We start from the raw sequence: 144,179 nt of genomic DNA, 5'->3' as shown, positions 1-144,179 counted from the left end.
TACTTAATCCACCCTTAGGTGGTTGTTGCCTTCCTCACATTTAGAGGGTAATGCTATCCAAAATAGATACACAAGGGTGGACCTTTCAGTGTTCTATCAACTTGATTCATTATTCACCATCAGATTGGGTAGTCAGATCTTCATAATTCGGGGCACTTATGTGCTTATAACTTTTGATAGGGTTGTTAGATCTGCAATCTACTGAACTCGTTGGAAAGGTCATTTGATCACCTATCCAGGTCGCATGATAGATCCAGACAATGTTTTCATCGAAATATATGAGATCCGGTCTCTAAAAAGTTCATAAATAACACTTAAGTGCACATAAATTTTGATAGGTTTGTCAGATCTTCAATCTTTTGAACTCTTTTGGAAAGGTCTTTTAATCACCTAACCATCGCCAGGTCGCATGATAGATCTGGACTACGTTGTCATCGAAATATATGAGATCCGGTCTCTAAAAAGTTCATTAATAACACTAAAGTGCGCATAACTTTTGATAGGGTTGTCAGATCTTCAATCTTCTGAACTCGTTGGAAAGGTCATTCAAATACCTTTCTATAAATGTAAAACATGACGGGATTTCTTACAAAAACCACCCTTTTTACAATCTTCCGGACTTTTGTAAGAATTGTTTTTTAGCATAACTTTTGAAGTACTTTACTAAACTTTATAATTTTCAATAGCGACTTATGGGACCCCAAGACGGATCGAATGAGACTAATACTGTCCAATAGCGTGGTTCACGTTTCTATGAAAAAGACAAAAGTTGTTATTTTGTCTTGCATCAACCGGAATTTCGTTCTTTTATGTCCCCAGAAGCACTCCTGAAAATTTGAGCCCATTTGGTAAGGTCTAGGAGCTCCAGTTTTAATTTGAAATTTATATGGGATTTTGATTTATTTTCCATGGGAAACTATCTTTTTTTACATTGTATTAGGATTTTTTTTTATAAATCGATGAAATGACTTGATTCTTATAGTAGGAGATAGGTTTTGAACTGGGGAACAACTTTGTAGAACATACCAACATGCTAGGAAGTGACCCTTTAAAGATACAGATACTTTTAGATGGTGGCTTTTGAAGGGGCCCCTTCAAAAGCCACCATCTAAAAGTATCTGTATCTTTAAAGGGTCACTTCCTAGCATGTTGGTATGTTCTACAAAGTTGTTCCCCAGTTCAAAACCTATCTCCTACTATAAGAATCAAGTCATTTCATCGATTTATAAAAAAATCCTAATACAATGTAAAAAAAGATAGTTTCCCATGGAAAATAAATCAAAATCCCATATAAATTTCAAATTAAAACTGGAGCTCCTAGACCTTACCAAATGGGCTCAAATTTTCAGGAGTGCTTCTGGGGACATAAAAGAACGAAATTCCGGTTGATGCAAGACAAAATAACAACTTTTGTCTTTTTCATAGAAACGTGAACCACGCTACTGTCCAAATCAGTTCAGCCAGTGCCGAGATAATCCAGTGCAAATTTTTTTGATCAACATCCCATCACACACACAGACATTTTCTCAGAATGTGATTCTGAGTCGATAAGTATACATGAAGGTGGGTCTAGGAGGTCAAATTCAGAATTTCGTTTTTCGAGTGATTTTATAGCCTTTCCTCAGTAAGGTGAGGAAGGCAAAAACTCTAGATTTGTTCTTTCAAATATGAGAAGTTCATTTAAAGCCTGAACTCAAACCTGCTTTGAAGAATTTCATATTCTTTAAATTTTTAATCTTGTATCTACAAATGAGTGTTTCTTTTAATCGAAATAATTTATTCTTATTTCTGTAGCACTTCTGTTTTTTCCATAATATCAAACATGAACAGTTCCTTGAAATATTATATAAGAAAAAGTTTAACTTCTGTTATCTTCTTTCCACTCCAATTTTTTTTTAAATTTACAAAATTCATGACATATCAAATACTGTTAAAATAACAGAAAGTGTTATGGAATCTTCTTGATAAATCCACTTTTGCATAAGAGTTTAATAACAGTTTCTGTTATCATAGCAAAATTTGTTATTGCTCTGTTATTGGTTGAAAGCCAAAACAACTTTGGAATAACTTCAACTGTTATTGAGATGATCGGATTAGTTGTTAAAATATCAAAAAATAATAACAGAGATTTGTTCGAAGAATAACTTACAATGTTATTAGTCTACAGTAACAATCCAATAACCAAAAAATCATAACGACGAATAACAAATCTTGATATTAATAACATAAAATGTTATTGGCCTAGTATTTTCAAATATCAAAAAATGTTATTCCCAAGTTATTTCCGCCTGCTCGGGTAATCTAGAAAATCTCAGGTTAAAAGATCAGATAGTATTTTACACTTTTTATTTTACATTAATCTTCAAATTTCAATTATCCTCACCCGTTTATACCGTAATATCAATGGATTTTTTTTAGTTTGCTTGGTTTTTTTAACACTGGAATGCCCAACGCATGTCCAACTTACACGGACGCCCAAGCCTCCCAAAAAACGTTGGAACGGTAACTTCAACACGCCCGTTCTCGGGCATAACTCAACCAATCGGGACGATTCTTGTTCTCAGTGATTTGTAAGAATGTCTAGATGATCCTAAAATTTTGCAGAACTTGATTTCAACAAATCTGTAATTTCTGCGACCGAAAACATCGTTTCAACTTTTTTTAAACGACTGCCTCCGCGGAATTTTCGACAAATTTTTTTTACACGCGAAAAAAAAAGTTGGAACGATGTTTTTGATCGCAAAAATTACAGATTTGATCAAATTAAGTTCTGCAAAGGTCTAGAATCATCTAGACATCCTAACAAATCGCTGGAAAGAAGAATCATCTTGATTGGTTGAGTTATGCCCGAGAACCATTGAGTTGAAGTTACCGTTCCAACTTTTTTGGAGCCTTGGGCGTTGGAATGTTAATCAAAAAAATCTAACGAGTCTAAAATTTTTAAAATCTGACAACACTGTCTCAAGTTATGACTAATTAAGTGTTATTTATGTACTTTTTTCTAACTCGGATCTCACTTATCTGTATGAAAACTATGTCCTGATCAATCAATCGACCTATTGGATAGGGAATCGAAAGACCTTCCAAAAGAGTATACAAGTTTGAAGATCTGGCAACCCAGTCTCAAGTTATGACCACTTAAGTTATTTTCATGACTTTTTAAAGCCTTTTTTCATTTGAGATGTTCCGTTTAACAACCAAGTTCGATGCCAGATCTCAATTATTTACTATTTTTTTTGTATGTCTTATTTTTGATAAGGAGTGAAAAAGACACTAACTACATAAATGGATTAGGTTTTTTTCGATGTAATTTTACCATTAATGTGGGAAAAGTTCAATTAAAAACAAAAATATGTAAGACTACATACTTTTTTAGGCGCGTCTTATGTTTTTTCATTTATTTATTTATTTATTTTATTGAAACAAAAAAGTTCAAAAATAACCTTCGAAATAGCCCACCATATTACTGAAAAAAAAAATTTCAAAAGGACGTAACCTTGCCTGAAAACGACCAAGGTTGCATACTATTGTGAAGTTACCTTAGATTTACGATAAACGCACACTTGTCCCAAGGATTACACAAAAGTCTAGAAAGGGACGGATGATTTCAAAAAAATCTACGCAGCACAAGAATGAAGGTTCCTCTTCTATGCTATCACTACACTCACGTGCAAGCAAATCACTCACGGTGAACTGGTTTTAATGATCGCAGAGTGAGTGTCCCCCTTTTTCCTCACACTCACTCACTCACTCATAGATCGCGAAGATCGCGCGGCTTTCTTGGATCCCACCGAGGCTTGATTCACTACGATGGTTAGTGAAGAAAACAAGTTTATCGCGTTGGGTGTGTTGGTTCGATCAATCGTCGAGGCGCGATTGTGCTGGTGCAATCCTCAGAATCTGGTTTATCGTGCAAACATTTATTTCTTTCAGTTGGGGTGTGTGTAGCAATGTTTGCTCCGCCAAGTTGGATGAACTTGTGAGCCAGACAGCAAACACGAGGTGCATTCAGAAGATGACTGAGCGGATTATGAAACGATTTAGACATCAAAATCTAAAAATTGTACATTATTACTGCTTAACATCGATGGGTTGGAAAAATTCATCGAGACTTCTTCAGGGAACGGAAAATAATTTCAAGTTCAGTTCAACAATACCTCACTTTACCCAAACTTGAGTACACTCAACTTGCGTGCACATATGCAGCGCGGCCAACAACTCACTGAGAAAGAGAATCCGGAAGAGAAAAAGCGAAACTTCACAAACCGCACATGTTGAACTTCATGTTGAGCACCTTAAGGTGAGCTCAATGTGCGTATTGTCGCGCCGCGACGCACTGATGCATAATTCATGACGTGACCGGACCGTGTAGGTCCAGGTCCCCAACGCAATTTGAAGACCTCGTCTCGGCCAACTAGATCAACGCTAATCGACGAAAACCGGAATTCGAAAAAATGACAATTGTCACTTAATTTGATAGAAAACCGTTGTTTTCGGTGCCTAGCATGACCAGAAATAGTGGTGTTACCTTGGACAACGGAAAATTTGCGCACCGGTGACTGCAACTCATTACAAGTTGGCCTGCGGCAAGGACTTATGAATAAAAGGAAAGAGACACTTTGATCGAAACTGGTTTCATGGATTTGTGCAGCGCCTCCGGAAGATCGATGGACTGTGGCGTTCAAGGGCATGGGACAAGAATCGCATGTTGCTCTGCATTATCAAATTGCTTCTTTAAAAGCAGGTATTTTTGAAAATTTCAATATACACGGAAAAAAAAGTGTGCGAGAAATCGTGAATTTCGATTCATGAATTCGTGAATTAATTTGTGCATGATTTCGTGATACCCTTCATGATTTCATGAATTTTATTCATGAAATAGTGCATAAAAATGCACGAATTTATGAATTTTATTCATGGCTAAAATATTTTTACGAATATTCATGAATTTTCCTTCATGAAATCATGCATATCACTATTCATGATTTCATGACTGATTTTCATGAAGTCATGATTAAACTGCATGAATTCATGAAAAATATTCATGATTTTACGATTATTTATGCATGCGTAAATTTTACGTCGTAAAATTTTATTCGCGAATTTATGAATCATGTTTTCCATGATTTCATGAAAGTTTACATGTTTTCATGAATAAAATGCATGAATTCGTGCATAGCATTCATGGGTTTATGAATTTTTATCCATGTTTATGACGAGTGATCTTGATCAATCAAGAACAGTTTCGTTCGAACTGTCATGTTTGTTTTTCGCTTGCCAGTTCAGCCGCGTGTTTATTTGCCACGAAGTCAAACGCGTTGTGACTTGTCGCGTCCTGTTGTGTTTGCCGGTGAAAGTGGCCGTGATTTGTGGACCCGGGATTTGGAGGTGCTGTCCACCGGAACCGGGGAAAGATCTGCGGCCGTTCTGTGGAAATGGCAACGGAGCCAAGGGCTAGCAGGAAGAGGACCGAGCGCGGGAGGAGGACCAAGCGGCAGGATGAGTAACAAAGTAAGATATCTGCAAAAGACGGAACAGTTCCCGGTTTGTTCACGTGTTTGTTTGAAGTCGAATCAAGGGGAACATGGTCCATAAGACAGTTCCCGTGTTTTATCTCCGCGTGTGGCAGTTTCTTGGTCGCGGACTCGTAGGGATTTCGGTTTTCTGTCAATTGCCGGAGCATTCTACGCGTGTGACAGACAGTGGTGTTTGTTTTGGTTTTAGAAACGAATAAATCTCGTATTATATCGGTTCACGTGGATGCGCTGAGTGACATTTCGGTGCTTTATTTTGAGCTAGAAAAGGGGACATAGGTAAAGTATGTTAATAATTTTAATGATTTTAATATTGTAAGCATAAGCATTTTTTAAGTATTTAACATATTTAAAGTATTTGAAGTTTATAACGTATTAAAATAATTTTACGCAATTAAATTTTCTTATTTACTTTAATTTTGTAAAGTATAATAAGTTTTTTGAATTATTATTATTGTTAGGTATCTTAAATATGCAAATGAGTTTAGGTATTTTTATTTTTCCAGGAATGTAAATATTGTGACTTTTAAAAGTTTTTAAGTATTTCAATTATTTTAAATATTCAAAGTGTTTAAAGTTTGTTGAGTATTTAAATAATTTTAAGCATTTATTTTTTTAGGTATTTTACCTAAGTATTTTACTGTAAGTATTAAAAATATGTTAAGTATTTGAAATATTTATTTTTTCAGTATGTTAAATATGCTAATGATTTTAAGTATATTCATTTGTTCAGGTATTTTAATATTATATGTTTTTAAGGTTTTTAATTATTTCAAGCATTTGAAATTATTGAAGTGTTAAAAGTTTGTTAAGAATTTGAATAATTTTAAGCATTTAATTTTTTCTAGGTATTTTAATATTTCAAGTACTTCTAATATTTTAAGTATTTGAAATATTTTTTTTGTTTAGGTGTGATTTTAATTATTTTAATTTTTTCAGGTATTTTATTATTCTATGTTTTTAAAGTTTTTAAGTATTTCAATTATTTGAAATATTTAAATTGTATAAAATTTGTTAAGTATTTAAATAATTTTAAGCATATCATTTTTTCTAGGTTTTTAAATATTTTAAGTATTTCAAGTGCCGGGAACCGTGGTGTAGGGGTAAGCGTGATTGCCTCTCACCCAGTCGGCCTGGGTTCGATCCCAGACGGTCCCGGTGGCATTTTTCGAGACGAGATTTGTCTGATCACGCCTTCCGTCGGACGGGAAGTAAATGTTGGCCCCGGACTAACCAAAAGGTTAGGTCGTTAGCTCAGTCCAGGTGTAGGAGTCGTCTCCCTGGGTCCTGCCTCGGTGGAGTCGCTGGTAGGCAGTTGGACTTACAATCCAAAGGTCGTCAGTTCGAATCCCGGGGTGGATGGAAGCTAAGGTGTAAAAAGAGGTTTGCAATTGCCTCAACAATCAAGCCTTCGGACACTTAGTTTCGAGTAGGAATCTCGCAATCGAGAACGCCAAGGCAATGCTGTAGAGCGAATAATTTGATTTTTTGAAGTATTTCAAGTATTTTAAGATTTTGAAAGATGTTCTTTAAAGTATGTTAAGTATGTTAATAATTTTAATATTGTTAGTATTTTTTTAAGTATTTAACAAATTTAAAGTATTTAAAGTATTTTAAGTATTTTAAGTATTTTAAGTATTTTAAGTATTTTAAGTATTTTAAGTATTTTAAGTATTTTAAGTATTTTAAGTTTTTTAAGTTTTTTAAGTATTTTAAGTATTTTAAGTATTTTAAGTATTTTAAGTATTTTAAGTATTTTAAGTATTTTAAGTATTTTAAGTATTTTAAGTATTTTAAGTATTTTAAGTATTTCAAGTATTTTAAGTATTTCAAGTATTTTAAGTATTTTAAGTATTTTAATTATTTTAAGTATTTTAAGTATTTTAATTATTTTAAGTATTTTAAGTATTTTAAGTATTTTAAGTATTTTAAGTATTTTAAGTATTTTAAGTATTTTAAGTATTTTAAGTATTTTAAGTATTTTAAGTATTTTAAGTATTTTAAGTATTTTAAGTATTTTAAGTATTTTAAGTATTTTAAGTATTTTAAGTATTTTAAGTATTTTAAGTGGCAGTGCGTGGCCGAATGGTTACGCTGTCCGCTTTGTAAGCGGATGATTCTGGGTTCGATTACCATCTGCTGCAACCTTCCATCGGATGAGGAAGTAAAATGTCGGTCCCGGCCTTGGTTTTTAGGCCGTTAAGTCATTCCAGGTGTAGGAGTCGTCTCCATGCCATAAGTACAAACAACAAACCAAACCAAACCTACTCCGGTGGAATCGCTGGCGGCGGTTGGACTCGCAATCCAAAGGTCGTCAGTTCAAACACCGGGGTTGGAAGGTTCCTTGGAGTAAAAAGAGGTTTGGGTGCTCTCCCCATTCAAGCCTTCGGACTCCTAGGTTCGAGCAGAAACTTGCAATAGAGACCACAAAAGACCCGGGGGTCGTTAATGTGGATGGTTTGATTTTTTGAAGTATTTTAAGTATTTTAAGTATTTTAAGTATTTTAAGTCTTTTAAGTATTTTAAGTATTTTAAGTATTTTATGTATTTTATGTATTTTAAGTATTTTAAGTATTTAAAGTATTTTAAGGATTTTAAGTTTTTTAAGTATTTTAAGTATTTTAAGTATTTTAAGTATTTTAAGTATTTTAAGTATTTTCAGTATTTTAAGTATTTTAAGTATTTTAAGTATTTTAAGTATTTTAAGTATTTTAATTATTTTAAGTAAAGAGTTGAACCAGTTTTGGCTTAAAAACTCTGTAATAAAGTATACATAAAAGTATTTTAAGTATTTTGAGCATTTTATTTATTTTATGTATTTTGCGAATTTCAAATATTTTAACGATCGGTACCCAATTAACTTTTCCGAAATGCTCATGTCAAGTTTTGAATGTTGGTTTTACTAAAGTTATGATTGTATTTTTCATTTATTTAAGGCATTTTTGAACATCACATAACTGGGACCTTTGTAAATTTAGAATTCTTCTGCAGTGACCGGTAATCGGTTCCAAGGTGGCCAGATGGAGCCAGAGTACATTGGCATCACATACAATGGCCACAGTTTTAAATTTCATGAATTTTGATATGTCACAATACAGGGTTCCTTGCACATTCCGAAATGTCCCCAGTGACCACCGGTAACCGGTGACCGGTTCCAAAGTGGCCAAGTGGGGCCAGAATACATTGGCATCACATACAATGGCCACAGTTTTAAATTTCATGAATTTTGATATGTCACAATACAGGGTTCCTTGCACATTCCGAAATGTCCCCAGTGACCACCGGTAACCGGTGACCGGTTCCATAGTGGCCAGGTGGGGCCAGAGTACATTGGCATCACATGCAATGGCCACAGTTTGAAATTTCATGAATTTTGATATGTCACATTGCAGGGTTCCTTGCACATTCCGAAATGTCCCCAGTGACCACCGGTAACCGGTGACCGGTTCCATAGTGGCCAGGTGGGGCCAGAGTACATTGGCATCATATGCAATGGCCACAGTTTGAAATTTCATGAATTTTGATATGTCACAATACAGGGTTCCTTGCACATTCCGAAATGTCCCCAGTGACCACCGGTAACCGGTGACCGGTTCCATAGTGGCCAGGTGGGGCCAGAGTACATTGGCATCACATAAAATGTCCTCCGTTTTTTCACAAAACAGGGTTCCTTGTCAATTCCGATATTTGCACCCAGTGGAACGATATGGTAAATGTACAGAAAAAGTAATCCGGAAATTGTGAAAATCGTACCATGAAATCGTGAATATTATGAGTTTTACTTTACGAATTTTTGAACTATGCATATTGGGCACGAATAAACCAGGAGCCGTGAATAAATATGCATGATTAGACATGCCCGAATACACTCGTAAACGTGAATTAAATTCATGATTTCATAAAAAAAAATCACGAATTCATGAAATTTATGCATGATTTCATGAAGTTTATACATGATTTCACGAATTTTTTTACGCCTTCAAAAATAAATCATAAAAAATATTCCAGAACTCATGAATTCTGTGCACGAATTCATGCATAAAAATTCATGATTTCATGAATTTTATGCATGAAATCATGATTTTTTATTCACGATGTATATTTTTTCGATCGTAATCATGAATTTTTATTCATAAAATCGTGAATATTTTTCACGCCTACATGCATCTATTTCATGAAATCATGAACATTATTCACGTTTACGAGTGAAATCGGCCATGGAAAGTCATGCATATTTATTCATGATTCCTGGATAATTCGTGCCCAATATGCATAGTTCAAAAATTCGTAAAGCAAACATCGCGTTATTCACGATTTCATGGTACGATTTGCATGATTTCCGGAACACTTTTTTTTCCGTGTAGCAAAAAAATGATTTGATCATAACTCTCCACTCACTGTAATTCTTAAATAATACTTATTAAACTTCACGATAGTTATTTAATTAGGTTTTGTTGGGAAATTCCATCTGAAAACAAACCTAAAATACATAAAAAACCCAAATGTATCCAAGTAGGTCACGTGTCCCACCCGTGTCAATGTGACGACAGCTGCATGCCGTTGACAGGCACGAAAAACCTGAAAACAATCCCAAACTCCTCCAACAGCAACCTGTTGCGTCACTTGGTCCCAATTCCGTCGCCGTTGGCGCGCACCCCGGTTCCCATGGAAGTCTAGCGCGGGTTGTTTGGAGCGGATAAATTACTGAGAAAATTTTCCACAAAAATTCCGAATCTTTTGAGAGGTTGAAGATTTGCAGTGGTTTCCGGGAAGTCTCGTAGCGATGGACCAGATCGAGGAGAGTGGCGAGGATTCGCAGGCCCCGGAGTCCACCTTCGAGGATGACCTCATTCCGAAGGATATCACCGATGACTTCTTCGAGGAGATGTGTGCCAAGGCGAACCTGGTGAGTGACCTGGCCTGGTTCCATCTTTATTTTTGGGTTGCCTACATTTTGACCTGTCCTGGAATTCCCCTTTTCGCAGACGGTGAAAGACCTGCAGGGCAACCAGCAGTATGCGCTGGCGGAGGACTTTCAGAAGTTGTTGCTCACCAGCCAGCAACTGAGGCAGCAGCTGCTCGACGAGCAGGACAAAATCGCCAAAATGCAGGACGAAGTTGCGGCGGCCGCTGGCCGAGTGGGCCAAGCGCTGGCCATCTCCCAGCGCGACCAGGACACCATCCAGACGCTGCGGGCGGAAATCGAGAGCGCCTGGAAGCGGGCCGATGCGGCCCAAACGAGGGAGCAGGCGGCCCAGGAGACGATGAACCAGATGCGCGAAAAGCTGGAGAAGCTCTCCTCGGACTCGGACCGCCACGGGGACAAGGATGACGAGTGAGTACGGGCGAGCCAGGGTAAAACGGAGAAGCTGAAAAGTTGATTCTTACAGGGTTGGAGCTGCGATGGGCAAGCACAAGGAGAGCATCCTTCGGGAACGTGACCGACTGTTCGCCGAAGTTGAAGAACTCAATCGGCGGCTTCACACCCAACGCGTCTACATCGAAGAACTGGAGAACAAGTGCAACGACACCGAGACCAAGGTCAAGGAACTGTACAAGGTGCTGGACGAGACCTCGAACGAGGCGTTCCGCGACAAGCGCATGCTGGAGAACCTGCAGATTCAGCACGCGGAGGTGACGTCCGAGCTGGCGATCAAAACCGATGAAGCGAAACACTTCAAGGCGCAAGCGGAAGCCAGCCACAAGACGACCGTGCAGCAGAACATGCAGATGGCCGCGATCCGAACCACGCTGGAACGGCTCACCACGAGCAACAACCTGCTGCAGGTGAAGCTGGCGAAGGCGCAGGGTGACTTTGAAAACATGGTCCAGCTGAAGGAAAAGGTCACCAACGAGCTCAACACCAAGGTGAACATCCTGAAGCTGAAGGAGGACGAGAACAACAAGTTCCGGCTGGAGAACGCCAAGCTGACCAAGAGCAAGGAACTGCTGCAGAAGAAAATACTGACGATCGAGACGTCAAAGTGTACCGTGGATCAGGAGGTGTCCAAGTTGAAGTGAGTCGGAGAACAATTTCGGCATTCACTGAAATTAACACGTTTTCATTGACAGGACCGTAATCGTCACCTTCGAGAAGGAGCGAGATGTTTCCAAGAAGGCGTTCGATGCTTCCAAGAAGCAAGTCGATGCGGTGCTTCGCGAGCGGGATCTTGCCCGGAAGGATCTTGCCAAAACCAACAGTGAGTATCAAAACCGTAGAAGGTAAAGTGCTAATGGCTTCCTATTTCTGCAGAGACAATCTCCGATCTGCAGGAGCAGATCATTCTGCTGGAGAAGCAGCAAAAAACGCTGGAGAACGAAATCAAGGGTCACATGGCGGCAACGCAGAAGCAGAGCATGGTGATGATGAAGATCGAGAAGGATCGCGACCGCAACGCGGAGGAGGTGCAGAACCTGTCGGACAAGCTGGAACAGATGAACGATGACCTGCTGTACAAGCAGAACCAGATCGTGGAGCTGCGCGAGAAGCTGAAGGAAACGGAATCGCGACTGTTCCAGTGCCAGAACTCGCTGGAGCTGACGCGCAGCGAGCGGAACATCTTCGAGCGGGATCTGGCGACGTGTATGAAGGAAAACGACGGGCTGAAGGATCGGCTGAAGTCGTCGGTGCACGCGGTCGATCAGCTGAAGGATGAGAACGCGACAAAGGTGGCGGAAATGTTCAAGGCGAACAAGACGATCGACAAGATCGAGAAGGAGAAGCAGTCGCTCAAGTCGGAGGTGCAGAACATATCGATAACGCTGCAGCACACCAAGTCGGAACTGTCGGAGAAGATGATGGAGAACTCGAGGTTGAACAAGACGCTGACGGAGGATGCGGCGAACATGGTGCGGCTGAAGAAGCAGCTGGACGGATCGATCAACGAGAAGGATCTGATTAAGGTGCAGCTGACGCAGAAGGTCGAGGAGATTACCGCGATGACGGAGAAGTTAAACATGCTGAACATGGCGCTGGATCGGGGCGAGAGTCAGTATCGCGATCGGCTGGATGACATCCGACTGCTCAAGATTGAGATCAGCAACTTGCGATCGCAGAGGAATTTGCTGGCTAGGGGATTGGCGAATACGGCGGACATGCGACAGGAGGTGCTCCAGCTGAACCGAGTGCTGAATCAGGAACGCGTCAAGGCTCGGGCACTGGAGGACGAGATGCTGACACCGATGAACGTGCACCGCTGGAGAAAGCTGACCGGCAAGGATCCGGAAAAGATGGATCTGATCGTGAAGGTGCAGACGTTGCAGCGCCGAGTGCTGTACCAATCGGTGACGGTACAGGAGAAGGAGAAGACCATCGAGGAATCGGAGAAAATGTACGGTGAGCTGAAGGAAGTGGTGGAGAAGCTGCCGCACCAGAAGATGAAGGAACAACTGTGTGCAACGCAACGGGTGCTGACGGCTAGAACGAAGAAGCTGAAAGCACTTTCGGCTGAGATTCGGATCAAGGAGGTGGACAGCAAAAGCCAAGAGTGCTTGGTGGATGAACTCAAGAAGTCACTGCTGGAGACGAAGAAGGAGCTCGTGAGGGAGGTGAGAACCGCCGAGAGGACGCAAATTAGAACACAAAACTAACGTCAATCTTCTTTCAGAAACGTGACAAGCAGAAGCTGGCGGAAACGGTTCGCTCGGCACTCGTTCCGGTTGGTTCCGGTGGTGGTGGGAGCCGTCGCGTTCAGTCACACCACGGAGAGGTGATCGTTTTTCAGGCTCAACAGCGGCCCAACACCAACCACGGCAGCAAGAGTGCCGGCTATCGGATGATGGGGTCCGGGTACAAGGTGACCTGCTAGAACGAGGACAGGGCAGTGATTAGCGGCGACCAATTACGAACGGAACGTTATTGAATTTCAGATTTTCAACCTCCTTCATCTGCATACCGGGAAGGTGAGGCACCACCACAGGTGTCGTTCGCCGTTTCCTAGCAATATCTTTAAATTTACATTTTCGTATCCAGTGTGTGTGTGTGTATCTGGTGTGACAAATAAATATTTGAAAGAGTGAGGAAAAAAAGTCAATGATTCCGAAACGGCTCTGTGATAACAACGAAACCGGTTGACCGTCAAAATCAAAGTAGCCGGCGAAGGGCAACGCCGGCCGCGCTGCGATGCGACTCGTCGGCTTACCAATCATCCATAGCCTGCTTGGATGAAGCCCCCCTCTTGCTGAACAAGGTGAAGGTTAATAAGCTGTGGGTTTCGGTTGTTGAAAATTCACTTCCCCGTAGAAATCGCCGCGCATGCTTTCCTTTTTCAATGGTGCGACATTCGCCATAATGGCCGGCTTTATAGCAAACACGACGACGACGCGGGAGTCAAGGTTCTGGGGGGCTTCGCCAAATTATAGGTTCTGCGACGACTTTAGATTTATACCGATTGTTGTCGCGGCTGTGAGATTGACAGGTTGAGACCAAGAGTCATGCAACGTGTGACGCGACGAGAAGAGCAAGATCGCGACCTGTGTATTGAGGAGGTTTTCCGATTCAGCTGATACAACGAACGGTGCGCGACGGCATATGCTTCAATGACAAATTTGTTTACGAAAGTGTTTATCGACATGAGTGGGCAATCTGGTGCTAAAATCATGATGAAAGATAAATTCAGACTTATTTTCAATCTTCAAATTCAAAAAAAAAAACAAAAAGAAATTCTACCAAACTAAACTACAAGCTAAACAAAATAAAAAGGTAATTCCCAGAATCGCTAACCTAGCCGTGTCCATTGTTAATTGCAAATAATTGTAATGCTTCGTTCAGCAAAGATCGTCATTATATCGCGCTTGCTTTTTTGTCTTGTTCTTCGCTTCGATGTGGAATGATTCAACATGTTTTCACTTTTGCGTCTCAGTGTCTCTCAAAAGCAGGCAAACATTCTTTTGCAACGGTCATCATTTCATCTCGCAGTTTGCGGTTTCTGAAATTAGACCGTACTTCGCTTCGCGAACGAAAATGCACTGCTGATGCAACGCAAACTTTGCCCATCATTTGGACCTTAATTGAAAATTCAATCACCTCGTCGCCATGCTGCAATCACTTATGATAATGGCTTAAGTCACACAGCCAGTCACACACATTTTTTGCAATTACCTGCATGCGACACCGGAAAATTAAAGTCCCGCGCGCACGGAACAAAGTTGGCTTTTCCTTGATCACCGGTGCCGGGCGCCTACTCTGATTGTGGTTGTGTTGTTGCGCGCAATAGACAAAGTAACGTGCAATTAAGGTGCCCTCTCCCTTGGATGGCAATTGTTGGCATCGTCTGTGTGAGTGGGGTGAAATGTCAGCCTGCCATCATTTCGCTGTCATTGTGGAGCCACTCCTTGATTAAGTTTTGCTTTTTTTTTGTGCAATTCCACCTCCCCATTTAGTTTCCGATCGCAAATGAATTGATGCCCTTTTGGCCTTTTTCAGCTTTAATCAGTACGAACACACAGGCATACACGCACACGTGCCCGCCTAATGACACTTCCAATCATGGCCGCCTGCGAGGGATGACCCCTGAGTGATGTCAGAGCAGGTTCACGACTTCACGTGGATTTTACTAGCAGTACGAAGAAATCTATAAGCAAGAAAAGTGTCAACAACATTTTCAAATAAATAGTAAATCTTATACAAACTATAAACAGTGGATACTTATTACAAAACAACAATTAAACATAAACATGTGTCTGTGCTTGTCGGTTGCTGTCCTTGCTAAACAGACTGCAGACAATCTCAGCTAGCGGATAACGCCTGGACTATATGCAAACGACTGAAAGTTTTGCCGTGTAAGCTAGTCACGATAGCATTTCCCGAACACCGACTTCAGAGTCGAGGACCTGAAGTAACTCGATTCTGATGAAAAATCCTGATGCATTGTGTCTGCATATATTCTTTTAGGATTTCAATCTCTATCAAGTAAGAGTTCTTTACCACTTGCGTTTCTAAACAATGGGAGTTCCTTACGAATTTCGTCTCTAACTTATAAAAGCTTTTATCTTTTAAATCGGGAGACATTTATCACTGAGTTTAGAACAAATGGGAGTTTTTCTTTTGGTTTTTGCCTCTAATGTATACGAATTATTTATGAAACTCATATCTAACAGATGAATCAATCAAAAATCCCGACGCCGAATCCGGAAATAAATGTCCTGGAGAAAAAAGCATTTTATAGCATTTGAGAGTAGCCTATGAGAGTTTTATCACTTTGAAGTGGGAGTTCTTTACAAATCTCGTTTCTAACGAATGGGAGTTCCTTACGAATTTCGTCTCTAATTTATACGTGTTCTCGATTAATTTTCCCAAACAAGATTGTTCAGATACATCTTTTAGGGACGGTGATATTTCACTACTGCTTGCAACGACTTTCTAATAGTTTTTTTTTATCACTTTTCCTTTATTCAGCCCTAGCAATAATTCAAGTTGCCACTTGCTTAGCTTCAACTTTTTTTTCCTTGCAGCGGCATCAATCAGAACTGATACCTGCACTTTTCTGATTTTCTTCCATTTATTTATCACTTTGACTGTTTTTCTTCTTCTTTATTTGGGAAAATAGCCACTAGGATTCTGCTGCTAGTAATGCGCTTGGTTTTTCATATCTATTCACAAAAGTATATAGTTAAATTACCGTCTCTGTTGCCGTTCACGCTCGCGGAAATATATGTATATATAACATTCTTCGTTTTTTTTTTGTTTTCTTCGTAAAAAAGATATCACTCCAATGTTTTTTTTTAAATTAATTTTTTTAGCTTTTTTCTTTGCTTCAAGATTTTTTTGACAGAAAAGAAGATTTTGAATACACGATTTTTCCGTACATGTTGAAGTAAGGTGCTCGTTTAACGCGTGATATTGCATTGATATTTTCTCGTTTTCTGCAAGTTTAATAGATTTAGTGGTAGTATATTATGTTTGTCGGCGCTTTTTATGAATGTATGTTTCCTCCATGATTATAATTTGTATAGTTTTTAATCGTACACAAGGACTGAAACGTAACCGCACTGAACGAAAAGTCAAGTCTTTTGGTTTTTTGAGTTTGGATTCCACTGTCTATGTATGTACAAATACGCGCATTTCGTGTCGAAGGAATGTATGTGGTTGTGTAATTCGGCGGAGAAAATAAACACAAAACTTAAGAGGACATCATTTGATCGTTGGTTTACTTACGCGGTAGTCGGAAAGTGGGGTGAAAAAGTACGATCTGTTTTTTTTGCTAGTTGTGAACACAATTCATATCATGTCTTTAAATAACTTGTTTTATTTATTTAGATATCGACAAGAGCGAGGAAACAACTGTACAAAAAGCCACAATAGTTACATTCGGTTCAGGGGGAACTGAGGTATCCAAAATCCGCAAGACTTCGTCATGTTTGACACAACATTCTGCACTGTTCCATCGAGCGGAAGCTGGTTACCACGGATAATTCAGCTATCAAAGAAAACTGTAAAATCTTGAATCAAAGAGCTTTTGTCTTATAACATATTTCCTAAAGCAAAACAAAAATAATATTTTCTTTGTATGTGTATAAAAACGGTTTCGTCAAGAAAAGAAAAACAAAAAAAACACAGAAAACCTCAACACAATCTAACTCTAGAACCCAGCTCAGACGCCAACCTCGCGTACAAAGCACTCCCGACAGACGCGGACCGCCTTGGTTAACCCGTACTTGGGCAGCGGAGCCGACGCGCTCGAGCACCCACCGCAGAACACTCCGCCACAGTTCCGGCAGTGATGACGCCTCCGGAAAGGCGTAAACGACGAAGCACAAGCCATGCAGCGGGGCGCGTCCCCGTCCGGAATCCACCGCGGAGGAGCCTCCGGCATGCGACGCTCCTCCATCATGCTGCCCACGTTGACCGGACTGCTCGGACTGGACCGACTTCGGCCGTACTCTCCCTTGGTACCGATGGCGCTATGTCTTCGGGTATTGCCACCACTGCCCTCAACCACGATCGACGTTTCACTCAGACTAACGCTGCGCTCCTGAGAACTCCGGCTCGAGCCGCTTCCCGAGCCACCACTTCCGGCGGTCACAACCGATACCGACACGTTCACCGTCACGCTTCCGTTCTCACTGCTGGCCGCGGTCGTCATCATGGTGCGCGGAGCGGACGATGCTCGCACCGGTGAGGCACCTCCCGGCGGTGACCCGAACACCGAATCGTGCGGATCTTCCGCGTTGACCTCCTCGGCGGAGTAAATGCTTTGGCTGGAACCGCCACTGTTCGTGATGACGTCCTGTTCGCTGGCGCGGAACTCGAACAGATCGGCCGGGTCCGGCTCCTTGGGTTTGTCCGTCGAGTTGGCAGCCGGTTCCGGTGGGTCTTCCGGCTCCGGTGGGGACGAGTTGATCACGAAGACGCTCTTCAGCATCTGGCGCAGGTCAGCGGCAAAGTTGGTCTGCAGCTGGTCCGCGACGCCGGCGATGCACACAAACAGGCGGTGCAGCAGGTTCTCCGTGGTCCTAAAACAGGTGAGCAGTTATTGAAGCGAATTAGGGCACTTTACGTTTGTTGCGGACGTATCTAATGGATGGGAGTTCGTTGCGAATTTCGTCTTTAACAAATGGGAGTTCTTTACGAATTTCTCTCTAACAACGCAGGTTCCTTACGAATTACGTATCTAACAAATGGGAGTTCCTTACGAAGTTCATTTCTAACTAGTTGGAGTTCTTTACGCACATCTTGTCTAACAAATGGAAGTTATTTACGATTTTTTCTCTAACAAATGGGAGTTCCTTGCGAATTTCATCTCATCAAATGGGAGTTCTTAACGAATTTCTCTCAACAAAATTGAAGTTCTTAACGAATTTATCTCTAAAAAATGGGAGTTCTTTATAATGTTCCTTTTTTACAAATAAGATTTCTTTACGAATAACATCTCTTGTTGTTTATGAATTACGTCTCTAACAAATGGGAGTTCTTTACAAATTTATCTCTAACAAATGGGAGTTCTTTATGAAGTTCCTTTCGGTCAGATGGGAGTTCTATACGAATTTCTTTACGAATAACGTCTCTAACAAATGGGAGTTCTTTACAAATTTATCTCTAACAAATGGGAGTTTTTTATGAAGTTCCTTTCGGTTAGATGGGAGTTCTATACGAATTTCTTTACGAATAACGTCTCTAACAAATGGGAGTTCTTTACGAATTTCTCTCTAGCAAATGGTAGTTCTTTACGAATTTTTTTCTAACAACTCAGGTTCCTTACGAATTTCTCTCTAACAACTCAGGTTCCTTACGAATTTCTCTCTAACAACTCAGGTTCCTTACGAATTACGTATCTAACAAACGAGAGTTGCTTACAAAATTCATTTCTAACTAATTGGAGTTCTTTACGAACATCTTGTCTAACAAATGGTTGTTCTTTACAAATTTCTTCTCTAACAAATGGAAGTTCCATACGAATTTCGTCTCTAACAAATTCTTTACGAAGTTCCTTTCTAACAAATGGGAGTTCTTTACGAATTACGTCTCTAACAAATGGGAGTTCTTAACAAATATCGTCTCTAACAAATGTGAGTTCTATACGAACATTCTCTCTAACAAATGTGAGTTCTATACGGATTTGCTTTCTAACAAATGAGAGTTCTTTACAAATTTCTTCTCTAACAAATGGGAGTTCCTTACAAATTTCATCTCAAACACATAAACAACCCTCAAATACTCACTTGAACTTTATCCTCCCAGCAGCCCGGATGGCCATCGCCACTTCCTGCGCCGCATCCGCGTCCCCGCTTCCACCGCTACTGCTGCCGCTGCTTCCCCCGCTGGTGCTGCTTCCGCACTCGCTCGGCAGTCCGCCCGATGACGGTGATGTATCACAGCTCGAGATTTGCCTCTCGGCGGCCAAGCATGTCGTACCGGACGTTCCCGCCGATCCGGCCGCACTCGACCGATGCTTGGAGTAGTGCTTCCGGTGGTGGTGGTGGTGATGTCGTTGCCGGCGCTGGTGTTTGGTGTGATGTGATTTCGGCTCGCAGAGCGTTGATTCGCTGTCGTCTTCGTCGTATTCGTCCACTTCGCCCTCCTCTTCCGAGGAGGAGGACGAGGACTGGGCGATTGGGTGACTGCTCGTTACGGGACGTTCCGTTTCCAGTTCGGGGGAGTGGTCCAGGCTGGGGTTGGCGGTACCGAGGCCGGAGTCGGTTAGCTTTTGGTTGCTTTCGGAGAGGATTTGCTCGATGCGGGCGTGCGAGGACGCTGCTCCGCTGGCTAGTTTTAGCTCTTCGTCAGTGGCGATGAAGCTGTCCGTGAGGGGTGCCTCGTTTGTCTGCAGCAGGTTACCAAAGTTGGTGTTTGGAATAAGGTATCCCGAGGCGCAATCCGACGTGACCAGGGCATCTTTCAGGATGTTGGCTGGGTCGTCTTCGTCAACTTCTTCCTCGTCTTCGTCTTCGTCGTTGCTTTCCGACACGTCGTCATCTTCGTTCGGTTCACTATCTACAGTACGGCGATTGTTGCTGGTATAAAAGCTACTGATGTCTTCTTCCGGCTCTTGTCCGCGCAGATTATCACTACTATTTACAGTGGCGCTGGTCGTCACGATTACGACCGTGTCGTCCCGCGCCGGATTTGGAGCTGCCGACGGTGACTGACCACCGCCGACAATCTCGTTTCCATCACAGATTATTTGTTGCTCCTTCAGACTGATCTCTTCGTTGGTGCACAGCAGCTTCTCCAGCTGGTAAAGTTCGTGCTTGGTGAGTGTCCGTAGCAGGTCACGCATCTTGATCAGCAGCTTCCGGAACGGGCGGAACATTTCCGAAATGTCGTCCGCCGGTTGGTCCATGTTCAGTGGGCCTTCCTTGAAGATTACCAACCCGGCGACGATGGCAAGGCGCGGAATGGAAAACATCAACGCCGGGTCGTACGAGTCCACCTGTTCCTGCTCGAGCAGTCCGACCTTGAGCGCCCGCTGCAGCGTCTCCGAGAACAGTACGCAAATCAGTTCCTGCATCTCGTACTCCTGCTTGGACTTGACCTGCACCATCGCGCTCACGTACAGCAGCTCAAACTCGGCAAACAACCGGTCAAAGATCTTCAAGCTTTCGTACAGCTGCTCCGTGGCGGCGTCGTTCACGTCCAGTCGCAGCGTCAAACTGTTCGGCGTATTGTTCCGAAGGCACTGCTCCCGCAACAGGTTCCGCACGTTGTCCAGACTCTTCGTGACGGCCTTCGCCAGCGGACGCATCGTTGCGCTCTCCACCTCTCGGTTCATGATCGACGACCCAGCCGCCAGACACTCCGCCCCGAACCACAGCTGACCGGCGAGACTCTCCTGGAGCACCTCCTCGGGAAACTTGGCACGGAAGGCACGGGCCGCCCGGTCCTCGCCGAGCAGCTCGTCCATGATCTGGTTCGTGATGGCCAGCACGCGGTCCTAAAAGCAAAAACACTCCTGTCAGAAACGAGTCCAGCTTCAAAGCATCTCTCAACCGCTACAAACCTGCCCCTGTCGTAACCGTCCGACCAGCCGGGTACAGCGAACCGGTTCCGCCCGACCGTCGAAGCTGTCCAACTCGCTGGCCACCGCCGTCAGGGCGCGGTCCGCGTGGTAAAACCGCGCCAGCAGCGATTTGTCGTCAGCCTGCAAAGCAAGAAATTGGTGTGATTAGCGATTGGTGATGATTACAATTACGGATCTTTGTGCGGTTAAGCCATGTTTGACCTGTTGAGTCACCTTATCGAATCAATTAGTCTGCGAGAGCCACACTCGAAACTGGACGCGATAAGGCTGTTTAGTCTATTGAATTAGGTTATCAACGGGGCAAACCGTACAACTCTGTAACTTTTGTTCTAAAAATAGCTTTGAAGCAATCTTGGCATTTTGAAGCGTGCTCACTTCCTCCGATCATCAAAACCACCAAAATTTCCAATAAAAATTCAAATTAACCGAATAGCAACAGTTCAAACACTCCAAGTGATCGCCAAATCACACCACCCGCCATTAAATTGCTCGCAACATTGCATGCAATGTTGCCTCCCAAACCTACGCCAACCAGCATTCAGTTACGACCTCGCCTGTTTATTTCTTTTTGCCGCGATCCGTCTGTCTGGGGGCCCCTTTATCCGATTACGACACAGCTGCCATGTGGTTTTTGTGTGTGTGTGTGTGTGTGTGTGTGTGTGTGTGTGTGTGTGTGTATTGTACACGTTTCTTCGTTTGTTACCGTTTTTTTATTTTTTGCGCGCCGACGAAAGGGGCGAAAGACTCGCAAGATAGCGACATTTATGGATTTTCCACGCTCGATAAGGTTCGCTACACTGCTGGCTGCCCCTCACGCCCCTCTGTTGACGCGTCGTTTTATGGAGTGAAAGCTTGGAAAATTAGGACCCGGATTGGCGAACTGGTCCCGCGACTTGAGATGTGGAGTTGAAGTGGTTAATTTTTTACTATTTTGAATTTGACAGCCAAGGGTTAATCAAATTGGCAAAAGTTTTTTTCCAAGTACGGCCAAGTTTGGCCCCCAACTTTGGCGAAGAACAACACCGCCGCCGCAGCACGTGTGTTGTTATAGAAGAAGAAGAAGAAGAAGAGCTCCCGCCTTGTTACAGCAAGTGCAGTCGAGCATGGCAGGTCAAACGGTCGAAGCGAGATACCTACATATAATAAATCTAGTACAAGAGTGTGAAACTTGGACCACGACATCATTATCATAGCCGAACGGATTGTATTGCTATTTTACCTGCAAAGTCCGCCAAGTTGAGGTATTCATTGCAAAATCGCGTGAATTGCGCCGCTGGAATTGCTTCACATGTTCACATGCAGTTTGAAATCGGAGCAAATCAAGGGATGATGAATCGAATCAAACTTAAAACTATGTTGAAAATTCCTTGTGTGCAACGATGCGGTTTTTGAATCAGTTTCTCAACGATTTTATTTTGTTTTTTTTTTTTTTATTTCTTGTATTTTTGGATCAGATTCTGTGAGCTAAGGAAAACTATGGACATATTTTCGCAAAAATACAATTTTGGAAAAAAATATGAGTTTTAAAATTTATTGAAGACGAACTACAAAAAATGTTTGAATATTATTTTCAAAATAAAAAAAATCAATCAAAAAGCATTTCAATTATTTTTTTTTTCTTAAATAGACCTTCTTTCATTTTAAGTCATATGAGGTAAATTTAAAGCAATGCAAGTTTTTTGAAATGGTATATCGGAGCGTTTGATACGGTATGTCCACGCACCCTTCCTCACCTGTAGGTTTTTTGCAATGTGATCCGTTCTCAGAATCCTCTCTGCGGTACCGCAATTGTTAGTGTTGACAAGATTTTTTTTTTGCATGGGCAATAGAGGACAATAAAATATCGACCTCAGGGATACCCCCTGATTCGATTCCTTAGGCAAAAATAAGTAACTGTGAAAATGTTGAGCCAAATCGGTTAAGGTTTAAGGCTCTGAAAGGCATCATTCTCGATCAGCCATCAATATGTTTAAATAAGAATGGGTTTACATAAGGAGCAATTCTCTACGAAATCGATCTTTTTTTTTGAATTTTAATTTTTGTATTTTTTAATCCGGCTGAAACTTTTTTGGTGCCTTCGGTATGCCCAAAGAAGCCATTTTGCATCATAAGTTTGTCCATATAATTTTCCATACAAATTTGGCAGCTGTCCGTACAAAAACGATGTATGAAAATTCAAAAATCTGTATCTTTTGAAGGAATTTTTTGATCAACTAAACTTGATTTGCAAAAAAAACTATTGATATTTTTTTTAAATTTTTTGATATGTTTTAGGGGACATAAAATTCCAACTTTTCAGAAATTTCCTGGTTGTTGCCAGAAATCTTTGACCGAGTTATGATTTTTTTAATCAATACTGATTTTTTCAAAAAATCGAAATATTGGTCGCAAAAATTTTTCAACTTAATTTTTGATGTAAAATCAAATTTGCAATCAAAAAATACTTGAGTGAAATTTTGATAAAGTGCACCGTTTTCAAGTTAAAGCCTTTTTAAGGTAACTTTTTTGAAAATAGTCGCACTTTTTAATTTTTTTTAATTAGTGCACATGTTTTCCCACTTTTCAAAAAAAATATTTTTGAAAAGCTGAGAAAATTCTCTATATTTGGCTTTTTTGAACTTTGTTGATACGACCCTTAGTTGCTGAGATATTGCCATGAAAAGGTTTAAAAACATCAAAATTGATGTTTTCCAAGTCTCACCCAAACAACCCACCATTTTCTTATGTCGATATCTCAGCAACTTATGGTCCGATTTTCAATGTTAAAACATGAAACATTCGTGAAATTTTCAGATCTTTTCGAAAACAATATTTAAAAAAAATCAAGACTAACATTTCGAAAGGACCAAATATTCAATATTACGCCCTTTTAAAATGTTAGTCTTGGTTTAAAATTGAAAAAATATTTTTTTCGAAAAGATCGGAAAATTTCACAAATGTTTCATATTTTAACATTGTAAATCGAACCATAAGTTGCTGAGATATCGAATTTTTTTTTGAATTAAATATACTTTATTGAATCTTTCTTATAATAATTACATTTGGTTTACATAATAAGTGGTCAGCTGTGGCTCTTCAGCTTTAGTTTGCTTTTCGTGATTTAAACACTGTTTATTTTCATAACTTTAAAAGTATATGATTTATCATTTTTGTAACACTAGGTACAATGAGGAAAAAAAAAATGTCAAGAAAACATAACCTAACCTAAAACTAACTTAAACTTACCATAAACTAAACCAATCCTTGAATCAAGGGGTATTCAGAAATAGCACATTTTTCCCTGAATTTCAAACATTTCTCTTGAATCTTCTGATCCAACGTTTTTACTTCTGCTAATTCATGAACCTCACTTGATCTTGTCCAGCCAGGAACATTCAAAACCATTTTGAGTACCTTGTTTTGGACACGCTGGAGCTTCAATTTATGAGTTCTAGCGCAACACTCCCAAACAGGTACTGCATACTCAATAACGGGGTAAATTATTTGTTTGTAAACAGCTAACTTATTTTTCAAAGAAAGCTTTGATTTTCTGTTAATTAAAGGATACAAACACCTGATGAGAATGCTGCACTTGTTCAATATTTTGTCTACATGCTGCCGAAACAAAAGTTTCGAGTCAAGTATGAGACCTAAATAGACAACTTCCTTTGACCAGGGTATCGAAACATCATTCATTTTAATCAAAACATCATCCTTTGGGGCAAATCTGGCCGATTTGGAAAGTGGAAAAATGATGGTTTGAGTTTTGGCTGCATTTATGCGAATTTTCCAGTCGCCAAAGTATTCGGAAAGAACGTCAAGACCCTTCTGAAGACGGCCAACTAAATATCTGGTTATTTTACCCTTATAAATAACGGCAGTGTCATCAGCAAAAAGTGACAACACACCATTACCAGGAAGAGTAGGCAAATCAGATGTAAAAATATTGTACAGAAGTGGTCCAAGAATACTTCCTTGGGGAACCCCCGCATCAATGTTGAATAATCCAGAAGCAATCCCATTCAGAAAAACCCTGAACGATCTCTCCGAAAGATAGTGCTGGATAATTTTGATAAGATACATTGGAAAACCGTATAAATACAGTTTATGTATCAAACCATCATGCCAAACATTGTCAAAAGCCTTCTCAACATCCAACAAAGCCATAGCAGTTGATTTAGACTCAAGCTTGTTCTGCTTGATGATTTTGGTTACTCTCGTAAGCTGATGAGCAGTATTATGTCCCTTGCGGAAGCCAAACTGCTCATTCAAAATTATATTATTATCGTTGGTAAAATCCAAAAGCCTTGAATAGATGACCTTCTCAAAGAGTTTGGACAGACTACTCAAAAGACTAATGGGACGATAACTTGTTGGCGACGTTGGATCTTTTTGAGGCTTCAAAATTGGTATGACTTTGCCCAGCTTCCAATTGGTAGGGAAGTAACCAAGTTGCAAACATTTATTGAAAATATTGGCTAGATGTTGAAAGAACTGATCACTCTGTTTTTTCAACACCAGATTAAAAATGTTATCAAAGCCAGGAGCTTTCATATTTTTCATTTGTTTTACTGCAACTTTGACTTCCTCACCAGAAACATGGGAATCTGCTGGAAATTCAAAGGTAGAGTTATTAATTGTTGAAATACTATTGGCAACTGATGTTTCTTTACGGCTGGTCATGGAAGCGCCAAGATTATGAGAACTAACAAAATGAAGCCCAAGTGCATTTGCCTTTTCCTCAGATGTAATCAAAGGAGAATCCTCAACAATAAGAGGAGGAATAGGCTTTGGTTTGTTTTTAAGAACTTTTGAAAGTTTCCAAAATGGTTTTGAATAATTCCCAAGCTGGCTTACATGTTTTGAAAATTCTTGATTTCTGATAGTGTCAAGTCGGTCTTGTATGATTTTGTTCAAATTGTTCACAGAAATCTTTTTGTCATAGTCCCCAGTCCGTTGATATTGTCTCCTATAAACATTCCTAAGTCTAATCAAGTGTTTAGTATCTACGTCAATATCAGTTACCTTAAAATTAACAGGAACCTCCCGAACGTTGGCAGCCTCTGCTTGGTTGATAGCCTGCTGGATCACCTCCAGCGAACGATCAATATCGGCAGAAGTTTCCGGGTGTTGATCATAGTCGATGTTGCCGTCTACCACTTGCTGAAACTGCTGCCAGTCAACGTTGTGGTAATCTTTCCGGGTTGGTTGCCGCTGCGGAGTAACGGAAGCTCCAACCTCCACAACCACCGGATAGTGATCAGAACTCAACTCTTCAAACACCTCAGGATGAGCCACGTTCTCAGCCATATTGGTAATGAAGAAATCGATGATTGAGTGATTCCCAGACCGAGCCACCCTCGTTGGACGATCTGGACTCACAACGTTGTAGTATCCGTTTTGCAGATCGTTGTGCAGAATCACTCCGTTCCGATTCCTCCTGCTGTTGCCCCAAACTTCATGCTTCGCGTTGAGGTCACCAGCGATGATGTACTTTGCGCTCCGCCGTGTCAGCTTCTGGATATCGCCCTTCAGTTTTGCTGCTGAACCATCTCTGGCATTCACCTGACGTGGGCAGTATGCAGCAATGAAGAGTACTGGGCCAACCGAAGTGGGAATTTCCACCCCAACGGCCTCGATGATGTCCAGCTTAAAGTGTGGCAGCCGGCGTGGCTTGAGATCACGATGAACAGCGACAAGCACACCTCCTCCTCCAGAGGTGGTCCTGTCGAGCTGCGTCGCGATCTTGTAGTTTTGCAGATAAACTTTTTCACCGGGCTTCAGATGAGTTTCCGTGATGGCGGCTACGTCGATCTCCTTCTCGCGAAGAAAATCCACCAGCTCTAAATTCTTCCTCCTAATGGAGCAAGCGTTCCAATTCAGCAGCTTGAGGGACCTACGATCCATACTGGATGACGAACGAGGTCAGCACTTCAATCTGCTGGGTCTTGGTTTTGCATCCACGCAGTGCAGCGGACATCTGTTTGAAAATATTGAGGAGTTCGGTTGAGGTGTAAAGATCATTACCATTTTCCTCAACTGCTGGTTCTTGGGTTGGTCTTGGCTCCTGGCTGAAGCCCGGTGGTGGCGGTCTCGGCTCCTGGCTGGAACCCGGCCGTGGATGATTCATCTCAGCTCTCTTCCTGGGATCCAACGGCAACGGTGCCAAGTTCGGGACCTGGCGTCGCGGTTGAAGAGGTGGGAAATTTTGCTCCACCAGGGCTGGAGGAGTTCTACGACGCTGAGGCTGATTCTTCGTCGATGCTTGCTGCCGAATTTTCACGAACTCAGCTCTCTTGGGGCACTTTCGGTCGGTTGACGAGTGCTCACCGTTGCAGTTGAGGCACTTCACCAGCGAATCTTGGATGCACTGGGATGTGATGTGCGCATCGGTACCACATTTCGCGCAACGACGCTTCAGGTGGCAGTTCTTACCACCGTGCCCGAAACCCAGGCAGTTGAAGCATTGTGTGACGTCACGATGCACTGGTCGGTATCGCTCCCACGACACGATAATGTTGAAAACCGCTCGGATTGCCTTCAGCTCAGGAAGCGTCGTCGATCCCTTAGCCAAATGCAGCAGGTAGAGCTGGTCACGGTACTTGATGTCTTTGTTGCGTCGGCTCATTTTGTGCACGGCCAACACATCCAGTTTCAAAACTTTTAGCTCGGCAGCTAATTCCTCCACTGGCATGTCGTACAGACCTCTGACGACGATTTTGTACGGCTTATCCATGACGACATCATGGGTAAAGTACTCCGCCTCGTTTTCGGTCAAGTAATCCTTGACCAGTTGATAGTGCTGCCTGGATTGCACCAGAACCTTAAATCCGTCCTGACACAGACGAATGTTGCCTAGGACTTTCCCAGACTTGATGAGTTCAACCAGCCCCGCTCGAAAGTCGATCGTTGCTGCTGATTGCCTCACATAAAAAGGAGGCAGTTTCTCCTTTCGCTGTTTCACTTCATTCTCCTTTGCTTCCGCTACCTGGTCCTCGTCAGGCAGTCCAGCGAACTTGTTGTTCTTCAATAGCTGCTCCTCGTGCGACGAAGAGTTCTCCTCCTCCTCATCCATCGGTACAGTACCGTCGCTCTTTTTCGTCTTTTTGCTGTTCGATGTCACTTCCAAAAGCACCTTTCTTTTGGAAATCCCCGGTTTTTGGCCATCAGTTGAGGCCTCAACCTTCCTTTTGGAAATTCCCACTTTTTTGCCTGCTTGAGCCGCAGGTAGGGCAATATTGCCGGCGTTTTGCGCCGGGACGCGACGAGTCATGTTGATTCAGACAACCTTCACCAACGAATGCTCGGATAACAATGCTGAGATATCGACATTATAAAACGGTGGGTTGTTTGAGTGAGACTTAGAAAACATCAATTTTCCTGTTTTTTAAACACAAAAAAGTTTCAGTCGGATTAAAAAATACAAAAAAAAATCGAATGACCGAAATCTGAGAGAAGTTCAACTTCAACGACAAAAAAACGACCCCTAAACCTTAACCTATTTGGCTCTAATTTGGCAAAACTGGTATTTCTGGAAAAAAATGTCAACTTTATTATAGAAGTGCGTAAAATTATTGAAATGTTTGTGAAAATATATAATTTTACGAATGCGTAATGGATTAACAATTAATCTGAATTCCCTCACATTTTTACAGCAAAAAAAAATCTAGAAAATATATACAACAAACAAGTATTCTTCAAAATAGGATATACGCTCGTATGTTTGTCAGGTTAACATTTCGATCCAATTTTCATCCAAATCGAAAATTCGACAACTTACTTTGCAAATTTTTTGCTCGCTTCCCACTAATCTATTTGTTGCTTAATTTTAATTTAAAACACTTAAAAATAATAATTTATTGTCAAAGTACTAATATGCCAACATTAGGTATCATTGGAGGGGCGGTAGAAAATTATCGTTCACCTAATTGATTGGGAAAAAGCGTCATTTAAGCGATGTCATGCTACTACATTCGTAATACCACAGGTCCACCAAAAACTGACAGCATCGCTCATTTCAATCGGAAAACCATTAGTCAAGCCGTCAAAATGTCTACTCGCTCGATCGGAAGCAACTTTATGGCCATCACATCAAACGAGGGGGGGGGATGCCATACCCGGTAGCCAACCCCCCTTCAAGCTACGCGTAAAATGTCAACCGTTTTGCTACGCTACAAGTGCTGCATGTTGTCAACCTAGCACACTGAACGGTCCGCAATGGCATTCTAACGGCTCGAGTGACCTTGGGGGAAGACCATACTGACCCCCAGCCCCCCTTGCTCCGTTCCCCATCAGTTGCTAATTTAAGCTGACATTCAATACTAGGAAGCAGGGTGTTGCTGTGCAGTTTACACAGCAAAAAAAAATTAAAAAATTAATTTTTTCTAATGTTTTTATTTTATCAAATTAAAACAAATTATTTTTAAGCAATTTACAATCAAAATAACCAGTAAGATTTGCTGTGAGTTTTTGCTGTGCATTGTCTGGTGCAGTACTCGCCGGAGACTGGAAAGAACGCAGTTTATTGGAATAATTACCGGCAGCACCGGGCTTCCTTGTCGTCGTCGTCAATTGCTCTCGCATTTGCGTCAGTCAAACTATGCTTCACGAATACCGATAAGCTACCGATATAGTTTCAATGACGTGTTGCATTGGTAATGAGCACTGGCGCGTGCCATGTGGCCCCTCGCATGTGGAGGAACTGACAGCATAGTTTAAAAGTTGATTTGTTTTGTTTAAAAATGAGTTAATTTTACAAGAATTGTCGAATGAATTATTTAAAAACTGACAGCATCAAAAAAATATGCTTTCATAAATCGAAAAGTTAGAACTATTATGATACTAAAAAATGTAGCCTTAGATAATTAACTTATGATGGAAAACTGACAGCATTTGAGTATCCACTAAAAATATAAAATACAACTTTTGAAGTTTAATTTCACAAACGATAAGTAAAAGCAGTACATTTTTTTCAAGATTGTCCATTCAAACTGACAGCATTACAAAAATATGTCATAGCAAAATACAGACTGAAAAATACTTCGCAACAATTATGCATGATTGGTTGTCTTAAACAAAAGTATCTCATTCAATTTATAAATAGTAGAAACTGACAGCATTAACGCCTCGCAGGATGGAAGATGGATTAACATTACAAAATCACATTGATACAATATGATTAACTGAAATTGACACAACCAGACAAAGCAACTGACAGCACTCTTCTGCTTTCTCCCAGCAAGTAACAATACCTCAGAAAATTAGTTCTGGCTCCATGACGTCGCGTTAGCGCCATTAACAATGCACACTAGAGAGAGAAAAAAAGTCATCCATCAAAACAGTATGTGTGTGATTGTCGAAAGCGAAACGAATCAATGCTAGTGGGTCATTTTGCAGTGGTGCGTAACAGCAGCGCACCGACCAACCATGTGCAGGCAAAAAGAAAACAAAGTAAAGAAACTGTCTAGTAGAAAAAAACTACAATTACTAGCGTGCGCCGAGAAATTCACTTACTCAATAGCTCATTTTTCTTTCTCGTTTTTAATATTACACTTGTGAGACGGTTTGCGGGATGTGTTGGTATGTGCTCAAGACCGGAGAAATAATGGACCTGCAAATGTAACTTGGTAACAATGCATTGTTTGCGTTTAGAAATAAAATAATGGGCAGCATACGATTGGCGTGGATTATGCTGTCAGTTAACATAGTGAGTATAAGGTGAAAAACTTTGTTCCAAAATAGTTTTTTTACGTTACAGCCAGCGTAGTATTATGCCTAACATTTTTCCAGAAAAATGAAACGTAACTTACAGCATTTTAATAACAATCACAAAATTTAAGTATGCTCTTCGCGAAAAACTTATTTTAATGATTTCATTGATCGACAGTATAAGATTTTTGAAAATTACAGTATTTTGTTTAAATAAAATATGTTTGAAAACTGACAGCATTTTAAAAATGCTATGGTTCATTATATATTTTTTTTTGTCACAAAACTCGAGATGTTCAAAACAACAACCCGTAAGCAACGTCACGTAAAGCAACACGCATCACAAAAACTCATCAAAACAACAAAAAACCAGCCCAAGCGAGTCATCGGCAAAAATCGTTAGATTTTCTGCTAATCATCACATCGCACGATACAGCAGCCAGCAGCCACCGGCTGTCGGCGGTTGACTCAGCCGGCGTTATCCGACCGCATCCGGCGGCTGTTTTTGAGAAAATCTAACGATAAGCGGCTTCAGCGTGCTCTAGGCAGTGCTGGGTGACCCTGCTGCCTCTTTTGTTCTCTTGCAATTTAATAAAATTGTGGCCTGATATTAAATTGATGTTTTAAACATAGTTTAGTTATTATAAAAAAAAACTTTTCTAAAATGACTGTGCTGTCAGTTTAGAAATACTCAGACACAATCATGAGTTACCAAACAATTACAATTAAAACTCCTAGTAAAACTTTTGCAAAAGCCAACGAACACAAAAATCAATAGTATGCTGTCAGTTTAATAACATTTGTTCTTAATCAAATTTCATAACTTTATGATAAGATGCTGTCAATTCGAACCAAACAAAGAAGGATAACACTCAAACCAAACGACGTCATCCGTTCCAAGACAGGCGCCAGTCCAAACTTTATCCGAAAACCACAACCAGTTTCTCTCTTATGCAACAGTCTAGGTCCAGTAGGTCAGCGCGCCGATTTGGTGAGCCCCCAAACGCCTCATTTTGGCGGCGAATATTCACGTGGCGCCCGTGAATCATTTCGTAAACAAAGCAAACCCGTCCGTCGTGAAACCATGACAAACGACTGCGGCGATTCTCTAGTCATTATTCATTTTGTTCATCCCACAGCACAGCATGATGTGCAAATGAAATAGAAAGTTTGGCGCCCTCGGCTGGCACATGGTTACCACACAGCTGATTTCCACCTTGAACTACACAAAACAACAAAACTAGAACGGAAAGGCCAAATTGGACGTCAGCAGACGCAAACTCACAGCATGCTTCTCCATCGAGCTCGACTAATTAGCACCATTAACGGTGACTTTTTCCGCTGTCATGTAGCTCAATCTGCCATCATTTGGAAATGGTCAGTTGATCAAAAAAAAGGACCTAAAATAAAACCACGCAATGCTGTCAGTCCACGGCACAGGAAGGCTTCACTCTGTGAGACGACCGACGACGGCAGGAAATCACTTTCCATCGGCGGCCACCTGATACCATGACTGCCGCACTTCCCACAGCATCCGCGCTTCATCTCGTGCCTTTTTTTTCGTCTTGTGAGTGAAAGAAAAGTGAGAGAGCCTGTGGGCAGGCTTGTGTGGCCGGCTGCTGTTTCAATCTCGATTTCGTTTACCGGTTTGCTGTCCGTAAGACCACGCCATCGGTGGGGATCGGGCAGAAACAAGAGGATTAGGTAATAGCATAAGCTGGAGCCGCAGAGATGCTGGAATTGAGTTGGCGGCTTTGCGCCGCCACAGATGAAGTGGCGGATGTTGAGATTCGTGCTCGTAAATGATAGTTAAGATGGAGATCGAGTTGCATTAACGGGACGATAAATTTAATGACACAATCCTGTCAGTTTTGCAAAAAAAAAGCATTTGCTAATTGAGATCTTAATAACTTTCAGTAAATGCTGTCAGTTTACAAACCAAGTAATCAAAAATTTAATAAATATTGACCTCAGAAAATATTTTCAACTAATATTGCATGATAACAATAAAACAAAGTTGAACAGTTGGCTACAAAAAAATAAATGACAAAAAATGCTGTCAGTGTATGTTGAAGTCAAATATCATCTTTATTTTGAAAATTGTGTGAGTTATCCGAAATTGTAAAAGAAATTTAATAAAAAACATAGATTTTAATGAAAAATACTGTCAGTTAAGTCAACATTCAAAGTAACTTTTAATTTTGAAACAGCTTAATTCATGAAGAAAAACATAAGCTGCCACTGAAACCAAACAGCTCAAAATATTATGTAAGTTATACTCGAAGGTGCCGAAACAAATGGCAAACGGCATCAGCGGCAGCTGAGCAGCGGAAACGACGCACAAGTGTGCTGGCAGTTTCCTGCGAAGTGCGCCGCAAACGATTTTGTTGCTTTTTAATTAGGGGAGGCCAGTTTCTCGGGGGGCGATTACCGCTAGATTTGCGCTGTTACGATTACCGAAATTAATTGGACGGGGGAACCTCTAGCTCGCTCTTTCGCCTGGCCGCCTGTCTAATAAGGAGGTGTGGCCGGCGTTGGTAACAAATGATTTTCGATAGGTCTGGAAGAGATTATAGGCTGCCGCCTGCTGGGGAACCTGCAATCGGTAGCTCGTTGGAGCGTTCGAAGTCAATTTACAACTTTCTCTAGCTTTGAAGTGGCAACGGAGCTAACTGACAGCATTTTGAAGTGTGCACTTCAATTGACGTTATTCGATATTAGAAATGCTGTCAATTGTCATAAAGCTAAATATGGTAAAGGACAATTTTTGGTTTGAATTTTCGAGTTTAGAAATGCTGTCAGTTTTGAACTAACACTCAAACGCAATTTTGCTCTATTTCCAATAAAAAAAAGTCAAATGCCACTCCCTGTCCACCAAATGTAATCATTTAATCAAGCAAACACATTCAAGAACGGCGTAGTGGCTTCTTTTTTCAGCTACCTTTCCACTGACTTTCACATGCAAAAAGCGTCAACAAACTCGCAGCCACGGTTTACGGTCGTTATCAGTATCACCTTAATGGCTATCCGATAAGAGCTCGCGAGCCCCAACCGGCGAAACTGTTTGCTAACCAACCCCAAGGAAACCAACACCATAAAGCGAACGCACACACTGACAGCATTTTGATGCGATTTAGACTGGAACAAAGCGCTCTACCACCACCACCATCAACCTTTTGACGAGAAAAGGTAGACAGTTTCGCGGAGGTACAAGAAAGAGGCCTTCAACCAGGCCGTCACCAGGACTGGACCGGTGTTACGTGGAGGCAAAAACGGCGTTGGGGCTGTTACCGTTTTCTCAACTGCGTGTCAGTTTGTCGCGCACTGGCTTGAAAAAATGGAACGCTGTGTATCCCGATACCTTCGTCACGCGTTGAGAGTGGATGGTGGCCTCGGCTGGCACTGACAGTTGAAAGCCGAGACTGGAAATAGCCCTCCCGGCAAGGCCAGAGATGAAAGTGAAACGAAGGCTGTCAGTTTACGCGGGGGCTCAATTAGCGAAAGGGTAGCTTGACTCAATTATCGCTATTATCTAGGCTCTGTCTAAATATAAATGTGCTATTTCAAGTACATTTCCAGAGTGATTCCAAACATAACAATAAGTCATGATCAGTATTTACTAACTATACCAGTTTAAACTCTAGTATTTGATCTAGTTAGAAGAAGTGAGTTCCGCCCTATTTTTTCAAAATTTATTACCTTAAAGCGGTACATTGAATTACTACTCAAATGAAGTCAATTTGCCGTCAAATTTACCACAGAAATGATTTCTGAACCGTTCTTCTAAGCATTAAATCAGTAAAACCACAGTTCTTAAAACATAATGTTCCAATTGGCATCGTAAAATGACGTCTCCTCTTTACTTGCTCCACCGGAGCGCAAACCAGACGCACTTCATCTCCGTTGACACTTGCTGCCGTCGAGGAAAGAACCTTCCACGAAGAGCAGTGCCATTTTTCCGGAACTGGAAGTTTACCAACGTGTACAAACAGACGCTGTCGCGGAGGTCGCCTTCGCGGAGCGAACGGTCAATTGCGCAGCTGTCACACGTGGACCGATTCCCACGCGCAAACCGTAACCGAGGTGGTTTTCCACGTGCCAGATTCGAGGCCGCACACATTTGTAGTAGAAGTAGACGAAAAGTTGGTGGTTTAAACCAACTGGGTAGCGGCACGTACGGTCGGACGCTTGGGGAGGTCGTAATAGCGCATAATAACCCTTCCAGCACCGGTAGTGGTAGCAGTAGTCGGGGCGGCAACGAACCAAAACAAAGAATCCATTCTTGAAAACCGAACGAACGAATCGACCACAACAACTTCCCCGTTGGTTGAGGTTGTGGCATCTTGACGAAATGATTTAAAAAAATCGGTAACATTTTTTGCTTAAGACGCTTATGAAAAACTCACAGCATAACAGGAAAACGTTTAACAAAGAACAAAAAAGAAAATGTCAGAAATATGCTGCATTTTTGGCATCGCAATTTGCGCACTTGGCGCGCGAATCGGAACAACTTGTTAAAATAAACAAATGAGTCAAGCCGACACAACTCCAACGAGTTCGTGGCCACGGCAGTTTAAAGCAGCAGTGGTCGTTGTCTGCGTGTGTGCTTAGCTCTTCCTGCACGCTTCTTAGTGTGTGGAGCGGGGTAGTCTGCCGGCGGCGCCGGTCAATGGTCGTAATTCTCGATCGCGCACTTCCTCACTGGGGAGTGGGGGGGGAACAAGACACGGCATGGCAATGGCCAGCTGACATATGCTCTCCGACTGGTCGATGTGACCTTGTTTGGTAAAAAATCCACCGCAGACACACACACAGGTATAGTAATAATTCTGCCGACTTTGGTTGCTGTAGCCAACTCTGCCAAGGCCCGTCACCGGAGCTCTTTATGGAAAATGTCGGATGTCTTTATGTCACGGTTGCTGGCGGTGGTGATGGTTTCGTATTTTTTTTAAGCAGGTATGGTTTCCTCGTGTGGAAAAGGCACTTTGGTCTGCATATTGCGATGAAGGTAAACTGACAGCATTTTGTAGTTATCAACATTTAAACAAATTTTAATAAAAAACCGTTATTCGAAGTTTATTTGGCTTTACAATCTTGTTTTATAGTTATGAAAACGAATTGTACTTTACGATGATCTTGTAAACCCTGTCCAAAATTACCATTGATTTTGTCGCTTTTAAATGTTATCAATTATTAAATTCACAAAAATTCATAAAGCAAGAACACGTTTACGTAGTTCCACGGCATTCTGAATCAGATCGACATTTCATTACTTACAAATATCATGTAAAACTTTAAAGCTGAAATTTTTACCTGAAATAAAAAAAGAAAAGAGTCAAGATTAAATCACACAATAAATACGAGTTTGAACTTCAAATTATTTGAAGCTATTTGCTCCACCAAAAAATACGTCAAATCTACAACATCATCGTCGAAACCTGTTCCTCGAAAAACCGGCCTCACACAAAGGTTCGCGCTCTGTTTGCACAGTTGGTGCGATCGGTAAATTTCCACCTTTCGTATACGCTTGATGGCAGCTATTTCGACGCTTCGCTGATAAGAGTAGTCTTGTTTGTCAACAAGACGCAACTAAGTTGCTAAGAAGGCGCTAATCAACGCTGCTGACCAAAACAACAACAACAAATTCGCTAATCTGTACGCTAAACTGTGACGACAGTAAACCGGTTTTGGTTGGTTGTCTGGTTTGGAGATTCACGTTAAAATCCAGCTGCAGCGGAATATTCCAGGAAATGCTGTCAGTTACAAATCAATCCTTTCATTTAGAATATCAACTTAAATGTTACTGACAGAGTTGGGTCAAAATAAAAAAAAGATTGAAAATGCTGTCAGTTCATTATTAACGTCAAACCAGTGCGAAAAGAGGCAACTGACAGCATAACCGTACAGTTAAGGCAGAGGCGCTTCCTTTGCGGTGCTTCTTTCCTTGGCAAACCCATTAAGGAGGCCATGATATAAGGTAGCAATAAAATATAGCAACTATAGCAAGCACACACAACACACAGCATACACAAACACCGAAGGAAAGGCAACAAAAACGAAACAAAAATAGTTACATCATAATCGTAATAAATATAATCGTAACGGCGGCACCATCGCTGGTCGATAACTAACTCAAATCTGGCCTGGAATCGTCATCGGGCAGACTGACTGACGACCGCGCAACGGTTCAAAAGCTGAGCGATTGATGAGCAAAATGCACGCAGCGTGCATTGGCGATTAGCCTCCGATGCGTGCTGGATATGAATTTTCATAAAATGTGGTTTACGAGGGGAGTGCAGCGGCAGCAAAATGGTTGCGCGAGCGCGTGAAATCGATCAGCCCAGATGTGCATCGTGGCAAGGTTTCGCAATACTGACAGCATTGAATAATTGCGGAACATTGAATTGCTGTCAGTTGAAATTAAATTCGAAACATCTAACAACTAAATGAACAAAGTCTATCCATTTCAGTAACAGCGATTATACTTGGTAAAATGCTGTCAGTTTTTATCTCATTTTGTGATATTTGTTATGTCATTTAACAAAACCACATTGAAACAATATAACAAATGTGGTTTTGGTCGAAAAATATCGAACATACTGTTAGATTAATTTAAATAGAAGTCAATATTAAAAATAATATTTGGAATTCTATTTTCAATCAAAACTCATAAAGACGGAAAAAAGACTTTCAATACAATAGCTGACAGCAATAAAAACACTGGAAGTGCGACTCTTTGTGTTGTATTTTTTCTGCTCTCCAAACGCCAAACATTACAATGTTGGCACGCGTTCAACTCAACGCCAGAAACAAGAGAGCAAAAGTGTGACTGAACGGACAACGACGTCGAATGGTGAAGGTTAGCTGTCTGCGTACTTCTACCGGCAGCAGATATTGGCCAGGCCTCGTGGTTTTTGAACGCTGCTCTGTCTAGCGCACGTACAACAAAGATGATTCATATGGAAGATTTTTTTTTGTTGAATGCTGTCAGTTTGTTTTGCGATTCTTTGTCGGTAAAATTAAATAATATATCGCTACAATGCTGTCAGTTTACTCCAGCAAGTAATCGCCTCAAAAATAACAGAATTTAACCCAAAAAACTATGCTGTCAGTTTTCCGTCCTTGATTTCATGCTCGCGTGCAAGTTTCACTTTGCGATTTTTTTTTTTTTTTTTAGTTTCCCTTCACTCGGATACGACGCAACCGGTCCGGCATTCGTCACCACCGCGCTGCGTGTGTGAGAGAGGTCAGTTTTTAAAGGTTTGCCAAAATCGCACGGCGTCAGTAATGGTGTTGTGCAATCGCGATTGCAGCTGACGACAACGCCAGTATGCATCGTCGTGCCATTATTATGCGCGCGCGCGCTCGAAACAACGAGCGGCGGCCAAAGTGCACCGCTCTCAGCTGTGCATGGGGTTGTGTGTTTGTAATTATGATGAGCTTGAGAAGCTCATTGAAGCGTAACGCAAGTTAGTTTGAGTGTGTTACGAGTAAAATGGGCGGATGGAGGGGGGTTTCGAATTTTTTAGAGTAGACATTGCAATTTTCCAGAATGCTGTCAGTTGTCTTGACTGTTGACATATAATTTAGAGCACTGAATTTATTGAAATAAAAATCTGTCAGTTTATTTTTGGCTTCAATTACTCAGCAATGTCTACATCAAGTTATTCAAAAATGCTGTCAGTTTTTCAAAAGACCACGATGAACAACTCAATTAATTAAACAACCGTCGAACGCTTCTCGCGCGAGGTTATCGACCATGATCTGCCCAACCAACGGGAAAACCCATCCAACCGCAACGCAGGCTCATCAAATGACCGCACACCAAGAACACACCAAGTAGAAACCTCCAAACTGAGCTTCCACTTGGACAGTTTCCTGTGACTTTGACAAACGGTGACGACGGTGGCGCCATCATGCCTCAATGCGGAAATCCGGGAGAACTGACAGCATAAAATATGTCTCTAAAAGTCGTTTACTCGTCAAATAAAAAATGCTGTCAGTTAGCAATAAGGAAGCTTGAGGCAGTCCTAGAGCTAATCCTTCCCTTTTAGCACACACGTTTGTACAACCAACTCGTGCTTGTTGTTATCGGAAGCTCACTTTCGAGCGCAAACAAAACACTGCAAGCTTAAGTAAGTGAAGTGTTTGCAATATTGTTGATTTTACTGTTGTGTTATAAAACTTGGCCCGGCGCGATAGCAGTGTGGCACACACTCGTTTGGAGAGTTTGCCAGGAATTGCCAAGGTTTTGCAAGCGCTATTTTAATGGGGTACGATACACACAAAAGAAAACAAATTTATCATTTGTTTACCGAACAAAATGACATAAGCTACACAGGCTAAGAGTGTGCAAGCCGTGGAGAGCTGGAAAATTTTCGAAGGAATGGATTTCGTTCATTGAAACATTGTTGCGGAAAATGAAGAGATATTTCGGCTTGTTTTCAGGATTTGCAACTAGCATTTCAGATACGACACGAAAGTCAGTTTTTATACAATTCAAGCATGTTCAAATGCTAACTTATTGTTTGAAATTTAAAGGAAAATAAACCATTTTTGGTTAGCACGTTTATTGAGGCTACAATTGGTTTGGTAACGTTTTAAAACATGGTCCAATCAAAGACCCGCAGGCCGGCAGCGAAATTATGGGAAAGTATAGTTTGTATCAGACTTGAAAATTCTTTCTGAGCTGTAATATATTCATATATATTTTTTTTCTAGAAGTGGTCAAAGGAAGCGGCCGTGGCTGACGGGTTACGGTGGCAGCTCCTAAAGAGAAAGTTAAGAATAGGGACTTGGCGTTACATCGTGCTGCCATCTGTTTTTTTTAAGTGCAAGAGTGGAAAAGTGCTGAGTCATCGTCTAAAAATAGACGGCGTCCTATCTCGCCCAGCAAAGTGAAGTCGATAAAGTAGTCGGTTTCGATGAGAAAAAGTGGAAAACGTGGTCTAAAAATAGCGACGCCATCCCCCTATATAGAATTTGAAATGATAAATAAGAACGAAAAATTAAAGTCGCTTGAGGCGAGGTTCGATCCCCCGTCCTTTGGATTGGTAAGCAAAAATGCTAACCACTAGGCCATGACTACAGAGAGCGAGTTATTATTTGATTATTGAAAAACCTGTTTTTTCGCATGTTCCAAAATGGAAGGGGTCGTACCTCCGTCACGAGATATCAAAAAACGGACTTTGGATTCATGATCAGGGACAAAAGTTACTCGCTTAGGACAAAGGTTCACGCAAATCGAAGGGGGGGGCAACTGCTGTAAGAGTTGGCGGAGAATTACCCATTCCGGAAGTTATTTTCTAACCCTTTTCCTTCGTTACACGCAAAGGAGGTTTATTAAATAAATTATGAAATAAAAAGGAGGTTTATCGTGAATCTTACTATTTATTCTAGGCGAAAATCTTTTAAAAAAAAGTCCTGAGTTTTACAGTCCCAAAAATAGTAAATCTAGCTTAATTATTAGTAAATTTTACTAATTTATATGCTGAGAAAATGCTGTCATTCAAAAAAAAACTGTATGTTTTCAAATGTTGGCTATTTTAGCTAGATTTTATGGGGATCATCCATAAACCACGTGGACTCTTTTTTGAAATGTCATTTTTTAATGTTTAAACATATTTTAGGATTTTTTATCTTTGTTATAATTGTAGACCTTTTTAAATGAAACTCTAGACTCGAAAATGTAAACACTCAAACCCCGATGGTTTGACACCAACTGTTGTCAAACGAACGGGGTCACTTTTTAGTTTGACACGCCTTTTACACGGATACAACGCAAACTACCAAACGTTTGTTTTGATAGTGTGCGTGAGCGCCGTGTTAAAAGTGACAGTTCGTCACTTTTTAGTTTGACTTTGACCAAACTAAAAAAGTGTCAAACGAAAAAGTCAGTAACAACATTTCAAAAGGGCGAAAATCCTGCCGTTTCGGGAAAATCAACATTCGAGATTTTGCAATTTCAATCAATTCCTATTTCCACAAAATGGTTGAAAACCATCGATTTCGTCAAAACGTTATACAAAATTGCAATAATTTCATCATAGAGAGCAATTTGAAATTAATTCAGGTACCCACCGTGATCGCCACCCACCCAATCAAAACAAAGGTATCACCCGTCAGGTTACGCCACAAAGCCAGAATAAACAACCGATTCGCCCTTTTGTGTTTTGTTCATTTTTCGGGTTTTTATGGAAAAACTATTTTATCATTGTGAAACGTTACAGTCTGTGATAATCTTGGTGATAGTACAGTGATATTTGCGACCTCAGCAATACAAAAATTGGTCTAGAAATCCTTCAGCAGGAGTCCGAATCAGGCCAGGACTCGTTGAGCTAGGATACACCGTAGGTAGCATGCTGGTTTGACGATGTGGTCTATATTGAAGTGACGGAAGTGGGAGACAAGACAGCTGACGTCTAGGATATTCCGCGACGTCATACTGCCTTCACAATCTACACAGAAAAAAATAATGTAAATTTGGAAGCTGTAATTTTGGAAGGTTGAATATTTCCTCTTTTATGATGTAATTTTACCTCAATTTAGACTGAAAAAGTGACATTCCACCAGAAAAGTGGTAAAATTACACATTTCCAGAAGTAAAATTACACCTTTCTTCTGACATAAAAGATGTACCCCTTCCCAGATGTAATATTACCATGATTTTTTTTTCTGTGTATGCATAGCTTCAATGGTTACGGAGGCGATGATTTTTTACGGCATTCCTCCTAAATCTGCAATCGGTAAATTATGGAAATTGAAATTAAAAAGTCATGTACATTTAGAATCATACAAATCTGTGTTTGTTGTGGGATTGTGGTCAGAGACATCAGAAGCATACATTTTGATCAATTTTGAGGATTGTCAGGTTAAAATTCACTAAATTAAAACGAAAATTTAGTATTTTGCCTTCCTCACGTTACTGAGGAAAGGCTATAAAATCACTCGAAAAATGAACTTCTCAATAAGACCTCCTAGACCCACCTTCATGTATACCTATCTTCTCAGAATCAAATTCTGAGCAAATGTCTGTGTGTGTGTGGTGGGATGTTGATCAAAAAATTGTCACTCGATTATCTCGACCAGAGGCGCCGACTAGTCCATAATGTTGGGGGGGCTCGGTTTTTTTCCGAAATCGTTAGGTGAGAGTGGCGATTTGATGTTTAAGTTTATTGTATATCACGAATTTTACCAATTTGAATATTACGATGTGATAAGAGTTTTTTCATCCGGAATCCATTTTTTTTCTTGAAAAAGATAATTTATTAAAACGTGATTGAGAATGTTTATTGGGGTAATTTTTTATATGTTTGGAAGGCGAATTCCTTCTAATTGGCATATTCTCACTTATTTTTCAGAAGTAACAGTCAATAATAAAAATGATCAGGTATTTAAAATTCAACAACACAAATATTCTAAAGATGAAAACAAAAGTAAAAAGCAAAAAATTTGAACTTTAGAAATTGGAAAATACACATTAAAAAAACAACATTTTTTGAAATCTGCAATTTAGAAAAAAATAACAGAAAAAAAATAAATATTCCAAAATTTTAATTTTTTTTTTAAAACCCTAGGGTTGAAAAAAACTCATGGCTTAAAAATGTTAAGAAATCAAAAGTTGAAATTCAGAAATTTAAAAAATCAGAAATTTGGAAATTACAATCAATGTTCAAAAAAATCGAAAATTTAACATCAATTAATTTGTTAAGAATTTAAGACTTTAACAATTTAAGAATTTAAGAATTTAAGAATTTAAGAATTTAAGAATTTAAGAATTTAAGAATTTAAGAATTTAAGAATTTAAGAATTTAAGAATTTAAGAATTTAAGAATTTAAGAATTTAAGAATTTAAGAATTTAAGAATTTAAGAATTTAAGAATTTAAGAATTTAAGAATTTAAGAATTTAAGAATTTAAGAATTTAAGAATTTAAGAATTTAAGAATTTAAGAATTTAAGAATTTAAGAATTTAAGAATTTAAGAATTTAAGAATTTAAGAATTTAAGAATTTAAGAATTTAAGAATTTAAGAATTTAAGAATTTAAGAATTTAAGAATTTAAGAATTTAAGAATTTAAGAATTTAAGAATTTAAGAATTTAAGAATTTAAGAATTTAAGAATTTAAGAATTTAAGAATTTAAGAATTTAAGAATTTAAGAATTTAAGAATTTAAGAATTTAAGAATTTAAGAATTTAAGAATTTAAGAATTTAAGAATTTAAGAATTTAAGAATTTAAGAATTTAAGAATTTAAGAATTTAAGAATTTAAGAATTTAAGAATTTAAGAATTTAAGAATTTAAGAATTTAAGAATTTAAGAATTTAAGAATTTAAGAATTTAAGAATTTAAGAATTTAAGAATTTAAGAATTTAAGAATTTAAGAATTTAAGAATTTAAGAATTTAAGAATTTAAGAATTTAAGAATTTAAGAATTTAAGAATTTAAGAATTTAAGAATTTAAGAATTTAAGCATTTAAGAATTTTAGAATTTACGAATAACCAAAAAGATACACATACGGTTTTTAATAAAATCAAAAAAAGCATTATGACAATTTGATACTACCAAAAATTTGCATTTTTTAAAAATGAAATCAAGAAAAAAAATTACCTAAAATTACTCAAAGAAATATCGAATTTATCAGCATTTTTTTAATATAAAGCTGTCATCAAATGACCATTTTGAAAAGTGTTTCAGTTCATTTTCGCTAAATCCTGATCTACAATGGCAAATCGCAGAATGTTGCGTCTGAAAACTTGATGATTGTTTTGGCAAGAGTTTGCGTAAGTTTGCTCTTGTATACTAAGCTTGCTAGTTTTCCTTCCTAGTTAGCATAAGAGAGCGCAGTAGTATAGATGAAACGTTGTCGATTTAGAAAACAACAAATGTTTTTGAACTATTTTACAGATTGCTTACAAGAATTCTATCCAATTCCAATTCAGTTTTAAATATTATTTTCAATTATTCCTGTGATTTTTTTGTAATATTTAAAATAAGAATATTTTTCTTCCAAAATTTCTGGGGGGGCACAATGTATGGGCTGCCCCCCCTGCCTAATTTTAAGGGGGGCAAAAAGTACCGTGCCCCCCCAGAGTCGGCGCCCCTGATCTCGACATTGGCTGCACCGATTTCCATTTTTCCATTTTGGCGTCATTCGATCCGTCTTGGGGTCCCATAAGTCGCTATTAAAAATTATGCAGTTTAGTTAAGTACTTCAAAAGTTATGCTAAAAAAATGATTTTAACAAAAGTCCGGAAGATTGTAAAAAGGGTGGTTTTTGTAAAAAAAAAAACCCGATCATGCTATACATTTTCAGAAAGGTATTTGAAAGACCTTTCCAATGCGTCCAAGACATTGAAGATCTGACAAATCTATCAAAAGTTATAAGCACTTTAGTGTTATTTATACGCTTTTTGGATGCCGGATCTCAGATATGTTGATGAAAACGTTGTCCGGATCTCTCATGCGACCTATCGTTGGATAGGTATTCAAAAGACCTTTCTAACGCGTCCAAAAAATTTATGATCTGACAATCTATCAAAAGTTATAAGCACTTTTTTTTATTTACGCACTTTTTGCATTTTGGATAGCACTCTTTAAATGTGAGGAAGGCGCCAACCACCTAAGGGTGGATTAAGTAACGTTTTTAAATATACGTCGGAACTTGCAGAAAACACTATATTCGCTCCTCTTGATTGGGTGAAAACATAAGGGCGGATACTCAATTTGGTTTGTTTTGATTAATGTTACTATTTACTATTTAGCCCTTTTGTTTTTTGCTTGAAAAACTACGTAATTTTGGAATTTTGAGATGTTGGAGGGTGTTTTAAAACAGTTTTGTTCGCTTTACATGATTCTGATTAAAACTCAGTTTGTTTACTTCTCAGGGTTTCGTCCTTTTGAAAAGTTGTTACTGAAGTGACCAACCACCGGAGTGTAAATTTCAAGGTAAAATATTAATATAGGCTTAGTGACTTTTCACGCTCAAAAATGGCAAATTTCACGGGGACTTTAATTTCAAAACACCAAATTTCACGGAAATTTCGCGGATATTGAAAACTGCTTAAATAACTCCGAATATCTCAGATTGAAATTACAGAAACAACTTTTTATGCTTCATCATATATTATTTTTCAAAAAACTTTTAAAAAAGCTTCTAAAAATGTTTCCACGTGGTTTATGGATAGGCCCAGTAAAAATATTATTAAGTGGTTTTCATCTGACTTTTCAAAATTGAAAATCGATAGGCAAATATAATTCAATCTATAACGAAATCTACAAAATATTATGCAATATCAGAACAAAAAAACAAAAACCACCCAAATAATCAAATTTTGTGAAAATTAAACAGGACTCAGATAAAATATGAATTGTGAATTTCAATGGGGAATTTATATGGAAATTCTTACTTTTTCTCGAGCTTGGAAGTTTAGGTGTTAAAATAAAAAAAAAAAAATCTTGAGTAAATAAAGCTTGAAATAAAATAAAATCAATATATTCCTTTCAAATAAAAAATGTATCAAATTGTTATCCTAAAATTGTTGTTATATCAAATTGTTTTCTTAAAAAAAATTATAAACTATCCTTGTGATAACTTGATGATTCCAAAAATATGTGTTTTACCTTGGCTGATTTTTGTAAACATTATTTAAGTATTCGCAGCATTCACTTCTCAGGAAATATTGTAACAATTTAATGTTAAAGTATGTTCTGCTAACAATTCTTCAATTGTTTCATATAACACTTTTCAACTGAAATAAAATATTACATATTTTTTTCATAAAAAGGTCTCAGTGGATGAAATGTTTATGATATTGTTATTTCAAAGGATTGATTTGAGAAAATGATAAATTTCACGGGACTTCACGGAAATCTTCCAAATTTCACGTATTTCACGCTGTCCGCGAAATCGTGAAAATTCACTAACCCTATTAATAATATTAAAGTATTAAAAATCCATCAGACTCATAAATTTGTGCAATCTAAAAAAAAGAATCAAATGAAACAGATTAAAAATACTTTCGTAATATCATCTGGTCTTGATTACGACTCCACATTGTCTCATTTACAATGTTTTGCTTAAAATGGGACACATTCAATCCTTTCAACCGTTTTAAAAATATGTTTGCGAAACAAATACGTAAAAAAAAGTCGTAAATTACATATAGCATGAATCGCAATATTGAAAGTGCTGCAAATTTAAGAATATTTTCATGTGCTTTAACTATCTACAATAATTGTTACTTCAATAGCATTTTTGCAATTCTGTAGCATGGATCGAAAATTAGAACTAGACTCAAAATAGGGACATCTGCCCACGACACACACACACACACCTAACGCGCCTTTTCGTTTAATTCATTTGCTTGCGCCGTCGTCGTCACTTTGTCACAAATCGTGACAACACGCTCACACACGACAATCAATATTTCGAAATCCTGCCCTGTGTGTCGTCGTCCGTCCGTTTGTTGTGTCTCGCGACTGCAAGTTGATTCTTTGTTTACATCACTCGCTCGCTGTGCTAAGCTATACTGCTCCTGCTACAGCTGATTTAAGCTGAGCTTTGTCATTTTATCTCTCACCAGAGGCAGAAGAACCTTGCACTGAATCGTTTCGTTGAACTTGCTTCGTTGGTGGACTTCCCGCAGTGTGTTTGTGTTCGGGGTATTTTTCGATGACGGGAAAACTACGCTCGCGTACATTATGACGGGGAAACGCTCCCCGTCCAGCGATTACGATATCGTTTGCATTTTCAAGGAAATATATGGTGGCAGTGCGTGGCCGAATGGTTACGCTGTCCGCTTTGTAAGCGGATGATTCTGGGTTCGATTCCCATCTGCTGCAACCTTCCATCGGATGAGGAAGTAAAATGTCGGTCCCGGCCTTGGTTGTTAGGCCGTTAAGTCATTCCAGGTGTAGGAGTCGTCTCCATGCCATAAGTACAAACAACACACCAAACCAAGCCTGCTCCGGAGGAATCGCTGGCGGCGGTTGGACTCACAATCCAAAGGTCGTCAGTTCAAACACTGGGGTGGAAGGTTCCTTGGAGTAAAAGAGGTTTGGGTGCTCTCCCCATTCAAGCCTTCGGACTCCTAGGTTCGAGCAGAAACTTGCAATAGAGACCACAAAAGACCCGGGGGTCGTTAATGTGGATGGTTTGATTTTTGATATGGTTTTTTTTAAACATTAAAATGACCACAAAGGAAACTCAAACATTCTAGGTCATTTGGCGACTTGTGCTGCTACAACTGCACTCTAATTTCTCTTATCTAGGACAGGAGATAACATTGTTGGTGCTGTTCAGCCCACCTTATCAGCCCACTAAGCGATTGTTGTTGTTGCAGTGTAAATAAGCACTCTCTAGTCTCCACGTCGACTATTGAGGTGCAATCTGCACCATCGTCTGTGTTTCGCGGTGGGGATTACTCGCTTATAGCTTACAGGGCGAATTAGATTTTCCAAACAGTTTGAAAACTTTTAGATAATCAAAACTGCAACGCATCTGTTGATGAGTCGGATGCGTCAGGGGAAAGTGACCAAGAGTGAGCGCATACTAATCTAGGTTAGAGCGCGAAAACGCCGCCAGAGAGAGCGCGCGTCTCGGGCCGTGAATCAGCGTCGCACATTTTGCGAATTTACAGACAAATATGGGAAGTGCTGTAAACAGCTGATAATGCAAGTATGATTCACAAACTAATAAACCGCGCGGACACTTATTTGGAATCTCAAATGAAAAGTACGGTATGCAGATCGGAAGGAACGCGGTCAAAAAAAGTTGACAGTTCGGTATGAGCGCGTTTGACGGTGTGCGTATTCAAAAGATAAAATTAAATAGATTGAAAATGTTTATTCAAAAACTTTAAACAACAATTATTAATAATAAAAAAAATAGAAATCAATAATTTTAAATTTCTTCAAAAAATCAGAAAATTTGAAATTAATAAATTCTTAAACTAGACAAACTAAATTTAAAAAATTATGAAATTATTTATTATTTAACAATGAAATAAGGAAATAAAGAAATTAGGATGTTAGGAAATTTGGTAATTAGAAAATTAGGAAATTAAGAAATTTTGAAGCTAGGAAATTTAGAAATTTGGTAATTAGGAAGCTAGGAAATTAGGAAGTTAAGAAATTAGGAAATTAGGAAAATCTGTAATAATGAAATAAAGAAATTAGGAAATGAGGAAATTAGGAAATTTTGATGTTAGGAAATTGAGAAATTTAGGAAATTAGAAAATTAAGAAATTGAGCTAATATCTCAAGAAAATCAGAAAATTATGAAATTAGGAAGTAAGGAAACTAGATAATTAGGAAATTTGATAATTAGGAAATAAAGAAATAAGGAAGTTAGGAAATTAGGTTGTAAGGAAATTGGGAAATTTGGTAACTAAGAAATTAGAAATTTAGGAAATTAGAAAATTTGGAAATTAAATTTGGAATTAGGAAATAAAGAAATTATTAGGAAACTTGGTAATTAAGAAATTACGAAATTAGGAAATTAAGAAATTTGGAAGCTAGGATATTAGGAAGTTAAGAAATTAGGAAATTATGTAATAATGAAATAAATAAATAAGGAAATCAGGAAATAAGGAAATTAGGAAATTTGGATGCAAGGAAATTGAGAAATTTTGGAAATTAGAAAATTAAGAAATTGAGCTAATATCTCAAGAAAATCAGAAAATAATGAAATAAGGAAGTAAGGAAATTAGGTAGTTAGGAAATTTGATAATTAAGAAATAAAGAAATAAGGAAGTAAGGAAATTTGGATGTAAGGAAATTGCGATATTTGGTAATAAGGAAATTAGAAAATTAAGAAATTGAGCTAATATCTCAAGAAAATCAGAAAATTATGAAATTAGGAAGTAAGGTAACTAGGTAATTAGGAATTTTGATAATTAAAAAATAAAGAAATAAGAAAGTTAGGAAATTAGGATGTAAGGAAATTGCGAAATTTGGTAATTAGGAAATTAGAAATTTAGGAAATTATAAAATTTGGAAAGTAGGAAATTAGGATGTCGGGAAATTCGAAAATTTGGAAATTAGGCAATTTAGAAATTAGGAAATTTGGAAATTAGGATATTAGGAAATTAAGATATTAGGAAATTAGGAAATCAGAAAATTAGGAAATTAGGGAATTAGGAAATTTGGTAATAAGGAAATCTGGTTATTAGGAAATAAGGAAATTAATAAATTAGGAAATTAGGGTATCAGGAAATTTACAAGATAGGAAATTAGGAAATTTGGTAATTTGGTAATTAGGAAATTAAGAAATAAGGAATTTAGCAAATCAGGAGTTCTCAAATTCTTAAATTCTAAAAATTCTTAAATTCTTAAATTCTTAAATTCTTAAATTCTTAAATTCTTAAATTCTTAAATTCTTAAATTCTTAAATTCTTAAATTCTTAAATTCTTAAATTCTTAAATTCTTAAATTCTTAAATTCTTAAATTCTTAAATTCTTAAATTCTTAAATTCTTAAATTCTTAAATTCTTAAATTCTTAAATTCTTAAATTCTTAAATTCTTAAATTCTTAAATTCTTAAATTCTTAAATTCTTAAATTCTTAAATTCTTAAATTCTTAAATTCTTAAATTCTTAAATTCTTAAATTCTTAAATTCTTAAATTCTTAAATTCTTAAATTCTTAAATTCTTAAATTCTTAAATTCTTAAATTCTTAAATTCTTAAATTCTTAAAATCTTAATTTTTTTTTGAAAAAATAATTAGTTTTTGATTGTTAGAATTTCAGGTTTTGCGTAAATGTGTTTTCAAATTTCTATACTTCAGATTTTTTAAACTTTTGAAATTTTTACTTGTAATTTCTAAAATTTTTCAGGTTTCGATTTTTTTAATTTTTCGAGCTTTTATATTTTTAAATTCTTTAATTTCGAATTTAATTTTATTATTTTTTAATTTCAAAAATGAAGATTTAAAAAATGGTTGGAATTTCCTTTGTATTTTTTTTTGTTTTTTTGAAATTTCAGAAATTTTTTGTTTTTCCATATTTTCGCATTTTTATTTTTGAATCATTTGTATTGTCAAATATCAGATTATTATGGAATTTTTCAGTAAGAAAATAGATATTTGTATGATTTTTGTCAAGTTTATTTTCACTCCGGTTTATTTCAGTTCGGTCCCGCCAGGGTGGATTAATCGGACAGTGCAGTGAACTCACAATCCAAAGGTTGCTGGTTGTTACAAGCAATAGTTGGCGACACTTGGGCCAACAGCAATAAACACAACTTCTATTTTTTACTCCGTTTCGACCAAAAAACTAAATCTGTCCTTTTAATTTCAAGATTCTGCATTTTCAGATTCTCCGGGATTTTCTATTTTTTCCAACGAATATAAAATTATTAAAACATTTGTAACTTTCAGTCGCATTCGAAAAGTAAAATTCAAATTCTTTGATTTTTTGTTCAAAACATATTACAAACAAGAAACGTCAAACGCCACTTTCCGTTTCTGTTCCCTTTCCTTGAGCGTTTCTTGGGCGTTTTTTTGTATGGAGTTTTGCGTTCTTTCCGATCTGCATATCAGCCTTAAAGTAGAAGAATGTTGCCTCTCCCGAAACCAAAACAAACTTTTTACCAACAGCGCTGCCAACAACACACATCTTTCCAACCAGTGCTGCCTGTTTACCCTTGATTTCCGCGTACGCTCGGAAGGTTTTCTTCTCGGTACGTTTTTGCTTCGCGCAAAAGCAAAACTTTCGCAATCACTGGCGGCCTCTTGGTTTATTTTTTTTTGTGTGTGCTGGTGTGCGGCGACGACGACGATGTTTGTACGTGCAATAAATACTACTTCCACACACAACTACTGCCGAGTTTTGTTCGTGCTCGTGGGCACTGGTTTTGGCCGTGATGTTTTTTTTCTTCTTTCCTACGAAACCACTATTTTATTTTACTTTTTCACTTGCGATAGTGGCGCAGATTGTGGAGTTTGTAATGAGAGATTTGCTAGTGACGTTGTGTAGTACTAACCTTTGGCTTGTTCAACCACTTTCGCAGCGAATCCATCGTGACGGATTGGCGGTTCTGCTTCCTCTGCTAGTTGAAGGGATTTTTCAGCAAAATAAAACTCGAATACAAACGGAAACTAAAACACTACTTTTGGTGTTGTTGCTGCTGCTGTTGCACCACCCAGTCACAGCACGACCATAGCAAAACGGGGTTGCACTTTCTGCCTCTTTTGGCCGAATATTTTCAAGAAATTCTTCCAAAATCACTCGAAAGGCTCATTTTTTGCCCTCGCCCAAACTCGAATGTTTTTTTTTCGAAGTTGCTTTTTCTCTGGCCCGCCTACCCGCAGGACAACAACAAAAACAAACTCGCAGCAGGCTGTGCTGAATCTGCCTGTTTTGTTGCTCTTCTTCCTGGATCGATTTTCCTCTGCGAATTAAATTTTCTCCCGTTTTCCACGCTATCAATTCACTTGTGGCCGCGATCAAGCGATTTTAGCTGCGATTTTTCTTCAGTTTTCGCCCCACCACGCACCAAATTTGACGAGGGGGCCCCCACCAAGGACGGGAATCTCCGCCGAAAAGGGCCTTCCCCCTGTTCCGCGCTGCGTAGGCGTAAGAAACTGTGAAACTTTTGCACGCACTCCTTCCAACCCTGCGGACGGCGACACGGCGGACTCACACAAAACGCGCACAGCACAATTTTGTCTCAAAGTTGTTACTTTTACGCGAACACGGAATTTTCACAACTTCGACGACAATTCTCAACGATGGTGGCTGCTGAACTGAACGGAACAGCAGAAATTTTGAGTTTTGATGAGGGGAGAAAACTGCGAAAATGCGCAGGGAAGGGCGGTAGTGACAGTTCGGTATATAAACATCACAGTGACAGTTCGGCGTAACGAGGGGCGTTTCAAAGGGAAAAAAACGTGCGTTACTTAATCCACCCTACACGCAAAATCCAAATAACACAGATCTGTGTAAAATTTGACACAGATCTCCCAAAACTGGGAATACACAGAATCTGTGTAGAAAACTTGTACACAGATCTGTGTACAACCGTTATCTGTCAAATCTAAGTAGTTTATGAATCGACAATCTGAGTAAAATTTTACAAAGATCTGGATAATATTTTACACAGATTCTGGGTACAAAATTGCGTTAATTTCTTCTTTTGAAGTAGGTCACTCCAAATATATTGCATTTATTTCATAAGTTGATCCGTATGCGCATCCATATTTACGTGCATACACCATTCCTCTATGAATTTTATTTCAGTGTTTTTCACAGCTGTCATCGCAAACGCGCGCGCTGCGTATTGTTTACAAATAAAAAAAATCATTCTGTCTCTAATACATTTCCCAGCCGGGAGATTCGCTGGCGCTTCGTTATCATCCGGCAATTTCCAGGGACAGCAGCTTCGTCGTAGTAAATCCAGATTTTCAATTGTTTTGTGTTGAACTTAGTGCGCACCAGCAAGCGAGATGGCGGTAACCCTGGAGGACAAGTCGGTCGAGCTGCTGTACGTAGACCCGCAAGAGACGGAGTACGACGGGCGGTGTTGGTGCTGGATTTCTACCGGAAGGGCAAGCGCACCGTCATTAAGACTTCGACACGGCAGAAGTATTTTTTGACCGTGATTGGCCTGGTTGATCCGGAGAAGCTCAAGCCGGGCGATTTGGTGAGCGTGAACAAGGACTCGTACCTCATCCTGGAGACACTTCCAGCCGAGTATGACGTCCGCGTCAAGACGATGGAGGTGGACGAACGGCCCACCGAGCAGTACTCGGACAATGGCGGTTTGGACCGTCGTGCTGCCGATGCCGCTCAAGGACAAGTTCAAGAACCTGGGAATTCATCCGCCGCTGCATGCTGTTGGCTCGTACCTGTATGGCGCACACAAAGTCGACCTTCCTGAAGCTGGCCGGGTTGCATCTGGTGCAGATGTCCACCGGGGACGGTGTCAAGCTCGTCCGGGACGAGTTATAACTGGCCAAGGAAAAGTTGCCGGCGATTACTTCTGCACGCGTTTACGCTGCAGACACATCTAGCTGTTACATATGCATGTCTTAAACTTGTTTGACCTAATTTGGTCACCTCACTCCTTATCTTGGAGTTTGACGAGAGACGTACATCGAAGTCGCATTGGATTTTATTTTTATTTGTGGTTTCAGCTTAATTTTTTGTATTGTTAAATATGATGAGAACAAAACAATATTGACCCCCCCCCCCTACTCATCTCCTCCTCCACTTCCTGCTCCTCCTCCTCCTCCTTGCATTTGTCTGACCATTTGCATTGAACGATGACAAAGTCTTGCTTCTCGGAGTTGATGCAGTTCCAGAATCTGTGGATGGGGGAAACGAGATTTTTTTCAAGGATACCCTAAACGTGACACTATTGAAGCCTTCGAAGCGAGTCCTGCAAGGCATCCTTCAACCGTCCTCCGGCGTCGGTTCTTCTGATCGGGCCCAACACGGAAGCACCCTTTAGCTTTCCCGACTCCGGATGCACCTCCAGACACTGCTCCAGTGACCTCTGCCTGCGCTTCTTCCAACTCTCCTCGTCGGTATCGCTATCAATCAGCGGCACGGAAATATCCGTTCGAATCGCCTCCACTAAACCCATGTAACTTTCCGTGATGAAATTCTTTTGCCCGCTGCGGACAAACACCGCCACCGACTGGCACTGGACAAGGTCGCGGGAGTCTTATCTATAGACTCGATCCGGCGACACGAAACTCCATCATGACGTACTCAACGGTCCTGCCGTCGTCAACCAATTCCGACCCACTTCCGATGCCACTCCATTGGGTAAATGAAGTGTCGTTTCTGGTCCCGCTGACGCAATCCTCGTAGGACACCGGAAATTCCGCAGTAAAAAAATACCTCAAGCTGGAAAAATAAATTTATTAGAGCGGTGACAGTTTGTAAACGAAGGAAACAGTTTGACAGTTCTGAACTGTCATTATCCACACTGAACAAAATTTCCTTCCGAATATTGTGCAGATAAATAATATTTACCTCGATATTTACGATATTTACCAAATATTTACGGAAATTAATCAAATGCGCTACGGATCAACCTTGTGCCCAACCCCGTGTATACCTCTCAACATTTCTGGAACTTGTTGTCTCAGGACTTGCAAAATAGTTGCAGCTGTTAAAATGCTTATGCGCCCTTTTCAAATGTTGCTCCATTTGAATCTCCAATAAATCTTTATTTAACTTTGTAGAGTAAATTTTCAAAAGGTCCTATGTGACAAAATAAGCAAACTGAGTTATTATTGCACACTTCGGGGAGGGGGGGGAGGGGGGAGGAATTTAGCGATTGTCCACGCTCCATACAAAAAAAATGGTGAAAAGTTTGCAATAGTCGAACTGAAAGACTCGTATGAAACAGTACACTTGTTTTATTGCAAACTTTCATTGGCCCATTTACATTGTTTTGCTTCATTTGGCAACACTGTTTGTCGTCTCTCCTTTTCCATCCCATTTCACAACACAAACAAAGCGCGCAATTTTTCTTCTCTCGCCTCGTTCGTCAACCACATTTTCCTTCGCTTCTTTCGTGTGTCAATCGAAGCAGCCGCTGGTCGCGAAATTTCGTTGCCGGCAATTATTTTCACGTTTTGTCCTGTTTTTGTGCAAGTTGTTCAAGTCAGTAGAGTTGTCGAACGGTAAATTTTTGAAGGGCGACGAAAATGTCCACAATTTGCAAGCTGGAAATTCGCGGAATCCGCAGCTTCGGCGTCGAAAGCGAGGATGTTCAGGTGAGATTTTGAAAGGATTAAAAAAAAAATTTGCTTTGTAGGGGTCTTCAACATTTGATACAATTTTGAAGTTTCCAACTTTCCAGTCTCGACGTTCTTGCAGAATTCTGGCAAAACCAGCTCTGGTAGAATATTTCGTAACTGGGGTTGCCTCAGTTTTAGGCAGTATATATTTTGAATATTTAAATTGTTTTATTTATTTTTGGATTGATTAATCCAAAAATAATAGTAGCTGTTATTTTTGGATTAATTTAATATTTAGAAATTGTCTAAAACGATGATGAATAACATTTCGCTGCAAATTGATTCAAATTGTGTCTTTCAGAAAATTAAATTCCAATCTCCGCTGACCCTGATCGTGGGTCAAAACGGTTGCGGCAAAACCACCATCATCGAGTGCCTCAAGTACGGCCTCACCGGCGAGGTCCCGCCGGGAACCGATCGCGGCAAGGCGTTCGTGCACGACCCGAAGATCTTCAACACCGTCGAATCGCTCGGCCAGGTCAAGCTGATGGTGAAGGACTTCACGGGGAACCGCGTGACGGCGACCCGCTCGATGAAGGTCTCCCACAAGGGCAACACCAAGCTGCCCAAGTTCGAGACGCTGGATTCGGCCGTTACGATCGAGGACGGTGCGACAGGGGAGAAGAAGACGCTGTCAAGGCCGCGCGTCGCGGACATTAACAACGACATGGCGGACGCGATGGGAGTTTCGAAGGCGATTATCAACAACGTTATCTTCTGCCACCAGGAGGACTCGAACTGGCCGCTGGAGGAGCCGAAGGAGTTGAAGAAGAAGTTTGATGCTATTTTCGAGACGACCGAGTACAATAAGGTGATTGAGAAGCTGATCAAGATCTCGAAGGAGTACAACGACCGGCAGAAGGAGAAGGCGGGGGATTTGAAGTTGCTGGAGAATATTAAGAGTCAGGCGGAGATGAAGCAGCTGCAGGCGGAGAAGGCCGAACGGAAGAAGGGCGAGATGCGGAAGGAGGTGGACGGGTTGGAAGGGTCGCTGAAGCCGATTCATGAGCGTATGGAGCAGATTGCGCGGATCGAGCGGGATTATTCGAAGCTGAAGCAGCAGGAAATTGAGTTTAAGTCGAAGTTAGTATGGGGGATTTGCAACAATCTTGAACAAGTTCTGATGTAACTAATCCTCTTTCAGAATCCACACCAAAGAGGACCAACAGAGCAACCTTCGCTCGAAGATTCGCACCCTGTTCAGCGGCTCGCTGGCCGAGCTGGAGCAGGAGATTCGTTCGTTCCAGGCGTCGATGGGCGGCAAGCGGTCGGAGTTGCGCGACGCCGAATCGGATCTCGCCTCGCGCAAATCCCAGGAAAAGTCGCTCCAATCCAAGCTTCAGGAGATGGAGTCCCGCCGGGTTCATCTGATTGCGAAACGTCAGCAGGAGCAGGACTTGGGCGGCGATCGGGCGGGGAAGATTGTGGAGCTTTGTGGGCGGTTGAAGCTGCCGGCGAGCGGGGATTACGAGGGTTCAACGGTTGACGTGGAGTCGGCGCTGGCGGCCATCAAGCACGGCATTCGGTCGGAGGAGTCGCAGGTGCAGGCGATGGCCAAGGGGCACGACGAGGCGGACCAGGCGGCGCAGAAGGCGATCGATCGGCTGCGGGAGGACAAAGCGAAGCTGGAGTCGGACGTGCGCATGAAGGGCCAGATGGTGGCGGATTTCGCACAGGAAAAGGCCAAGACGCAGACGGAGATTGCGGCGATCGAGCGTTCGGCGGAGACGCTGAAGAAGATCGTCGGGGAGATTGAGAAGTTGGAGCGGGAGTACGAGACGCAGAAGGCGAACACGAACGTGGACGGGATGAAGCGAACGCTGGTGGAGAAGAAGGCCAAACGGGAGGAGCTGCAGGTCAAGTTGGACAAGGTTGAGGAGCAGATTTCGGCGCTGGACGCGATCGCGGCCAAGGCGACCGAGTTGGGATTGAAGGAGCAGCAGCTGAACGGAAGGGAGGCCGAGTTCCGGCGCGTTCGCAACAAGCACTCGGACAATCTGAAGCGACTCTTCCCCAGCAAGACCATCGAGAGCAACTTCAAGCGAGCGGTTCAGGACCTGTACGATGGCCTGCAGCGGCAGATCAAACAGCTGAACGAGTCAACGCGTGCCGCGCAAGCGATCGTCACGGAGATGGAAACGACGCGGCGTTCGCAGAAGCGTGACCTGGACCGGCTCGAGCGAGAGCTGACCGAGAACCGGGAGAAGATCTACGCCGCCTGCCAGGGTCAACCGTACGAGGAAGTGCTGTCCAAGCTGAAGGAGAAGATCACCCGGAACAACCTGGAGCACGGCGAGCAGCGTTCCGCGGAGATTCTATACCGGAAGTACATCTCACGCATCGAGGACGACAGCTGCTGTCCGTTGTGCCACAAGGAGATGGCCGGCTCGGACGCGCAGGACATCAGCACGGAGCTGTCCGACGAGATCCGGCGGCTGCCGGAGAAGATTGAGATGTTAGAGAAGCAGCTGAAGACGGATCAGACGCGCTACGATCGTCTGCTAGCCCTCCAACCGTACTCGGAGCGGGTCGAAAAACAGACGATCGAGATTCCCAAGCTCAAGCAGCAACTTCAGGAAACGGAACAACGTCTCACCCAGGCGTCCTCCGACCTTGAGGAGTACCAAATGGCCGTTCTCGAGCCGAACTCGAGCGTTGCGCTGATCAACTCGATCCTCGGCGACATGAGCATTCTGGACGAGTCGGCCCGCGACCTGGACCGGATGCGCAAGGGCGTGGCCGAGCTGCGCCAGGAGTTGGCGGACAAAACCCCAGGCGGCGGTTCCGCGGTTCCCCTAGACGACATGAAGCTGGAGCGGGAAGTGCTGCGGGGAGAGCTGCGTGCCGAGCGGAACTCGATCGACGAGATGCAGAACCGAATCGACTCGGAGACGGAACGGCTCAACGGACTGCACCAGCGCTTCAACCAGATGAAGGAGAAGAAGATCCAGCTGCAGGAGTCGGTGCAGTCGCTGGACACGAAGAAGGCGAAGGAAGTCGAGTTGGGCGAGAAGATTGTGGCCTGCAAGAGCGAGATGGAAGATGCGGAACGCCGGCTGGGACCGGTTCGGGCGAGTCTGGCCAAGGAGGAAGAGGCCAAGTTGAAGGCCAAAGGCGAGAATCGCGTCAAGCTGGGCAAAGCTCAGTCCGAGTTGGAGGGCCTGAAACGAATGGAGGGCGAGATTATTCGACTCGGACGGGAGTTGGATCAACTCGCCAGGTTGAACCTCACAGACGAAATCGCCAAAATGAAGCGCAAGCTGCTGGAAGTCACCGACGACATCAAGAAGGTCGCCGCGAGCATCGAAGAAAAATCCACCAAAATCGACACCCTCAAAAAGGAAATCTCCAACCAAGACCTCATCGAGCGTGACTTCCTCGACAATCGCGACCTGAAGAAACTCACCGCAGAAACCCAAATCCTCCAAGAAAAGCTCGACACCCTGCTCCGCAGCATCGGCGATCTGGACGCCCCGAACGTGGTCCAAGAACGCAACAAACTGCTCGAGCAGCGCGACTCCATCCAAGCCAAACGCAGCGAAATCACCGGCCAAATCGCCGAACTCGAGAACCAACTCAAAGCCCTCCGCAAAGAGCTCGACCGGCCCGAGTTCCGCAACGCCGTCGCCAACTTCCACAAAACGTTCGCCGAATCGGTCGTCCTGAAGAAAATCATCTCCGACATCCTCAAGTACCGCAACGCGCTCGAGTGGGCCCTCATGAAGTACCACGCGGAAAAGATGGAGCAAATCAACCGCTCGATCTACTCGCTCTGGCGGGACATTTACCGCGGCAACGACATCGACTACATCCGCATCAAAACGGAGGACGAGTCGCGCGAAACGAAGGCCGTCGAAAAACGGCGCCAGTACAACTACCGGGTCGTGCAGGCGAAAAACGACGTCGAGATCGACATGCGGGGGCGGTGCAGTGCCGGCCAGAAGGTGCTCGCGTCGCTCATCATCCGGATGGCGCTGGCCGAGACGTTCAGCAACAACTGTGGCGTGATGGCGCTGGACGAGCCGACGACCAATCTGGACCGGGAGAACATTGCGTCGTTGTGTGAGAGCTTGCGGCGGATCGTGACGGAGCGGGAGGGCGGGAATTTCCTGCTCATTATCATCACCCACGACGAGGAGTTTGTGACCAAGCTGGAGAAGTTTGATACGTAAGGACTGGGGAGAGAGTTGGGCTGAAAGTTTGGTGGATTTTAATGAATTTTCGTTTTATTTCAGATACTACCGGATTGCGCGGGATAACAACGGCAAGTCGTTCATCAAGGAGGAGCAGTTATAATTTCTGGTTTAAGCAGTGTTCCTTTGTAATGTTGTTATTGCTTTGTTAACCTTATTAATTTCATTAAACATTCCCACTGTTGTAACTCAAAATCCTCTGTGTTTTTATTGTTAAAGCCGAAACAGAAATGTTTGATTGTCTTTATCTGTTAAGCCGTACTGTCACTTTATAGGGTGACTTAAGGAGAGTGGGACCACAACATGGACGTTTTAAAAATAACGTCGTTTATAGAAATTCCCTGGCTAAATTTTGAAAACAAAAAAAACTCCAGGATGGTGGGCAGATGTCCCATCTTACCCCATCATATGAACTCTAGTGAAAAGACCAATAAACAATTATTTAAAGGCCGTTTACAATTAATTCAATTATTCTCCTATTGGTAATTTTTTTTGATAATTATTTTCTGGATATCATTTTAAGCAAATTTTGTTGTACGAAAAGAATTCGTTTGCTTTTCTTTTCTATTTGGCACATTAATTTTTTTTCTATCGATTTTAAGATTTTTTTAAGGACTTAAGCTTAGACAGCTGCAAATATATTTTGAAGTTTATGACCCTCGACCCTGACCAAAGTCGAGGGGAGGGTCGAAAAAAAAAGTAAAAACAAATTACAGGCCACGAGGTTTTAACATTTCAATTAAAAAAGTGTTTTAAAATGCATTATACACTTGTCCAGTTGTGTTGCAGTCATAAGTTTCCAAAATATTAAAGCATTGACGAAAAAAAATATTTCGCGAGATGATTTTTTTTTTTACGATGCTGCCCGTCGGAATTTAATACAAAATCAAAATATTTTTAAACGTGCTAAAATTAACATGCCAAAAACAATTTTTTAAAAAAAACTTTTTTGGATAAAATATCTAGTTTCGCAAAGTTTTTTTTGTATTCCGAAAAACGCTTTTTGAATTTGAATTTGATGTCAAACATTCATGAGTTAAGTAAATTCCCCGTTCATAACAAAAAATAATTATTGTTACTTTTCGATACCAGTGGCAACCACGCATACCCTTACACCACGGGTCCCGTGCTTGTAAGGGCAGGGGGCAGAATGGGCCACCCTTGGTTTTGGGTTTTAGAATGGATTTAGACTAAGGCTACCAACTGTACGGATTTTTTCCTTACCATGCGGATCTTCGACCGTCTTCGCGGATTTTTAACAGGCCGGAATTTTTGTAGGGAATTTCACGCATAATACGGATTTGTATGGAATTTTAACAATTTTTGAACATTGAATTGCTTTTTTGATTTGGTCAAAGCTTTTGTTAATTAGACATTTTAATTTAACTGTGAGTTTGATTTAAAAAGGTAGAGTTTCCCGGGGTTTTATCAATTCAAACTTGATTATTTTTTACACTCAAACCCCGATGGTTTGACACCAACTGTTGTCAAACGAACGAGGTCACTTTTTGTTTGAAACCCCTTTTACACGGAGTTCATACACACTACCAAACGTTTAATTTGATAATGTGCGTGAGCGCCGTGTAAAAAGTGACAGTTCGTCACTTTTTAGTTTGACTTTGACCAACCAACGGGGTACAAACTAAAAAAGTGTCAAACGAAAAAGACAGACATTCCTTACTAAATATATTTATCCATTAAAAGATCCAAAGGCTTTCTAAAACTTGTGAAAACTTGTGAACATTTGAACTAACAAATCTAGAGTTCTTTTAAAGGTCTTATAAACTGTTGTGTTTCACATGTTTGTGGAATCCCACTGTCCAACGAGAGAATCGCTCAGAGCGGCGACCAGGCATGCCAGATTCTGCAGATTTTCGGGCACATCACAAAAACGCAAATGAGTTTATCTTGACCTCGGGTTGCTGAGATACAGCCGCTTTAAGAAAAAGAAACAGAAAAAAAATTAGTGCACATGTTTGCCCACTTTTGAAAAAAATAGTTTTGAAAATCTAAAAAAAATTCTCTATATTTTGCTTTTTTGAACTTTGTTGATACGACCCTCAGTTACTCAGATATCTCAGATATTGCCATGCAAAGGTTTAAAAACATGAAAATTGATGTTTTCCAAGTCACACCAAAACAACCCACCATTTTCTAATGTCGATATCTCAGCAACTAATGGTCCGATTTTCAATGTTAAAACATGAAACATTCGTGAAGTTTCCCGATCTTTTCGAAAAAAATATTTTGAAAATAATTAAATCAAGACTAGCATTTTAAATGGGCGTAATATTCAATGTTTAGCCCTTTCAAAATGTTAGTTTTGATTTAAAAAAATTCAAAATATTTTTTTCGAAAAGATCGGAAAATTTCACGAATGTTTCATATTTTAACATTGAAAATCGGACCATTAGTTGCTGAGATATCGACATTAGAAAATGGTGGGTTGTCTAGGAGAAACTTAGAAAACTTCAATTTTCCTGTTTCTATCCAAGTTTTTAAGCGAAGATGGCGTTCGAATGGTGAACGCCCGAATTGTCAAAATCGCGCAGTAGCACCAACATTAGAGAAAAAAAAATGTGGCTGTCATGCCATGGCACACTTTTTCCGTAACGTTGGTACCACTGCGTGATTTTGACATTTTGGGCGTTCACCATAGAGTAATCTACGTGCGTAAGTATTGCGTGTACGTACACGAAAATAAAGTGAGGTTAAATTTTGTCAGCCAGCAAAATCAAATGGTGCGCTAGTGTGCGTACGCGAAACGTCATAAAGCTCTATTCGAACGCCATCTTCGCTTAAAAACCTCGATTTTTTTAAGCCGCTGTATCTCAGCAACCAGAGGTCCAATCTTCAATGTTTCTTAGACATTTTATAGCAAATTTTTCAAATAAAATGTTTCCAGGATTAAAAAATTACGTCAAATTAGTTTTTGCATAAAATTTAATTGTTTTCAAAAATCACTATTTTTTCAAAAATTCATATTTCGGCGGCATATTTTTTTTTAATTTGGGAAACTGAGTTTTTGTGAAAAAAAAACGTTGATTAAAAAATCTGCAATTTTTTTCCGTGTACCTATTTTTTCTCAATAGTCCTCAACAATACCTATAACTTTGCCGAAGACACCAAATTGATCAGAAAATTCACTCAAAAGTTACAGCTATTTGAATATGTACGTACCATTTGTGTATGGACAGCTACCAAAATTGTGTGGAGACTTGTATGGGTGAACCAATGACACAAAATAGCTTATTTGGTCATAGGGAAGGCCCCCACAAAGTTTGAGCCAAATCAAAAAATACAAAAATCAAAAATGGTCGAAATCGGTCGATTTCGTAGAGAGTTGCTCCCCTTTTTAACATTCCAACGCCCAAGGCTCCAAAAAAAGTTGGAACGGTAACTTCAACTCAATGGTTTTCGGGCATAACTCAACCAATCAAGATGATTCTTCTTTCCGGTGATTTGTTAGGATGTCTAGATGATTCTAGACCTTTGCAGAACTTAATTTGATCAAATCTGTAATTTTTGCGATCAAAAACATCGTTCCAACTTTTTTTTTCGCGTGTAAAAAAAAATCGCCGAAAATTCCGCGGAGGCAGTCGTTTAAAAAAAGTTGGAACGATGTTTTCGGTCGCAGAAATTATAGATTTGTTCAAATCAAGTTCTGCAAAATTTTAGGATCATCTAGACATTCTTACAAATCACTGGGAACAAGAATCGTCCCGATTGGTTGAGTTATGCCCGAGAACCAGCGAGTTGAAGTTACCGTTTCACCCAAGTTTCACCTTTTTTAGGAGGCTTGGGCGTCCGTGTAAGTTGGACATGCGTTGGGCGTTCCAGTGTTAATAAAAGGTTGCAAATAAATTGATAAGTACACTCAAACCCCGATGGTTTGACACCAACTGGTGTCAAACGAACGGGGTATTTTTTTAGTTTGATACCCCTTTTGCACGGAGTTCACGCACACTTTCAAACGTTTGTTTTGATCGTGTGTATAAGCGCCGTGTAAAAAGTGACAGTTCGTCACTTTTTAGTTTGACTTTGACCAACCAACGGGGTACAAACTAAAAAAGTGTCAAACGAAAAATTTACCAACCACCGGGGGTTGAGTGTAATGTGAAAACTATATATACCAGGGTGTCAATAAGCACTTAAAAGCTTGTTTTTTGGAGCACCCGGAAGCTCGGTACAGACCTTCAAAGTTTAGCATTTTTTTTCGAAAAATTGGTCCCAGCAAAATCAAATGGCGTCTCGGGCGTCGCGAGGTGCGACGCATATCTTTTTTGCCAGGGACGATTTTTCGAAAAATTGCCAAACTTCGAAGGTCTGTACCGAGCTTCCGGGTGCTCCAAACTTCAATGTTAAATATACCAAAAGATGCGTAAGGATCTGGCCTACACGCCAGTGATGTTGAAAATAAATGCTTTAGTGACCAAAATGCCTCAAAAAGTGACATTACACTGAGAAAAAAGAGTTCCCAAAATCGTGAACACCCGTTCATGAAAATGGGAACCACGAACAAAGTGTTCAAATGCCATGGTACGATTTTCAAAAACGTACCATGGAATTTGAACACTTTGTTCGTGGTTCCCAATTTCATGAACGGGTGTTCACGATTTTGGGAACTCTTTTTTCTCCGTGTATTGAAAAAATCTTTTTTCACGGGTTAAATCCCATTTAAAATTGAAGGGCGGAGCGTCAGCTCCTGTTACGTCCAATTAAGCACATATTTGGGATTTGGGCTCAGCATGCCCACCGGAACAAACCCCTGACTGCCCGCCAAAAAATCATTTTTGTTACACTCTAGTATAACACCGTTTTGGGGGTCTTTGTATCGATAGAATAGATTTTTCGTTGGAATTTCGTACCAACCCTGAATTACGTCGTCGGAAAATCCGCCGGCATCCGAACCGGTCCACAATTCACAAGTCAACCTATGTGGCATCGGAAAGGGCATACAATTTCCGATTTTTTGATACCCGTACATCTAGGTTTTCTATAAAACCCACGGTATATATATTGACATTTAGTTGAATTAAAAATTTACAAAATTAAGTTTAGATAAGTTTTATGTAGCATTTCCTGAGTCATATAACTTTTTATACTTACTAGTTAGTAAACTTTATATTCAATCCAAATTTTTTTTTAATCAGTCAAGGATGCCTATTTGGAGTTGGGAAACTGAATTTAAGGTGATTTGTCAACAAATAATATTATTTATGTTAATTTTTCAAAAGGTGTACAAACTTTTTTTGCACCTTTTTTGATTTTTGTAATAGTATTTGTTAAAGAACATTTTATGGAAATCATCTTTTCATGAGCTTTTTATAGCGAAATGTTCGGCATGAGTTTCTGAACATAACGTAGTACTAGGTTTCTTTAAAACTTTAAATTGTTTACAAGTTTTATCACAAAATGTGCATAGTGCCCAAGGGGTGTAAATACTTTTTTTACATACTGCATGGACAATAATTGAAAAGGGCTCATAAGCACTTTGACATCTAGAACTATTTTGCAATTTCCAAGACATCAGGTTTCTATTTACCAAACCCACAGTGCTATAAGGTACACACAAAGAAAAAATACTGTAAATTTAAAAAGATCGTTCGTTGGATTATAAGTTCGCGTTGGTGAATATTCGTAGAAAGTTCAAACTTTTCAATTTAAAAGTTGGAATGTTTTTGATACTACCTTACATTTATGGAACAAAATCGTTGTATTGGTAAAAGTATTTTACTTTTAATTGGAAAAGAAACCTTTTATGGCAAGAATACACAATATTTAGCACTACAGGGATAATTTCAGAAAAATGTTGCTAAAAGTAATGGAAAGTAAGTGAAGTTGACTAGCCACTGCACACATTCTCAATACTCACCGGTGCTGTAAACCGCCGGCACCTAGTGCAACATGTGCGCTGACCACCTCCGATTATGTAGCTTTTCGTCGTCCTCCTCTTCGTCGGAGGTCCATCGTGAAAATAAACTTTCGCGTACTTGTCCAAAAACCAGAAGTTAATCTTCTTCAACGCAATCTCGTTGTTCACGTAACGCTTCGGTAGCGCCATCTCCTCGATGATCTCGCCCCAGTCCTCGCGCGAATTGACCTTCAACCACCAATCCCGGGCCACTACCACCCAATACAACCGGTGCGAATCCACATTCCTACCTCTCATCCTACAAAAACAAACAAAATCAATCACAAACCCCACAAAACACCCAAGCTTCCTTCTTACATATTCCGGCCGTGGAACAGCTGCAGTTCCTGCAGGAAGCTGGCCTTGTCCTGTTTGGCTCACGAAGGCTTCCGCGTCCGAGTTCTGGCTGCTGCCGCGGTCGGCTTTGCTTTGCGTCCTAGACTCACCAGCACCACCGGACCCACCAAAGTGTTTGTTTACATTTGCGACTTAGGCGTACACGGTTACACGAGAACGTCAAAATGAAAGAAATTTTACAGTCGAATTAAAAGTAAAAACTTTTAAATCAGTGAGCAATGAGATTTTCAAAAACTGTAGCAGTAAACGTTTTCATTTTCAAAACAAGAAAAAAACTTTTAATGTAGCAAATTTTAACAACTTTTTAATTCAAAAGTAAGTTACTTTTGTCATTACTGTAATATTTTTTTGTGTGTAGTTGTGGAGGCCATCTATTGTTTATATTGTTTTGTAAAAAAATGAGCTATTGCCTAGGCTATTGCATCAGAATTTGCTAAATAATTCCAGCTGATTGTCCAGCTGTCAAAATGTCATTCAAAATTGATTAAAAATTTGATTAGGTTCCTAAACTTTCTCAGAAATATGCCTCGAATTATTCTTAAGTTATACTTATTTCAATCATATTTGACTTCCAACGTAAAGTTTCCAAAACCAACTTTACCTAAGCCGTATTGTTGAATTGATTTTGAAAAATCCGTGGCAGAATTTCTTGAAATCGAAAAAAAGTTTTCCTAAATCGAATGTCAAAACTCTGTCATCGGTAAGGTTCTGGGAGGAACTGTTCCTGGTCGAACAATAGCACATAATTATAATTTCCTAAAAATAATTTCAGTCTCAATTGTCACGTATTACTAAACGTAGTTTACATCTGAGCGCTTCTTCAAGCTACCCTGACTGAAAAGTCCGTCAGACGTCCGTCGTTTGTCGTCCGTGCAATTGTACGACGTCGCTCGACAATGTCGTGCGACTTTCGCGCGAATGTCATACGTTTTTGCACCAAAATGTCGTATTTGTCGTGCGATCGATGATCGAAATTGTACGACATTGTCGTACGACATTCGACCGACGTCGCACGGTTTTGTTATTTAGAATGTCGTGCTATTGTCGTGTGCTGTCATTTCGGATTTTTAGGTTATGTTGCAGTTGAAAAAAACTGTTGTTTTGTTTTTATTGTTTTTTTTTATTTCAACTGTCAAAATTTCACAAAAATATTTACTTGTTCACTTAATTTCACTTGCGGATCGCCGATTCTTCTCCAACTTTGCTTCCTTCGGGATTTGCCTTGACCGCAGCTTCCTGCTTGGATGTTGGAGGCGGCCGTGACAGCATCTTGGCCGTGTTGGACTTTTGCTCCTCGACGCGCTGATCAAAACCCGGATGCGACACCTTGGCGACGATCTTGAACCTCCGACGGATTGATGTTTACCGGAGTACGAGAGGCTGCTTCCGTAGGTTCTACGGAAGCCACGCAGGACCACACAGGGACGCATGGTTTCCGGCAGGATCAGATCAGAATATGTTTGTTGCCTGAAAAAATATAACATCAATCAACAATTGGCAAGAATTTATAAATTAAATTCAGAATTCAATAATAATAATAATAAAATTTCAAAACAATACAATTTCAAATATGTAATATTCAAATATTTTGTAACTATAAAAGAAAAACTAAATTTATTTATTCTCGCTTACTTTTACAAAATGTCCTATGTACATAGAAAACCCATGGCGCATTGGTTTTTTTTAAAAAGAATTCTAATTGAAGACATCTTAAAAATTTAAATTTAAAAACGTATAAAACTCAAATTACTGCAAATAATTAAAAAATCCGACAATATTATTATTATTTAAAAATTGTACCAAATTTGAGAATTCTAAAAATATTTAATGATCAAACGTTTACAAATTTCAGCATCATCATCTCATCATCAAATTCTAAAATTCTAAATTTCTAAAATTCAAAAATTCAAAAATTCAAAAATTCAAAAATTCAAAAATTCAAAAATTCTGAAATTGTAAAATTCTAAAATTCTAAAATTCTAAAATTCTAATTTTCTGAATATTAAAATTGGAGAGTACTTCAATACCAAAATCATTTACTTCAATTCGTGATATTTTTAACTCCTATTTTTCATTAGACCAAAAAAAATTTCAAAAGTTAATAGATTTTAAATTTTTCCAATTTTAAAATTTAAGAATTTTTAGATTTTTTTAAAAGAATTTTTAAAAGTTCAAAATATTTAAAAGAAATAAAAACTTTAACATTTTTAAAATTTAAAAAATATATTTTGTAAAGTTTTTGTATTTTTTCTTTTTTTTTATTTTTAGAATTTTTTAAATTTGTTTTATTTAAAATTATCAAAAATTTAAGATGTGCAAAAAAAAGAGATTTTTTAATTTTTAGAATTTTAAGAAACTTACTAATTTTTAAAATGCGTAGAATTCATAACAAATAGAATTTTTGATAATTTTTATTTAAAAATATAAATTATTTGAATTTTAGCATTTTCAGAATATACAATTGGAATTTTAGAACATATAATTTTTAGAATTTTAGAATTCAAAATTTCAACTCGTGCGACTAACGTTTTGGGAATTTATGAACTTTATAATGTTAGATTTTTAGTATTTATGAATTGAAAAATTTTGTATTTAAGAATTAGGGAATTTTAATATTTAAATTATTGTCAATTTTAAAATTTTCATATTTTAGAGTTTATTTTTTTAATATTTGAAGACTTTGAGAATTTTAAATTAATGAATTGTATAATTTAAGAATATTAACAATTTGCACAATATCAAGAAATTAAATGAATTTAGAATTTTCAATTTCTTGCATTCTTAAGTTCTGGAATGCTAGAATTTTAAATTAAGAATGAAAAACTTTATAATTTAATTTTACAATTATCAAATCTAGTGCGTCCATCCCGGGAATTCCCGGGACAAAAATCCCGGGATTTTTACAAAACCGGGAATTCTCGAATCCCGGGATTTTTAAAATGTTGTCCCGGGAATTCCCGAAATTGAAAATAATTCAAATTTGGTTCGGAAATTCAGATTTGGTTGTGCAAATAGATGAATAGTTTAATACCTAGTCCCCGATAAGAATTTTAAAGCATTACAATTTGTTTTCGGCATATATCAGCATTAATTTGGCTAGTTAGGGAAAATTGCTGAAATTTTAGTTTACAGATCCGCAAAATGCCTTTTTTTATTTTCTATTAAATTTTATTTATTTGAAAAAATAATTGGTATTATATTTTAGTATATTCATGACTTTAAACTTGAAAAAAAAATTATATTTAATAATTTTTCATCAAAAACCGGCATCTGGAGCAAATCAGGACAAAGGTAAAGAATTTAGACAGCTGTTTTAGCCATTTTTTTTTGCATAATGTTCTGATTGTTTTGATTGGTTTTAGTTAAAACAGGAATAGAACAAAACAATAAGTACACCGATTTCCAAATTTATTGCTCTAAAATCTCCTTATCTATTCAGTCAGACTGCAGTCCCGATTATCTCTAGTTGGCGGTAGTGACTTAAAGATATTTTTTTAAATATGTTTTGAATATAATACAAGAAATTCTTGACTTATAGAAAATGTAACATTTTCTGGTATAATTTTATTTGTTTTGGTTTCTTGTTTTTTTAAACAGTTTCAAAGAAATTGTTTAAGCTTTTTTAATCATGTCATAAAAAATAAATAAATAATAGAAATATCTAAATAAGAAGCTTATTGAATTTGAATCACATCAGATTAAAAATTGTGGTTCATGCAAAATCCAAAGCACACCAAAGAGCGGGGTTTTTAATGTATTTTGAACTATCTTAAAAAATGCTGTCCTTGTTCAGATTAAAGTGTAGATTATCATCAAATAACGGTATTGAGCTAATTCTGTAATTTTAGGCTTGAGAAACATAACAAATATAATGAAAACATAGATTTTATGACTGTTTCAAAAATTTCCCGGGATCCCGGGATTTCCCGGGATTCCAAAAATATTTTTCCCGTTTCCCGGGATTTTCAAAACCCGGGAAATTTGGACGCCCTAATCAAATCAAATCAGCATTGAAGTTTTTTTTAAGCATTATTGGATTAAAAAGTTAAGAATTTGTGATGTTCATCTAATTTTTAATTTCGATCGTCCAATCGCACTCCCAGCACACCTCCTCCATCGTTTCTAAAACATGACTCACCAGTTCCATTAGATATGGAGGCAACCTCCCGCGGAAAGTAAAACACCAAACACTAACGGCTTCCTCGATCGCAAACTGGTTCCTTCCCGTCCCGTCTTCCGGAATGGCTCGCCGAGTAATCCATATTTCCCGTCCTCCTCTTCCTCCTATACCGCCACGAAGACCGCAATCTGGAATACAAGACAATTTGATTCGGTTGTCGCCCACTCCGGCCGGAACTTTCCGGCAGAAAAAGTAATTCAATCTAGAACACAACTTACCTTTAAACTGGCCAAAATCCTCCCAAAGCCTAAAACCAACAACAATTTGTTCGACTCGGTTGCAATCAAGTCCGAACAAGTTCAACTGAAGAGAACTGTCAAACTGTTTGCGTCGACGATAATCGACGTCGAATTGAAGGTAAATCGATGGAAAAAACAACGTCGGTCATGTCGAGTGTTTGTCGTACGTTTGTCGTCCTTTCGACCAATCGATATCGAAACGGTAAAATCAAAACCGTGCGACAACTCGTACGACGTGCGACATTTTTCAAACAGGGTATGGTTGATTTCCCTCCTTGACTCCAATCTTTAAAAACGCCTGAAAGTATGCAAAGCATGCATGCCTTCCCATTTCCCCTTGCTCGCTTTCAGAGTGTAGTTATCATCGATACACTCTCCTTTAATCCTGACGCGTTTTGTTTTCCCATCGACAAGATCTCACATCAGTGAGAAGGTGGGTGCGTGGGAGGTTTTGCGCTATCGAAACGTGTAATTTACGGTACCTTTTGTTCTGCGTGCTGTGTAAGGGGGTTGGTTGATGGTTGGGTGGGAAGAGATTCCGAGATTTTCACACATGAACTTTGTGCGAAGGATATAATAACAGGGATGTTCGGTGGAAGCCTTTCAGCTTTGGAAGAGGCCGGGTTAAGGTGGGATGGTGAACCAAAATAGGATCATCGCGTTCACCGCCAAGTGTGTTATCTATATCGTTGAAGTCAGTGGCGTACCTTAAGGAGGCTTATTTTAAAGTCGATTTTGGGTCTGCAAAACTTCATATATATTTTTTAACATTTTAGAAAATATCATAAGATTATATTCATGAATTCAAGATTCGTGTACAATACTTATTTACAAATAATTGACAAATATGTCTTTTCATAATCAAAGAGTAATAAATAATGTATCAATTTTAAATATGTTATAAAATGAGCATGAGCATGAGCATGAGCATGAGAGACCACCCATGGTTGTCCTTCTCCGTTGCTGAACAGGACCATAATATCCCATCAGCACAACCGGTCACACGCTTCAACGATCAAATGATGTTTCCCTTATCAACAGCATGCATGAATGCGCTGAAAAGATAAAACATCACGATCATCAAAACTAGAGCCGGTGCGAATAGGAAACAGTCGTTGGCCACCAACGGCGCCCGCCATGTCAGTTTGTAGATCTCGAGGGAATGGGACGGGAATGTTAGTTAGCACAGGCTGCTACCAAGGGTGGGTTCTATACGATATCCACACCCCCGCGTGTGCCGGAAAACTACTTCTACTTGGGATTTTGTTAGTGGGTAAGGGTAATGGCCAGGATTCAACATAGAGGATGATGATGCGACCCAATAATCAATAAATTTTGTTTAATGGTGTGATGTATTATGCATTCTCAAGGCAAACAGTCGGAGTATGCGGATGAGACTATTCCCGGTTATTTGGTGTTGAGTTTAGCATAAATGATTTAATCTTAGACAGCCGGCTGTGGAAAGATAAAACCAACTAAAATGCGAAAACGCGAAACCGCCCGGATCGAAACACACACACAATCGGGGGGACAACAAAAACGGAAACGGCAACGAAAATCCTGCGCGAGGACCGCGACGCACACCGTTCAAATTCTCCAACGCAACTGTCAAACAACCCGAAACCGCCCGGATCGAAACACACACACAATCGGGGGAACAACAAAGACGGAAACGGCAACGAAAATCCTGCGCGAGGACCGCGACGCACACCGTTCAAATTCTGTTATAAAATATAAATTAAATTTATCTTCCAGATTTTTTTAATGGATGTTAAAATTTAAATTGCGACCCTCAAATCCGAATGAAGACGCCACTGTGCTTCCCTCATTTGCGCTCCAGGCATGGTTGTTTGAGGTTAGGGGCTTGCATGCGCTGATTTGCATATTTTTACACAAATTTGATTCACTTTAATTGATTGACTTTGAAGCTTGTTTGGCAAAGGCGGGAGAAAGGGTTGCGGCGTTGGGACGTGTTTATTGTTTTGATGATTTTTCGAACTTACGTGATTCCTGATGTCTTCTCGGGTGTCTCAAAGGCATATGGCCAGGCCTTGGAAAGGACGTCTGTCCATGGGGTATAAATTCTTCGAGCCGTTGGTTGATGAGTCGCAGTCCCCACCGGAAGCGCCTCGGAGAAGGATCAAATAAATTGACAGCGAAGCTGACACAAGTGGATTTCAATTGGGTGAAAAGTGCAGTAGAATAAATTGTAAGTGACATCTAGTGACAGATCAATTAAGATAACTGAACATATTTGAATATTCAGTGCTGTGTTTTTTTATTTCATAATTGTGTAACCAGAGGCTTGTTTCTATGGACTATCAGTGTTGGAAATTTTGTTAAATTAGAATAAAAAATCTTGATTATAACTGCAATCAAGTGAGATCAGCAAAAGCCAGAACTAGTGGTTATTACTTGTTGTGAAAATTATGGCCACTGTAGTTAAAAAAGTTAGTGCTGAAGCAAATGACTATTTACAAATAACCAATAATAGTGGAAATGAACTTTTGAATAATAATATGTAAAACTACTTTTGATATTAAGGTGAAGCCGTCAATCAATTTCAAGGAATCACTTGTAAATTCTCTGTATTAAACTCAATTTACTAAATTTATGTCCAAAATTGTACCTATTGTTTTAAAATTATTAAATTAAAACTATTAAATAAAACCAATTATTTGAAATTTAGGGTTTTTCATCAAACGTAGTATTTAGAAAAATGATTATTTCACATAAAAAACTCTAATAAAGTGAAAATGGCTACACAATTTCACATCGCTTGATACCCATATTGCCAATTAAGAAAATTTTAGTATTTTCATGAAGTATGGTATTTTGTGAAAATTTAAGCATTTAAAATCAACTCTAATAAATTGAAAATGCATACATTATTTCGTATCGATTGCTTGTCATATTTTGCATGAAAATTTTAGTATTCTAAAAAATATGGTATTTAGAAATTTACTACATTAAGAAAATTAAACAATAATGTGTTTAATGGGGTTAGAAACTCTTAGAGCTATAATTATTATTTTAGCCAGTATATCAAAATATATGTTAGTAAGCTTATTATTTCCTTTACATATCGTCAGTATACTTACCAATACACTGAGAGTATCTTAATATACTAACAGTTTATTGCTTTTCGGTTAGTATACTAACAAGTATACTGGAATATCATTAATATACTCAGTATTCTTAAGTTATATTAGAGTTTCCAGCCCCTTGTTAATGTTTAACTTTTGGAATGAATTAAGCGAAAATATCATCAAGAGATGAATGAGTTATTTCCGATAAGTGTGCAGGATCACACTGTCAGTTTGGGAACATCCATAAACCACGTTGACACTTTTTTGGAAATCTTTTACAATTGTTTGCTCTACAATTTTTGAGAATATTGTTTAGAGGTGGGCAAAACCGATCTTTTTTAGGAGCCGCTCATTTTCGTTCGCTCATTAGAAAGAGCCGCTCTTTTGAACGGCTTTTTCGCTCTTTTTCATAATTTTGATGAAATTGTTTTTTTAAGAATCATATGATTTTAAAAGTTATTTCACACTGGACTTTTACAAATTATTTGATAAAAAAATTAAAATTGAAAACGAGAAAATGTCCTTGAAAACCATTGGTCTTGGCGGTCTCTATGTCAAGATTTCTTCTCGAACCTAAACATTCGAGTAATTGAATGGCATCCAAACTTAAATCTAGGATTAGAAAAATTGCTATTAATTTTAAAATTGCGTTTATTTCTGCAAGAATTGAACTAATGCTGATATTTTATTTGGAGAAAACATTCTGTGAACTCTTTTCTACATTCTGATTTAATTGATAAAGTCTATGAACGCTAAAGTTGTTTTGGACATAAGGTTTTTTTTCAAAATCTCTAAACTATTCAGAAGATTTTTGATAATATTATGCAATTTGGAATGCTCAAATTTGTATTCCAGTAGTACTTTAATGTATAATCAGTTGTAAAGTGAAAAATATTTTCATGCTGTCTAAATTTTTTTTTGTTTTTATAGGCATTATTTGAAATTGAATTTTCAATTCTCAAAAACAAATTTAATACTACATTTTTTGGAAATTCAATAAATTACATTTATAACAAAAATCATGCCATGTTGGGCCGGTTCTTTCAAAAGACTGAAGTTTAAAAAAGAACCGCGGTTCTTTTTTTGTAAGCCACGGTTCTTTCGCTCTTTTCAGTGAATCGGCTCTTTGAGCGGCTCGCTCTTTTTTTGCCCACCTCTAATATTGTTACACTCTAAAAAATAACCCTGCAAAGTTAGAAAAAAACACGAAATTTTAAAATGAAAAATTTTGTTTTAAATGAAAAAATGACCCTTCTGGGTCAATGTAGATTCGAAAAGTACAATAAATTTCCCATAAAATGACATGTTCCAAAAAATTTTACAGTCGAGTAACGGAAAATGGGAGAATTTTTTAAACTTTTTTAGTGTTTTTTTCGATGAAAATTAAGTTTTTTTCGGAATTCTGAGTACGCCATCAAATCGGGCGTCTAATTTTACATAAAAGTCGCTTTGACACCAAATTTATTGAAAAATACCTCTTTTTAATTAATTAAATTTATTCAAATTATTGAAAAATACCTCTTTTTTCGCATGTTCAAAAATGGAAGGGGGCGTACCGCCCCTCCGTCACAAGATATCAAAAAATGGACCTCGGATTCGTGATCAGGGACAAAAGTTACCCCTTACGACAAAGTTTCACGCAAATCGAAGAGGGGTCGGGGCAACTGCTGTGTGAGTTGGCGGAGAATTACCCATGGACAATTGTGGACAATCGCCATATCCCCCCCTAAAGTGTCCACGTGGTTTATGGATGGTCCTTTGCTAAATTCTGCACTCTCAACTAAAATTACTCAGTTTTATTTTTTCAATACCTAGTAAGTTCGGTGAATGCGTTTCTGTTAAATTCTCGTAGGTTCGAGAAAAACACTAACGAAATTAATGTCATTCTGAACAAAATTAACCAAAATCATTGACGTTTTATTTTAACTTAAACTTATTTAAGAGTGTGTAGAAAACAGCGACTCAAGATCGAGGGGAATGTCACTTCACTATTCAAAGACCAACATAAATTCTTTTCTCGACAGCCCCAAAAATGCGCAACATTCTGTCCACGCTGGTGATCGCCTCACTGATGGTGATCTTCTCCGACGCCCAGACGTTCCAGTACTCGCGCGGATGGACCAACGGCAAACGTACGGCCCCAACGGAACCGCTGGCCCTCGCCAACTCGGCCCTGCTTCCGTCCCACTTCCCATCGTCATCCGGACTGGATAAACCCAGCGACAAGTAACGCCACTTTCGTAACGCCTCATTTGTTTACGTTACTAATGTCAAACTGCCCGTTGTTTTTAGGCTATTGCTGCAGCGCCTACTGAAGTCCCCGTATGACGTCAGGCTGGTGGCCGCACTGGTCGCGCGGAACAAGGACCTGTTGCAGCAGATTTTGGCCGCCAGCGATCTGGACTTGTCCGGATCGGGAGGGTTGTTTGACGGTGCAAACGGGGCGCTTGATGGCAGTGCTGCCAGCGATGAGGGGCGTTACAAGCGTGACACGAGAGGGCGGTTTTAAGTGGGGCGTCCTAGAAAAGGGAAATTATGGATGGTGATGGTGCGACCGTTGCTGGGGTACAAAATGGGAAACGTAATTACGAACAAATTGACAACGATAACGCTCCGTTCTGAACGGGCTGGCTGGTTTATGGTTGTTTATTTATCTCTATGTGGGGCAGTTAACCATAACGTAGCGTGAGCAACAAAAACAGGGTTGAAGGGAGCGTGAGAGAGCGAGGCTTGAAAGTTTTGAACTGGCGAACAACGTGTTTGTGTGCGGAAACTGGTTTATAATTGATGGTATTTGTGGTATATTTACAATGTGATTAACATACACTATTTAAACAGTAAAAAATGAATCTGAAAGCCAAAAAAGAGCGTATTTAATTTCAAACATAACCTTGAAAGTCATGAACAAACTCAGTGTTGCCAAATCCACCAGTTTGTGTCCAATCTTGACGCGCGGCCTACTGAGACTGACAGAAAGCCACGTGGAGCCACGACACGCGGCAAATTGATAGCTCTTTCGCTGTGCCTCGTGGGAAGTTCTGTTCTCTTTCAAGTTTCGTTTGATTGATTAAGGGATACGCCGGGCAGGACAAATGGATTATTGTCTCAAATCCGGAATCTCCCGGGCGAGTTCTGTAGGAAGAACCCTTTTTACTTTTGATTCTGGTGAAGTTTGGTTGATGGTTTGCTTTGCGAGTTTGTAAACGACATTTGAAAGAAACACAAATTTATGGACCAACTAGGTAAAAAGTTATTTATTGGATTGATTCTTGAGTAAAATTTACCTAAGAAACTTGCGTCAAACTTATTTTGGAATAAGTATGATTAGGACAAAATCTGAGTACTTTTTCTGTATTATTGTGTTTATAGAATTCAATTAGATTGCTTTTGATTATCGACCCTCTTTAACCGTTGCTAATCGCACCTGTAATCCGAGACCAAAATTGAGAGATTATCGTCAACTTGTTCTCGCTTGTCTTACCCCTTGAACCCATCGTACAAAACACGCGTAATCCGATAGCCGTGGACATCCGTTCAGGCGCTGATTCTCGTGATGACCCTCTGCAACAACAATAACAACATCAACCTGACCCGCAACCTCACTGCGAAACAAGTGAACAACAAAACTCAAACAACAAGGCACACTTCACTGAAATTATCATTCGCTGTAATCTCAAAGGATTTGCGTTTGAGTACGACGCACCCTCCGCCTGGCTCACCCCTTGCGAAATTAGCCGGAAACCAGACACTCTACAAACGGATGACAATCAAAATAAACACATCTACGGGAGGAGGGTGGGAAAGCGACCCTAACCTCAATCCGCACTTGTCCTCTCCGGGAAAACACGGTTCTTCTCTTTCTCGAATATTACTTTATAATTAATTTATAGGGATGAGCGATTGCCGTTTTGCTGCCAGGCTCGGCACGGCACGGTACGCATCGTCGTTCAAATCTGTCCCTAGGGCATTCTACCTACTACGGGGCACATGTACGTGAGCGTCCAACGAAGCCGGAATGAAGCGTCGACTTCGTTGAAGTTGCTCAACTGGTCTGTTTGTTGACAGATTTTGAAGAATTTCCGAAGCTAGCTAACCTAATTTTGAGTCGTTTCGCAGAAACAGCTGAAAACACTCAAAATCGGGCCTAGTTTCGGAAGATAGCTTCCTTGTTGACAGATTGACAGCGGTGACTGATTGACAGATAGGCTACTTACACTTGAAAGTCCGGAATCTGTGGTACTTACCCCAAATTTCTGCTGAAAAATACCCAACACTCTCAACCGCATGACCGCCTGTCAGAGAGAAGACGCTCCGACAACTGATGAAAAAGATCCCGGTCAAGGATTGCTTCGTGAGGCTCTCTTCACAACGCTCTGGTTGAAAAATTAAAACAAATTGCAGTCGGCTCGTTGGACGCCGCCGCCTACTTGATTGAAGCGTCGACAGCAAGGAGGCTCATTTTGGAAGGCGAGCCCGGCTTGGAACCCAATCAAAGTTAAACACAAACAGAGGTGATTTCGAGTAAATGGCAAGGTGTGCGAAGGGGGAAGGGGAAAATAATAAACAAACCATGAATATTCATCCTTCGGATGAAGCTGTCCGTTTTTTGGAGCACAGACGTGCAAGAGGAAAACACAACGATTTAGTTTGTTATTCATTTATCTTAAGGTAGCCAATTTTTCCGGAAAATTTAATCAGCGCCAAGATTGCGGAAAGTAGGTGGGAGCTCGTTGTTGAGCTTTGTGAGGTGTTAAGTTTGGGGGAAGAATTGCACATGAGAATAACTTATGAGATTATGAGAGGTGAGTGATGGGCAATTGTTTTCTAACCTCAAAGTTTTGATTTAAATTTGCACAATTTAAACCTCCAAGGATATGCTTAAAAATTGGGTAAACCAACATTTGAAGTGTTTCACTTTAGCGTATAGAGTTTGACAGATCAATTCGTATTCGGTTATACAGCTTTACTCAAAAATGGGTAAAAATATAACAAAAATTGAAAAAAAAGTCAATCAACAGTGCAAAGAGCCTCTCAACGGAAATTTCAAACCCACACCCGGTCACACCCACTTGGCAATTGAGTTGTCTATTTGTTAAGGCTATAAATTCATAGCCATGAAGCCAATCAAACCATTTAACGGGAGGGCCAGGTGTTGGGAACTGCCACTGCGGGAAATAAAAAAAATCCCATTTTCTACTCTATTCCACGTGAAACACAGTCATCCATTTTTAATTCCCTCCCTCCCCTTTGCTACACAGTTCGCAGTCCGATAAAAATTGAATAGAGTCGGACACTGTGAAATGAAAGGACGGTGGCAGGCAGAGCAAAAAAAAACATTACAATTCAATTTGTATCGAAATCGAGAGCACACTTCCACGCCGGTGGCTTTTCGGTATCTTTTTAGGGTGAACTGATAAAGGCTCGAACCTTTTTTGCCCACGAATGGTCACTTCATAGAGGGGCCATCCTGCCCTCTTTTTTGCCCCTTGACCAGCAGTCGGCAGGGGTGCGTTTTATAAAGTGGAAGCTATTAAATTTATCGCTTTCCGCACTCACTTGGCACTGATTTTATTGTATTTTATTTTAGTTTGAGTTTTTTTTGTGTGAAGTGAGTGGAATTTTTAACTGCAGGTGATTCAGGCAGTGATTTCAGGGGGAGTTGGGAAATGTGCACGCTAAAGCTGGATTAGCAAACTCTTCGAAAATATTTGTTGAATAAACGATAAATCATTGCACTTTTTTAATGTAAAACAATACACGTGATCTCTCGAAAATAATTATAACCTATTGATTCATCTTGAAACGGCATCAAAGCGTTAGAAATTAAGTCACACGGATGAGTCCCCAGGAGTTACGAAGTTGTTCTGTTGTGAGCATTTTTGATGAACTCGTTGCGTGGCAAAACGGACAATTATTCTCCTGGGAGGGGAAATCAAACGTGTGCGTTTTATTTTTGCTTCTATTCAGGGAAGTTAAGTTGTAATTCATATAGTCCTTTTAAGAGGGGAGAGAGAGAGAGAGTACGTGAACGGTTATCGCACTGTCCTTTGGGAAAATCATTTTATATGCCTTAATTGAAATTAAGAGCGACTATTTCGAGATGCAAAAAATGCTGGAAAAAAATCCAAAGTGAACTCAAATGCATCGTTCGTTTGAACAGCCGTTCGTTTGAACAGCCAGAGTTTCAGTTCCAAGATGGCGGAAAAACTCGTGCGAAATTTGCGCGAGTTTCTCAAAAAAAACGATACTTAATCCACCTTTAGGTGGTTGGTGCCTTCCTCACATTCATAAAGTCAATACATTCAGTAAAAATAGCAACATTCCCTTAACATTTTGAACAAATCAATTTTATTACTGATTTCTTTTGATAGGGTTCGCATACCTTCAATTTTCTGGCTCATCGGCAAGGTCTGATAAAAAAACCTATCCAACGAAAATTCACATGGAAGATTCAGACAATATTTTTATCACAGTATCTCAGATCCAGCCTCCAGAAAGTATATAAATAACACTTAAGTGCTAATAACTTTTGATAGGGTTGTCAAATCCTTGATGTTTTAGGCTCATTTGAAAGGTCTTTTGATTATCTAACTAACGATGGGTCGCATGATGGACCCGGACATAATTTTTACTGAAATAACTGAGTTCCGGCCTCCAAAAAGTGTATAAATAACACTTAAGTGTTAATAACTTTTGATAGGGTTGTCAGATCCTTGATGTTTTAGGCTCATTTGAAAGGTCTTTCAATTATCTAACTAACGATGGGTCGCATGATGGACCCGGGCATAATTTTTACTGAAATATCTAGATCCGGCCTCCAAAAAGTGTATAAATAACACTTAAGTGCTAATAACTTTTGATAGGGTTGTCAGATTCTTGATGTTTTAGGCTCATTTGAAAAAAGGTCTATCAATTATCTAACTAACGATGGGTCTGCTAATAACTTTTGATAGGGTTGATAGGGTTGTCAAATCCTTGATGTTTTAGGTTCATTTGAAAGGTATTTTTAATACCTTTCTGAAAATGTATAACATGATAGGGTTTCTTGCAAAAACCACCCTTTTTACAATCTTCCGGACATACGTCAAAATCGTTTTTTAGCATAACTTTTAAAGTACCTAACTAAACGAATGACGGATCGAATGAGACTAATACGGTCAAAATCCGTTTAACCAGTCCGGAGATAATCGAGTGACAATTTTTGTGTCCACCCACCTACACACATCCACACAGACATTTGCTCAGAACACGATTCTTAGTCGATAGGTATACGTGAAGGTGGGTCTACGAGGTCGGATTAAGAAGTTCATTTTTCGAGTGATTTTATAGCCTTTCCCCAGTAAGGTGAGGAAGGCAAAAACACTTAGACAGCTTTGATGGTACGTTCGTTTGATGGCTGTCAAAGTGTTTCTTTGAAGAAACTCGCGCTAGTTCCGCACGAGTTTCGCCGCCATCTTGGAACTGAAACTCTAGTGCCGCACTCGATATTTTTTCAGTTTCATGCGAGTTCCATGCACACTGAAAAAGAATGTTCGTTTGAACCAAAACTGGCACCGACGAGTGTGGCACTCAGTGCCGCACTGGCTGTTCAAACGAACGTACCATGAGTGCGGCACTCAGTGTGGAACTAGCCCTCAAACGAACGTACCATTAACTAGATAATTTATATGGTACGTTCGTTTGATGGCTAGTTCCACACTGAGTGCCGCACTCAGAGATGTCAAAGTGTTTCTTTGAAGAAACTCGCGCTAGTTCCGCACGAGTTTCGCCGCCATCTTGGAACTGAAACTCTAGTGCCGCACTCGATATTTTTTCAGTTTCATGCGCGTTCCAAGCACACTGACAGATGACGTTCGATTGAACCAAAACTGACCCCGACACCGAATTCCAGGTAGATCTTCTTGATCAGGCTCGTCGAATCTCGCTCCAACCTCTGGAAGTAAACCGAGTACGACAGCTCCAGGACCTGTGGCTTTCGTAAATACGGTCCTTCCAGAACTGGTGCCATTTGTTCTTCCGGATGTTTAGGTAATACTCGTGAAACATGTCCCGCAACGAGAAATGCACTGCAGACCCTATGGACATCCCACACTGTCCCGTCATCACTTCCGGCACATAATGCTGCTGACGGTCGTAAACCGCCGGCACCGAGCGCAACATGCCGCTTCTCGTCGTTTTTCTCTTCCGTTGGATCCTTCTCCTGACCGTTAAAATTAACTTTATCGTACTTGTTTAAAAAGCGGATGAAAATCTGCTTCAACTTCAATCTCGTCTACCAACCCCGGGCCACCAACACCGAATACAACCGGTGCAAATCCACATCCCGACCTCCGATCTTCGGCAACCGCATAAACGGCGTCCTACAAAAACAAAAAGTCAAAGTAGTTATGTCACAGACATAACCGGAATGGCGTAGACTTACGTAAAATTTAGATATGTGGACATGTGGGTTTTCCATATATTAATTTGAAGAATTAGCTATATTCTTTAAATAGATTTATGGAATATGATCATGAATGGGAGATGGAATTCAGCTAAGGGCGTTATTTCGGGGTGGTAGTGTTTGGTGGGAATGATGAACAAGAAGAACTCTTTCGTGAGAAAATTGGTGGCCCTAAAAAGGACCGATTAGAGTTGGATGGTGGCGTTGGTCGCAAGGCTGCAGCCGGGAGATGTTCTGTCCAGATGGGTGATAGGCCGCGGTGGATGCTGCAGGTGCTGGCGTTGTTGATGGATGCGAAACCGACAAAGTTGTTTAGGAAAGCGTGTAGTATTTGCAAATGATTGTGGTGCGAAATTTATATTAGGCTGGTGTATCAACCAAAGTCAAAATCGGCCGATGATAACTAAAATACGAAACATACCTTCGTGACTGTGTCAGAACATTTCTACCAAAAACAAGGTCAAGGCATGTGCGCCCAAAGGATTGGAAAGCAGATCAAGCTTGAGGTACTCTTTCATAATTCATAAAATCAACAAATTTCAAATTTTCCGGTTTGAGGATATCAATGTTAAAATCCCCAGACACAACAATGCGGATGTCCTGCTTTGCATACCAGAACAAATTCCGGATCAAGAAAGAAATTTTCTGTTTGTATGTTGCACTTGGCGAAATATACACAACAACAAACAATGTTTGAATCCCATTTTCTGAAACTTTTGTGGCACAAATATCCCCAAACGAATCAGCCTCGAGTAAAATTGGATCATGTTCCTCACTTAACTGCTCAAGATCGTGAGGCATGGCCGTCGAAGAAGACGAACGAACGGCAAAGAGAGGAAAGAAAGAGACGAAGGAATTTTAGCGAGCCGAATGGGGGGAGGGGGAGAGGGGGCATTGGGGTTGGGGGCGAGAGCAGCCTCAGAAAGCTGTGCAATCCGTCGCCCCCGAAGACCAAAATTTGTTCCTGAAATTTAAATTCAAATTATCTCGCTGCCTCGTCCCGGGTGGGACGAGGGCAACTCTTTCAACACTAGAATTTGATGAGACGTAAATCTTTCAGAAGCGCTCGCCGCGAATGCGACGAGCTAGTTGGATGTCCCGATTGTTTAACAACCAAGGCTTGACCCACGAGAGGCTTTTCGGCGGAAGGCAGCAGGCGCGCGCCTCATCTTGTTGATGCCTCGTCCCGGGTGGGACGAGGGATGGGGATTGAAGCACCTCCGAACCACCGCAACCACGAAAGATCCAAACGGTCCGGCCATCGAGAGGCAACTGGCTGACGGTGACGACGAGAAGGCGATGCGCACTTCTTTTCCAGTTCTGGTCCCTCTCTCCTGCTGCTGCTGCTCTGGTCTCTCTCCTGCTGCTGCTGCTCTGGGCTGAGCTTTCCTGCTGCTGCTGCTGCTGCTGCCGGTCCGACGTCTGAGACGTGAATGATGGAATGGGCTCTGGCGCGCGTTCTTATGTATGATTTCGGCCCGCTACTTCCCCTCCTTTTTCGCGACCGACACTCGGTCGCGTTGCTCGGATGATTTTCCCCTCAAAATAGGTACTTGACATTCCCGTCCGTGAGTGGGAAGCGCTCATTTTGCTTGCAAAATCTCTGCATTTTGAAAACATTTTAAAACATTCAATTGTTTCAATAGTTAAACTATTTTGCCAACAATGAAAGTTTTATAGCAAATTGCTGAATAATTTTCGAATCGAATGGCACATAAATCGTGTCGATTCGATTAGAGGGAAGGAAGATATAAGCGTTTGACGGATGACGCAGTAATCCAGGGCCTTCGGCCCGGGTTTTTTGGAATGACACCCCAGTACCTTCGACAAAGACGTAAGTCTACGTCAATAAAAGCAAACACAAACGCCACCAAACACCCAAACTTCCTTCTTACCCATTTCGGCCGTGAAACAGCTGCAGGTCCGGCAGGAAGCTGACCTTATCCTTTTGAAAACCAACATTCCCCTAATCCCCCAACCTTGTTCCGCACCCGCACCATCCTCCTTCGAAGGCTTCCGCGTCCAAGTCCTGCACCACTCATTAAGCACCGAAATCACCTACACCTAATCGTTTGTTTACATTGTGGACTTAGGCGAACACGGTTTCACGAGAACGACAAAATGAATGAAATTATACAGTCGAATTAAAAGTTAAAACTTTTAAATCAGTTAGCAATGAGATTTTCAAAAACAGTAGCAGTAAAAGTTTTCATTTTCAAAACAAGAAAAAACCCTTTCAGTGTAGCAAATTTTGACCACTTTTTATTTCAAGAGTAAGTTGTTTTTGAAAGTATAGTAATATTCTTGTGTGTGTACATCTGTTTTCTTTGGTAGTTTGTTCTAGAAATCAGGAGGAAATCCAGTTTTTCGCGAAAACTTTACACGTAGCCTTATGTGTGGGACAAACTTCAAATACGTTTTTCTCAGTTTGCTGTTTTTGCAAATTGGACATTGATGCGAACATGGGCAGTGTGGTCGTACAAAGTGTCATTTTACTCAGGCAGTTTAGCTTTATCATTGTGAACAATAATGTTAGCAATTTAGGCATAATTTTAGGACTCAATTACCTTTTGTTGGTTCAAAATTGTCCTAAATTACAGAAAAAGTCAGTCTGACGATTGGTTGCAAATTTTAATTGGTTATTCCGTTATTTTTTTTTGTAGCACCTGCAACGATTTAGATAAATATTTATAACTGTTCGAACTTGACAATATTCGAATCGTTCAAATAGTGAAATAAAAATTCAGTTCCAGTTGTCGCACACCACCCGCAAAATTGATTAATTTGCTAATTGAATCTTTTCATAACTTACCAGTCTCTATTCTGCACATACCACCAAAAAACTCCGCGCAGTAAAACTTTAGTCTCATCTGTTTTTCGTCAACCACGTGCCTCCGGCACTGCCTGTAATATCCCCGCGTGTATTCTAACGGTTACTGTGCTAATAAAGTTATAAACATGTTTATCATTCCTACCCCCTTGGCCGAAAATAAAATACATTTGCCATTTGAACAGGGGTTGGTCGCCGACTGGTGGCGGGCCCATTCATCAAAAGACAAACGCGCGAGAGAAATTTGTGTAACTTGATAAAGTTCTCATCGTTTAACGATTAAACGGGGCCGGGAGGGTGAGTTCAAGAACACCAGAACTAAACGTCAAGTGGGTGCGCGATTAATGGTGCCAGGCAAAGTGCACGCAGTAGGCGCTGCACGTGATCAAAATGGGCTTGTCGTTGGCAACGCGATGGGTAATTTTCCCAGCGTGATGCTGAGGGACACGGAGAGGCACTTGTTCACTTTTATTCACTTTTATTACAGGCAGTATGTTGTGAATTCCTGTGGGATAACGGCAATTAAAATGTTTGCTTTTTCCCAGGAATCAGGTTGTTGAAATGGATTTGTTGTGTTGGCGTGTATTGTTAAGATGAAATGTCAAACTACACGGTTAAGCTGAAAATGTCGTTTTGCTCGGCATTTGATACTTTCTCACAGAAAAGAATCTAAATAAGTTTAAAGTGGTTATAAATTTTGGTGAAATCAGAAATGCCCACACAAACCATCTATTCGTTAAATCCCCTCATAAATCTCAGCAAAAAGTTTGCATTTTACCAAACAGGGAGAGAAAGCATCACAAATAAGGGCCCCCGTACTTAATTGGGTGACGTGCAAATGTCATCGGGTCGTGACGACCGGATTAGGCGGAGGTTTCTTTCACTTTTATTCCATACACACTGCGACACTCTGATGCGGTTTAATTTCAATTCTTTTAAACTTTATTACTTTTCCGTTTTTTTTTTGTTGCATGCTTGCTGCCTGACATGTTTCTTTTTGCTTTGTTATCTGTACAGAGGTTTTATTTTTATTTTCATGCTCGTGTGTCGCCGTCTGTTCACTTTCAAATCTGCACTAAATGAAAATGTTTATTAATTGCAGCTTTTTGACGCGTGTTGCGACACTTTAAAGGTTTGCACCTTTAACTCACGTTACTTGCCGACCGGGCCACGGATGCTATCTATTTACATGATTCATTATTTCATTTCGTATATGTGTTTGTGTGATGAATGTGAGTGAATTTGCGTGCGATCTTACGGAATGTTTTTTTTTGTGAGTTCTCACACTTTAGCGTGTACCATTAGGGTTATCAGTTTAAATTGATTTATAGTTTATATATTTGTTTTGCCTTATTTACTCGCTATTGCTCTCGGATTATACATATCTTTTCGTTTTTTTTGTGTTTAAGGTGCGAGAAAACGGTAGAGCTGCGCAAAGCTTCTAATTTATTGACATGAGTAGCGAGTAACATTGTCTTGCTTGCCGATTGATCTTAAAAACTAAGGAGATAAATGATTTTGTTAAAATACTGCTGCTCGTAAAGATGTATGATCATGAGTTTATACTTTACAGGTGACGAATTGTCAAACGATGAACAAAATAAACATTGTACCTAGCAAATCTTGTAGCAAATAAAACATGACAAAATTGATTTTTATTGCAACCTTAAAAATTAATAGTGAGGTCAACTTCGACAGCTCGGCATTCATTGCTCCACACTGAGACAAATCAGCGCGTTGTTTTAAAGTACTTTTATACACGAAGTGGCAATGTTTGGACTAAACTGTCAAACCAACACTCTTAATTAGAGTTGATCAATAAAATCTTAAGGTTTATTCACTACAGAAAAACGATGATTAAGTACTTGTTCAAATTAACGTAAACAATAAGATAAACGTGGCGTGTCTAATGCAATTTTACAATCAAATTTACAAAATTAACCGCGTCGCGCAAGCACGTTACTTAAAAAACTAACAATATCTTCCTAAAGCGCTACAAAAAGATGCTGCAGATTCCTCTCTATTTATCACAAAGAAGTTGTTCATAGTACTTAACCTAACGCCCCAGAAAGGGGCACTACTCTAAATAGAGTGAATGTTTAAAAGTGCTAGTTTTTTTTTATTATTATTATTTTCAGCTCAATATTTTACATGCTTCAGCATCCGGCGGTGTGCGCTTCGGCCCAGGGTTGTAGGCCGTGCAGGGCCGCCAGTGGAGCGCCGGGGGCCGTGCCGGATTGGGCGGCCGACGGGGGTGGTCCACCGAAGCCCTTGCTCAGGGCTTCCGCCTGGAGGGAGAGCATGAGTCGGTTTGCCGCTTGCCGTTCGGCTTCGCGCTCTTCGGCCGTTTGACGTCTGGAAAGGGGGAGGAGAAAAAATGTTTGTTTAGTTGCAGGTTTGTTTAATTATTTAAGTTTTTTAGAGTGTTTAGATGACAGCTTACACGCTTGTCTAAAATAACTCATTTCGGGGATAAATTTCTCTCAGATTTCATCACACTTAAACCGACGGTTGGGTAGATTTTCGTAGTGTTTAGGTATAGAACTATGATTTTTTTCAAAATGCAGGCCAATTTGACTCAAACATGAGATAAAGTGGGGTCAAAAAGCGGCACCGTTTTCAAATGTCAAAGTGGATCCATTTTTCTATTTGCCAGAAGTTAATATATTTTTGTCTGTTTTTTCCAAGATTGCAAAAAAGTCGGTGTTGTGGAAACATTTGAGAGACCCAGAAGACGAATTTAAAAAAGCTCTGGTTGCAGTCGATGTCATCCTTTCCAGATAGGTCTTTATCGTTTGATTCTGCTCGGTTGATTGGAACTGCCACACCACCATTTTGTACTAAACAATGTCAAAACCTAGACAGAATAAAACGCATACCACTGGTGTTGAGACAACTCATTTACCCGTAAGAAAAAGTCATGCTTGTGCTTGAACAGCCTGCTACCTTGTAGATGTAAACAAAGTGGGATCGTTTGAAAACCAAGCTACGAATTCTAATTTTTCATCACCCAGGTTTCCCCAAAGAAACTAACAAATCTCAATTTTACGGAAACAATCAGAAAAAATATTTAAAATAAGTATTGTCTGTGGTTAGTAACACAATAATTTTTAATTTTATTTGTAATTTCTCCAAAATTATTTGCACTTACAAAACCCAAATGTCTTGTGAATAAACCAAAGTTTTTCAAATTCGTAATTATCCAGACACATAAAATTTAGCCACATTTTTATTCAAAATTTTACATTTGTCTTAAAGTATTTCAAAGCATGTGTGATTTTGGTCAAGGCTGTTAATCGATAACCTTGTTTGCGATAAACTTATCGTCCAACAATAACTATAATGATTATCGTTATGTTCAGTATGATATTGTACGATCAGTGCCTTGCTGGACTCGGTCGTTGGAAACGACCGTCGGCTCAATAAAAATGTCAAAACCTCTCCCCCTCTCACTTCGTTTCACCATCCAGCTGCAGCTTTGTTGACAAACAAACGGAGCACGCGGTCGCGTGATGGCGACATCGAGCAAGAATTAGGGGTGATCATTTGGTTAAAAATGAAACTTTTTTCAAGAAAAATAATATTTTCCGACTGCGTTAAAAATATGCAAGCATGTTCAAAAAATTATTTCTAATGTCGGAGAAGTGATTCAAAATCAAAATTTTAATGCATATTTTTTCTATAACTTGGACTTTTTCCCTCCAATTGAGAACCCCTAGGTCTATCCACGACCGTTTCCAATGACCGAAGATGCCAGAAAATCCAACTACCAACTAAATCCACAATAATAAATTTTAAAAATACACAAATCATCATGATTTTGCAACCTGGGTGTCAAATGATTTGAAATATTGCATTTATGTTCACTTTGAAAGAATTTATTTTGTTGTAAAATGCTCAAAAGTAACTCTTTTTTTTATTTCTCAAAAATTCTTACAATTCTGCAAAGTGGATATCAAACAATTCGAAATTGTGTATGCATTTTTACTTTATTGGAGTTTTTTTTTGTAAAATACTCAAATTAAAATATTGTGTTTCATGAAAATTCTCAACATTTCAATATCGGTTTCAAACGATGCGGAACTTTGTATGCATTTTTACTTTATTAGTGGATTTTTTTTATAAAATACAAAAATTTTAAGAAAATACTGTATTTTGTGAAAATACTCATATTTTATGATTCGAAATTTTGTATGCATTTCACCTAAGTATTTTTGTTTTAAAATTCCTATTGTACGTTATACCTGTTATAACTATAAATTCCTTTTGTACGTTATAACTGTTTTCTGGTAAAATACTCTAACTATAAAAAAAATTCAAGAAATATTAAAATTTTCATAATTTTCACGATTTTCCGTATGGGCGGAATTTTGAGTGAATTTTCACAAAATACAGTTGTACAGTCCAAACTCGATTATCCGAAGGCCTTGGCCAAATTTCACTTCGGATAATCGAATCACACAAAAAATGTTTTTTGGTTGTCTTATTTTTGTTTGTACTCAACAACAAGCTCATTAAATATGACGAAAAAAAATATTTTTTTGCTCATGATTCGATTATCCGAAGTCCCATACAAACCTTCGGATAGACGAACTTCGGATAATCGAGTCTGGACTGTATATGAAAATATAAAATTTTTCATAATTTGCAATCACAATATGCAACATTTTGTATGTTTAGTATTATTTATTTCACCAAAAAACTTATTTAAAATTTTCATTACTTTCAGTATGGGTGAAAAACTATGCGAAATTTCTTTTCGAGTAGTTGGAAAGAAAAAAATGTTAATTTCACAACCAAAATTTTCAAAAAAAAAAATCGTTAAGTTCATGAGAATAATAACATTGTCTTAATTTTCAAATATCGATTTGTTCATGAAAAAACTAATTTTTTTGTCATTTTCAATGTGGTTATCAAACTTTGCGAAATTTGGTAAGCATTTGTAGTGTTTAAGAGTTTTTTGAATAAAATACTAAAATTTTCCCAAAATACCGAGTTTAATAAAAAAAACTAAAATTTTCATATTCATACGATGCTAAATTTAGTATGAGGGCAATTCTCTACGAAATCGGTCTTTTTCTAAAATTTTAATTTTTGTATTTTTTAATCCGACTGAAACTTTTTTGATGACTTCGTTATGCCCAAAGAAGCCATTTTGCATCATTAGTTTGTCCATATAATTTTTTATACAAATTTGGCAGCTGCCCATACAAAAATGATGTATGAAAATCCAAGAATCTGTATCTTTTGAAGGATTTTTTTTATCGATTTGGTGTCTTCGGCAAAGTTGCAGGTATGGATAAAGCCTACACTGAAAAAAAAAATTGAACACGGTAATTTTTTTTTGTTGATTTTTTATTTAACTTTTTGTCACTAAAACTCGATTTGCAAAAAACACTAACTATTTGATTTTTTTTATTTTTGATATGTTTTAAGGGACATCAAAAGCCAACTTTTCAGAAATTTCCAGGTTGTGCAAAAAATCGTTGACCGAGTTATGATTTCTTTTATTGATACTGTTTTTTTTTAAATCAAAATATTGGTCGCTTACTCCAAAATTTCAAATTGTTGAAATCAAAACTAACATTTCAAAAGGACGTAAATTAAATGTTTGGCCTTTTGAAATATTAGTCTTGCTTTAAAAAAATCTAAAAAATTGTTATCGAAAAGATCGGAAAATTTCACGAATGTTTCATATTTTAACATTGAAAATCATAGCTCAGTCAACCATTTTTGGCACAACCTGGAAATTTCTGAAAAGTTGGCTTTTGATTTCTCCTAAAACATATCATGAAATAAAAAAAATAAAAAAGTGTTTTTTGCAAATCAAGTTTTAGTGACAAAAGGTTAAATAAAAATACACCAAATTTTTTTTACCGTGTTTAATTTCTTTTTTCAGAGTAGTCCTTATCCATACTTTGCCCAAGAAACCAAATCGATTAAAAAATTTCTTCAAAAGATATAGATTTTTTTTAATTTTCATACATCATTTTTTTTTTAAAAAAGACCGATTTTGTAGAGAATTTCTGGAAAACTCTATGTCATGTTTTATTTACAACAGTAAAAACCATGATAAAAAACCATTTCTGATAACTTTTTTTTATTATAATGCAAAATATAAATTGACAAGACATTTTTTTTTGATGAACCAACTATGGTCCCCTTGCAATGAGCTGTCAAGAAGTACCTTTTTCTGTCAAGAAGAGCCGAGTAGGTAATTTTTTTGAATTGATTTAAAAATCCATTTTCAATTCTTTGCGGTCGTACAAAGGGTCATTGTTCTTAGAAACATAAGCTTTATCGTTGTGAACAATAATATCACAAATCCAAGCTTAATTTTAGGGCCCAATTACGTAAATTAAAACTGATTAAAAAGAAAACAACATTGGCTTTTTTTCTTTTTAGAAAGAATTATGGATAGCTTGCGAAAATGTTTAATGGTTTCAGAGAATCGAAATTCAGTAGCTTTATGACGAAATTTGGGCAAACAGCCGAATCTTGAGCTGTCAAATGAGCACGTTAAAATATGTTTAGCCACATTGATTGGATGTTCAATCCGTTTTAAAGTTTTAAATCCAGAAAAAAACATGTATTTTTGTTCAAACATCGATTTTCCCGTCAAGGTCTTCCGCCGCACCATTATTTATTCACTTCGCTTCGCAAATCGATTGTTCCGGCTCGAAAAAAAAGAACTAACCTTCCGGCGTTGCAGGTCTCTTTTTTTCTCGAGTTCCATCAAAGGGCGCGTCTGGGTTTCGCCCTTTTGGCTTACTTTGCTGATACACCTAACAAGCCATCGCAAGAACGAACTTAATTTGACTGATTGCAGCTTGTTCTTGGCTCATTCCTTATGACCAGAACCACCGTGTGCCATTCGTTTGGCACGTGGGGTTGGAACCAGGTTCCTCATTTTCACTCCTCGTTTGGCGCGCGTGTGTTCGGTTTGACTGGCAGTTTGTTTTTGGCCCCGACCAAGTAATAAAATGAGTTTTTTTTTGTGTGCAACCTTCTTTCGTGTTTTTCGAAAATACGTGTTCCAAGGGGGTTGGTAAATTATTCAAATACTCTTGAGCATTTTTTAAGCCGGACTGCATGTTTGAGTGTACGTGTGTGTTTATTCTGGCACTACCAACACATAAAAGTCGGAAGCTATGAATACCAAATGAGACTATTTATACCCTCCCCCTTTTTGGTAAAACGTCAAAAAAAGAAGTCAATTAGGGGTTGGTCCCCTTTTTCCAACTTTATTGTTTTCCACCGGGAAGCCCCTCGTCATTAATTGACACGCAAAATTCGCCCCCGTCATTTCGAACCAGGGGGGTGGTTTGAGGCTTAAAATGAATCGATCGTTTAAGAACACCGCCTCGGGGTCGGCCATCTTTGTTTTGTTTTTTTTTTTCTAACGCGGCTATCGAAATTAAATATTAATGTCCGGGCCCCCGTTTAAACGTCAAAACGGTCTGGGTAAGAAGGGCAACGGGTTTCGTCGCTACACTGTTAAAATTTCGTGTGAAAAGGAAAGGTAACATCAGGAGAATGGGACCTGGAGACCACTTTATCTAAGTGGGAAGGCATGATTTTTTTCCCGGGTAGTTGATCATGTGGGGAGGGCGTGATGAACAAGTAAAACTGGTAGCACTGGCGGTGGTGGATAAACTTTTTTGACACTTTAAAAGAGTCTTTGAGAGGGAGGAAAAACAACGCGGGGGAAACAGTATGAATTTTTAATGACGTTTTATAGGCAGGCGACACGTCGCCGATGGAAAGCTTTTGGTTATTCTTTGGCGTTGTTCTGCCAGCACAGGATGGTTAAAAAGAAGTGCTTACGATAAGCAGCCCGACACGGTTGGCGCTCAATATTAAAACGTCATAATGACGGGGACCAACCGCGCCGAGGATTATGACGATGGCGACGGTTGGAGGCGACATGATGTATTGTTATGGTGGTTCGGTTGCCAAGACGGGTGTGCTGGGAATCTGGGACAGGCAGGAAAATCGATTTTTGCTGGTCTGAAGAATTTTTGAAGATTTAAGGCATTCTAAGTTGAGCGTGTTAAGTTACATTTTGTCATGTTTTTTTTTTATTTCTGCCCTTTTGAAATGTTAGTCCTGATTCCAAAATTTTGCTAATAGTTTTTGCGAAAAGATCTGAAAATTTCACAAATGTTAATTTTTTTTAACATTGAAAATTGGAATATTATTTACTGAAATATTGGCATAAGGAAATGAGGAGGGGGCTGTTTGGGTGCGCTTTTAAAACATTAATTTTCCCGTCTATTTGTTTTTGTTGTATCTCAGCAACCAGAGATCGAATTCTCAATGTTTCTTAGACGATTTTAGGTAATATGCAGAACTTATCGAAAAATAAAATTTCAGAAATGGTCTCTAATGGGCACCGTTCAAAAAAGGAAAAAAAATGCAAATTTGAGTGAAACTTTTGTTTTTAATAATAAGTTTTGTTTACAAAAGTTTCTTAAAATTTCTGATGTTCAAAATGATGTTCATTGATAAATAATGATTATAAGTGATTCCAACCTAAGTCTTGTAACGTCCTGTCACTCAATTGGAACCCCGTTTTGACAGCTCGATTGCTTTCGCCTCTCCATATAAGCTCAACAGTTGCGGGGTTGTCTCCTCAAACATCAAAAATAAAAAAATACGGAATTTGTTTTTTTTGTAAAACAAAGTTTGTTTTAAAAACAGCAAAAATAAACAATGTGCCTATTTTTTCATAAACCTCCATCAATTTGCCACAGAAACCAAAACGATCAGGAAACTACTTCAAAAGATGAGCAACTGTCTACAAAATCGGCCGTTTTCGACAATTTTTGTTTTTTGTATTTTTTTATCTGTCTCAAATTTTGTGGGGACCTTCCCTATGACCAAAGAAGCTATTTTGCGTCATTGGTTCATCCATACAAGTCTCCATACAATTTTGGTACGTAAATATTCAAACAGCTGTAACTTTTGAGTGAATTTTCTGATCTTCGGCAAAGTTGTAGGTATTGTTGAGGACTATTGAGAAAAAAATAGGTACACGGAAAAAAATGCGGATTTTTTTATCAACTTTTTTTCACAAAAACTCTATTTTCCAAAATACGTATTTTTTGATATTCAAGATTTTTTGATATGTTTTAGGAGACAAAAACCCGCAACTTTTGAGCCATAGAGAAACATGGTCAAAAATCTTCCGCCGAGTTATGATTTTTTGAAAAATAGTGATTTTTGGAAAAAGTTAGAGCCAAATTAAAAAATACAACTCAATTAAATGACTTGGACATTTAATAAAGGTACGATTTATTTTTTTGACTTTCAATTATTAAAGGTTGAGTTCCCAAAATCGGCAATTTTTAACTAAAAAAAAAGATTTAAAAATATATTTTTGAAAAAAAAAAATGAAAAATAAATTTAAAAAAAATCATATGTTGATGAAAATTAAAATGGATATTTTTGGTAAAGTGCCATTTATTTGACAGTTCTTTATAATTTTTTTTTCCAAAAATATATTTTTTAAACCCTTTTTTTGCGTTAAAAATGGCCGATTTTGGGAACTTAACCTTTAATAATTGAAGGCCAAATCAACAAATCGATTTTTTCCGTGTTTTAAGGTGTTTATTTTTTAAAGTTTTTTTTTAATGATAGAAAAGAACTCCTGCGAAAAATATTCCGAAAATCTTCAAAAATATCAAACAATTTTGTTGATCGGACTGGTTGCTGAGATACAACTTCTTAATGTTAACATTTTTTGAAAAATCTGTTTTTCTCAGCGTATAACTAGCGAACTAGCCCTCGTTTTTCAACTCGTGATTTTTCGGAAGCTATTTTCGATATTAAAATATGATGTTTATTGTTTAATGCTCTGTAAAAATAATTTCGAATGTTTGGGAATAGTTTTGAAGTTTTAAAAGGGCTGAAAACTCTTATTTGGAAAATTTTCAAATATTGGCCTGACACCTTTTGGGAACAAAATTTTGAAATTTAAATTTGGCAAAATTACGCTAAAATTGGGGTGAATTTCTAGTAAAATCGCTTAGATTTGAATAAAACTTGTTTTTGACTTGTATAAAAAGAAGTGACACACTTTCAGTAGATTTGGTATTAACAGGTAACAGAAGTAATTCTTTTAATTCCATTTTTTTCTTAACGCAATTCTTTTTTATGCATTGAGTACAACTCAAGATTTTTTAAAAATAAAAAAAAACTTGATTCGCATCCTGCCCACGTCAGTTAGTATTCACATAACGATCTAGCAGATTTCACAACTCGACAATTTCTAAGTTGATGTCAGTAAACGCTTCAGTTTCGGTAAGCTATGATAAATTTAGGCCCCCAGAACACGAGAGAATTGAATTTCAGTGAATTCCCCAAGGAATTCCCCGCCAGTAAAACAATAAATTTTCTAAAATTAAATTAAATTTGTTAAATGCTATGGAATCATGTCAAGCAATCATGCGCACCTCCTTATTTTGTCTATTCAATAGACGTGGACGTGGTTGTTTAAGTTGATTCCATAGAATTTATACCCGAACCTAACTTTTAATTTGTTGACAGGGAATCCACTTAAATTCAATTCTGTTGATTGGATCATGTCTAGGGAGCCAACATTTATCATACATTGACGAAATTAAAGCGTTTACTGACAGAAACTCCAAAAACGTCTTAGCATTAGTAGCATAACATTTTTGTTATAGCTGGCAAAAAATAATGTAATAAGTTGGAAATGTAAAAATATAATAAGGATGTAGTACAAATAGTAATTTTTTGAGAGAAAGCAATCAAAATATGTATTTTTTAACAATTTTTCATCAGAATTTGAAAATTAGAATGATTTGTTTTGCTTCGAATCCCGGACACTGATAAAAGCTGATTCGAAATCCGGACACTCGATTCGGCTTATGAACCGCACAAATTTGGACGGAAATGTTAGTGAGAGGCATTCTTTAGATCTCAAATAAGCTGTTAACATCAAAACAATCGATATTTAATATAAAAATTAGCTATAATTAAAAGAAATCAAAACCATAAATTTCTGCTTCGCCTTCCCGGTGCATCGGACGCCAATGAAATATTTCAGTGAAATATTTCACATTTTCGATAAACTTTTAATTTAATTTTATATAGTAGTTTTGGCATTAACTACAGCGTTCAAACAAATTTTAAATGAAAGTTGATGTTAGAATTCATCAAATAACACAGTTTTGACATTGATAATGCGAACTTATATCAAAATAATTGATAAAACATAATGAGGTGTCTGGGTTTCGAAGCGTCCGTGAAAACGAACATTGAGACAATCATAAACACTTCTTTCTAGACGTTTACAAAAACATATAAAAATAAGTGGCAAAATTGCCTTACTTTTCTTCGGTGAATTTTTAATAATTTGACAAAACAGTTTTAAGATTGAGTTTATTTATTCAGCAAAAATCTTCTCAATATCACACATTACAATCAAATCAATATCCACTCACAAAGCAAAAAAAATCGCACCAACATTTGCCAAACACACATTGAATTGGCATAAATATTGCACGCACCGTTGGTACCAACATACGTAAACATAATTCGATTATCTTGGTTTTGTGCTTATTTTTGCGGCACCGGTTGGCGGGCGAAAGACAAAAACACTTAACGCAAACCATTACTCACTGTGTCACATTGGCAGACACGCGTATGTTTAATCACAACCCGACTGATTTCGTTTTATTCAGTCACTTGATTAGATCGGCATTTAATCTAATCACCGGAATTTTTTTTCCGTCCCCTTTTACTGGTGTGCGTGCGTGCAGGGCCTCTGTTCACTGTCAAACTCGTACACGCTAAATCGAAACGAGGCAGGATTTTTCTCTTCTCCAGGGAGATCAGATCCTTTACTTTTCTCAGAAAAAGGTTTAAATAAATTATGCCATCGCCATAAATGTAACCTTTCCCTCTCGGGTCGGGATGGTTTGCTGCTCGGAAGAGGGTTAAGATGTTGTGACAATTTTGTCGGATTCTACCGGAGAAGGACGACAACAAGTCGACGAGGCAGGTAATTTTACTTATTCATCGAGCTTTTAGATGCTCACTAATATACCGTTTTTCCTTGGTTCTTTCCTAGCACTTACGACGGAGGTAATCGATGGAGCTTCGATTTTCCAGGAAAGTCCAAAACGATACACGACACTTAGTTTACAACTCAATATACCACCACACACTCTTAGCAGGGGAGAACCCCAAACGGCCATAAATATTTGCCAATTTCTCCTTCCCTTCCTGTTGGTTCCAAAGTGGATCCATTTCGGAGCAGTCGATTGCCGATTTGTGTTGAGATTTTCACCTCCCATCCTCTAAGGACTGAGATGTTCGAGGTGTGACAAAACCCTCCTTCCCGAGCTGGAAGTTAATCCGGAATCGGATTTGTCAAATAAACAACTCAATTATGCAGACTTTTCCTCTCAGCGTGTAATTGACACTGGTTTCAATAGCGCCTTCGAAAGAGGGGGAGGAAAACAGCGAATAAAACTATTAGTTGTCCACTTTTTTTTTCTTTCTAAGGCTTTCCGACCTGAATAAAGTCATCCACGCAGCGGAGATAAAAAGGCGCCGGACAGCGTATTGACAGTGCTGCGAGATAAATCATTCAACCAGTTGTGTAGCAGCCCTGCTAAACCATTGATGGAGTCGTTCCGACGCGACGGACTGCTTCGAAAGCGATATCGAGCTTATGTCCCGTGGCTGGACAACGTGGAGAAAAGCTCGTAAGGAAGATTGGGGTAAAGTTGAGGTAAGGTTGAAAAAAAGAGATCTGGGAACACTGCTTAAAGTTTTAAGCACTTTTGTTTAATTTATAGAACATGTCATAAATGAAATACTGAAAGCAACCTTTTCGATAAGGCTTTAAGTTTGATGATCTGGCAACACTGTTTTTAGAGATCAAAACTTGAGTGTTATTTATGGTATTTTAAATGACAGATGGGCGACAAAAAGCCAAATTTGAATCACTGTTATACATCGTCGCTTACGTGCTATCTTGTGCCACGTCTGCTATAATATGATTTGACGTTTTATAAAATAGCACATAAGCGATCTCCATAATATTGAATAGACTTTTCTTGGTTCAACATTTCATGAACGCTTTTTAAAAGTTTTATATGCTGATTTCTCTCCGTGCAAGTGTCTTTAAAACCTAGGATACCTCGTTATTGCACAGTTTTAAAAATTAGAGATTCAATTTAAAATGGTCAAAAATTTTCAAGTCTTTTAATCTAACTTTTTTTCAATCTTTAACAATATAAAGTTCAAGTGTGCAAAAACACAATATGAACAAAATTAGTAAACCCTTAGGATTTTATGTTAACCCTTAACAACTCAACATAACTGAATGATTTGTTTTAAGGGTGCGTTCTTTTATTACGTAACGCAAAAAATGTTTTGGACTCCCTCCCCCCCAAGTAACAAAATTTTCATACAAATTAAAAAAAAATGTATGAAGCGTAACACGGCCTTCGACTCCCCTCCTCCCCAACTGACTAACAAGATTTATTTATTGACAGATATTTTTTTGTAGCCGTTAATACAGCGATTCCACGTCAAACTAGCAGAATCCAGATCAAAAGTGCTCCGATTTAGCTCAAATTTAGCATTGAAGTTCATAGGCTAGAATAATAAGACCCGTTTTTTTGTTTGGCGATTGGGGTGGCCCTAGTCAAAATAGGGTGGTCCAAAAAATAACATTTTCTGACGATTTAAAAAAATATATTACAAGGATAAGGGTCAAGAACAGCTGAACCAATTTAGGCTTGCCACGTTTCAAAAGAAAAGGTTATTAGTTGGGCTTTCAACGAAAAATACTAAGACTTTTTGAAAGCATATTGTTTTTATGATTTCGTTTTTGGACCACTCTTTTTCGAATAGTACCACCTTAATTAGCAAACAAAAAATACGAGTTTTATTATTTTTTCTAAGGAACTCTCACGCCAAATCGGAAAACTTTTGATCTGGATCCTACTGGTTTGAAGTGGAATTGCTGACATAGATCTTTTGTGATTTAAAATTTGTTTTTAGGTCGAAAAGTTAAGGGAAATCCAAATTTGCTTTCAACACTAGAAAAATAATATTGACCAGCTTTTGTTAGAACTCAAAACATGTTTATTTTGTCGTCTAAAACATATAAAAAAAGATGATGTATTATTCAAAACTTGCTTCTTTCTAGAAAATATTTTATATTTAAAAAAAAAATCAGCTGCCATCCTGAATACTTCTCGCAAAATCTACAACAAGGTTGTTAATCGATAGAATTATCGTCTATAATATTATCGTCTGACGATTACAATTATGGTTATCGTTATCGTCGGGATAACGATATATCATGTTAAATTTTCAATGCGTTCGCTTAGAATATACTTTTTGATAATGTAGTAAGTTTTAAAGCGTAAATACTAAAAATTTAAAAAATACCGGATTTTTTTAAAAGTTCCCAAACTTTTATGACTTGCAATATGAGCATCAAACGATTCGAAATTTTGCATGCATTTTCACTGTTTTAGAGTTTCTTGAATTAAATACTAAAATTTTCACAAAATACCGTATTTTCTAAAAAATACTCAATTTTTTTTGGGAATTATAAAAATTTGAGTACACAGTAAAACAGTGAAAATGCATGCAAAATTTCGAATCGTTTGATACCCATATTGCGAATTATAAAAATTTGAGGATTTTCGAGAAAATACGGTATTTTGAAAAAAAATAGTATTTTATTCAAAATACTCTAAAACAGTAAAAATCCATGCAAAATTTGCAATCGTTTGATACCAAAATAGCAAATTATAAAAATATGAGTACTTTAAAAAAAATACGGTATTTTGTGATTTTTTTAGTATTTTTAACTTAAATTTTCAAAAACAACCTATCCGTCATGGGTTTTCTATGCAGATAGGACCTTTTAATTTAGATGTATACTTTGAAATTTACCATATTCGTCGATATAATTATCGGCATAACGATAACGATAGATTATCGTTATCGTCCTGACGATAACTATAGAACTATCTTTATCGTTATCGAACCTCGATAATTTTATCGTTAACAACCTTGATCTACAACTTCGCCAAAGACACCAGATCGACTAGAAAATTCCTTTTAATGATACAAATTTTTGAAATTTTTTGTGGCTCTTTTGTATGGACAGCTGCTAGAATTGTATGAAAATATGTTTGGACGCACTAATTATAAAATAAAGTCTTTCTGATCATAAAGACAAAAAGTTACCTTTTCTTGAGAGAATTGTACAGCTAACTTAGTTCGCTAAATCAAACAGGGGATTGTTAATTTATTACATAACGCAAAATCTTGGATTGGAAGATTGGATTTTACAAACAGGTCTTCATACAAAATGGGCAATTGAATGTTCAAAAATATGTATCTTGAAAAGGGATTTTGTGATCGATAAGGTATCTCCGACAAAATTGCCGGTATACGGACAAAATTTCGTTTTTTTAAAGCTGAATTCGAAAAATTCCTTTTTTTATATTTTGAAATGTTTAAAGAGACAAAACAAAGCATCTTTCAAAAATCATGTTTAGATGCAAAATCAAATTTGCAATTAAAAACAAATGCAAGGACAAATTATCATCCAAATTAAAAAAAATACAAAGAACAGTCGATTTGCAATAACATAGAGAATTATTTCTTAGCACACATTGTTAAATTTATGTAATTACAATCTCTTAAATAAATCGATTTTGATGAGCGTGTATGTTTTAAAGTGATTTAAAGAAAATATTTCGTCATGATTGAAAAAACTGCACTGTTTTCAATTTAAACTGAAAAATTATTTCAAACATCTACACTCATTCTCCCCTACAAAAATTCAAAACTCTCACTCCAACACGGAACGAAACGAGTCCACTAGCTATCGTTTTGAGTCGATAGCTGGGCTAACCAATGCATAATTAATGGCGCCCAACAAGCGGAAGCATTTATCCAGCACCAGTTTGGCCAGCAATTGAGCTTCGACCAAGCGGCCAATTGAGCACATTCGCCGTGAATAATTGAAATTTGTAAAATTAATTTCAGTTCATCCTGACTGCCGCTGTCACCATCAGGTATCGTCGGCGCCCCCCACTACCAAAAATCGACGACAGCTCTTCACACCGAATCAATTACACACAAACTCATACGATTTCGTTTCGTTTTCCAAAAGGGCCTAATCAAATTTAATACTGATTTAAAGCCTCGCCTCTGCCTCTGCATAAATCATCGCACTCTCTCCTCACCGTACAGTACACGCTGATTTGGATCTAGACACATTTTCTCACTCTCTCTCTCTCTCTCGCTGACAGCTTTCGCCCCCCAACTACGTTTGAATTTACATAATTTATGAAATTCATTAAACCTAATCCAAAGTCCATAAATTATTATGATATGCGCCGCGCCACGCGTTCATCTGCGAAAAACGGGACGGAACATATGGTAGAGCCCCCCTGCCCTCATGAAGGTGGCTCCAAGCGCGCTAAAATGTTATGCTAATGCTATGTTTTGTTTTATAACATTAACACTTGTCTAGCGCACGCGGGCGATCTGTTCTTTTGTGGAGGATTTAATTTGGAGCAAATTAGTATTTATACGCCTCTGCTGTCATTTCGCCGGTAAAGGGTTATGGATACGCCCTCTCTTTCGCCGGAAGGTTGGTCATGTGGGTAATGTTTGGCAAAAGTTAATTTGGCCATATGGATTATGTTGACGGGGTCGTAGATGACAGGCAGGCTAGTGCAGGTTGAGCATTGAGCAGAGATGATACAAATTGTTGTTTGCTGCCCAAAGTGATGTTAATGACAGTCTTTTCCCATTGTTTGTGAATAATTCACCCAAAATGAAGTTTGAGCTGCCAGATAAGTGCGCTTTTGTGTCACTGTTTGTGTGCTTGGGTGAGTGATTTTTATAAACAGGTGGAGGGATTTTGTTACATGATCATTATATTTTAATTATCAATTAACAACACTATACTTTAAACTAAATAAATCATACAAAACACAAATGAAACTGAGCAACTCTCTACGAAATCGGCCGATTTCGACCATTTTTATTTTTTGTATTTTTTGATTTGACTCAAACTTTGTGGGGGCCTTCCCTATGACCAAATAAGCTCTTTTGTGTCATTGGTTCACCCATACAAGTCTCCATACAATTTTGGCTGCTGTCCATACAAAAATGGTATGTAAATATTCAAACAGCTGAAACTTTTGAGTGAATTTTCTGATCAATTTGGTGTCTTGGGCAAAGTTGTAGGTATTGTTGAGGACAATTGAGAAAAAAATAGGTACACGGAAAAAAAAATTGCAGATTTTTTTATCAACTTTTTTTTCACTAAAACTCAATTTCCCAAAATACGTATTTTTTGATTTTCGAGATTTTTTGATACACACCACGAAAAAATCGTGTAAAATTCTGTCTTATTTGATGCACATAACTGGAGCGTCAAATAAGACAGAAAATTACATCAAATTTTAAAATTACACGACCCGACCGTCAGGATTTGTTAGATGTAAAATTACAGCAGACGCAATTTTGTTGGCTGTATTTCTTATTGGATTCTGGGGATGGTTCTTGTTGGAATAAAAAACGACGCATTCTAGAACAATTGAAAAAATTTTAATTGCACATCAAATATCTAACACATTATCACTTATCACAACGGTTTATTTTATAAATTTTTCACTCGTGTTTTCACGTGTTTTCTTTTTCTGCTCCCAAAAACTACGGATTTCATTCGACTTCCTTCAACGTCGGATGAACTGACCATCTTCCGCCAGGCCATCAACGCAATCTGGGCCGCCGCGCTGGAGGTTCTGGGCCTTGACCTTTAAATGGTTCCGTACTGAGGAATCCAGTCCAGTTCGCTCCGTATTTGTCAATCAAACTCCGCTCCTCATCCGAGTCACTTCCAGCGGGATTTTGCCAACTACTGAAAGCACGTAGACTTACCGGGAAACCTTTTCCGGAATCCAGATACATTTTGACCGCTAAAGCTTGGACCGGATAGTGGTTGCATTGCTGGTAACCGTTCCTAAGCCAACACAGCTTTATTCGGAACAAGTACCATGCCGGAATCCACCAAGATTTTTTCACCATACTAAAATGAAAAGAAACAACATAAACTGTGTTGATTTGACTTAAGATTCATTGGCAAACAGATGAAACTTACGTTTACAGAAGTTTTTGTCGTATTTTCCTTACAGTTTAGTTGATTTGAGACCTGCTACTAAACGATTAAAAGTTAAGAAAAACTGCCACGGCAACAATTTTGCACAGCTTTAAACATGGCTGACGTTTCTGATTTGCTTCTACACTGTCAAACGAATCCACGCGAAGTTCGGTTAAATGTAACACAAAATTACATCAAATAACACGCTCCAGCTATGTGCATTGTAAATGACCGAAAATTGAGTTACAAATAATTGAATTTAACGTAGTCATTAATGTGAAGCTACGTTTCAACATATACACGATAATTTTGGTAACCCTGTTTGAAAAATGTCGCACGTCGTACGAGTTGTCGCACGGTTTTGATTTTACCGTTTCGATATCGATTGGTCGAAAGGACGACAAACGTGCGACAAACACTCGACATGCTCGACATTGTTTTTTCCATCGATTTACCTTCAATTCGACGTCGATTATCGTCGACGCAAACAGTTTGACAGTTCTCTTCAGTTGATCTTTTTTCGGACTTGATCAAATCAGAAAAACAATATTGTTGTAAAGGTTCGTGAGGATTTTGGCTGGTTGATTGGTAAGTTGTGTTCCTTTTTTTGCTGGAAAGTTCCGGCCGGAGTGGGCGAGCGGCTAAATCATAACATTATGTTCCAGATTTCCTGATTTCAGCCTTCGCGACGGTGGAAGAGAACGTGAAACATCGTTAACCCGGCGGATCATGCTGGAAGATGGGACGGGAAGGAACCGGTCTGCGATCGAAAGCGGATTGGGGTGAGTCGTGTTTTTTTAAACGGTGGAGGTGTGCCGGGAGGAAAAAAGAGGACGATGGAAATGTGCGTGGGGGAGGACAGGAGGGGGGATCCAAACCTAATGCAATCACAAATTCTAAACAATAAAATAATAAAAATAATAATTCTTGAAGTCTTCAATTCTACGAGCCAAAACTTTTTTTAAATCTCAAACACAAAAATTCTGAAATTCTTTGCTTCTGAAATTCTAGTATTCAAAAATTTTACAATAATAAAGTAAAAATTATAAAACTCTAAAATTCTGAAACCTGGCTCAACTCGAGGGAGCAGCATGAAGTTTGTGGGAGTAGCGAACAGCTCTAATTCTCCATACAAACTTTGGAGAAAACCCATTCGGCTCTGTCCAAATATTTTTGAAATTTTTGAAAAATACAAAGTAAACATGTTTTTGGGGCCCCCTTGAGTTGAGCCTGCGCAGAAACTTTGTTGGTCGGTGTTATTTATAAAATCATAAAATTATAAATAAATAATTAAATTTAATTAAATTTATTAAATTATTGAATTATTAAATTTTTAAATTATTAAATTATTAAATTATTAAATTATTAAATTATTAAATTATTAAATTATTAAATTGTTAAATTATTAAATTATTAAATTATTAAATTATTAAATTATTAAATTATTAAATTATTAAATTATTAAATTATTACATTATTAAATTATTAAATTATTAAATTATTGAATCGAAAATTTTACAAACACAAAATTATTATCTACAATTCTTAAATTTTATTAATTCTTATGTTTTGAAATTATTAACTTCTAGAAATTTTAAATAATTTGAATATTTTCACCAGGTATCAAATAGGAGAAATTCTCGTATGTTTAGCAAAATAAGCACTCGCTCCTGACTCCATCTAATTTACTTATTTTAACTATTCAAACAACTAATTTTCAAAACTTTTGATAGAAACTTGCTTGCTCACTTCTTATTGGCCGATTTATCATTTGATCTCAGTTGAAAAAGCTTTTTATAAGCTGTAATTGAATGTCAAAGTGCTGATATGGCAACATTAAAGGCACGCTGGAATTAGATGCTGTTCCCCTAGTTACAGTATTTTTTTTATTATTTAATTCATTTCAGATCTGTATCAAACAGTCTCCAAACAGGACAATGAAAGTGGTGGTGGTGTTTGATTTTTAGAGAATGTCAAAATCGCCATTATCAATACTAAGACCTGGAAAAAAGAACAAACTTGCGGCCGAGTACAACCTCTGAGTGAAAGCGATGGAGGTGAACGAACTACTCACGGGGCAGCACACGAATTCTACCGGATTGGCCATCATCAAGCGAAATTTAGAAAATTGTGACTGCAGTGATAGTGAATATTTGGAAAACAAAGTGCCAGGCCAGTGAAAACTTATAGATATCAATAAAAATCAGCAAAACAACAAATAAAATGAAACAATCATAATTTTACATCTCTTTTCTGATTACATAACTTCAATTTGCGTTAAATTCATGATTACGTTTGATGTAAAATTCATGATTTTTTGGTGTGTATGTTTTAGGGGACTAAAATCCGCAACTTTTGAGCTATCGAGAAACATGGTCAAAAAATCTGCCACCAAGTTATGAATTTTTGAAAAATAGTGATTTTTGTAAAAAAATCCAAATTTCATGCAAAAACAAATTTGAAGTTATTTTTTAATCGAAAACTACTCTACAATTTTTTTGATAAAGGGCTTCGTTTTCAAGATATAGCCACCGAAAGTTTGATTTTAGCAAAATATTTACAGTTTTTTGATTTTTAAAAATAGTGACCATGAGCGACCATTTCTAAAAATATTTTTTTTGAAAAGTTCAGAAAATTTGCTATAAAATTGTCTAAGAGACATTGAAGATTGGACCTCGGGTTGCTGAGATACAGCCGCTTTAAGAAAAAGAAACATATACAACGATATCTCAGCAACTAATGGTCCAATTTTCAATGTTAAAATATGAAACATTCGTGAAATTTTCCGATCTTTTCGAAAAAAATATTTTGAAAAAAAAATAAATCAAGACTGACATTTTAAATGGGCGTAATATTCATTGTTTGGCCCTTTTAAAATGTTAGTCTTGATTTATTTATTTTCAAAATATTTTTTTCGAAAAGATCGGAAAATTTTACGAATGTTTCATGTATTAACATTGAAAATCGGACCATTAGTTGCTGAGATATCGACATTAGAAAATGGTGGGTTGTTTTGGTGAGACTTAGAAAACTTCAATTTTCGTGTTTCTTTTTCTTAAAGCGGCTGTATCTCAGCAACCCGAGGTCCAATCTTCAATGTCTCTTAGACAATTTTATAGCAAATTTTCTGAACTTTTCAAAAAAAATATTTTTAGAAATGGTCGCTCATGGTCACTATTTTTAAAAATCGAAAAACTGCACATATTTTGCTAAAATCAAACTTTCGGTGGCTATATCTTGAAAACGAAGCCCTTTATCAAAAAAAATTGTAGAGTAGTTTTCGATCGCAAATTCAATTTTGCATTAAAAAATAACTTCAAATTTGTTTTTGCATGAAATTTGGATTTTTTTACAAAAATCACTATTTTTCAAAAATTCATAACTTGGCGGCAGATTTTTTGACCATGTTTCTCGATAGCTCAAAAGTTGCGGATTTTAGTCCCCTAAAACATATCAAAAAATCTCGAAAATCAAAAAATACGTATTTTGGGAAATTGAGTTTTAGTGAAAAAAAAATTGATAAAAAAATCTGCAAATATTTTTTTCCTTGTACCTATTTTTTTTTCTCAATTGTCCTCAACAATACCTACAACTTTGCCGAAGACACCAAATTGATCAGAAAATTCATTCAAAAGTTACAGCTGTTTGAATATTTACATACCATTTTTGTATGGACAGCAGCCAAAATTGTATGGAGACTTGTATGGGTGACACAAAATAGCTTATTTGGTCATAGGGAAGGCCCCCACAAAGTTTGAGCCAAATAAAAAAATACAAATAAAATCCATTTCCGGTTTTGGTAGAGAATTGCTCAACTGTAAACTGGAGCGTTTGGTACGGTATGTCCACGCATCCTTCCTCCCCTGTAGATTCTGTGAAATGTGATCCGTTCTCAGAGTCAGAGTTTTCGGGTGTTCTTGAATGTACGCAATTAATAATATTGACAAGAAAAGTGCTGAGAGCGTAATCTAATCACAAGACTTTCCAGCATGCTTTCGTCGGACTGGCTGCGTTTTTTGTTCGATTAGATTATTGCAATTTTGACAGCTCAAACTTCACTTACGGTAAGATGCGTTTACATTTTATCACTAGATTACAATGGTAAATCGCAGAATGTTGCGTCTGCCACTTTGCCCCTGTTTACTTTGCAACTTCGATGTCAGACAGGGATCTCGGCAACCGATGGTCGATACTCGACTGACATCTGGATCAATTTGATGATTGCTTCCGCAAGAGTTTGATTGTAGATGAAGCTTTAGGGCTAGTACGCAGATTCAAAGGAAAGGGTTCAAGAAATAGCTTTATGAAACTTTGTGGTCAGAAATTTATCAACACATTTTAAGTATGTTTACATGGCAGCAGCGTTTTTTTTGCATCAGATCTGCTTTCTCTTTTCAGCAAAAGTTTTTTTTTGTCATGCGACTTTTTTTATGACCGCCCGATATTTCAGCCAACATATTTCGCTGGGACAGTCACAGCTCGAGCTCGATCATCGTTTGCATCGCGACACGGTGACGAGGAGTTCGTCATTTTTGAGCCAAATTATATTTTTTTCACTGTGCCTTGTTCAAACTGAGCTGACGGCATTTTATTTTTGCTGAACACATCTCAAATCTGATATTTCCCAGTCACGGCGTTCTAGCAGGATTCTAGCAGAGTTCTAACAGAGGTGGATATTCTAACAGCATTCTAGCAGAAACATTCCATGATTCTAGCAGGATTCTGACAGAACCAGCTCTGCTAGAATATTTCGTGACTGAATTGGTCTTAAGTAATTTGAGAGAATTTTCTAAGTGATTTGGAATGAGAGTGTATGTTGAAACGGATACAGAGCGAATTCACTGATTGGATGACTGACAGTTGAGTAATTCTGTACACAGACAGGAGATCCATCGCCAAAACGCAATTGGGTACTAAAGCCCTATGTCAATTTTTATGTACAACGGTAAATAACACGATTAAAAACAATTTCTGATCACTTTTTTTCATTTGAATGCAAATTTTTTTTTTGACTAGACAACATTTTTTCGATGGATCAACTATGGTCCCCTTGGAACGAGCTGTCAAGTAGGAACTTTTCTGTCAAGAAGGACCGCGAGGTTAATTTTTCAAAATTGATTTAAAAATCCATTTTAAACTCTTTGTAGTCGTACAAAGGTTCATTGTACTCAGAAAAATAAGCTTTATCGCTGTAAACAATAATATCAGCAATCTAAGCTTCATTTTAGGACCCAATTTAGTTCGCTAAAACTAGCAAAAAAAAATCGCTATTCCTCAGCCTGCAGAAAATATAGTTGGACTCGCTATTTTTTCGCTGGTTTGGAAACGTATCAAATCTGACCGAATCAGTAAAGATTTCTACTGATTTTGCTATAAAAAAATCGCTATTTGGGGATCAATTTTGCTGGAATCAGCAAAAACAAAAAAAATGAACTCAAGCCACCAGCCCAGTTTAAACAAATTTTACGACAAGCTTCGTTTTATTCCAGCAGCTGCCACTGCTGCTGTACTTAATTTATTCCAGACGTCTAATCGCAGCCATTTCTTTTATCCTTTGCGCCATCGCTTGATTACTGGCCGCCACCAGAAAAGAAAATATGGCGACCAAAAAGGGCCAACCAACCAACGCTCCCCAACATAAAGCCCGAATAATGAAAGCATGAATTATTCAGAAATCGTAATTAGAAATGTTAATCTCGTAATTGTTGCTCACCTAATTGTTTCGTATAAATTACGTTAAAAAGCAGAGCGCTCCAAACGGTGGCGGCGGCCACGACTCCTTCATTAATATTCGCCCGGAATGCTGGACCGCCGGACCCCAGAAGCAATACAATTTCGCGCGATTTACTCCTGGGATGGACTCTCGCCTCCGATTTTTTTTCCTAACCACCACCAACGGTCACGGTGGCCACTTTTGGACCTTTTTCTCCGTTTCTTTCTCCGCAGATCGCTCGCTTGCGATTTATTCGATTATGGTAAAATTATGTTATTTTTAATTGAATTTCAATTAAACACAATCCAATCCGCTACGCCGCGGCGGCCAAACAATCTTTCAGCCTTTCCAGGCTCTCCAACCCCGCAACGCAAAAGTGCCCAGAAGCCGCGCACGGTGCGCTAATTGACAGCTAGAAGAGTTGCCATCGAAGTCGGCTTTGATTGAATAACCTCCGCTTCCTTTTGGGCCCTTTGCTCTGGCCTCCACCAGTGGCGCGGCGATTTGGGAATTTGAGGCATTCTTCGCGGGAGGATTGCACTTTTTCGTGATTACCCGCGGAGATTTGCGGAATGTTACGTGACCGCAACACGATGCCATCTATAGTCATGGTGTAGTCGAGCGCAGAAGACACTGGCCTGCGCTGCGATGCGATCTCGCGGGAATGCAAATCAAGCCCGGCCAATTTGGAGGCGAATGATGAGGCAACAAAAAAACTGTCTAATGCTGTTTACACTCTTGTATACCGTTGTTAGCTGTCACACAAGGACCGATGCCGACGTCGTCGGAGGACAAGGTCTGCAATTTTTTTCGTTGAAATTGCATCAACCCATCGTTTGTCTTGCCGGAAATGTCATTTGCCAATATGTCACTTTTGAGTTTTATTTCTGCAGCGTGTAGCGAATGTTGATTCGATTTGTTTTGATGGAATGCGTTGTCTGGAGGATACACTCAAAGTAAAAAGTATCCTTTTTTCAAGTTCACCCGTCGTCACCCTTTAAAAGGGTATTGAAAATGTACTGAATTTGACATACCCTTTTCTAAGGGTGACGCCGGATGAACTTTAAAAAAGGATAGAAAGTATCCTTTTTGAGGATTGAAAGTACCCTTTTGAGGGATACTTCTGACTTTGAGTGTACGTTCACGGAATCTCTTTTAAATCCTTTGCAGTCGTACAAAAAAAAAACACGAAACTATTGGCACTACGCCCCCCGGGACATGGCCTTCCTCTAACGTGGGATTTCTGCTCCAGCGCCTCTGACGAGACAGGAGAAACCGGGACCGACGTTTTACTTCACCATCCGATAGAAGCTCAGTGGATAAGGCGGGAATCGAACCCGCGTCTCATAGCATCATCGGGATCGGCAGCCGAAGCCGCTACCCCTGCGCCACGAGACCCACAGTCGTACAAAGGGTCATTGAAAAATAAGCTTTATCGTTGTGAACAATGAAACCACAAAATTTTGCTTAATTTAAGGACCCAATTGACAAAGAACATGAAATTCTTTCAAATCTTAATAAGGATTTCTGGTCAGAAATTTACCAACATATTCAAAGTATGTTTAGCTGCGGGTTTGTTTGCATCAGATTTGCTATCTCTTTCTAGCAAATGTTTGTTTTTGCCAGGCGACTTCTAGCTGTTTTTTTTTATTTGACCGCCACGATATTTCAACCAACAAATTTCGCAGGGACTGTGACAGCTCGAGCTCGATCACTGTTTGTAGCAGGTCACTGTGACGAGGAGTTCGTCATGTATATATTTTTTAGGTTTTGCGAAAATTTTGTGATTTGAAATGAAGATGCAGCAGAGTTCGCCGAACTGACTTGACTCAGGATTGAGTTTTGAAACGTCAGATTTGGGTGACAGTAGCTGTCGGCGATGTAGCTTCTTCAAACCTTATTTGCTCAGGAATGAATTTTGAAGCTAAAGATGAGTGAATTTCTCCCAGATTTTTGAGCGCGTAATGAAATTCACCCGTATTTACTCATTTCTGAGACGGTCTGTTTTGACGCAAAAAACTGAGTGATTAAAGCTGGGGATGGCAACCCCATTCCCTATAGTGGGACATTCTTGGGTGAATTTTGAAGGAAAACCCTGAAATTTTGATTAGATATTCAATATTGCCATAGACAATAATTCAACAAGTGATATCATTTTATTCGTTACAGTAGATATGTATTATTTAAAATGAGTTCTATGCAAGAAAATAATGATACCTTCTGAGAAACAATAAAAAGGCTGCATGATAAAATTAATCTCACCTTTTGGAATAATTAAAACCAAAAAAAAAATCTCCCCCATTCGTAACACGCAAAAATATAAGTCCGCTCCTTCAAAACTCCACCAAGACGACACCGTCGTCCCACCTTCCTCCCCAGAACCGACTTAATTATCTAAATAGGAGTAATTACATTAAATTTCATCTCCTTCTTCTTAACAGACGACCATAAGACACCTCCCAAGAAGCTGAGGTGGCACCACCAACTTCTTACAGGTGGGATATTAACTTGGGCTGGGCTTTCATCTTCCTTCCGACAAATAAGCCGCTGGGATTTCCTGCCGCCTTATGCATAACCTCAACTTTTCTGCGCGGCTCGTAAAGATGATGACCACCGCTACGGCGCCGAAAGTCGTCCCGGGAGAGGGAGATTTAATTTCTCCGGGAAGAAGGTTTCTGCGGTTTGAGTGGCAGATTTGCAAATGAATTAGATTTCTGATTTTGAGAGGAGGGGACGGAAGAAAACATCTGCTTTTGGTTGTGGAAGGAAATCTGAATTTAGACCTAAACAGCTTTGTTTTTGTTTACTCAAAAATGCGTAAGCTTGTTTGCTGTCATTTGTACACGGTTGTGAGCAGTTACTCAAAAATCATTAAAAACAGATTGATTTTTCTAGGCTAATTTTGAAAGTTAGCTTTGCAAGCAAAAAAAAAAAAGTGTCAAACCATAGATTTCATCTATCATCGCATTGTCATCACTTCACATACATTCAATTCGTCAAAAAATTAGAGCCTACCTCCACTTGGTCCGCCGGTTCTGGAACCACGTTTTCACCTGGGCGTCGGTCATTTTGAGGCCCCGCGCCAGTGCTGCCCGCTCGGCCGACGCCAGGTACTTTTGCTTGTGGAACCGCTTCTCCAGCTCCGCGACCTGGATCCGGGTGAACGAGGTGCGGGGCTTTTTCCGCTTCGGCGGCGTTCGATTCTGGTACGGGTGACCGATCCGGCGGGCGATGGGGAATGCTGAAAAAACCGAGGGAGTGGCGTTAGTGCAGCTGTCAACCGAGGTCGGCCATATTGGTTTTTTCGGCGGGTGGCACGCTCTATTTGACGGCAATGCTATTAAAATATCATTAAAATTATATGTGCTCAGCGGAGGCCATTAGCCGGCAGTCTTTATCGCGGCACCATTTAATTTTTATTTACCAACTGGAATGATTTGAACGCTCCCATTTCGTGACCAGCGGAGTACCGCGCGGTTTCGCGTCATGAAAATCGTTCACGTGGCTCGCGAGTAATTTATAGGTATAATTTGAATTCCATATGAATAATGAGGCTGGCCACACTGCTGCTGCCGCCGCCAATCGGAATGGCCTCAAATTATTGCTGATGCGTGTGATTAGTGGTCCCGGCCCGTCGGTAATTGGAACAATGGCGCGGACACGGACCACAATCGGCGGGATTGAAACGGAGCTCAATTGAGGGGGTTTATTACATATAAATCGGAGTATTATTTTACCAGTCTAATTGTTTATGGCACAGTCAATTGAGTGGTGACTTGCGTAACCTAGAATAACACTTGAAAAGAGCATAAACTTTTGGTCACACAAATTAACTAGTTTTTATTCAGTTACTGCCAACACTGATTCAGCAATCTTTCAGTTGAACTCACTTATTCTAGTTTACATATTTTTTAAAAAACTTTTTAAAATTGGGTAAATTTACTTGGATCTGAACGGAACTAACTAGCTTTTATTGATTTGCTGACAACACTGATTCAGCAATTCTAGTTTACATAATTTCTTAAAACTTCGTAAAATTGGGTAAATTTACCTATATCTGAATTAATTTGTTCAACTGGCAACACTGATTCAACAATCTGTCATCCCCTGACTGAAAAGTCCGTCAGACGTCCGTCGTTTGTCGTCCATGCAACCGTACGACGTCGCACGACAATGTCGTGCGACTTTCGCGCGAATGTCATACGTTTTTGCACCAAAATGTCGTATTTGTCGTGCGATCGATGATCGAAATTGTACGACATTGTCGTACGACATTCGACCGACGTCGCACGGTTTTGTTATTTAGGATGTCGTGCCTTTGTCGTGTGATGTCATTTCGGGTTTTTAGGTTATGTTGCAGTAAAAAATTGATGTTTGTTTTATTTTTATTTATTTTTAGATGTATTTTTACTGTAAATTGTACTTTTTCACTCGATTTAAAATACATTCATTGTGTGTCGCGACCTCCACGTAGTTTTTGGCGTTGTCTTCCGGTTGGTCTTTCATCTTGGCCGGAAGTTTTTGGCGTTGTCTTCCGGGTCCGGAATTTGCCAGCCATCTTTTCGAGCCGACGCCAGCGTGCGAGGCAGCATCTTGATCAAGATGGACTATTGCTCCTCGACTAGTCGCAGATACGGCGGGGTGCGGCGCCACAGTTTATGTCCCATGGATTGATGGCCACCGGAGTACGGGACAACGTCGGTTTACGCACTTCCGGAGCAGGTGTTTTTGCGGTCGTTACAGCTTCCGTTCAACAAACTGCGTGGGACAACACGAAGACGCTGGGTTGTTAGCAGGATCAGATTGGAATATTTTTGGTTACCTGAAAAAAGATAACGTCATTCGGCTGAATTCATATCCAAATCATATCTAGAGTTTTGTTGTTGAAACAAAGGGAATCTCAGGACAGATATCATACTCAAAAAATCTGTGAAAATTCATAAATAATTAATTAAGGAATATTCAAAAATTTAACTCTCAATGTAAAATTTTTGAAAAAAAAATAAATAAATTAAAAGAGTAGTTAATTAAAACATATAAATTGTTAAGAAAATAAAGATAAAAGAAAGTTTAAGACAACCAAAAATTCTAACATTTTAAATTTCTAAATTAAAAATCAACATCAAAGCATGGTTTTTCTCCAAAGTTTTATGGAGAAAACCCATCTGGACCTGTTTAAATATTTTTGATTTTTTTTAAATTTAAAGTGCCTGTGTTTCTGAAGACCCCAAAGTCCATGCTTTGAGGAAGCTAAGAACTTAAAAGACTTTAAACAATTTTAAAATGTTCGAATGTTTAAATTAATCGTAAAAATTTAAAATATCTGAATAATTTAAAAATGAAATTTATTCTTTGATATTTTTGAAATTTACAAATATCAAGAATTATAAGAATACACTCAAAACCCGATGGTTTGACACCAACTGTTGTCAAACGAAAGGGGTCACTGTTTAGTTTGACACCCATTTTACAAAAGAAAAAGTGACCAACCACCGGGGGCTGAGTGTAATACAATATAAAAATTTAAGAGATTAAAAATTGTAGAACCTAAGTATTTCAAAATCATAAAAATTAAAATTTTCAGAATTTAGAGTTTAAGAACTTTAAAATTATGAAATAGAATTCTTAAATTCTATAAATCTTTAATTCTAAAATTTTAAAATCCTAAAATTCTAAAATTATTTTTTTTGTTTAAATCCTAAAATTCTAAAAGATTCTGAAATAAAAAAAAATAGAATTTTAGAACTTGAGAATTTTGAAATTTTAGTATTTTGGAATTTTGGAGTTTTGGAATTTTGGAATTTTGGAATTTTTGAATTTTTGAATTTTTAAATTTTGGAATTTTTGAATTTTTGAATTTTTGAATTTATGAATTTTTGAATTTTTGAATTTTTGAATTTTTGAATTTTTGAATTTTTGAATTTTAGAATTTTAGAATTTTAGAATTTTAGAATTTTAGAATTTTAGAATTTTAGAATTTTAGAATTTTAGAATTTTAGAATTTTAGAATTTTAGAATTTAAGAATTTTAGAATTTTAGAATTTTAGAATTTTAGAATTTTAGAATTTTAGAATTTTAGATTTCTGCAAACCTTTTAATAAAAATTTTTTTCGTAATCTGCTTTGTTTTCAACCTTTTTTATTTAAATTATTTTTATTTTTTCAAGTAAAAAAATATAAAAAAATATAAAAAATCTTTACAATATTATTCAGGATGTTGGTAGTTTTCAAATGTTGAAGCTCATCATCAAGATATTCCTGGCGGAGCACTTATGTTAGAGTTTTTTATTATACAATTCTGAAGTCCAGTAATAATAACACCCAATATTAGCCCTCATACTTTCCGTCTTCCAAGCTCACTCCCGATACTTTGAAATGCGCCTCTTCCATCATTTCAATGGCTTGAAGCAACATTTCTATTGATTAAAACTTCCGGTGGATCAGAAACACCGCCACGAAATGATTTTTTCTATACCCCTTTTTCTCTTACCTTGGGTAGAACTTTTGACACTCGGTGTTTCATCCTCCTCCTCCTTTGGAATGAACCATATCCTCCATAAGCTCGGTTCCTTCCGGTCCCGTCTTCCGCCACGAAGACCTGGCCTGCCGGATTCATGCGTCTCGTCCTCCTCCTCCACCGCCACGAAGACTGAATTCTGAATATCTGGAACATAAGAAACTATAATTTGGCCACTCGCCCACTCCGGCCGGAACTTTCCGACAGAAAAAGAAGCACAACTTACCTATCAACCGGTCAAAATCCTTCCGAATCCCAACATCAACAATAACTGGTTCGATTCGGTTGCAATCAAGTCCAAACAAGACCAACTGAAGAGAACTGTCAAACTGTTTGCGTCGACGAAAATCGTGACGTCGAATTGAAGGGAAATCGATGGAAAAAACAATGTCGGGCATGTCGAGTGTTTGTCGTACGTTTGTCGTCCTTTCGACCAATCGATATCGAAACGGTAAAATCAAAACCGCGCGACAGCTCGTACGACGTGCGACATTTTTCAAACAGGGTCTGAGCAACAATTCTAGTTTACATAATTTCCTTGAAACTTCTTAAAATTGGGCGAATTTACTTAAGTCTGATTTTTTTCTTTTTAAATGATACTTTTGACAGAATATGTCTGAACTCTACCCAAATTTAAGTTGAAAGCATCCAACTTAGAGCACAAATCTGAACTGTGCATTTGTTTTTCTTTATGCTTTGTAAATAATTGACACTTCTGATTTCTAACCACTTATTTGAAGTGTTTCTATGATCATCATAATAACACATTCCCAGCAATCTTCTTCATTTTACTAAGCGTAGCAATTAGATGACTATTTTAAGTCCAACTAAAGGTCTCATTAAACTGACTACATAAACTTTTTGCCCTTAATCAAACCACCCCTAGCAAAGGGAAGGGAAAGGGCATGCGATTATATGAGCTCCAGAGTGACAGTCACGCAAGTGGCCCCCTCTGGTTTTATTATTTGAAGTTGCAGTTGTCCGCATCCACTACTCGCCGAGGGTAATTACTTTTGCAGACAGGATTGCGTGGTCTGGTCGTCGCAGAGTTCCGTGACAGTGTCGACGGCAGCGAATAACAACAACGACGCAAACATGGGCCCGATTATGATAATAAGAGTTATAAGTGTGTGTTGTGGAGTGAGGTTAAATACATAAGGTATGAAAGTTCAGCTTGGATTAGAAGTCATAATTTTTCACTCAATCTTATTCATTTCTGAAAGTTGTTTGTCATGATTTCTTGTTTGTCATTCAAACGCTTATTGAAAATAACTAATTTCAAAAACATTTTCAGTCGAATGTTTTTAATTCTTTAAATATTGTGTAAATTATGTTCAACCTTGTGTAACTTTTTTTTCAAACTGGGTTAATTTTACAAAATTTGGTGTAAGTTTTACTCACAAAAAATAATGTGAAAGGAAAATTTTCAAGATTTATTAGTGATTTGGACTGATTTTGACAAAATTTGGGTAAAAATTACTCATTAGCTACACCCAAAACTGGGCAGCGGTTGTCCGAGAGAATAATGGCCTCGAGACGAAAGAATAGTGGTACGTCGTCGGTGGTACCATTTACGGACACTGAGAACACAGCTCGAGATGGGCGAAAGAATTATCCTCTCGAAGTTCATTTGCAAAATTTGAACTTTTCATCCGTCAAAACAAAAAACCAAAAGTGTCGACTACGGGAATCGAACCGTAGACCTTTGACATACTAACCCAAGGACTTTACTGCCTCGGCCATCACAGCTTAGTGGCTTAAGAGTGGTCAGATGTCGATGTATGACACTTGTTGGAGATTTATTGTATCAATTAACAAATGAACTCATTTGTTATGGTGGTGTGAGTTGATAGAATTATTCTCTCGATTTTGGCTCTGAGCCCTCAATAAATTTTGAGGAAACGATTCTCTCGACTCGGAATTTTGGGTGTAGGGACCAATAAGACTATGTTTTCATTTCGTTCGATTTTGTGTAAATTTGATACAAATTTGGGTAAATTACTCTCAAGTTTGAACGAATTACACTCAAACTACACCTTATATTTTACCAAACCACCTAAAACTTCGAAATTCATTTCTGAATAGGATTGATTTCGGAGAAATTCGGGTTAAAATGACTCATTAGTTTGTGGCCACCAACTGAAACACTCTGATAAATGTTCAAAAGCTCACATCCAAACAAACCAACGATTCCATTTGCCGAACCTTCCCACCCCTCTCGCAATTTCACCCATAATCCTCAAAACTGTCCATCCCGATTCGGTAGCCAATCAATAACCGACCGAAACCCGTCCGTTCGATTCCCGCTCACTCTGTCCGATTTCCAGGAGGAGGCGGGAGATTATCGATATTATCCCACCAAATTTGATATCCATAAACGATATGCTTTCGAATTCCCTGCCCTTTTGAAGGAAAGGTTTACCCAAACTGGGGTAGCATTTGACGGATGCAGGGTTGAAATTTCTTCCCGAATCGTTTGCTGAAGCAAGCCAGGGGGAAACGACGAGGGGGGATTTGTTGGGTACATAACCGTTAAATTGTACAAATTTATGATACGACACTTGGTTGAGTTTTGGGTTCGGGGGAAGTTGTAGAAAGTGGAAGCCATTACGGTTATTATGAATAGAACCATTATCGCTTAAAGGGTAACGAGCTACTTCTAGTTTAAGGTTGTTTCAAAATTAGACTTTTTTTCCCAATAATTTGTTCCCATTCCAAATATGAAATAAGCTTAATTTTGTGTTGAAAGAAAGCTAAATTTGAAACATCTTATTTTGGTCAAATCTGTTAAAATTTTATTCTAACTTATTCTTACCTAAGCTTAGCTGATTTTCAATAATATTTCGTCCATGTTCAAGCTGAACCAAATTTGCGTGTTACCCACTTGATTCCGACTGCAAGATTTACTCAATTTTAAAGAAAAGAGCAAAAGACAAAACATTCTGTTATCAGTCAGTCAATCTATCTCAAACAAATTTTAGATTTCGGTTGGGTTTGAAGACAAATGTTTATTTTGAATAAGAGTGTAGATGTCCAAATAGCAATCTGTCACTTGTGCACGCTTGTTTGAGTTTGCACAACAAGGTAATTTTAGAGTGAGAAACGATTCGTGCTGCATAGAAATCGCAACAATTCGCCTCACGTGGTCCACGTTTCGCGCACTGAAAGGTGCAATTAATTGGGATTAAGCAGGCTTGCCAACGCCAAGACCCAGGCAAATCCCGCGCGTGAGTAATACTTTGAAATATACACAGTTCTGTCAGTCGCCGAGGGGGCAATATCTGCCGGCGACACCAGTTTTGGTCGAGTTTTAATTGAGTTGTACATAAGCTTTTACCTCCTTCCCTCTAATGGGCAAATGGATTAGAGGAGGGGGCGCCCCCGCTTTTTCCATACACGCTGAAGTAGGGAGAGGCGTTATCATCCTATAACTATAAATAATATATTTTATTCCACCGATAAAAACAGGAAATTTACAATTCACTCGGTGCGCTCGAAGCACGAGGAGGAGAAATAAGTGAATTGATTTCTGTTTACGCGCGATGGCAACAGCTTAAGCGCACGAGAGAGGGGATAGGAAACTTTTAACACGTTAAGTGTTTATAGAGTGTTTGCTGGTTGCTCAGTGGACCATTAAGAAAGCGCGCGCGCGCGCACTCTGTAGGTGCAAATCGGAAACATGCCTTTTTCAGAGCCAACGGGCACTGGCGGGCGAGTTATGAGATTGAAGAAAGATCGCACAGCTTAGGTTCTATTATTTATAACGAGACTGGATCATTTGAACTGTCTACAATTTACGTAGAAAGAAAAAAATCGGTCGCCATTTTTAATCATAGCCGTCATTTAAAACGGACAATTTTAAAAACATTTATTTTTTTAAGGGTAATCTTTGAACGACCCCCAAAACCTACCAATTTATTGAAGAATCTTTTCGCTTCCAAAGGTACAAGCAACAACGCAACTTTGCATTCAAATGTGCGTACACGTTTTTTGCTCTTATCGGAGTGACTTTCCTTTGGACTGGATTTCGAAGAAGTGTGGGCCATGTTTACGATTCCGCAGAGACTACGTACGCGTGTTGGTTCGGAAGTTAAAAATGTGTTTATTTGCCTGTTTGGTTTCGATTTTTATGAGCTTGAGGCGTTTAGCCATAAATACCCGGAGTGCGGTTCAATCCACTTTGACGTTAGGGATTGGGGATGTATGGATTTGACTGTTTGGGGTTATTTATACACTTTTATTCAAAAACAGTCTCCGTAAACTGGGGTCAATCGGGACGCATGGGGCGAATTGGGAATTTTCTGGTTGGGCTCGGTTAGAACAGACTCAGGCCAACAAAATGTGTACATCCATTTCCAAATTTAAAAGCTTTAAGTGCTCTAAAAACTGCTGTCCCTATTCAAACTGTAGTCCCGATTCACCCCATATTACGGCACTCTATATAGGCTATTTTGAGGTTTAACAACAAAAAACACTCAACTCACTCAAATATGACAGGAGCCTCATTTGCTAATTCCAGAGTAGGTTCGGTTTTGACGAAAATTGAGTGATTTTGAATGTGAGTGTACAAACACCTAACTTTTCGACGCTGTCGAGCTAACTTGTCGCATGTCACTTTTTGACTTTCCGAGAAAAACGCATGTTTGACTTGGAATAAACAAAGGCGAAAGCACGCAATGTAAACAATAACAAACATGTTTTGTTTGGTTGACCATTCTATCACGCAGAAAAATAAGGCATATTTGAATCAACAAAACATTTTGTTGATTTGAAAATCAAGATTTTTGTTGAATCAACGCTAAACGTCAAAGCAACTTTTTCAAAACAACAAAAGATTTTTATGAAATTAAGAAAATCAAGGTTTGTTTCAACGCAAAATCCGCGTTGATTATATTCAACAAAAATTTGTTGAATCAAACCTCGTACATCGTACAAAATATTTTTCTGCGTGATGCATTGTCCTGAAGTTTGGTTGAATTTGGTTGCAGGAGTCCCCAGTTATAATTACAAATGTTTACGGAAGTCGAGCTCGCATTTACATTAATTTTCAGGATGTGTCAAGTTAGCACGATAAGAATGAAACTTCTTTCCTATAAAAAGGGAATTGAAATCGAATTTTGTGGATCTGTGAAGGCCAAAAGGTGAGACATTGTGAGCAGCACAAAATGGCGTTTATAACTCAATTTTGCAAAAAAAAGTACGTGTGACAAGTTAGCACGATAGCGACGTTTTGTCTAATTTTACGTTAAAAACTAAATTAAACAATGTAATTGGCGAAATGTAAAATTGTCTATACTGCTCACGTCAGTTGATGTTTACATTGGGAACGATTAGGACAGGCTCTATGTTTACACTTTGACATTGCCCCAAATACATTGTTTTGCTAGAATTAAGTGCTTCTAACTAAGTACACGCATGCTAAATGTTGTTTCAAATTGAAACACATCAATTTATTTTTTTTCAGGGAGGAGCATTCCTACTCAACTTAGGGTAGCGCAAATTGGAGAACATTTTAGTTAAATTGAGTTATATGAAATTAACGTTTTAAATTGTCAAGTAACACGCTTGGTGAATGTTACAGATGAAGATAATTTTAGAGTACCCAACTTTAAGTTACCCAAAATTTGACAAATTTTAAGTCCCTTTGCATAAGCGTGTTAAACTGGGTGTAACTGTCAGATAACACGTTCGCTTAAAGTTGCCTAGCACGCTTGATTGACGAAGACACACGCTCAACAAAGGACAGCAAATTTCTGCAGTTAAGCGCAAATACTTTGCTTATAATTTGCTGCCATTTGTCCTGATGTAAACGATGCACTAAAACAGACGGCGGGAAAATTACGCTTCAAACAAAGGAAGAACTTCGGCTGCCACACCGCGGAATAAACCAACTCGAACGAAACAAGTATAAGCTTTGTGCTGTGAACCATGGCGCGTAATGACGCTGACAGTGCCAACATGGGTGCAGTTTGTTGTTTTTGTTGTTGTTGAAAACAGAATGGCTTCTGGGCGTGCGCGCCCAGTTCCGATGAAAACGATGAAAATTTCTTGTTTTATTTTTGTTGTTGCTAAATTATCCTCTCTCAGCGAGACACGGAACTGCAGCAAAGAATGTGATTGAGGGTGTAATTTGCACGAAATGATCGTTCAATTAGAGGTTCATTGCGCGATAAGTGGAGTTCTTTGGAAGACATCACTCAGAACTAAGGAGAGCTGATAATGAGACATGTTCGACACTTAAATTTCCGAGCGTTCCATTCATTAAAACGCTCACTTCCCCGAGTGGCACGGCGACCGCCGGTCGCGACAGTTCAAATTATAAAACAGACGAAAACACACATTTTATCACGAAACACATAAATCGGCCGATGTCCGGCGGAGCTGTCAGAAAAAAAACTGGTTTCCTTCCATGGATCGCCTGCTCCCAAAAAAAAAGATGATTAATACTGGTAGTTTAATGAAAACACATACACACGCATACACATCTTCCCCCCGGTAGCTGATATCGAATTAATTTTATTACAAAACAGAAGTCACCTCCGGAGGGCAGCTTTGGCCCAGGGTGTCGGCGGTGGAGCTTCTTCCGAAGCTGAAGAGGATGCTGAGAGAGCTGAATCCACGTCGTAAAGCCAGCAATCTTTATTACGAATGTTTTCCGCGCAGCACTTGGACGCGCCTTGGTGCTTTGATTGATCAATCCTGGTACGGTGGAACACAGGTCGTTTGAAAAGTATCTTGAAACACGATACGCTCCTCCAACAAAATTTACTTAATTTACTCTCTTTTAGGTAAATTCCACCCGAGTTTTTTTTCATAAAATTATTTTTATTAGGTCCTTTTCGGTGCTGGGACCTGGTTAGGACCGAGTCGGCTTTTGTAATTACATTTGACTTAATAATTACAGAGGATCTTGTGTCCACCCGAGTTGATTTTCACCAAAATTTCAATCGAATTTTACTGAAAATTGAGTGCAATTGTTCCAAAACTTTATATACAATAGGGTGACAATAAAAAATCAACATCATTCGATGATTCGATTCCTTAGGCAAAAAATTAGTATCTGTGCAAATTTTGAGCCAAATCGGTTAAGGGGGTCGCTTTTTATCGTTGAAGTTTTTTTATAAGGACAATCGCAAAAATGTATGTAGAAAAAACGTGGTTTCAGTACTTTTCTGCCAGGTTGCGAGGGTCCCGCTCAAAATTATCCAAGTTTTAGATAATTGTAGCAAATTTAATTTCCTACAACTTTGTTGAAGGATGCAAAACGATCCGAGTTCATCCTGATTTTTGGTGTTTTGTTTTTAGAAAAAGTATTTTCTTATATACTTCCTATATACCCCTTATATTCTTTAAAGTATATAAGCCGATTTCTTTTCATCGCATTGCTTAAAAGACATCAGGATCAACACGGATCTTCTTGCACCCTTCAACAAAGTTGAAGAAAATTAAATTTCGTACAAAAATTACACACTTGGACAACTTTAGGTGAGACCTTCTGCCAAAATCCTGAAGCGATGTTTTTCCCCATACATTTTTGCGATTTTCCACATAGTAATTTCAACGATAAAAAGCGACCCCTTACCTTGACCGATTTGGCTCAAAATTGGCACAGTTACATATTATTGCCTAAAGAATCGATCCAGGAGTATCTATTCAGATTTTCCAAAATTTTCAATTTTTTTTCAATAAACGAGTCGATTTGGAAAAACGTGTATAAAAAATCGACGAAGTCTAACCTGTTATAAATATCGTAAACTGGGGTGACTTTGATATCCCGGGCTGACTTTGATAGGTTTTTCAAATGCCCGTCAAATTAATATCTAAACATGTTTGAGTATGTAACCATTAAGAGGCAGTATTTGTAAATTCTGATCGGTTTGTTCTAGAGGTCGTATCAAGGTGCTCCGATTTGGATGAAACTTTCAGCGTTTGTTTGTCTATACATGAGATGAATTCATGCCAAATATGAGCCCTCTACGACAAAGGGAAGTGGGGTAAAACGGGCGAATTTTGAGGTCCAAAACACATGAAAATTCTTAAAATTGTTCGCATTTCCGTAAAACTTCATCAATTCCAACTCTCTTAGATGCATTCGAAAGGTCTTTTGAAGCACTTCAAAATGGGCCATAGACATCCAGGATCGGCTTGACTTTTTCTCATATCTTTTGCAAATTACTGTTAAAAATTGATTTTTTTAAAACCTTAATTTCTTTTTGCAACAGCCTCCAACACCCATACTCCTATAGGTCAAAAGATAGGTAATTTCATGGACTATAAGCTTACGGTTTTAACTTTTTGGCCAATCGCAGTTTTTCTCATAGTTTTTCGATTTTTCTACAACAAACATTTTACAATTTTAGTTTTTGCCATGTAGGCCTCCATAGCGGCACTTTTTGATCTCAATTTTGTCATATTCGGAATCCTCGGAAAATTTCGCGTTAGTTAGAAGTATTGGAGTGGTAAATTTGATTTAAAAAATAATTAAATAAAACATTTTTGTAAAAAGAAACAGATCTTATTTGCTCTGTGATCAATACGTCAAATGCTGTATGAAGTAGGCGAAAACCTGTTTCACCCCAAATCCAACAAATTGTAAAAAAATATTTTAATTCATTCTAAATGGCAATTTTTCCAATCAAATTTACCACTCCCATACTTCTAACTAGCGTGAAATTTTCCGGGGATTCAAAATATGACAAAATTGAGACCTAAAAGTGCCGTTATGGAGGCCTACAGGGCAAAAACGAACGTTGTAAAATGTTTTTTTTTGTAGAAAAATCGAAAAACTATGAGAAAAACTGCGATTGGCCAAAAAGTTAATACCGTAGGCCTATCTATAGTCCATGAAATTACCTATCTTTTGACCTATGGGAGTATGGGTGTTGGAGGCTGTTGCAAAAAGATATTAGGGTTAAAAAAAAATTAACAGTAATTTGCATAAGCTATGAGAAAAAGTCAAGCCGATCTTGGATGTCTATGGCCCATTTTGAAGTGCTTCAAAAGAACTTTCAAATGCATCTACGAGAGTTGGAATTGATGAAGTTTTACGGAAATGCGAGCAATTTTAAGATTTTTAAGGTTTTTTGGACCTCAAACTTCGAAGCCCGTTTTACCCCACTTCCCTTTGTCGTAGAAGGCTCATATTTGGCCCCTTCATCTCATGTACAGACAAACAAACGCTGAAAGTTTCATCCAAATCGGAGCACCTCGATACGACCATTGGTGAAAAACTCGCTCTTAAGGGATAGGTTATTATCGAACGTATGTGCAAAAATTTTACTGTTACATTGGATGTATCAAAATTAGTGGCCAAATCAAATTTCTATCAATGTCACCCCGGGCTATCAAAGTCACCCCAGTTTGCGGTAACAATAATGTAAGGCTACCAACTCTTGCTGAGCCAAAATCCGTACACTTTGCCGATATGACACCATGGTGTAACAAAAACTGTCAATGAATTATTTAGATAAATTAAAAGTAATAAATTTGTGAATAAAAAATATAAAACTGTGTCATTTTTACAGCTAACGAATTTCACAAAAAGCTATCAGAGTGCTTATGACTTGCACGTTTAAAAGTATTAATAAAATAAACCGTGATTTGAATCAAATCATTATGTTATTCAATTTTTTTTGTTAAACGTTTAAAAGTTTACGAAATGTCAAGTTTGCTTTTACGAATAATATCGTTCTTAGTGTTTTCACGAACACTTTTCCAGAGTTTTTTTTATTGAAAAGGTCCTATAACATGTGAAACACAACAGTTTATAGGACCTTTAAAAAAACTCTAGATTTGTTAATTCAAATGTTCAAATGTTTTCACAAGTTTTAGAAAGCCTTTGGAAATGGATAAATATATTTAGTAAGGACATTCTAAAAGAACAATTCTGAGTTTTTTAAGGTCCTATCAACATATGAAAGACAATAGTTCAAAAACTCTAGAATTATTGATAATCAAGTTTGAATTGAGGAAACCCCGGAAAACTCTCCCTTTTTAAATCAAACTCACAGAAAAATAAAAATTTCTAGTTAACAAAAGCTTCGACCAAATCAAAAAAGCAATTCAATGATTAAAAAGTTGTTGAAATTCCGTACAAATCCGTATTATGCTTAAAATTCCCTACAAAAATTCCGGTCTGTTAAAAATCCGCGAAGAGGTTCGAAAATCCGTATGGTAAGGAATAAAACCGTACAGTTGGTAGCCTTACAATAATGACAAGTAAAATTTATTATTTCCGTTGTAAACAAAATTTTCTAAATATCTGACGAGAATTTTTTTTCGGTATGTTGGTAAACTTTAATGTTTAAAATTCGATTTTTTATGATCAATTTTTGCATGCTCGTTTGGTTTTTTGTTTTGTTTTGTGCGGTTCGGTTCTCCTACATGTTGCATGCAATTTTTGGGTTGTATGCAAGAGCGACGAAACCGCCCTAATAGAGTAATCTACATGCGCATGTATTGCGTGTACGTACACGAAAATAAAGTGAGGTTAAATTTTGTCCGGCCAGCAAAATCAAATGGTGCGCTAGTGTGCATGCGCGAAACGTCATAAAGCTCTATTCTCCATACAAACTAGTTTTGAAAAAATCAAAATGCGCGTGATTCTGGGGATCCGAAACTTTATGCTTCCTCTCGAGTTGAGCATGCGCAGCCATTTTTGTCATTTTTTGTAGGTCAGTGTAATTAGAGTTCACGCGCGCCGATATGACCGCAGAAGAATGGCCGCATAACATCCGCAGAACAAATTTTCGGCTGTTGCCAAAGGTTGTCTTGAGTTTTCAGCTGACTTTTGGAAAATATTGTAAACAAACCAAGTTGAGAGCCAAATCAACACGGAATTTCAGTTCAACTTGCAGCTTTTTACACTGCGGTAGTTCGGCGGCTTTAACCTCACTTGAAGCGAAGGAGAATTGTGATTTTATGTCGCAATAAGCAATATTCAGAACCATCATAAAACCTGTAAGTTTGAAAAAATTACTAGGGCTTCCAGGATACAAATTTTGAAAAAAAACCTTCAATTAGGCATAGTATGAAAAATTGCTGTCATAATAAATTTTGACCAACTTTTTGAGTTAAAATCGAATTTGCAATCAAACAATATGCAAGGCATAAAAAAAAGTTGAATTTCGGAAAGTTGAAAATCAAATTGTTAAATTTTATTTAAAAAATCAAGCAAAACAATGCCAAAGGGCCGTTGTGGGATTGTAACCAAAGAGTGTGTCCTGCTCACGCTAGAGGATGTTTACATCTGGCATGAAAGGGATACACTCTTCTAATCTAATCTAATCTAATCAGACCCTAGCGCAGCCAATCTTTCGAAGGGATCCTGGAGAGTGCCTTAGGTTAGATGACGCCTAGCACTCTTCTTGTCATTTATTAACATTTGTAATGCGCCATTGCATTGAAATGCATTGAAACATCACAAGCGTTAAAGCGGCCAGGCCTACTGCGTAAAGCCGTATCGCAGAGATGACTCGTAATTGGGTTGAGTTTGAGCACTGAGTGTTCGAACAACAACACTATTCTGAATCGACAGGGGAGGAAGAAGCGTGGGGACACACCACCATACGCTCCGAGATTTGGTTGTATTCGTTGGGAGCACCATGCTAAGAAGGTTTGGTACTCCGGGACCATCTGGGATGGGACATTGTGTTTTCACGAATGCCCTGGACACTATTTGCCGTGGTTATAGCGCCACAACTCGCTCTCTGTAACAGTTTTTCTAATTCCAGTCCAAGCTCACCAAGTCGTCATGGCCTAGTGGTTAGCATTTTTGCTTACCAATCCAAAGGACGGGGGATCGAACCCCGCCTCGAGCGACTTTGATTTTTCGTTCATATTCATCATTTCAAATTCATGTGTTCTTAACTTTCTCGTTGGGAGCAGATGGGCATCGAACCCAGAACCATTCGCTTACAAAGCGAACACCGTAACCAGTCAGCCACGGCCGCTCCTTAGCATGAAAAGGGATACACTCTTTGTTTACAAACCCACAACGGCCCTTTGGCATTGTTTTGCTAGAAATGGTATATAAAAATGTTTGATTTTAGATCAGATACCACAAATTTTATCAATGTATTTAAATATTTCAGGTGAAATTACTTAAAATATGTAATAGGCAAGCTTAATGTTTCAACTATTAAAAATTCAGTTTTTTATTGTGTACAACCGTTTTCATAAAGTAGGGAAACAACATCTAATTCCAGCGTTTCACTAATTTTGCCATATCAGCACTTTAACGTTGCAATTGCAGCTCATAAAACGTATTTTCAACTGAAATCGCGTCGATCAATAATGTTTAAAAAACAAAATTGTTGATTTTTTTTTAGTTTTTCAACTTTTTTAGATTGTTAAGGATTAAAAAAAAAAGATTGTTTTCCTAAAAATTTAGACATAAAATTGGCTTATATTCGGCTTTAAATGTAGACCACATCAGACGGAAACGACCTACACGGAGAAAAAACAGTTCCAAAAATCATGAACAAGCATTCATGAAATACGGAACCAGGACGATATGGACGATTTTGGGAATTGATTATTCTCCGTGTATTGAAACTTTAAAATTTTCAGTAAACTGATATTCGAGAAATTCATATTTTAGTAAATATCAACAGAAAAATTAACCTAGGAATAATTTGACAATGACACAAATTGTGACTTGTCAAAACAAGCGGTGTCAAACCACCTAAGTTCTACTACATTCGTAGAAGCGGAACGGCTCCCCGAGAGAACGACTTCAAGACCTCGGAAAGACAATTGCGTGCGCTCGCTTCGGCTCTAATTGACAGCCATTCTTCAACGAAAAATTACAGCCCAAGACAGACGAAAAAAAAAACAATTAAATCTAACAGCTTTTCGCCCGCGGTGGTGACACGATGTTACGACGTTTATAATCGCGGCGGCGGCGCGTCTTTTTTACGACCTCAAGAAGCCACATGGTGGAGGTTGCGTTTTTATGAGCGATAATTTCTTATAAAATCGGTTCGAGTAACGACTTTTGGCTACTGTTTGGCAGCATCTTTATAATCATACGTGCGTTTATTAAAGTCCAATAATAATGGAGGTTGGTCGGTTATGCCGGCGGCGGCTTCAGATATTATATAAATTGACTTTCGATAGCAGTTGAGATACAGCCTATTTGTTATGCTGGACAGTTGTTGGCTTTTGAAAATGATTTTTTGATTTGCGGCTGTAGTGTAGTTTGTGAGTTACATAATACGCAGATTAGAGTGAGAGTGTAAACAAACGTCATTGTCGGTTGCACATTTTTACACAAAATTTGAATTATTTCTTTATCAAATGACACACTGTATCCTCAGTGACAACGGCACCAAGGTCGAACACCTCATCGGAACAAGACGATTAGTGAGAGAACTATAACCTCCAGCTTGTTCCGACTCGAACCGCAGTCTGTAGTTTGGGATCCCAAGACCAAGATTTGCTTAATGGGACACCACTTTAGCTCTCATGATGATCGGTGTTTCCTCTGAAGCCACTTTGTTGACCAAACGAAGCGTGCGAGATGTTTGTTTTTTTTTTTCTGTTCCGGAATATCTACCTTGTTCCATCAACAACCTCTTTTGATCGTGGGTGCGGATGGGATGCTAAATTATAGGGTACCTTCGCTCGCAACTAGCGCCACATGCACGCGGAAACCGTCTGCCGGCGGTTGTGGTGACAGGTCTCACTGGTGCAGAAACCAGCTGGCGGATACTCCGTGACAACCTGGATCTTGAAGTGAAGCTTCGGACGGTTCAGGGTTGTTATTAGTCTGATGAAGATGAGTCTAATTGAGGACCCTTGTGACCCTTGAGATGTTCTGAAAATTCACGTGGTCAGCTGCGTCCTGCAATTTGGGTGACACGTTTGTCCAACAATTACTCAAAGAATTGATCAAATCAGCTGAAGTCAATTTCCACAGTCCAGGTTGATCACATAGAATGACTCATCGCACAGGCAGCTGATCCTCAACCCAGACATCTTTATCAGCAGTGTCTCAGGCTCAATTTATTAGTACCAATTAGCGTCAAACGTAAACGATTCACGTTTCAAAACGATGTGTTGACAAATTTTCCAAATGGTTCCGCACCGGCCACCTCCCGAGAGCAGGAAAAACCCAAAAAAAGCACAAGAGAATGAATCTTCAAACGGGCAGGGCGAAGACGACGGCGATTGAAGACTACGGCCACGCAGGGTTGGGTTATCTGGTAGCGATGGACAAGTTTCCGCACTTAAAAGATTAGACGAAACGACGGGGACGACCTCCGGGTGGTATCGGGTTTGGTATCTTTTCGAGTGTTTTTTTTTTTTCAAAGAGAAACGGTTTTCATTCATAAAAATGGGCTGCTCCTTGAAAATGTAAATTTAAATGAGTACTAAACACAGAGTTGAAACAGAAGAGACTTGAAAACATACTTTGAAAATTAAAACATTAACAAACATTTTAGAAAAAACCTATTTGTTTTTGTGAAGAAAAAAAAAAACAAAAACTTTGCATCAACTTGAAAATAACATCTCTAATTGCTGAAATCTGAACCTGTAGCCGAGAAAATTGGTGGATAAGCATTTTGAACTAATTTGCTCTTTCTCCGGTTTAAGGTCGTTGAAGGTGTCCTTCATTTTTGGGGCAATGACCAGTAGTGATTTTAATTAAAAGCCAGTTTTGAACGCGTTCTTTTACCATTTGATATTATTTCAAAACTTTGTATCCTTCGATTGTCAACCCACATTAGAAAAGAATATACTCAACTCTCCTGGTTGGTCACTTTTTCGTTTGACACTATTTTAGTTTGTACCGCGTTGGTTGGTCAAAGTCAACGAACTGTCACTTTTTATACGGCGCTCACGCACACTATCAAAACAACACACGTTTGAAAGTGTTTGTGGACTCCGTGTAAAAGGGGTGTCAAACCATCGGGGTTTTAGTGTATTGAGATTTTTAACAGATTCAAACTAGTCGAATTTGTCAAATTTTTGGACGCAAACGAATTTTGTTCCTTGAGAAGTGGTGAATATTTGTTAGAACTTTTGTGTGTCTTTGTGTGTGAGTGAATTTTTGAGTGGAAATTTGTGATTATTTTTTGGAATTTGCATGTAAATTTGTGTATTTTTGTTTGATAGTTTGTGGTAATTTGTCGAAGGAGCGGCCGTGGCTGACTGGTTACGGTGTTCGCTTTGTAAGCGAATGATTCTGGGTTCGATGCTCATCTGCCTCCGACGAGAAAGATTAGAACACAGAAATTAGAAATGATGAATATGAACGAAAAATCAAAGTCGCTCGAGGCGGGGTTCGATCCCCCGTCCATTGGGTTGGTAAGCAAAAATGCTATCCACTAGGCCATGACGACTTGGTGAACCTGAACTGGAATTAGGAATACTGTCACAGAGAGCGAGTTGTGGCGCTATAACCACGGCAATAGTGTCCAGGGCATTCGTGGAAATACAATGTCCCATCCCAGAGGGTCCCGGAGTACCAAACCTTCTTAGCATGGTACTCCCAACGAATACAACCAAATCTCGGAGCGTATGGTGGTGTGTCCCTACGCTTCTTCCTCCCCTGTCGATTCAGAATTGTGTTGTTGTTCGAACACTTAGTGCTCATACTCAACCCAATTACGAGTCATCTCTGCGATACGGCTTTACGCAGTAGGCCTGGCCGCTTTAACGCTTGTGATGTCTCAATGCATTTCAATGCAATGGCGCACTACAAAAGTTAATAAAGAAGAGTGCTAGGCGTCATCTAACCTAAGGCACTCTCCAGGATCCCTTCGAAAGATTGGCTGCGCTAGGGTCTGATTAGATTAGATTAGATTAGATAGTTTGTGGTAATTTGTCGGAATTTGCAGGTATATGTACGAATGTGAGGGAATTTTCGGGAATTATGCCATTTAACTTAATGTTTATGGGAATTTTATAAATGTGTGAAAATACGTATTTGATTAGTGAGATTTGTTGAGTGTGTTAATATTTGTGAATTGTGTGCGAGTTTTTTTTTTTTTGGGAATTAGTAAGACATTGCGGGTATTAGTGGGACATTGTGCAAGCATTCGGATTTTTTTTAAATAAGCTGTATATTTCTAAAAATTTGAGATTGATGTGAGAATTTGTTATTGGATTTGCATGATTTTTTTTTAATTTTTAAAAAATTGTGGAAAATTGTTTGTGAATCTGTAAGAATTTGTGAGAGCTTTTGAGTGAGTTTGTGTTTTTTTTCAAATAATTAGTAAAAAGAGGATATGTGGTTATTGGAGGGAAATTGCGATTTTTTTTACATATGGTGCCTACAACTTCCTTGGTTAATAATTTTATGAAAAAAGAGAGAAAAAAATAAACTTCCTTGGTTGCTGCACGCAGAAAAAATATTTTGTAGAATCAGCCTGTACGAGGTTTGATTAAACAAAATTTTTGTTGAATATAATCAACATTGAATATAATCAATGTTGAATATAATTCAACGATTTTGCGTTGAAACAAACCTTGACATTCTCAATTCCACAAAAATCTTTTGTTTTTTTGAAAAATTTGCTTTGACGTTTAGCGTTGATTCAACAAAAATCTTGATTTTTGAAATATGCCTTTTTTTCTGCGTGTGTGTACCTTAATTTTTTTTATTTGTGGAAATTTATTTGTTGCTTTGTGAAAATTTGTAGGAACAATTTTGCGAATTTGAAAAAATAAATAAATTTGTTTAAATTTGTTTGTGAATTTGCGGGATCTTTTGGAAATATTAATGGTATTAATGCTTTTTTTAGTTGTTGGAATTTTTGAAAAATTGTGGGATTTACTGTGAATATGAATGTGAAATTAAGGATTTTTTGGTAATTTGTTCTAATTTAATAAATTTGTATATGAGTTTCTGGGATTTTTTGAGAGTTTGTGGGTTCATGTCATATAATACGCATAGTTTCTAGTTAAATACTCCACATTCCATCAACAAAGAATGTCCGGAATTTCGTTGTTGACCTCAATCAAAAAAATCCTTCCAAACATCGCTACCGGTTTCAGTTTCATCATCTTTGATAGCTTCGGAGCAAATATTTGTGCCTCTCTTACAAGGTGGCGTGTTAGAAAACGATTAAAATTGATAAACCCGACTCGTTCTTCCCCGCTGGCAGGCAGCCACCAGGGGACCTCTTCATAGTTCTGAATTTATTATGTCGTGACTCAGACCAGGCCGCCGCCGGGACCGGAAATTATTAGCCCTCGAAACGTTGTGTCGCGCGGGTCGCAAGATGAATGGAACAGAAAATTGGGCACAGACGGGAGGGTCATTCATTAGGGGTCTAATGATAGAGGGTCTGCTTACCGGCCAGTCTGTCCTTGACGGCTTGGTGGGCGAGGGCGGCCGGATGTAGCGGGGGCAGCGACCAGGTCAGCGGATTGCAGGGCCCTCGCTGGGGAGGCACTCGGAGCACGTGGCCGGCCGGGTAGATCGGGTAGCTGTACAGGGCGCCGGCGGTGTAATGGAGTCCGCTGGCCGTGATGTGATGTTCCGACTTGCCGTTCGGACCGTCCCCGTCCCCGTCGGAAGACTCTTTGTCCTGTTTGCTGTGGTGGTCGTGGTCGTGGTCCTTTCTGCCGTACGATTTCGACAGGAGCCTCGATATGCTGAAGGTGAGGTTCTCGTTGGGGGATCGGGTCGTCTGCTCGGAGGGGGTTTGGTGGTCACTGGTAGGGGGAAAAGATGATAAAAATATGTTTTACACTGAAGCCATTAAATACACACAGAAAAATATGGCATATTTGAATCAACAAAATGCTTTGTTGTTTTGAAAATCATGATTTTTGTTGAATCAATACAAAATGTCAAAGCAGCTTCTTCAAAACAACAAAAGCCTTTTGTGGGATTGAGAAAATCAAGATTTGTTTCAACTAATTTTTTTGTTGATTATATTCAACAAAAATTTTGTTGATTCAAACTTCCTACAGGCTGATGCTACAAAACATTTTTCTGCATGTATGAAGTTTCTCCCTTTCCCTTCAAAATAATTGCCAAAAATCTGAGGGCAAAAAATATTATTGTGCTAATCACATTTTACTTTTAATTTTGTTTCCAATAAATTCGATTTCTCAACGCAGTGTTGCCAGATAATAAGATAATTTCACTTATTGGAAAAGTGCTTCAAAAAACTAAACAATTATGTAGCGAAAAGTTATTTATAATTCTATTCTTTGTTTTTAACATTTTTTAAAATTTAATTGTTTGATTTTTGTTTTCATGATTTATGTTCAAATTCCCGTATCAACTTATAATTTAATTACATTTCCTAGTTCAAAATCTCACAAAAATCATGCGTTCTGCAAACCAAAAGAGAGAAAAATTGCTTTACAAATTAATCTAACCCTTTAACGCAGGGGTGCTCAAAGTTTTTGAAGGCCGGGCCAAATTTGAAGCTCAAATGAGCTTGGGGGCCAAATTTACAAAACAAGTTTTTTGAAAAAATGAAATTACTTAATTTTAATTCAAAAGTCTAGAAAATACACCTATAAGTTGCTTTTTTTTAATTTCTGTATTCTTTTGAAAATTTTCGGTAATTGAAAATAATAGAAAACAGAAAATGGCATTTTCCAATGGTATTGATGATTTTATTTTTTTTAGGTATCTGAAAAAAGTTGCATGTACTTGTGTTTTCAACGAAATTTTAAAGTTTTTTTTAATTCAAAAAATGGTGACATGTAATCTGAACAATTTATGTAACGGCGTAATTTTATCTTTAATCCAAGTGCGACTAATGAAAAATCGTTGAGAGCCAGAATTTCAATAATTAATGAAACAAATGTTATAAAATGTTTCAAGCACCCGTAAAAGTAAATTGAAATCATTAATTTCAAAAAATGTAAAATTCGACAAAAAAAAACATAAATAATCCCGAACATGCTCAAATGATTCTAATCGCAGAGGAAAGCATTTTTAATAGAATTCAGCTATTTGCACTTAAATTTCCATTATTTTTTTGAAGTTTAAAAAAAAAATTGCCCCTGATTTTTCAACCCAATTTTTAATTATGGAGGGAGGGGTTTGTTGACAAAAGCTTTGTAAAATTTTGCAACAAGATTATTCCTCCGATTTCAACATTTTATCTGCCTGAATCGGATGGTAGTCGATCAAATTCGTTATCCAACTTTTATGAGTTGGAATCCCGTGGGAAGGTTTCTAAGTGTAAATTAAGTTTGAGGATCAGTTTATAAAAGGATCATTATGACTTTCAAATTATTATAGAATACTTATATTTTTGCAATTATTACAGACTTTTTCAGATTTTTAGTCAAACTTAATCGTTTTATAAATATTTCCAAAAATGTTTGATGAAAGTTATGACGATATTTACTAGTTTCACTCACATTGAAACGTATGAAATTGTTTTGATTATTAAGATTTTGAACAAAATATTTGTGTCCTAAAATGGGGATCAAAATATTGATAAATTATTAGTTTATCAAAATTTTATTAATAAGAGAGATGAGTATAAAAAGGTATTAAATAAACTATAATTTAGAAAAAAGTATAAAATCACTTTACAAGTGGTCAACGGGCCATTTTACATGATCATTCAAAATGGGTCCGCGGGCCACAAAAAATCACCTCGCGGGCCACGTTTGGCCCGCGGGCCATACTTTGGTCACCCCTGCTTTAACGCAACTCACCCAATTACCTCCGAATGATTTATTGCTCATGACTTTGGCATAGCACTCGAAAACCCTTCAACCAACTCAACCCTTCAAGCTGAGTCCAACCACAAAATGGGAAATTTTTACGTTCCCGAAGAAAACACCATCTTTGGAAATGTGTATGTGTGCGTTTTAAAGATCTGGGAAATCCGGATTTCCCCACCGAGAAAGCTTCCAAAAACCACTCACTTCGAAAAACGGTTCCAGCCTCATGAAATATTAATCTTCAGCTCCCACTCTAAGGGCAGCTATAGCGTTCAACTAAAACGCAATAGACCATCCCGATCTACTTTGTATTAAGTTACAAACATATCATGCGCTCGCTTCAACCAACGGCAGGTTGTTTGAGTTTGAGGAATAGTGCGAAAAGCCCGGCCAGCCGCAACCAGCGGGCCAGAATTTAAAATTCAATCTATTATAAACAATAAACATTACAAATTTATGAGCAGTTCGAGTCTCGGAGATTTAATTGAGGCGAAAGATTAAAATCTACCTCAGCGTGTACGATAACTGAAGGAAGAAGGGTTGGGTTGGCTTAAGTGGTGAGCGATTAGCCTGCAAAGTGAAGAAACACTATAAATCAGCGAAGCTGAGCATGAAAACGTGACGATCGAGGTGTGAATTTTAATTGGGTCTGTCAGGTTTACAACGGTGTGAGATTAGTGGGAGTGGATTTTTCTCAGTGTATGAATGATTTTTAATTTTGACTTTGGCTGATGTTTAACTATTTTGAAGGTATGTTTATGATGTGACTCTTTTTAAGAGTTTGGTTTGTTTTTATTCTCAATCTAGTTTTTTTTAGAAGACTTGAGCTAGCAGAGTTCTAACAGAGATGGATATTCTTACAGCATTCTAGTAGAAATGTTCTACCGTTTTAGCAGGATTCTGACAGAACCAGCTCTGCTAGAATATTTCGTGACCGGGATATTCCAATTGATGTTGTTCTTATAAAGCATTCTGTTGAAAACCAGCGCAGCAAGTTTTCCTCTCTGATAATTGTCTTAACTTAAGATATTCAGTTTCAGTAACTCACTTATATCTCACAAAAGTTCATTTAAACAGATTGACAGTCGCCAATCGAAGTATTTTCTTCGAACTCAGGAATCGAACAGGAATTTCTATCTTACTAGAACATTGTAAAGAAAAACTCGCACTTTTTTATGTCTGGCAGTTTGCCAAACTCGCCAAAGCCAAATGTAAACAAAGCAGGCAAACTGCCAAACTGTCCAAAAGATTGTTTGTTTGCGAGTTTGTTTGTTTGCCATAGTCTAATTGCTCCTTAAATAAAACGTCAGATACTGCTAAAGTAGTTTTTAGTTTTCGCAACGATCATTGTTTGCAAACAATGCAAAGATAAACAAATCCTGTTTGTAAACAGTGTAAAAATAAACAAATCGTGTAGTGCTAAACAAAATAACAGCAATATTTATGCAAATATCGATAACCAATTGAAACTTCTCAAATTTGTCAGAATTAGGTTTCGTTTAGTAATTCGAAAAATAATTAAGGTGAAGCCGTCGATCATTTTCGGAGATAGTTGATAATCACTCTAAAATATTCTGTACAAAATTCAATTTAACGAATTTCTGCACCAAAATGAATCAGCATGTGCCGGTTGTTGCCTTCTTGAAGCCACTGAAGGAATTGTTGATCTAAATCAAATGTGTCTCAAAATTTATAAAATATTGTGGAGCAATCATTGAAGTCCTAGTTGGCAATCATTGATTAATGACGATTTCCATAACTTCGCATGGAATGGGATCTTAGAAAGTTCTCTGTTTAGCAGACGGTAAATAAGTCGTAAGCAAACAACCTTTCGAGTTCAAAAATCAAATCATAATAACTGAAAAACCAGCAACGATTGCTAAATCTTTACCAAAAACAAACTGGCATTTCAGAAGCTGTTTTTTGGCTGCCCGTCTGATATTTCAGCCAACATATTTCGCAGGGACGTGACAGCTCGAGCTCGATCATTGTTAGCATCAGTGACGAGGAGTTCGTCATTTACATTTCATTTAAAGCGCCATTTACAAGAAATCTCGACCGACGGCCTCGTACCTCGCTAGATCCGACTCGTCGTAGCACGAACTCCCGTTGCCGTCGCCATCCAGATCTATATCCTCCGAGGCGGCACTGTTGTACGACATCCGCGAGTGCGAATCCGAATCCGCGTCCACGTTGATCTCCTGATCATGATCCAGATCTTCCTCCTCGTGCGTTGTCGACGACATTATCGCTAGCGGCGGAATTTTGACAGCGTTTTATGTTCACCACAATCCCTCAAAAAATCACCACTTCTTGTGTCACTGACACCACTTCCTGTCTTCTCGCGATCTTCGCTAACTGCTGTCACACTTGGCGAAACATGGCTTCACTGTTCACCAAACTTGGCGTCAAATTCACTAACACCCTGCAGGTCAACGAACCGTCACAGACGACAAATTAGCAGACGCCTTTGCCAATGTCAAACGTAACCGGCTGGAAAATTAAGTAGCTCAAATCGCACTAAAGACACTCTATTGACACACTTCCGTGTCCGGGGGAATCTTCAACCAAGCTAGCAGCACTGCAACACACTTGTGCTCGCAATCACTCTCATCTGCCAATTAATAGCTCGTTAGGGTTTAATCTGCCAAACATCCAAACATCAACGGCGCGTTAAAGCCGAAAGCGTTGCCAACCTTAACGCGAACCCCGAATTCAACTTGACGCGGACGACGAAATCTCAGCAGGCCGTGTGTGCGCGCGCGATTGACAGCAAAGAAACACTGACTGACTGGCTGGACGCGGCCGGTTGTGCAACCGTGCCAAAGCGGCTGAACAAAACAGTAGGCCACGCCCCTCGGCTGTCAGCCAGTGTGCGGCGTTGTGTACGTGCGTGGGAACGGGACAATGTAGGGGAGAGTGGGGAGACTTGATCCCCTTTTTTTGTATCGCACATAACTCTGTCAATTTCTCACAAAACTATAAACTTTTTGCATGAATTGAAAGCTTAAACATTCATCTGTGTTTGGCTAATAAGGATATTTCATCAGATGAACTCTTCGAATCATGCCAAGCGTTTTAAAAAAATATTTTAAACCGGCATTTTAAAAATGTTAGGGGTAACTTGATCCCCCTTTCAACATTTTGAAGAAATCTTAAGCAAAATGTTTCTTATTCATCCAAACTTTTAATTTTCTATAAGTTACAGCAATTTCACATAAAACCTGTACGTTTGTGTTCAAAATATAACAAGTTTATTATGTTAAATATTTAAAAACTTAAAATATTATTTTTTAGACCAAAATTAAGCATGTTTACAAAAGCTGCAAATTTTTGTTTACGAAACTTTTGAAAAATGGTTCAAACTGCAGTAAGTTATGTACAACTATACTAAAGGAAACTATGTATGAAAACCCAGCTCAATTAATTAATCTTGAGGCTGATTCCAGTGACTGTAAAAATGCAGGGATCAAGTCTCCCTAAACGCACTTTTTTAAACAATTGATTGTAAAAATAGTATGACGATAAATTTAACATCAAATGCGTAAGGGTTTTGGAGTTGATAAGTTTATCAAACAATTCATGTGTAAAACATATTTTTTTGAATAATTTTTGAGTGTTTTCTATACATATCAATACAAAGAAAAAAAAATCTCTTGGATGTTTTTTGCAGCTCGTTTTAGAAAAATGTGTGTAACTGAATCTAAACATTTTTTAATTTTTTTCTTTGTTTTCTACAATGAGTTTTAGTTAATTTCGCACAACTTTCTAGAACAAAGCTAATTTTTTTACCCACATGCTGACGAGATACAGGCTTGGGATCAAGTGTCCCCGGGGATCAAGTCTCCCCACTCTCCCCTAAACAAAGCAAACAAAACGCTGCTGCTGCTCGTGCGCTGATTGGAGGAATCGATGGCACCAATACCAGTGAAGGTGCGTTTTGTGTAAACACTGTGCTCGTGTAAGGTGTCAGTTGTGTGGCGGTGTTGGTGCGCGAATGCAGTTGCGCTTTGTTTTGGCTTGTTTGCTAGAGTGAGAGCTTGATTTGGTTATAAGCAATTGTGCATGTCCTTTCGCGCAAAGTTGATCCGGGTGAAAATGAATACATTTTATTGTGTGTGCCGTTGATAGCCTGCCTTGCTGACGGTGGTGGTGGTGGGATGAGTGTGGGAAAACTGCTTTTTTCCTTCTCTCGTTTCGTACAATAGCTGATGAAAGTGTTTTGAACTGTGTGTTTCATACTCTGTTGCTTGATCTGTGTTGTGAAGAGAACGAGATGCGGCGTAAATGCTTTGCTGTTGGACGGAGAGCTTGTGATTGGAGATGGGAATATAATATTGAAATGAAAGGAGTTTGCGAATGGAGCAGTGTGAACGGCGAATAATGGGATTTTTTTATGGGGCAAGATTGTTGCTGAGCTTGAAAGGGTTCCGAGAAAGATGAAGTATTGTGTTTGATTTGCGAAAAAACGGTCAATTGTCACTGTCAATGTCACCAATTCTGTCAATTTCTCAGTCACTGTCACTGTCAATGTCACCAATTCTGTCACTTTCTCAGTCATAGTTAACGTCAAACGCGCTTCTGTTTAAGTTACTGTTTCTGTCAATATGTGTCAATATTGTGTGCATTCTTGTCGATTTCGATCTGTCACTGTCAATTATCAATTTCACATTTTCTGTTCGTTACCATTAGGCCCATTTTAGTACTGTCAAAAAAGAGTAATGTAAAGTTTGCACGTTTCCGGTGGCCACATTTGATCCTATCATCAAACCAAGCCATAAAGACAATGTTGCACGTCGTGTTTTATTGCCGTCCGAAGCTAACCACATCGCTCGGTTGTTGCATTGAAAAATTACTCGTGGAATTGAATCGCAATTGAAAACAATATCCATAAAAGACAATTGCTTTTATTTGCCTTTGTGCAGCGCCTTTTCAAAAACTTATGAAACTTTTTGTTTTTATTTTTTGTTATTTCAGTTGATTGTTTTTTTCGTGTTTGATGTTTTTGTTTACTGTTGTTAGTGTTTTGTGTTTATTGTTATCAACGATTATTTCAGCTAAAGAAAAGTATTTTTCTTGTTTGATGTTTATTGTTAACCGTTCAATGGTTTATGTTTAATGTTTACTGTTAAATGTGTAGTATTTATTGTTTAATTGTTTCTGTTTATGTTTATGTAAAATTTCTGATTTAGATTTTAAACCTTTTCTTGAAATAGAAGTATTTTTGAAAGTTTAAGGTATATTCTGCAATTTTACTTACCGTGCCCTTTTCCGAATGGCGCAATCGAAATTTCGTTCCAATTGACTTTTGCTAGGCCATTTTGGCCAAGTACTCACGATTTTCCTTCAACCGAAATTGAATTTCCTTCTGAACCCCACCATCAAGCTGCAAGGTCCCAGGCCACATTTTGAGGCATTTCTCCCGATTCTGCTGCAATCGTGCAATGTTTACTTCAACATTGTAGCAATTTGTAATTCACAAAGTTAATTTACTGGAAAATTGATTTCCTCGCGGCCTGCTTTGTCTGCGTGATCGATGATCACGTGGGACGGCAACAAAGGAGCCATTTAAGGTTAGGTATCAATTTTGCAATCGTGGAAAAAGGCGGAAAACGACAAAAGAGATTGAGAAAAACTCATTTTATTTTATCGTAAAAGTTTATATTCTTCAATTTGCGCTTTGTTGCATACTCACACACACACACACACAGATGATGAAATAATGTATTCAATTACGATTTAAATATTAACGATTGTGATTTTCGCTGATGGGCTAACATTATTTTGTTGATGCCCAGAGCCCAGAGTTAAAGGGATCATAGAAGGCGCAGAGGCGGCAGTTAGAGGTCACCAACACAACGATACAATGAAACGTTCCCGCCTGCTTTGGTGAAAAAAGTGCATCACGAATGCAGCACCAATACTAGCTTGCTATGATGGTGTGCGCGTTGCAATCTTTTTTCGTTCGTTTGTAGTGGTTTCAGCGTAGCTTTTAAACCTCCTCCTTGGATGTGTGGGTGATTGTGTAGCTGTCGTCGTTGAACTGACTAAAAATGGCTGTAAATGAATCTGTAAAGCGCTATTAAGCCAAATGAAGAGTGATATAAGTTTAATTTTGTTTCCGCTTGGCCTGATATCTCTCCTTCTATTTATTCCTTTTCAGGGTGAGGGAAACGGGTGAGAAAAACGTATGAATTTGGAAATTGTTTTTCAAATTAATTAAAAATGTATCAGCTTCATCCCGCATAAGTGATTGTCAAAGTAGGGCTGGGAAAATGTATTCATCAAGTGAGCAACCCTGAAAATAATTTTGATAATTCTATCAATATGATGATGCTTGTTCGAAAACGGATCAGAAGAGCAATAAAATGCCAATCGCAATAACCATAATTTGTTCGATGAATTATACATCCACATGATGGGACGAAACAAAAGAAAGAGCTTCCTAACTTGGTGAAACATAAGCGATATAAAAGGATAAAGGTGGTGGCTTTTGATCGGTTACGAATTCATGAGCCATCGGCAGCACACCGCGTTGGGATCTTCCTCTCTCTCTATCTCGAGTGCGAAATAAGAATTTATGAATATAAATATTACATGACGACAATATAAGGTGGAATTGTATAAATTATCGGTGCTGTTTGTGTTAGAAATGCTGCACAAAGTAGGAATGTTAAAAATATGTTTAAAATTTTGAATTTTCTCCAATTTTAATTTAAAGTTCAGTTAAAAGGTGAAAAATATAGAATAATTTAAAATTTAAAATGGGCCGCAGGCTTGGCCGAATTGTTAAGCTGTCCGCTATAGTAAGCGGAAGATCATGGGTTCGATTCCCATCTGCTCCAATCTTTCATCTTTTTTTTTTGTTGATGGAAATGAAAGGTTATTACTTGAGTTTTTGAAGAAAAATAGTGTTATGTTCAAAATGTTAGCCTTATATGTGAAAAAGTCGTATGAAAATAATAATAATAACCTTTCACCTGTCTTCACCTGTCTTGCACGGCGTTTGTCACCGTAATGGCCAACTAAAAAATAAGGAACCCCCAGAAATTTTTAGACCCCGATTGAAGAACATTCCATTCGGTTGATACTGTTTTCAAATGGAATTGCTGTTAAGTAGTTTTCAAAATATTACTGTTCCTCAAAAAAAGATTACAAATTATCACAGAATCATTGAAAGTGATTTTTCCAAACAATCAAAACAATGTTTCATGTTTGTTTTAAATGTGAGGTCCAAAAGTATTATAATTTTATCAATAATTTGAAGAAATCGTTTACAATACTTATTTCGAATTAAATTATGCTGTGTCCAGGTTTTTAAATAATTAAAAAAAAAACAATGTTATAAAAAAATTGCAGCTAGATTTGAGCTGCCTAAAGGCAAAAAGTAGGTACACTCATCACATTTTAGTTTGTACCCCGTTGGTTTGTCAAAGTCAAACTAAAAAAAGACGAACTGTCACTTCGTCACGATGCTTACGCACACTATCAAAACAAACTTTTGGTAGTGTGTGAACTCCGTGTAAAAGGGGTGTCAAACTAAAAAGTGACCCCGTTCGTTTGACAACAGTTGGTGTCAAACCATCAGGGTTTGTTGTAAGTTTTATTTTTGGTGGAACTTTTTTTTTGTTAATTAACCTAATCATAGAGATATTTTTTCAAAAATTTCATTCCCATTTTTGTTAAAAAAAAAACATGGAAAACTACTGTTTATGCCAATACAAATTTAGTCTTGTTTGCTTCCTCAGAAATATTCCCAAAAGAGGCGGTCGAAAAGTTGTTTTTTTCTTGCTAAAAAATAGTGGAAATAATTAGATAGAATATATGGCTCACCCCCAATTTAAAAATAAATAAATGTAATTTTCAGATTCAACATAATTTACAAATTTAAGCATCCCTACAACCACTGTTCCCTCTGCACTCGATCCACAGTTATAGCTTATTACTTGCTCATCGAAACGATTTCCAATAGAGATGTTCTAATAGAGCCAGCCAGCTAAAGAGACATTCGACCAGTTCTTGTGGTTAAGAACGGACACAACTCCGACACCGGCCAGTGTCTATACTGGAACCCCAGTCAAGAGGGGGGAAAGTTGGGGGAGGAACATTCCATCCAATAAGACAAAAGAGCTCTCGAGCCCTGCCGCGGGAAAACCCCGGGAAAAGTTCCAATAAAAAGGACACTTTGTATTCCGGTCGCGTACCGCCAACGTAATAAAATCGGTACAATGTCGAGCAAATTGAGGGCTTTTATTTTGCCTGGCGTTGGAGGTTTCCCATATCTCTTCCAATCAATGTGCTGTTAGAATAAAGAAGGGCCTTCCCGCGCGGGTTGCCAGGAATATAATCATCATTGTTTTGCACCAGCTCGCTCCTCTCAGTATTTATGGTGACTTCCTGGGTGATACATAGGAGGCCATAAAGTTACGGCGAACGACTCGAGCGAGTTCTCTATACGAGATCTAAGTAGGCCTTATGAAAGTTGCAGTGCAATTGGCTGCTTCTGAATAGGGAATGGGTTTGGCTGGGGATTTATGGAGCAAAACGGTTGGAATTCTTAAAAATGGCCTACTGTATGTGAGTCGAAGAGAAGTTATTATTCCAGTGCCGTTTCAGAAAACCACAAAAAGCAGACTCAACTATCCAAGATTAATGCAATTGGTTTTCGCTTTATTATTGTTTTCTAAAAGTATGAAACGATCGTAAACTGCGGTCTGATGCTCACGTCTTGGCCTACACAATGAACGACCGCCAGTAAGTTTATTCATTTGTTTCGATTAACAAGCTTTCCGCTGTGAAAGTACCCTCTTTTGCTGGTTAGAGCCAACCCACTCGCTGTGTTCAACAAGCAGGTTGATTTCCTTCCTCCTGGCTCGTTTGAGTAAATGAGTTCGAAATGGTTAGAAAGATAGGGGAGGACTTCTAAAAGTTCACATGAATTATTAAATTGAAAGAAAAAAATAGTAGAATGTCAAGTTCTAACAAAATTAGCATAAATTTGATTCCATATCCTGATATCTGTTATGTTGAGAACTTGCTTTAATCAACATAATTGAAATTATAACGAAAATCACAAATTTCGGGAACAAATTGTATGGAAACATCGTAAGAAACCATGCGCACCCATGTTAATCTGTGGGGAAGCAAAAATAAGGGGATGCGCATTGATTATAAGAGGGTGCGCATTTTTGTTTAACCATTTCAGGCCTGATTTTTTTAGTTAAGGGGTTACATACATGTAAATCGACAAAAAAGTTGGTGTGAGCACTCACTAAATTTTATTTTAAATCTGTTTTCAGGGAATTAAAATATACATTTTCATCGTCAATTTTAAGACATTTGGTTGAAATATTGCCGAATTATAACTAAGTTATAGAAGTTCGCAGTTTCAAAAAACGGGTGCCACGATATCTTAACACTGCTTTGACCAAATTGGTTCAAAATTTTGGCTAAGACTCGGTAAACCGGTCCTATGTGCATGACGAAAGCCGATTTTCAAAAAACTTATTTTAAAAAAAGATAAAAATAGTATCTTTTATATAAAAAATCGTCAGTTTTTGATTTTTGTATTTTTTCAAAAAGCAACATTTCAAAATCGGGCTTCGTCATGCACACGGGATATGTCTTGAGAGTCTTCACCCCAAATTTCAGCCAATTTGGTCCATCCCATCTCGAGATATCGTGGCACCCGTAAATCAACTCGGTGTTTCGAGAAAAACGCTCAGAAAGTTTGACAGTCCGCTTTGCGCACGGAAAATGTTGAGCTTAAAATCGTCTCTAAGTCAGTTTAACCATGTAATATCTTCATGAAACTTTCAGGAGCGATTGAAAATCATCTTTTGGGGGATTCAATAAATTGTCTGTAATATGAAATTTTGTGATTTTCTACATGTAGGTATGTAACACCTTAAGGATAGGAAAATGAAAATTATAAGCTAGAAATTAGAAATTTTAATTTTTGAGTCATATATGGCCCACCAGACCTGAAAGGGTGGGGATGATTCCGTAGCATTTATACCTAAAATTTACGATTATATTTATAGTTACGAACCTCCCCAACCGAGAGAAAACGCTGGGTTGGTCGATGGAACCACTCCACCGCCTTTTGCTGCAGCGGTCGAGCTCGATGTGTTCGGAGGTTGGCGGGAAGCTGGCGATTTCTTCTTTTTGTCCTGCTCGGCACAGCCACGGAAATTCGTCGTGTGGTTTCCACCACAGTTCGCGCACTTGACGCGCGCTTTGTGCTGCTGGGCGTTTTCCCCCTGCTGGTCTTTCCGCGGATGACTGCACCTTTCGGTGAAGTGGGGCGGAAGATTACGGTTTCTGGAACCGTGTCCGAATTTCTGACAGCGGTGGCATTGAGCTGCGTCGGCCGGATTCTTCGTGTAGTATCACCACGTCACAAAAAAGCCATCGAAAAATTTGAGAGGCTCA

General features: G+C 38.5%; 8 protein-coding genes and 1 long non-coding RNA gene across 9 annotated transcripts; 4 read left to right on the top strand and 5 right to left on the bottom strand.

Annotated features, from left to right (window-relative positions):
* Window positions 1–10,054: 10,054 nt before the first annotated feature.
* On the top strand, window positions 10,055–13,571 carry LOC120417207 (cilia- and flagella-associated protein 58). Its single transcript, XM_039579173.2, has 6 exons — window positions 10,055–10,440; window positions 10,520–10,869; window positions 10,925–11,551; window positions 11,607–11,734; window positions 11,788–13,082; window positions 13,142–13,571. Exons 1-6 carry the CDS (start codon window positions 10,318–10,320, stop codon window positions 13,340–13,342), a joined length of 2,724 nt encoding a protein of 907 aa, XP_039435107.1. The 5' UTR covers window positions 10,055–10,317; the 3' UTR covers window positions 13,343–13,571.
* Window positions 13,572–15,900: 2,329 nt separating this feature from the next.
* Window positions 15,901–51,431, bottom strand: LOC120417189 (lateral signaling target protein 2 homolog). Its single transcript, XM_039579157.2, has 4 exons — window positions 50,663–51,431; window positions 20,972–21,112; window positions 19,194–20,905; window positions 15,901–17,987 (listed from the first exon to the last, which is right to left on the bottom strand). The coding sequence occupies exons 1-4, from the start codon at window positions 50,696–50,698 to the stop codon at window positions 17,126–17,128; spliced, it is 2,751 nt and encodes a 916-aa protein (XP_039435091.1). The 5' UTR covers window positions 50,699–51,431; the 3' UTR covers window positions 15,901–17,125.
* A 1,536-nt stretch (window positions 51,432–52,967) lies between these two features.
* Window positions 52,968–53,448, bottom strand: LOC120417210 (queuine tRNA-ribosyltransferase accessory subunit 2-like). The gene is made up of 2 exons (XM_039579174.1): window positions 53,418–53,448; window positions 52,968–53,346 (listed from the first exon to the last, which is right to left on the bottom strand). Exons 1-2 carry the CDS (start codon window positions 53,446–53,448, stop codon window positions 53,036–53,038), a joined length of 342 nt encoding a protein of 113 aa, XP_039435108.1. The 3' UTR covers window positions 52,968–53,035.
* A 757-nt stretch (window positions 53,449–54,205) lies between these two features.
* On the top strand, window positions 54,206–58,826 carry LOC120417192 (DNA repair protein RAD50). The gene is made up of 4 exons (XM_039579159.2): window positions 54,206–54,410; window positions 54,736–55,517; window positions 55,579–58,602; window positions 58,670–58,826. Exons 1-4 carry the CDS (start codon window positions 54,342–54,344, stop codon window positions 58,728–58,730), a joined length of 3,936 nt encoding a protein of 1,311 aa, XP_039435093.1. The 5' UTR covers window positions 54,206–54,341; the 3' UTR covers window positions 58,731–58,826.
* A 5,360-nt stretch (window positions 58,827–64,186) lies between these two features.
* Window positions 64,187–65,195, bottom strand: LOC120417186 (uncharacterized). Its single transcript, XM_039579154.2, has 2 exons — window positions 64,860–65,195; window positions 64,187–64,800 (listed from the first exon to the last, which is right to left on the bottom strand). Coding segments are annotated over exons 1-2 (330 nt in total). The 5' UTR covers window positions 64,862–65,195; the 3' UTR covers window positions 64,187–64,472.
* A 6,174-nt stretch (window positions 65,196–71,369) lies between these two features.
* On the top strand, window positions 71,370–75,095 carry LOC120417196 (pro-corazonin-like). The gene is made up of 3 exons (XM_039579164.2): window positions 71,370–71,526; window positions 74,431–74,632; window positions 74,699–75,095. The coding sequence occupies exons 2-3, from the start codon at window positions 74,439–74,441 to the stop codon at window positions 74,913–74,915; spliced, it is 411 nt and encodes a 136-aa protein (XP_039435098.1). The 5' UTR covers window positions 71,370–71,526; window positions 74,431–74,438; the 3' UTR covers window positions 74,916–75,095.
* A 9,698-nt stretch (window positions 75,096–84,793) lies between these two features.
* Window positions 84,794–136,561, bottom strand: LOC120417220 (T-cell leukemia homeobox protein 3). Its single transcript, XM_039579181.2, has 4 exons — window positions 135,819–136,561; window positions 131,398–131,759; window positions 110,592–110,817; window positions 84,794–86,034 (listed from the first exon to the last, which is right to left on the bottom strand). Exons 1-4 carry the CDS (start codon window positions 135,989–135,991, stop codon window positions 85,836–85,838), a joined length of 960 nt encoding a protein of 319 aa, XP_039435115.1. The 5' UTR covers window positions 135,992–136,561; the 3' UTR covers window positions 84,794–85,835.
* LOC128092415 (uncharacterized) lies at window positions 102,396–104,067 on the top strand. The gene is made up of 3 exons (XR_008211750.1): window positions 102,396–102,451; window positions 102,529–102,645; window positions 103,771–104,067. It is a non-coding gene; the product is annotated as an uncharacterized LOC128092415 (long non-coding RNA).
* On the bottom strand, window positions 111,693–114,585 carry LOC120417219 (uncharacterized). The gene is made up of 3 exons (XM_039579180.2): window positions 114,319–114,585; window positions 114,066–114,239; window positions 111,693–112,398 (listed from the first exon to the last, which is right to left on the bottom strand). The coding sequence occupies exons 1-3, from the start codon at window positions 114,488–114,490 to the stop codon at window positions 112,280–112,282; spliced, it is 465 nt and encodes a 154-aa protein (XP_039435114.1). The 5' UTR covers window positions 114,491–114,585; the 3' UTR covers window positions 111,693–112,279.
* Window positions 136,562–144,179: the final 7,618 nt, after the last annotated feature.

Source organism: Culex pipiens, chromosome 1, assembly GCF_016801865.2.
Source record: "Culex pipiens pallens isolate TS chromosome 1, TS_CPP_V2, whole genome shotgun sequence".
In the NCBI taxonomy this organism is placed as follows: Eukaryota; Metazoa; Arthropoda; class Insecta; order Diptera; family Culicidae; genus Culex; species Culex pipiens.
Note: the sequence above shows the minus strand (reverse complement) of the source record. Positions and strands in the feature narration are given on the sequence as shown.

Bases quoted from the DNA above. Each gene is read 5' to 3' on its own strand.
- LOC120417196 (XM_039579164.2), top strand. From the start codon at position 74,439: ATGCGCAACATTCTGTCCACGCTGGTGATCGCCTCACTGATGGTGATC. The intron at 74,633-74,698 runs GTAACGCCACTT...CGTTGTTTTTAG, and splicing joins CTGGATAAACCCAGCGACAA to GCTATTGCTGCAGCGCCTAC.
- LOC120417192 (XM_039579159.2), top strand. From the start codon at position 54,342: ATGTCCACAATTTGCAAGCTGGAAATTCGCGGAATCCGCAGCTTCGGC. The intron at 54,411-54,735 runs GTGAGATTTTGA...TGTGTCTTTCAG, and splicing joins TCGAAAGCGAGGATGTTCAG to AAAATTAAATTCCAATCTCC. The intron at 55,518-55,578 runs GTTAGTATGGGG...ATCCTCTTTCAG, and splicing joins GAAATTGAGTTTAAGTCGAA to AATCCACACCAAAGAGGACC.
- LOC120417189 (XM_039579157.2), bottom strand. From the start codon at position 50,698: ATGGATTCGCTGCGAAAGTGGTTGAACAAGCCAAAG. The intron at 21,113-50,662 runs GTTAGTACTACA...CTTGCTTTGCAG, and splicing joins AGTGGTTGAACAAGCCAAAG to GCTGACGACAAATCGCTGCT. The intron at 20,906-20,971 runs GTTTGTAGCGGT...TTTTGCTTTTAG, and splicing joins GACGGTTACGACAGGGGCAG to GACCGCGTGCTGGCCATCAC.
- LOC120417220 (XM_039579181.2), bottom strand. From the start codon at position 135,991: ATGTCGTCGACAACGCACGAGGAGGAAGATCTGGATCATGATCAGGAG. The intron at 131,760-135,818 runs GTACGAGGCCGT...TCCCCCTACCAG, and splicing joins GACGAGTCGGATCTAGCGAG to TGACCACCAAACCCCCTCCG. The intron at 110,818-131,397 runs GTAAGCAGACCC...CGGTTTTTTCAG, and splicing joins CGTCAAGGACAGACTGGCCG to CATTCCCCATCGCCCGCCGG.
- LOC120417210 (XM_039579174.1), bottom strand. From the start codon at position 53,448: ATGGAGTGGCATCGGAAGTGGGTCGGAATTG. The intron at 53,347-53,417 runs GTTGACGACGGC...TCTATAGATAAG, and splicing joins TCGGAAGTGGGTCGGAATTG to ACTCCCGCGACCTTGTCCAG.
- LOC120417207 (XM_039579173.2), top strand. From the start codon at position 10,318: ATGGACCAGATCGAGGAGAGTGGCGAGGATTCGCAGGCCCCGGAGTCC. The intron at 10,870-10,924 runs GTGAGTACGGGC...TGATTCTTACAG, and splicing joins CACGGGGACAAGGATGACGA to GGTTGGAGCTGCGATGGGCA. The intron at 13,083-13,141 runs GTGAGAACCGCC...ATCTTCTTTCAG, and splicing joins AGAAGGAGCTCGTGAGGGAG to AAACGTGACAAGCAGAAGCT.
- LOC120417219 (XM_039579180.2), bottom strand. From the start codon at position 114,490: ATGCCCGACATTGTTTTTTCCATCGATTTCCCTTCAATTCGACGTCAC. The intron at 114,240-114,318 runs GTAAGTTGTGCT...CTTATGTTCCAG, and splicing joins GGATTTTGACCGGTTGATAG to ATATTCAGAATTCAGTCTTC. The intron at 112,399-114,065 runs GTAAGAGAAAAA...ATCTTTTTTCAG, and splicing joins TGTCAAAAGTTCTACCCAAG to GTAACCAAAAATATTCCAAT.